Here is a 131,387-nt window from a genome sequence, read left to right on the forward strand (position 1 = left end):
TTACCAAGCCTCAGGATATCTGTTCGAGTGGGTGTTACTCAATTCTTCGGAGGAGCAAGATGCTCTGACTTGGAAAGATGTCTATGACATTTTGCTAAGTCCAAAAAAGCAAATTACAAAATGGTATGTATTATGTGGTTCAATACATGCAGACTATGTCTATATATTTGTGCAAACTTTTTCACATGTGTATATGCATAAAGATCTGTAAAGAAGGCTGGGTGCTGTAGCTCAGGTTTATAATCCCAGTACTTTGTGAGGCTAAAGGTGGGTGAATTACTTGAGACCAGAAGTTCAAGACCAGCCTGGCCAACATGGCAAAACCCCATCTCTACTAAAAATACAAAAATTAGCCAGATGCGGTGGTGCCCACCTGCCCGTAGTCACAGCTACTTAGTGAGGCTGAAGTGGGAGGATCACTTGAGCCTGGGACACCGAGGTTGCAGTGAGCTGAGATAGTGCCCCTGTACTCCAGCCTGGGTGACAAAGAGAGCCTCTGTGTAAAAAAAAAATAAAGATCTGGAAAGATACTCTCCAAATTGTCGATGGTGACTGTCTCTGGCTGGGAGAATTGAGAGAATTGTTACTTTTTCTTATCCATATTTCAGTTTTTCATAACTGATCATTGACATATATAGGGTCAAAATTTAATTTTTAAAAAGATCAAAGGAGCCCCCAAAGTGAGAATCCACCCAATAAAGATTATTTTCTGAAGGCAATTATATTCAACAGTTATTTATTGAACAGCTACTATGTACAGTGTATTCTCCTTTTTTGATTTTTGTTCTTTATTTTTCTTTCGTTATAATGTATTCTTTTGATCTTCAAGTATACCAATAAAGTGAGATAAACTCCTTTACCATAATACCAGCTACTATTTAATGATGTTTAGTTCACTATGTGTTAAGCACTGTGCTAAGTTCTTTGCATTCTAAATCTTAATTCTGGAGTTAAAACTACTGAGGTGAGAATACTAAAAGCTCAGAGAGGTCAAGTAACTTACCCCAAAGTACCAAAGGATATGTGGGATTTAAATACAGAATAGAGGTCTTCCTCCAAAGCCTGAACACCAGACTACTACACAATTCCCAATTCCCCTCCAACTTCCTTTTTTTTTTTTTTTTTTTTGAGATGGAGTCTCACTCTGTTGCCCAGGCTGGAGTCCAGCGGCATGATCTAGGCTCACTGCAACCTCCACCTTCTGGGTTCAAGCAATTCTCCCACCTCAGTCTCCCAAGTAGTTAAGATTGCAGGCATCCGCCACCACATCTGGCTATTTTTTATATTTTTAGTAGAGGTGGTGTTTCACCATGTTAGCCAGGCAGGTCTCGAACTCCTGACCTCAGGTGATCTACCCTCCTTGGCCTCCCAAAGTGCTGAGATTACAGGTGTAAGCCACCACTCCCAGACTTTCCCCTCCAACTTTTTAAAGAAATTCCCTTGGCCCAGCATGATGGCTCATGTCTGAAATAGCAGCACTTTGGGAGGCCAAGGCAAGCAGATCACCTGAGGTCAGGAGTTCGAGACCAGCCTGGCCAACACAGTGAAATCCCTTCTCTACTAAAAATGCAAAAGTTAGCTGGGCATGATGGCAGGCACCTGTAATCTCAGCTACTCAGGAGGCTGAGATAGGAGAATCACTTGAACCCAGAAGGCGGAGGTTGCAGTGAGCCAAGATAGCACCACTGTACTCCAGCCTGGGCAATAGAGCAAGACTCTGTCTTAAAAAAAAGAAAAAGGAAAAAGAGAGGGAGAAAGAAAGAAAAGAGAGCAATGAACTATCAAAAATGCCTAAAGAAACCAAAGAACAATGGCAGGTAGATGAGATATAGTTGATTCACTAAAGGAGGCTTTCACTACTAAATTGCTAATGACTTATCCATTATCACAGATGCCCCTTGGCTAGAAGGGAGGTGGCCTAAAAACTTCACCCTGAGGATTCTCCAACACACATTTCCTAGGTTAGACCAGATATTATGTCAAGCAGGTAATGGAGGACTGATTCAGCCTTGATTTAGCATTGGAGTTTTGCTGGGCAAGATGTGGGTACAAGCAAATGAAGGGTGTAGGTGGAATGGAAGTCCAAGCAATCAGCCAGACTGCAAGCAGGGTAAAAGTACTCAAGAAGGGGGGAAAGTCAACATTCTTAAAGAATAAGAGTTCAGGAGAGTATAAAGAATGGCTGTGCTGGGTTTGAGGAGGTGAATTGTGCTCAACATCTAGAACATGAGAACTGAAGACAGAGGGAAAGCACTTCTGAGTGGAACAAACTTTAGATATAATATGGGAGCAGCTGTTAGAGATAAATTAAGGTGACAGTCATTTGCATTAAGGAGATTCAAGGGGAGTTGGGCATGAATCGTTGAAGTGATAGAGAAAGTTGGGTGGGAAACCTGTAAGCCAAGTGTCAAAGTGTTTACTGAAGGCTGGAGAGGGACTAACAGACAGAGGTTGACAACATCAAGAGACAAGAGTTATAAAACTAGACACGATTGGAGACACGGGGAGGGGGTGGGGAAGAGTGGGAGAGAGGTGAGCGATAAGAGACTACACACTGGGTACAGTACACTGCTCGGGGCTGGGTGCACACAAACCTCCAAAATCACCAGTAAAGAATTTATTGATGTAACCAAACACCACCTGTTCTCCCAAAAACCTATTAAAATAAAAATAAAATTAAAATTTTAAAAAGATTACAGAACTATTAAGTGATAGATTCTACCTCGAGAGCACACACAATTAGCTAATATATTATAATCCCTAAGAACACATGCCTCCTTAAAAAAAAAAAAAAACTAAATATGAAACAGGAAGATAACAAACTAAAATGCACAACTGTATTGTTGGAAATACATTTTATGGCTGTGAGAAAATCACAAACTGATTTTTCCATTGGGCAAAATTGAAATAATACTGTTGGAAACACATTTTATCACCATGGCAATAAAGCACACAAAGCTATTAATCCTCATCTGAGAAAAGATTTCTGGTAGGTGTTAGGCTTTTAAAAAACAATAGATTTTAAATTTTTACTTTATTCCCCATACAACATGGATGTATTTTTCTTTTTCTTTTATTACATTTAATTTATTAGATTTTTCAAACCTGATAGTTGATTCTGAAGAGTGAATCATCCTAATAATGTAGTGAAATGACTTTCCAGTTAAATTTGTGGGTTGTTTTTTCTCTTTTTCAACAAGGAAGGTACTAGAAAACTGCCCTAGATGCATTGAGCACATTTTCTTTTCAAAAGGGAATAGAATAGCTTAGATTAATTAAAAATAGTCATTGCTCCAGAATTTTATATGATAGAATCTCTTGGGGGCATCTCCTCTAAAAAGATGAGTATTAAGAATTGCATCCCGGTCAGGCACAGTGGCTCACACCTGTAATCCCTGCACTTTGGGAGGCCGAGGCAGGTGGATTACCTGAGGTCAGGAGTTTGAGACCAGCCTGGCCAACATGGTGAAACCCCATCTCTACTAAAAGTACAAAAAATTAGCTGGGCGTGGTGTCAGACGCCTGTAATCCCAGCTATTCTGGAGGCTGAGGCAGGAGAATCGCTTAAACCCAAGAGGCAGAGGTTGCAGTGAGCAGAGATCATGCCACTGTACTCCAAACTAGGCAACAAGAGCAAAACTCCGTCTGGAAAAAAAAAAAACAAAAACAGAAAAACTGTTGTATCCCTTAAGAGGGTTGATGGTCTTGCTTTGATGGAGAAAGAGGAGATATTCTGTGTTTTGAGGATTGAAATTTTTAAATTATTTGATTCCTAAAGATGCAAACTCCTGGCCAGTCATGGTGGCTCATACCCTGTAATCCCAGCACTTTGGGAGGCCGAAATGGGCGGATCACTTGAGGTCAGGAGTTCAAGACCAGCCTGGCCAACGTGGTGAAACCCTGTCTTGACTAAAAATACAAAAATTAGCTGTGCTGGGTTTGAGGAGGTGAATTGTGCTCAACATCTAGAACATGAGAACTGAAGACACAGGAGGAAGCACTTCTGAGTGGTAACAAACTTTAGGTATAATACGGGAGCAGCTGCTAGAGAGAAGTTAAGGTAACAGTCATTGGCATTAAGGAGATAAAGAAGTTATGAGGTTCAAGGGGAGCTGGGCATGAATCATTCAAGTGAGGGAGGAAGTTGCGTGGGAAAACTGTAAGCCAAGTGTCAAAGTCTTTATTGAAGGCTGGTGAGTGACTAAGAGGCAGAAGTTGACAACATCAAGAGACAAAAGGTATAAAACTAGACATGATTGGAGACACGGGGGAAGAGCAGGAGAGAGGTGAGGGATAAGAGACTACACACTGGGTACAGTACACTGCTCAGGGGCTGGGTGCACCCAAAGCTCCAAAACCACCAGTAAAGAATTTATTCATGTAACCAAACACCACCTGTTCATAGAGACAGGGTCTCACCATGACGCCCAAACTGATTTCGAACTCCTGGGCTCAAGACATCACTTATTTGTCTGGCATTTCTAATAGTTCTCTGGGTAGCAGGCCTTTGTCAGGGAAGTGATCAAAACTCAAAGCCCATGGTGGAACTGTAGTCTGGCCAAAAATAAATTTTGTTTGACAGGGTCTTGGTCTGTCCCCCAGGCTGGAGTGCAGTGATGTGATTAGGGTTCACGGTAGCCACAACCTTCTAGGTTCAAACAGTCCTCCCACCTCAACTTCTTGAGTAGCTGGAACTACAGATGTGTGCCACCATACCTTGCTAATTTTTTTTTTTTTAGAGATAGGATCTCACTATGTTGCCCAGGCTGGTCCTGTACTCCTGGGCTCAAGCAGTCCTCCCACCTTGGCCTCCCAAAGTGCTGAGATTACAGGTGTGAGCCACCATGCCCAGCCAGCCAAAAATCAAATCTTGTTTTAAGCCAATAAGATATTTGGTGTTGTTTGTTATAGTAGCATAACCTAATTCTATCCTATTTGATACAAGTATTCATTTTCCTCATTGGTTAAATGGAGATATAAATAGTCTATACCTCCTTAAGATGTGAAGCTTAAATAAGACAATGTATGTTTTTAAAAAACAGTCCATTGCCAGACACATACTACTGCTAGATCAATGAGAGTTATGAAAAGGAAGTGACAAATCTCCCAGATCATCCAGCTTTTTAATGGTAGAACCCATTTCTTCAATCCTAAGCAGTCGTCTGGAGAGTTTGTAAGAGTGTGAATCATCTACTCAGATATGCAGGTTCTGGCTCCCAAATGTCATTTTCACTAACATTCATGTTACCACTGGAGTGATCGTACTTTCCTCTCAATCCCCTTCTATTTACTTTGTTTGTCATCTGTCAATAACATACATTCCAACCACAGAAAATATAATCTATTGATCTAGGCTTTCCTTTTCCTAAACAGGAGTAGCATTTCCTCATCAAGCATCTTCTAAAGTTCTCTGTTCCGTCCCATTTAACTTATGCCAAGAATGAGACTTCCTGGAAAAGATTAATACGCAATTTAGAGGTATCATACTTGGGCAATGTCCTGAATATTAAATCATTTTTTGCTTTAATACATTATAGGATTATTATTACTTACCCAAACAAAAATTAGTGATTCACAAATTTAGGATCTGATAGAGCATAGGAAAAAGCATAGTTAATTAACACATACAAATGCAATATTACTGAGTTCCTGTTATTTTTTTTTTAAAGATATTCATCTTTTATTGATTTCTAAAATAGATATTTTTAAGGCTTTATGTTTGGTTCTATGCTGAATGTTTAAAAAGTGTTTGTTTCTGACCCTTCCCATTCTATTAAGGTTTTGGTACACTGAAAAGTAGAATAAGGCATGTCTTGGTCCATTCATGCTGCTATAACAAAAGTACCATAGATTGGCTGGCTCATGAACAACAGACATTTATTTCTCACAGTTCTGGAGGCTGGGAAGTCCAGTATCAAGCTGCCAACAGAATCCATGTCTGGTGAAGGCACTCTTCCTGGCTTGTAGATACTTCTTACCTTTTCACTGTGTCCTCACATGGTGGAAGAAGGAATGAGCTCTCTGGAGTCTCTTTTATAAGGCCACTAATCCCATTCATAAGAGCTTCACCTTCGTGACCTAATCACCTCCCCAAAGGCCTCACCTCCTAATACCATCACACTGGGGATTCGGTTTCAACGTAGGAAGTTTGGAAGGACACAAACATTCACTCTATAGCAAGGCACAATCTCGATAACAAGGATCTTGTAATCAGTATATAGTATGAATGATTGATGATGAATTACATATTATATCATATGACTACTATATCCTATGAATAAATTATTAGGAGAATAGTATATTTGTATGAATTAATATATTAGCAATTTAAGGCAGAAGATAGACCTCAAATTCAGTATTTTCATTGATTTCCCATTTTCCTATACATGTTATATATTAATACTCCAAAACTTTATAGTTCTATAGCCTCAAACAGCACCCCACTCATCTGCTCAATAAATATATTTTGGCCAGGCATGGTGGCTAACACCTGTAATTGCAGCACTTTGGGAGGCTGAGGCGGGTGGATCACCTGAGGTCAGGAGTGTGAGACCAGCCAGGCCAACATAGTGAAACCGTGTTTCTACTAAAAATACAAAAGTTAGCCAGGTGTGGTGGTGGATACCTGTAATCCCAGCTACTTGGGAGGTTGAGACAGGAGAATCGCTTGAACCCAGAAGGTAGAGGTTACAGTGATCAGGGTCACACCACTGCACTGCAGCCTGGGTGACAGAGCAAGACTCCATCTCAAAAAATAATAGTAAATTATATATATATATATATATATATATATATATATATATATATATATATCTTTTGAGTGAATAGATGAATGCTGCTGCTGCCAGCGAACAGTTTAATTCCAGCGTTATCCCCATTGGGCAATTGGGATTTATGTAACTCTTTGATTATTTTGTCTTATGTTGCTCAACTTATTTTATAAATGGGAGTGAGAGTAAAGTCCCAGTGATGTGTGTAATTCCTATAAATGGAATACAATAGAACAAAAAGAAAATGTTTCCATTTTCCAGAAACATAGAAATCATAAAAGTGGTGTATCTGCAGCGTCAGTCAGGATCTCATCTGAGAAGAGTCAGCCTATTAAACTGTGAAGGGGAAAACAATAAAGAATGTGTGTAAAATGCTTACAGAATGCTGAAATTATCAACAAAATATGTGTCTGCAATGTAAGATTAGTTTCTTGGCTCTCTTGGAATGATCCTCTTTCCCCTTCATAACATGTGAGTGTATTGCTTGACTGCCACATTCAACTTGCTGAGGAATGCAGTATGTTTCTGGTAGAAGATAATTCATTTGGGTTAAATAAGTAGGACAATAGAGTAAGTGCTTTCTTGTGTAGCTGCTGAAAAGAGAGAGAGAGCGAGAAAGAGAAAATGTGCTACAGGCGCTCTCAAGAGGGCGAGAAATTTACAGACTCTATTGTCTAGAAAGAAAACTTGAGCAGAAGTTCAGAGAATGAAGGAAGCGTTAGATACACAAGGATGAAGTGGAAGAAAGAATCACACCTAAGGAGAACTGGCTGTGAAGTATGTGAAGGCAGAATGCACAAAGCCCATGGGCATAGACCAGGGAGGAGGCTTGCTGGCAGGATCCGTGTGAGCAGGAGTAACAGGAGGCAACACGGCAAGATGAGAAGAGTCAGCCTCAGTCTGGACTTTATTCTAAGGGTAATAAGAAGCCATTGAAGGTTTCTGGGTCAAGTAGGGAAAGTTGAGAAAGGTTCCTCCAGCAGAAATATGTGGGACTGAAAGAATTTTAGGAGTATGTAGAGAACAAAAGAAACTAGACAGAAACTCGAGATAGGTGTAATGGTTAATTATTTTTTATTATACTTTAAGTTCTGGGGTACATGTGCAGAACGTGCAGGTTTGTTACCTAGTTATACACGTGCCATGGTGGTTTGCTGCATCCATCACCCCGTCATCTACATTAGGTACTTCTCCTGGTGCTATCCCACCCTACTCCCCCTGCCACTTTTTTTTTGAGATGGAGTCTCACTCTGTCCCCAAGGTTGCAATGGCGCAACCTTGGCTCACTGCAACTCTGCCTCTCAGGTTCAAGCAATTCTCCTGCCTCAGCGTCCCAAGTAGCTGGGACTACAGGCACCCACCACCACACCCAGCTAATTTTTGTATTTTAATAGAGATGGGATTTCACCAAGTTGGCCAGGCTGGTCTTGAACTCCTGACCTCAAGTGATCCACCCACCTCGGCCTCCCAAAGTGCTGGGATTAAGGGCGTGATCCACTGTGCCCAGCCATGATGGTTAATGTTATGTGTCAACTAGACTGGGCTAAGACATGCTCAGATAGCTGGTAAATCATTATTAGATACACACATCTCTGGGTATGTGTGAAAGAATATTTCTAAAAGTCGTTATCAGGTGTGGTGGCTCATGCCAGTAATCCCAGCATTTTGGGAGGCCAAGGTGGGTGGATCACCTGAGGTCAGGAGTCACAGACCAGCCTGACCAACATGGAGAAACCCCGTCTCTACTAAAATTATGCCTGTAATTATGCCTGTAATCCCAGCTACTCGGGAAGTTGAGGCAGGAGAATCACTTGAACCTGGGAGGCAGAGGTTGCAGTGAGCCAAGATCGCGCCATTGCATTCCAGCCTGGATAACAAGAGCGAAACTCTGTCTCAAAAGAAAAGAAAAGAAAAAGAGGGAGGGAAGAAGGAAGGAGGGAAGGAGGGAAGGAGGGAAGGAGGGAGGGAGGGAAGGAAGGAGGAAAGGAGGGACGAAAGGAAGGAAGGAAGGAGCAAGCGTTTGAGGGTGGGCACGGTGGTTCACACCTGTAATTCCGACGCTTTGGGAGACTGAGGCAGTTGGATCACTTGAGGCCAGGAGTTTGAGACTAGCCTGGCCAACATGGCGAAACCCCATTTCTACTAAAAACAAAAATTAGCTGGGCATGGTGGTGCACACCTGTAGTCTCAGCTACTGGGAAGCTGATGCAGGAGAATCACTTGAACCAAGGAGGCAAAGGTTGCAGTGACCCAAGGTAGCACACTGCACTCCAGCCTGGGTGACAGAGTAAGACAATGTCTCAAAGAAAAAAACAGCATTTAAATTGGTAGACTGAGTCAAAAAGATCGCCCTTTCTTATGGCAAGCGTTATCCAATTCCTGAGAGCCTGAATAGAACAAAAAGGCAGAGGAAGAATAACTTCACTCTCTGCTTAGCTGGGCCGTGGGTCTTCTCCTGCCCATGGACATGGGACCCCTGGTTCTCAGGTCTTCTGACTTGGACTGGGATTTACACCATTGGCTCTCCTGCTTCTCAAGTTTTGGGACTTGGACTGGAACTACACCACTAGCTTTCTTTGGCCTCCAGCGTGCAGACAGCATAATATGAGACTTCTTGGCCTCCATAATCATGTGAGCCAATGTCTCCTACTAAATCTCTTCCTAGATATCTACACCTGTGTCTATATCTATTTATCTGTCTATATCTGTAGCCTGTTGGTTCTGTTTCTCTGAAGAACCCTGACTAATACAGACAGCTATAGACCTAGCATGACCTGGTATGAGCAAAGGAAATGATGGCTTGAGCCTATTTGAGAATTAAAAACAAAAAGACAATAATACGTTGTATATTTCAATCTAGAAGAAAAGCTTTGAAACACAAAGAGCTTCATTCAATAACACAAAGAAATAATAATTATTTGATATCCCAATTACCCTGGTTTGATCATTAACATGTATCAAAATATCACATATACTCCATAAATATGTACAACTATTATGCATCAATCAATAAAAAGAGGGAGAGATGAGCGATGTCACCAAAGAACTAACAGGCATTGGTGCCCTGCTGGATGTGAAAGGTGAGGAATAAATCTCATATGGCTTCAAAGGTTCGAGTCTGAGCGACAGTAGAATATGCCGTTAATGGAATGTAAAAGTCAGATGTGGAAATTCAAAAGTGAGAGCAGACAGTGCAGGAAATGAAGGTAATTGAAGGCACGATATGCCTTGGTTTGACTTTCTGAGCTTGAGGCAATGATGGGATTGTCAGCCGACGAAATGTTTGTTTTAGAAAGTTAAAGAACATTCTAAGGGCACAGGCTTGTTTTAGTCTCCAATTAAGTTCAGTTTGTCTTTGGTGTCCCCAGGCACCTTTCTTAAGCTCATGTCCCGGGTGCCTAGGACTCTCACTCTTCCCAGTTTTTTCTCCCTGTTCCATGTGTCCCCATCTTGGGAACCTACCTGGCCTCCCATTCCCTAGCTCCCTTCTTCCTAGGAGACTGGCCTGCAGCCAGCACACTCCAGGCAGCTTGAGAGCGCCCTCCTCTCTACAGATAGACCTCCCATACAGTGTCTCTGGGCCTGGCCTACAGTCCTGCTGCTCTGCCTCCCACAGTGAGATGTGGGCTTGAACCCTGTTCCTCCATCACAACCAAACAGTGCTCAGGACAGTGCACTGTGCTTGCCAGCCAGGTTTGGCTCTCGCCCCACTTTAGCATGTCTCACTCTCTACTCAGCAAATAGGGGCTAAGCCTTGGCCTTCCCCCTGCCTGTCTAATCCTTCAAACTAACAATAGAAATGAAATAAGTGCTGTACACCAGTTATGTCTAAGCACAGGTATCATACACACTCAGTGCAACAGATGGACTAGGGAAATGAAGTTCTACAGGATGCTTCCTGATGTGTGTCAGGGCCAGAGGCAGATTCCCTAAAGCTACTGTAATCAGTCTTATCGAGAACAGCAATTCCTCAAGAAAGTAGACCTCATTGGGGTTTGTTTTGGTGATGGTGGTGGTATGTATGTGTTTTCCCCATTTAAATATGTCCGTGGCCAGGCGTGGTGGCTCATACCTGTAATCCCAACTCTTTGGGAGGCCAAGGCGGGATGATGGCTCGAGGCTAGGAGTTCAAGACCAGCCTGGGCAACATAGCAAGACTCCCTCTCTAACAATTTAAAAAAAAAAAAAAAAAAGGTGTGCACACTGAACTAGCAGGTTTTTCATGAAGACCAAGGTGAATAAGGTCCCACATGGGATCACAAGGCCAGAGTCAGATGATGAATTAGTGTGATAAACACTGAGACAGAAGTGGAAAAAGCACCATCATTGGTCGGAGAGAAGTTTAATATACGATGTCAGAGAAGATGAGACTTAGCGTGTGCTATGGTCTGAATGTCTGTCCCCTCCAAAACTTACATTGAAATGTAATTGCCACTGTGATTATATTGAAAGGTGGGACCTTTAAGAGGTGTTTAGGTCATGAGGGCTCTGCCCTCACTAATGGACTGATGTCATTATCATGAAAGTGCATTTGTTATTACAGAAGTAGTTTCACCCTTCCTTGCTCTCTCTCAGGCCATTACCAGATGCCAACACCTTGATATTAGAATTCTCAGCCTCCAGAACTATAACCCGGTAAATTTCTGTCTATTATAAATTACTCAGACTCGGGTGTTCTGTTATAGCTGCATAAATGGACAAAGACAGCATGGAAACCCCAGCTACTAGCACTGTGAGTTCTCTACATCACACATTGTATATGGTATATTGACTGTGGCATTAGATAGGCAGACAGTGAATGTAATGGCTGATTGAGTGAGGCAATTGTGGAACCATCTGAATGCTTGTTTATGGTTAGTTGGAGCTAATAATTGTTCAAATAGCCTTTTAAAATTGGTGTGAATTCTTTCGTTTCCTTCCCCAAAGGTGTCCACATTTTAAATTAAGATTGCTAGAAAAGGCTAGGCACGATGGCTCACGCCTGTAATCCCAGCACTTTGGGAGGCTGAAGCGGGCACATCACCTGAGGTCGAGGGGCTGAGACGAGCCTGATCAACATGGAGAAACCCCGACTCTACTAAAAATACAAAATTAGCCGGGTGTGGTGGCGCATGCCTACAATCCCAGCTACTCAGGAGGCTGAGGCGGGAGAATTGCTTGGACCCGGAGGCAGAGATTGCAGTGAGCCGAGATCATGCCATTGCACTCCAGCCTGGGCAACAAGAGCAAAACTTCATCTCCAAAAAAGATTTCTAGAAGAGGATAATATTTAATTTAAACCGAGGCATAAAGTACATTGTAAAAGTTTGAGCATTGAGACAAGAAACCTTGGAACATTAAATCCTACAGGTTTAGGCAGGAAGGGTGGGTAAAATTTTGTCATTCTGAAGAGGCTGTACTTCCCCTAATACACCGTTTATGTATTGCCAGACTTCTCAAAACACCCTTTATAGGACTACTGGAGAACTGCACGTTCAGCATTACCGAATTTCCTCATAAATCTCTTGCCTTTTAATCAGCTAAGTGGCTCTCTGCTAAATTTCCCTGATTTATTGATATATTTTGAAGGCTGAGGATATATCCAGATACTAAGTGATTAAATGTAGATGAAATGGCACACCACCATAATTATGACAGAAAAGAGAATCGTGACTAGGCATACATAAGAGCTCACAGAGACAAACTGTAGACAGCTTCTTAAAAGGGCAGCCCCCAGTGTTGCAGAGAAAATTGCACTACCAGGCTAGTTTTTCCAAGAAAACCATCCCAACAGCTCTCCTTAGAGATGTATTTGCATTTGCTGTCTCAGCAGTTCCACAGGAACCATGACCCCTGCAGAATTTACAGAGTGGAGACTTTGGCTGCTGACTAAATTGAAAGGTTAAAATCCTGGTTTCTGTTTTTACCTTAGCTACCAAACTCTGTGTGACCTGAGACAGATGGTTCAACTTTTTGACTGCAATTCTATTTTTTTTTTTTTTTTTTTTTTTGAGGTGGAGTCTCACTGTGTCACGCAGGCTGGAGTGCAGTGGCGCGATCTTGGCTCATTGCAACCTCTGCCTCCCAGGTTCAAGTGATTCTCCTGCCTCAACCTCCCAAGTAGCTGATATTACAGGCACACAACACCACACCCAGCTAATAGAGACAGGGTTTCACCATGTTGGCCAGGCTGGTCTCGAACTCTTGAGCTCAGGTGATCCACCTGCCTCGGCCTCCCAAAGTTCTGGGATTACAGGCGTGAGCCACTGCACCCAGCCAGGACCCCAATTCTTCAACAGTTTATTTCTAACTGACACGGTCAATGTTTATTTTTTTTCCCCAGTAGATGTTCAGTTGCTCCAGCACCATTTGTTGAAAAGACTGTCTTCCCTCCATTGAACTGCTTTTGCACTTTTGTCAAATATCAGTTTCAGCATATTTGTGTGAGTTTCTCCCTGGGTTCACTTGATCTACGTGTCTGTTCCTCTGCTAGTGTACCTGGACAGAATGAGGGGTCCAGCTGCTTGTTCTTGCAGTCCAATAATGAGATGCAGACAGAGAAGAAGGGAGTTTATTTCAGCAACTGGTTTCAGGGAGAAGTTCTGAGTAATTCACCAAACCAACCCAAATTTACAAGGTGTTTTTTTCCAGTGTTTATATATATTCTAAGTTATATGCCTATGTGTGGGAGCGCACCTACAAGCGGGAGTGTTTCGCTCAATCTGTATGTAATCTTTAGCTAGAGTCTAGGGTCTGGAAAGCTTTCTCTAGAATCTTGGAAAGTTTCTTCATCTTAAATGAGCTCTGGTACAAGTTGTTTGTGTAAGAATGCTTTTATTATTTGGTCAGACTTTGGGGCTGGAGAAAACCCAGGCCAGGTCTTAATGGGTTTGTTTTCGCATTCCAGCACTCACCCTCAGGCACCAGTTTTTTTAGTTCTTTAATGTTTAACTTACACATTCATCAGAAAAGGGTTAGTGGAAACTGACTGTTGTAGTTGGAAATGAAAACCCAGCCTGCCATACCGGTGCCACAGAGGCTTAAAAAAGGAAAAGCTGGCACAGTGGCTCATGCCTGTAATCCCAGCACTTTGAGAGGCTGAGGTGGGCGGATCACCAGGTCAGGAGATCGAAACTAGCCTGGCCAATATGGTGAAACCCCACATCTACTAATAATACAAAAAAAATGTATCAGCTGGGTGTGATGGTGCACACCTGTAGTCCCAGCTACTTGGGAGGCTGAGGCAGAAAAATCACTTGAACCCGGGAAGCAGAGGTTACGGTGAGCCAAGATCATGCCACTGCACGCCAGCCTGGGTGACAGAGCAAGATTATATATATATATATATATATACATACACACACACACACACACACACACACATGCATACACACACATACACACACATATGAAGTACAAGTGCAGGTTTCTTACATATATATATTGGGTAGTGGTGAAGTCTGGGATTTTAGTGTACCTATCACCCAAATAGTGAACACTGTACCCAACAGGTCATGTTTCAACCCTCATCTCCTTCCTGCCCTGCCACCTTTTGGAGTCTCCAATATGTTATTTCACTCTTTATGTCCACATGTACCCATTGGTTAGCTTCCAACTATTACTCATCTGTTAACCAAAGGCAGCCACTTATGAGAACAGTGTTTATAATACCCCTTTTAAAACAAAACTCTTTGATTTACAGGACATTATGGAAGCACTATAAAATGAGAACTATTGTTTATGCAAACGGTCTTTACGTTGTTACAATTGTTAAAGCGCCACCTGCTGGAAAGTCCACCAATACCAAGTCCATACCAATTCCTTAAGAGGCTGAAAAGAGAACTTTATTTCAAAACACGAGTAGTGAAAGTGACACCAGCAAAATCCTCTCTTATCGTGCAACCCCAGTCCAGCTGCACAATATACTTCATCTATTCAACACTATGGAACAATGTAGCAACTCTGTTATACCATTCAGTAGGGTTTGGGCTTTTTTTTTAAATACTTTTTTTTTTTTTTTATTCAGTAGAGACTGGGGTTCCCACTGTATTGCCCTGGCTGGTCTCGAACGGTTGGGCTCAAACAGTCCTCCCACCTCAGCCTCCCAAAGTGGTGGGATTACAGGTGTGAGCCACCAGCAGAATTATTTTTTTTAATGGCATGAATATCTACAAAAAATATTTTAAAATCAATATTGTTCTAATGGGCTTAAAAAAGCATTTAGGAGGTTTTCTTTCTTTTTTTTTTTTTTAAATATGGAACACTTCACGAATTTGCATATCATCCTTGCGCAGGGGCCATGCTAATCTTCTCTCTATCGTTCCAATTTTAGTATATGTGCTGCCGAAGCAAGCACTTTTTTTTTTTTTGAGACAGAGTTTCGCTCTTGTTACCCAGGCTGGAGTGCAATGGTGCGATCTCGGCTCACCGCAACCTCCGCCTCCTGGGTTCAGGCAATTCTCCTGCCTCAGCCTCCCTCACCATGATCGCCAGGCTGGTCTTGAACTCCTGACCTCAGGTGATCCACCCACCTCGGCCTCCCAAAGTGCTAGGATTACAGGCGTGAGCCACTGCGCCCGGCCTAGAGGTTTTCAGCTGAAGAAGGTGTTGTGTTTCAAAAGCTTGTGCTTGCTCCTGATTTTTAGCCTCAGGGATCAGCAAGCATTTAGATAAATGATTTCTTATCTTCATGAATTGAATTTTATAGTAAAATACAAAAGATTCTTTATGAAAATGGTTGTTATCAAAATGTATTTGTGATTTTAAATGTTGTGATAACTTAGATTCAATCTCTGTAATAAGACAATTTATATCAACAATCCCTTGGAGAGTCTTGCTAGCAGCGGTGAATTCATATAGGTCTGCAGAACTTGATTCTTACCTCCTCAGGGGAAAGAATTCGTCTGAGGGGCATAAAAGGCAGAGTGAGAGACTGAGACAAGTTTTAGAGCAAGAATGAAAGCTTATTAAAAAGCTTTAGTGCTGTGGCTCACACCTGTAATCCCAGCTGTTAGGGAGGCAGAGGCGGGAGGATAGCTTGAGCCCAGGAGTTCGAGACCTGCCTGGGCAATATAGCGAGACTCCATTCTCCACAAAAAGGAAAAGAAAAAAAGACCAAAATAAAGCTTTAGCACAGGGTTTGGGCTTGGTGGCTCATGCCTGTAATCCCAGCACTTTGGGAGGCTGAGGCAGGTGGATCATTAGAGGCCAGACCAGCCTGGCCAACATGGTGAGACCACCAATTATACTAAAAATACAATAATTAGCTGGGCGTGGTGGCATGCACCACACTAGTAGCTAGTAATCCCAGCTACTCCAGAGGCTGAGGCAGAATTGCTTGAACTTGGCAGAGGCTGCAGTAAGCCCAACAGTGCACCATTGCACTCCAGCTTGGATGAGGTTCTGTCTCAAATTAAAAAAAAAAAAAGTAAAAGTAAAAGAAAACAGCTTTAGAGCAGGAGTAAAAGAAAGTAAAATACACTTGGAAGAGGACCAAGCAGGTGACTTCAGAGATCCAAGTGGGGTTTTGAGTCTTTCCTCCTCTGATTTTTCCCTGGGATGGGCTGTCCGCATGTGCAGTGTCTGCCAGCACATGGGAGGAGACGCTTGTGCAGTGTGTTTGCTGAAGTTGTGCATGCTCATTCGCGGCATTTTGCCCTTACCAGTCCAGCCTTCCTAGAGGGAGGTCACATACCAGTTAAACTCCACCATTTTGCATCTTAGTGTGCATGGGTGAGCCTGAAGCAGGCGAAGCTGCAAGAAACAGACCTCTCAAACACCCAACTGGGAAGGAAGGAGGGGTGATTTATTCAGCCGGGAGCAAGGTGGCATAGTTGCCTAACAGCCAAACTCCTCTAACAAAGGAAACTTCTGCCTTTATATAGGCTTACAACTCTAGATATTACATGTGAAAAGGGTATGGGCTTAACAGCTTTAGAAAGTATGGTGAGGGGGTCCTGATCAATGAAGTAAGCATTGGGGTTTGAGCAAGAATGAATGGGAACAATAGAGGGCGTTTCTCCATATTGCCCCGACCCTTAAGATTGCCTGAGATCTTAAGGGTGGGGGGGAGTGGTTAATCTTTAAACTCCAGGCCACTGACCTCATGCCTGCTACGTCTCAACTTTTACTTCCTCCTCCTTTGAGACAAGAAAGAGGGTTTCTTTCCTACTTTCCCCTCTTCGAGAACCTCACTTACTTACTAGTAATAGTGGGGGTTCTCATTCTTAACTTGACTATTTGGGTCATTCTGTGAGATCGATCGATAGTGATTTATACCATACACTTGCGATAAAGTTTTCTGATGAACTACAGTGGTAACAAACCTTCTAATTATTTGGAGAAACAAGGGTAGCAAGCAGGGGAGTAGTAAGCAAGGACCTATTACCAATAGTACACCTATGCTGAGGGTTTTCAATCCTCCCGAGGATGAGAACCAACCTCCAAATAAAGGCTCAGGGTTAAATCCATGTCAGACTTACACGGGCACATTTGCCAGTTTTGTCATGTCTTTTGCGATGTTTCTTACCCAGGCAGTATGGGTAAACACAGGACATTTGTCCAAAGCTTCCCCCCTTTCTAAGTTTGCCATGAGGGCTAGCATAATTAAAACAGGAAGCAACGTTTTACAACAGGCATGGGTAAGGAATGTCCATCAAGGAACAGCAACAATGACAGCGTAACAGCAAAACAGTGAATATTACTAAATAGCACCAAGTATTAAGATTTCAGTCCAAATTTACTAATCTGAAAGGGCTCCTCAGGCTTCGGCTGTGCGTTGACTAGTCAACTTCCGGTTGTGTGACTGGAGCAGGGCTTGACGAGTCCTCAGGATTCATCACATTTGAGACAGAACTGGGTTAGTCTTGGTCCTTGTCCTTGTTGACGATGCACCTCAAAGTCAGCCTGATAGGGTGCTCTGGGTCTGGTCGACTAGTCCACTTGTCTTGGGCTGCCGCTGACTTGGATCCAGGGCACAGCCTCAGCAATCTTAACGGCAGTAGGGGTAAACAGGATTACAAGAATGGGCCCGTCCCACATAGGTCCTGGTGTGGCGGGGTTCCTTTTTTTTTTTTTAAAGGCTGATCCTTTAAGTATTTTTTTTCTGCTTGAGAACGCCTTGTCTACTACGTCTTTACAATAATGTGATGGGAATTCTGTTGATTCCCCTATAAACAACAAAGCAGCTGGATTTAGGGTCTTAACTGTCTACGGTTATGTTCACGTAACAATCCCTGACATTTAGCCATTCTTAGATTAGACAGCCAGTGATGCTCTTTCTGGTCCAGCAGGGTTATTACAGTCTGTGGCACTCAAATAGTTAACTCCTATCCTAGGGTTAATTTGCCAGCTTCTTGGGCCAGCAAGGTGGTTGCACTACTGCTCTAAAGCAGGGTGGCTGGGCCAGTGCCACTGTGTTTACTTGTTTAGATAAATAGGCCACAGGTTTAGGCCACAATTCTAGCATTTGTGTTAAAACTCTTACTGCTAGGCCGGGCGCGGTGGCTCATGCCTGTAATTTGAGCACTTTGGGAGGCCAAGGCGGGCGGATCACGAGGTCAAGAGATCGAGACCATCCTGGCCAACACGGTGAAACCCCGTCTCTATTTAAAAATACAAAAAAATTAGCCGGGCGTGGTAGCGCGCGCCTGTGGTCCCAGCTACTCGGGAAGCTGAGGCGGAAGAATCGTTTGAACCCAGGAGGCAGAGGTTGCAGTGAGCCAAGATTGTGCCATTGCACTCCAGATTGGTGACAGAGCAAGACTCCGTCTCAAAAAATAAAAAATAAAAAACTCTTACTGCTGTCCCTTTTCTTTCAGGTCCATACTAGAAGAAAGGTTTAGTCTGATCTGGGAGGCCTAAAGCTGGGGCTTGTGTTAACGCCTTTTGCCGTCTCCCAGAGGAGGGACTCTTTCTTACCCCGGCTTTGTAGCTTATAAAAGTGAGAGATTTGGGATCCAAATGCAGCACATAGCAGTTGTGTCGTTAGAAGCAGTGAAGAGGGTGTTAGTTTAAGTAACAGGGCAGAAAAATGTAGATTAGAAGATGAGAAAAAATAAACAAACCCTAAGTAGGATTTGCCTAGCCTTTTGCGTTGTCCTGCTCAGCGTTCCCAAGCTGACGTCCGGGACCTGTGTTCTAGGCTGGCTTGAGTTTTTCTCTCCTTTCAATCCTTTGATGAGGATGCAGTCTCTTGGCTTGTGCTAGTGTACTGGAAAGTCTAGGGTTGCGCCTGTGCTAAGAGACTTTTGTGATCTTTGTAAAAGACCAGGTTAGTGCTTTAAGAAAAACTTGTGCTTTAACTAGATGATACTTTTAAACTTTTAACACAATTTCTTTTTCAATTAATGTCTTAAAACTTGCTTAGACCTTTAAGACAAAATTTATACAACCTACTTGCGTAAATCCCCTTTTATAACATTTCTACAACTTTCACTGACAAACTCAGACGTGGGAAAACTTTCTGTTTTGTAACCTTCCTTACTAAGGTTGCAATCTTACAACTTAATATCTTTTTCCTTACTTCTTCCTTTCTTTCTCTCTTCATCTTTCTGTGACTTTCTTTCTCTCTTTGCCTTCTTTACATCTCTCTCTCTCTCTCTCTCTCTCTCTTTTCATCATCTCTCTAACTCTCTCTCTCTCTCTGTCTGTCTCACTAATTTTGTCTGTCTAGGTCAAACAGTGACATCATCACTTGTAGTTCGCTTGTTCATTGCCAAAGCCAACAGGCTATGCAGTGAGCCGTGGCCTCAAGATTAGACCTAATTAGGGCTGTTTCAAGATTTTATATCAAACTGAGTAAGCCAAGTTGCATAAGTATGTGATGTTTGCTAGACTGCACTCTTTCCTTGTTTACCTGACTTATGAGTAAACAGTGTTAAAGCATTAGGCCCAGAGAAATACAACACTGCTTTGCATTGCTTTTTCCTCAGAGGAATTTTGACGATGTTAAGATTGACTTAGCAACTAACTGCATTAATCACTGAGATGGCAAGCTGAAGCTGGTCACGTGAAGTTTAAAAGAAAATCCGAAAATATCTCTGAAAGCGGAGACTTAAATAATGTACTTTAACCATGTGCTTAAAGCCACAGGTAAGACAGCTTAAGTCTCGCAATTGAGTTTTTAGGCTGACCAAGTTTATGGACTTTAAACTGGCAAACTGTTCTGAAAACAATAACTTACTAACAGAGTAAAGACTCCTAATTTAGCGTCTTATGCCTACGGTTCTACTACACTTATGTACAAAATTTTACTTTCTGAGAATGGGCTTAACATTTTTACCTTTTAACTCATTTAGAGAAAGAGGTTTTACAAATCCTTAGACAGCTCACAAACTAGCCTGGAATGCAAGATAAACTTGTAGCTTCGTTAGGGAGAGGTTACTTAAATTCCTTAGCCTAAACGGCCTCTGTTTAAAGTTTAACCACTCCCTGTGTTATGCTTATTAAACTTTACTCTGTTCCATTTATTTTATTTATTTTCCTTGCACCTTTCCCCCCTTAAAGGCTTTCTTTTAAAGGAAAACTATTATCAGAAAACTTTTACTTTCTTTTTCATGTAGAGTGCTAGAACAATAGGACAGAGTCTAAGTCTAGAACAATAGGACGGAGTCTAAGCCTAGAACAATGGGACGGAGTCTAAGCCTAGAACAATGGGACGGAGTCTAAGCCTAGAACAATGGGACGGAGTCTAAGTCTAGAACAATGGGACGGAGTCTAAGTCTAGAACAATAGGATGGAGTCTAAGTCTAGTCACAGGCAACTCACTTGCTTGCCTGGGAAGTTGCTTTGCTGGTATCTCCTCCTAGCACTGATTGTTTTCTGTGTGAGAGCAGACGGGCTCTTGGCTTGACCTTTGCCTCCGCTGGTCTCCCCGCGGCTGTGCCTGTCTTAGGTCACTCTCATCTTGCAGGGAGTCTTACCCGTCATTGACTAACCAGCCATCCACTTGAGGGGCACAGCCTTGGCTTTCTCTTGGGGAGAAGCACGAGTAAGCCAGTTAGGAGTTAAACTCGGAGCGCCTTCTTGCACCGTTTGCTTGTGCCTAGGTAGGAGTTAGATTACACCCTAGTAAGTTATTTCACAAGTGATGTTTAAGGCTTAGCCTCTGTATTTTATCCTCATACATCTGTGTTTGTAAGCCACATAGAAGGTGAGGAAAGGAAAATAGCCTGTGAAAGACCTATGTCAATTTTATAGCCTCCTGCCTTTTCATGAGATGAGCTTTCTTCTGTGAGTAATGGCTGTTACCTATTTAGTGCCATTATTGGGGACGTGGTGCATTTTGTTACCACCACCTCTATGGTGGACTGTATACTCCCAGACAGGAGTGGCAGTAAGCAAAGGAGTATTAGCTGCCTAATATAAGTACTACGCTCCCTATGAGAGTCTTGAATCCGCCAAAAGATGAAAACCATCCACCAAAAAAGTCTGGAGTTCAACCGTTTCCAGGTTTGTACTCAAACATGGGTATAACTTTTTCATCTGCCTGCCTGTCTATTGTCATTAATTTTTAAACAGTTAGTTAAGTTAAATTTACCACAGACTCCTCCTCCTGAGGCCAGCAGATAATCTAATGCTAGTCTGTTGTGATAGATTGCATTTCTCTTTTGTGTACACTGTACAGCTAACAAATCTAAAGCTCTAGATCTTTCATTAGTCATAATTTCTAATACTGCTTGTAATCTGATGATACGATTAATTATATAGATGGGAGTACCATATCCCCATGTCTCATCTTGTGTCCAAGTAGCTGTACCATAATTATTCTCTCTGAAGGCCAATCTACTTCAAATCCTGGCCAGTTTACTTTACACCGAGTTCTAAGTTTCCCTGGTGTCATGATGACACCATAATTTTCACTAAATATTTTTTTTTAATTTTTTTTTAACATGGCCCCTAATGGAGTGAGTTCACTCCACATCTTACCAATCTCCCTCTATTAGGAAAAGAGCAGCACTCACAAAAGGTAAAGGGGTTGCACACTGGCTTTGCCTGTTACTGTAGCTTGGGGCTCAGCACTTTACCCCCAGTTTTCTGCCTGTTACTGGTGCAGTACACATTCTCTCCCCGATTAGGCCCTGCCACACTCACTCACAATTACACACCTCGAAACAACCAAGTCAAGAACAGAGACAAGATTGCTAGTACCCACATAGAGACTGAAACAAGTTCAGAGTACCGAAACCAGTTAGAGAGAAAGGAAATCAAATCCAGAGTGCTGAGACTGACACAGCCTGGGTGATCAGGCCACGCCTCCACCCACAGGGGGTTGGCAAGTTTCCAGGATCGATCCTACCGTGTTTCTGTTGTGCGGACCTTCCAAGTACCCGTTCCTTCTCGGATCACTGGGTGGATCCACACTGCGGGGCTTTCCACCAGGCCAATACCCGCCCAGGCGCCCTCTCGGGAATTGCATCTCCCGAGCAGGTGGGAGTCCCCCACAGGGATGCTCCGAAGGGCTAGGCAAACCACCTGAAAGGCTGTGCCCAGCTGTCTGCCAACTGAAACTCGCTTCCTGGTCAGGGAACCAAATGAAACAAGAGCGGCCGCAAGAAACAGACCTCTGAAACACCAAACTGGGAAGGGGTGATTTATTCGGCCAGGAGCAAGGTGCCACAGTTGCCTAACAGCCAAGCTCCTCTAACAAAGGAAATCTCTGACTTTATATAGGCTTACAACTCTAGATATTACATGCGAAAAGGGTATTGGGTTTACAGTTTTAGCAAGTACATGTGAGAGGATGGTGATAAGTGAAGTAAGTGTGAGGGTTTGAGCAAGATTGAATGGGAACAAGAGGGCGTTTCTCCATATCGCCCCACCCTTAAGATCACCTGAGATCTTAAGGATGGGGGGTTTTAATCTTTAACCTCCAGGCCACTGATCTCATGCCAGTTATGTCTCAACTTTTACTTCCTCCTTCTTTGATACAAGAGATAGGAAGAGGTTTCTTTTCTCAAGCCCACTCACTCAGTTCCTAAGATCTTATTGGGAAGCTGCTGATAACCAGCTTCAGGTGTTTTCTATCTATTGGGAGACTGCCTTTCCCTGGCACTGGTTGTGACTAGTTGTTCTTTTAAAGAGACAGTTTAACAACCACCTGACCGTCACCGGATGGTTGCCTGATAGGGAGAGCCCTCTCCTGCCGTGCTCACATTTGCCTACCCACCTACTCTAACAGTCTAATTTAAAGAAGTTAAGGCTTCATTGTCCAACAGGGTAGTCACCAGCCACATGTGGCTATTGGATACATGAAATGTGGCTAGTGACACATACTGAAATGATAATATTTGAAATATATTGAATTAATTAAAATATATTATTTTTAAAAAATTTAAGATCCCATGTAAGCCAGATGTTTGAAAAATGTTTCAAGGAAGCAGTGCTATACAGGCTGGTTAGACTCCCATTTCTCACAAATTTCCTTAACCAGGTTGCATAGCCTTGTATAGTACTATGATTTAATGGCTGTCATTCATGCCATTGCCTCTCTGAGACAGTTTTTAACTTGGGATGTCCAGATTGGAACTCCCCTACCCCTCTCCAGATGAGGAGCAGGCAAGGGGAAAGGCTAGGATTAAAAGGCACAGGAGGAAAGAGAACAGAGCAGGGCAGGACAACTTGCTAATCACATGTGTCTGCACAAAAGGCTTTACTTTATCAATGCCCCCTCCAGTGTTCTGTACTGGGACCAAAGGCAAAGTTTATTTATCTTTTTTTCTGAGGTGGAGTCTCGCTCTGTCCTCTAGGCTGGAGTGCAGTGGCCCGATCTTGGCCCACTGCAACCTCCTCCTCCCAGGATCAAGCAATTCTACTGCCTCAGCCTCCCAAGTAGCTGGGACTACAGGCACACACCACCACACCCAGCTAATTTTTTTTTTTATTTTAGTAGACACGAGTTTCACTATGTTGCCCAGGCTGGTCTCAAACTCCTGAGCTCAGGCAGTCTGCCCACCTCGGCCTCCCAAAGTGCTAGGATTACAGGCCTGAGCCACTGTGCCCAGCTGGCAAAAGTTTATGTAACCTAAAAAGTGAGCTGACCAATGGGCTAGAAAGATGAAAAAAGGGGCCATGGGCCCTTTTTTTTTGGATACTCCATCTCAAAAATAAAGTATGAATGGCTGTCTACATACCTTCATGAGTGTGTGCTCACACTCAAAATGAGTGGAACTAGAATGTCCCCCACTAGATTTCTTTTCTCCTGGTTGATCTGGGGAAGGAGGACTGGGGAGGATGCTGGTAATGACTATACAATTCTTGCCAAGAGAGGGATACACTGGTATAATGACTATAATTTTTTCTTTCTTCCCCAAATTGTAACCGCCCAGTGAGTTCACCTTGCTTGCTGCCTAGACAGAGCTGATTTATCAAGACAGGGGAATTGCAATAGAGAAAGAGCAGTTCACGCAGACCCAGCTGTGTGGGAGAGCAGTTTTATTATTACTCAAATCAGTCCCCCCAAGCATTCAGGGAGCAGAGCTTTTAAGAACATCTTGGTGGATGGGGAGAAGCCAGTAAGCCAGGAGTGCTAATTGGTTAGGTAAGAGATAAAATCATGGGGAATTGAAGCTGTCCTCTTGCACTGAGTTTGTTCCTGGGTGGGGACCACAGATCAGATGAGCCAGTTAGTCAACCTGGGTGGTGCCAGCTGATCCAACAAGTGCAGGGTCTGCAGAATATCTGAAGCACTGATCTCAGGAGCAGTTTAGGAAGGGTCAGAATCTTGTGGCCTCAGCTGCATGACTCCTAAACCATCATTTCTAATCTTGTGGCTGATGTTAATAGTCTAGTCCCCAGGGAAGAAGGCTGGTTTTTGGGAAAGGGCTATTACCATCTTTGTTTTAAACTATAACCTATAAACTAAGTTCCTCCCAAAGTTAGTTCAGCCTATGCCCAGGAATGAACAAGGACAGCTTGGAGGATAGAAGCAAGATGGAGTTGGTTAGGTCAGAGCTCTTTCACTGTCTCAGTTATAATTTTGCAAAGGCAGTTTCAAAATCACCTAAAAAAATTTTTTTTTCTCTCCACTACCTAATACAGTGGTCCTAGGGACCGGGGTTGTAACTACAAGCCCTGGAAGCAGGAATGATTTCTAAGCAAGAAACTGTCACTATGTTTTTAAACTTTGTCAGAATCCCTAAGGGCCTGATGAGGGGTTGGTTGTGCCTTCACCCCATCTAGAAAAGTTGGGATTAAGAATAAATACAGGCCGGGCGCCTTGGCTCACGCCTGTAATCCCAGCACTTTGGGAGGCCAAGGCGGGTGGATCACGAGGTCAAGAGATCGAGACCATCCTGGTCAACAAGGTGAAACCCCGTCTCTACTAAAAATACAGAAATTAGCTGAGCATGGTGGCGCGCACCTATAGTCCCAGCTACTCGGGAGGCTGAGGCGGAAGAATTGCTTGAACCCAGGAGACGGAGGCTGCGGTGAGCCGAGATAGCGCCATTGCACTCCAGCCTGGGTAACAAGAGCAAAACTCCGTCTCAAAAAAAAAAGGATAAATACAGGCCGAGAGCAGTGGCTCACACCTGTAATCCCAGCACTTTCGGAGGCTGAGGCAGGTGGATCACCTGAGGTCAGGAGTTTGAGACCAGCCTGGCCAACATGATGAAACTCCATCTCTACTAAAAAAAAAAATACAAAAATTAGCCAGGTGCGGTGGCGGAAGCCTGTAGTCCCAGCTACTCATGAGGCTGAGATGGGACAATTGATTGAACCCGGGAGGCAGAGGTTGCAGTGAGCCAAGATGGCACCATTATAGTCTGGGTGACAGAGTGAGACTCTGTCTCCAAAAAAACAAACAAAAAAAACGGCTTGATAGTTCAGAACCTGTGTGACCCTTCCTTCTATGAATGGGCATGGACTGAGCGGGAGGCACTCGCTAGACAGGTACCGCTACCAGCGACATCAGTCAGCACAGTGGCCAAACCTAATGTCCCTTCCAAAAGTGGAGAATGGGTAAAATTAAATGACAAATGGAAAAAAGAAGAACTAATAGCCAAGAATAAATAAATGAAAAAATGGGCAATAAATTGAGGAAAATCCAGTATTATATTAATGACTCTGAAGAGACTCAGAGCAAGAGATGACAATCTTAGCTCAGTGATCCCAGGCTGAAGCAGTGTGCCTGCCAAGACCGCTCCTGCTTTTGGAAGCTGACAAGATTAAAAGGAAGTGCAAAACTTGAGTGGCCTCTGCCTGGGAGATAGTCACACAGTATGATAGACTGAACTAATTACTATTATTATGAATTTTTTTTGAGGTGGTCTCGCTCTGTCACCAGGCTGGAGTGCAGTGGCGCCTTCTCAGCTCACTGCAACCTCCGCTTCCCAGGTCCAAGTGATTCCCATGCCTCAGCCTCCCGAGTAGCTGGGACTACAGGCATGCAACACCACACCCAGCTTATTTTTGTATTTTTAGTAGACATGGGGTTTTACCATATTGGCCAGGATGGTCTCAATCTCTTGACCTCATGATCCACCCACCTCCCAAAGCGCTGGGATTATAGGTGTGAGCCAGCACGCCCAGCCTGACTGAACTAATTGTTAAAGATGGTGTATATTTGTTTTGCTGTAAGGGATCCATGGTTGAAAACCAGGCGTGGCCTATGATGTAATGATATATATTAGTTTCCATCCAGTTCCTCATTCCTAACTCCCATAGCCCCATTACAGTCTTTTGTTATGTTGGGTGAGTTAGGCCTCAGGAAACAGAATCTTCCTCCTGCCCTCCTTTCACCTGCCCGGAGGCAGGACTCTAACCTTGCCCAATTTTCTGATTGTGAGTGTTCAGACCCTCTGCAGAGAGAATCCTGCTCTATACCCTGGGGGAAGGAATGCTGAATCTTGAAACTTCTATAAAAACACAAGAGGGCCAGGCACAGTGGCTCAGCCTATAATCCCAGCACTTGAGAGGCCAAGGCAGGCAGCTCACTTGAGTGAAGGAGTTTGAGACCAGCCTGGCCACCATGGTGAAACCCCGTCTGTACCAAAAATACAAAAATAAATAACTGGGCATAGGTGGCTCATGCCTGTAGTGCAAGCTACTCAGGAGGCTGAGGCACAAGAATTGCTTGAACCCAGGAGGTGGACATTGCAGTGAGCCAAGATCGCACCACTGCACTCCAGCCTGGGTGACAGAGCAAGCTCCTCTCAAAAAAATAAAACAAAACAAACCCAAGAGAATTGAGGTCAGGGGGCTTCTGATAGCTGAAACCATGAAGGTTCCTAGAAAGTGGTGCACCCAGGGAGAGCATGAAAGCCCCTCACCCCTTCCCCCATACCTTGCCCTACAAATCTCTTCATCTGTATCCTTTTTAATAAACTGGTATACATACATAGAAAATAAACTACTTGGACACAATAAACATTCAACATTTGTTTAGTGAGGAGGGATATTAATCATATTATTCATAAGGGGTGACTTCAGGTTTCTCCACGAACACTCAGATTGAAGTAAGATAACTCAATTATGTTAAAACATTAACCTTTACTTACGGTGGTGTATTTTCTAATATATGTACATCAGAGTTCATTCTCTAAAAATGTTTAATTTTATGCTTTTGAATATGTTAACAAAGTATATCTATAAAAGTTGACAGAGATGAGTTGAGATTTGATGGTTTCCTAGGGTTCAAAAAATGCTACCTCCTTTTTCCTTTTTTCTTTTTTGCGACAGGGTCTATTGCCCAGGCTGAAGTGCAGTGACATGATCTTGGCTCACTGGGGCCTCGACCTCCCAGGCTCATGTTCCTCCAGCCTCAGCCTCCCAAGTAGATGGGACTATAGGTACGTGCCACCATGCCCAGCTGATTTTTGTATTTTAGTAGAGACAGGGTTTTACCATGTTACCCTAGCTGGTCTCAAACTCCTGGCCTCAAGTAATTTGCCCACCTCAGCTTCCCAAAGTGCTGGGATTACAGATGTAAGCCACTGCACCCACCTACCTCCTTTTTCTAAAGTCCATCATGATGTGTATGTATGCTAAACACCTAAATATGTAACCAAAGACTTTGTGAATGACCCTGCTCACCAAACAGCAATCTTAGAGATGGAGGATCAGCAACTGCAGTTCTGACTGCAGCTGTCACTGGTGAAAATAAAATGAAACAGTGAGCAAAATAGCACAAATTTAAAAATAAACCATCAGTATGCTAATTAAACTGAAAGTCTTCCCAAAAGAGTCAAACAAACATTTTAACATAACCTTGCCCACTCTGATAGTTGTTAATATTAGGCAGCGAAACCAAACATCAATTGAAAAGGCAGTTTTGCCGGGCGCGGTGGCTCACGCCTGTAATCCCAGCACTTTGGGAGGCTGAGGTGGCAGATCACCTGAGGTCAGGAGTTCGAGACCAGCCTGACCAATATGGTGAAATCCCGTCTCTACTGAAAATACAAAACCTGGCCGGGCATGGTGGCGAGCACCTGTAGTCCCAGCCACTTGGGAGGCTGAGACAGGAGAATTGCTCCGGGGAGGCAGAGGTTGCAGTGGGCCAAGATGGTGTCACTGCACTCCTGCCTGGATGACAGAGCAAAACTCTATCTCAAAAAAAAAAAAAAAAAGGAAAAGGCAGTTCCCCAACTGCCCCCGCCCCACCCCGGAAAAGGCAGTTTCAATTGGTTGCAGAAAATGAAAGCTTCCTTCATTCAAGAAAGTGAAAAACTCATTGTGGTAATTCAGAATTGGAAAATGTTTATTCCTGCAAATGATCTGTGAGCTTGCTCTGAATTCCCTTGAATCCCAGCATAGTCCCTAAATAGACAGGCTTGCCTCACCCCACAGAGGATATGACTCTGAAAAATTGAATATGAAGAAATACTGAATATATCAAGTCATTCAAAATCCACAAGGGGGCCAGGCGCGGTGGCTCATGCCTGTAATCCCAGCACTTTGGGAGGCTGAGGTGGGTGGATCACGTGAGGTCAGTTCAAGACCAGCCTGGCCAACATGGTGAAACCCCGTCTCTACTAAAAATACAAAAATTAGCTGGGCATGGTGGCGCGTGCCTGTAGTCCAGGCAGGAGAATTGCTAAACCTGGGAGGCAGAGGTTGCAGGGAACTGAGATGGCGCCATTGCACTCCAGCCTGGGTGACAGAGCAAGACTCTGTCTCAAAAAAAAAAAAAATCCGCAAGGGATTTGAAGGATGGTTTTACTGGAAAAAAAAATCCACAAGGGGAACTGGTTAATCAAAGAAACCATATAGTTGATGTATTTCCATGAATTCAAAGCCTTTTAATGATGTGAACACTCACTCCCCATTTCTTTCTTACATTTTTACAAAAAATTTACAGTTTTCTTAAAGTGGCATTTTGTTGGTTATTATAGTGATGATACATATTAACACTTTGTATTGAAGTATCATAAAAATCACATGGCATTATAAATTTTTGATAAGAAGGAGTAATATTATCCTCTCTTAACAGCTAGAGGCTCCCAGGCAAACTCTTTGGTGAGAAATCATTAATTTTGTATTTTCATTTTGACAATAGTCTTTTCTTGTTTTTAACCAGTTATAAAAACAAAGCTTTTTCTTTGTTGTGATAATGTACAGTAAGAGGAGTTTCTTGAGCTGACGCTAAATAAAATGAGATCAATAGGAACATTCTAGGAGGTCATGTTTAGTTTTTAGAAAGGATGGCATCCACATATATATGGATGAGAAATCTTAGAGCGTATGATCTGGGACTGAAACTGTGGAATACATATCCAGTGTTAAGCTCTGAGAGCAGAGGGAGTTTGCTCTGGGACCCGGAATGAATGATGGAGAAATGTTTTAAAAAACTAAATAGGCCAGGCACAGTGGCTCATACTGTAATCCTAGCACTTTGTGATGCCGAGGTGGGCAGATCGCTTGAGCTCCGGAGTTTGAGACTAGCCTGGACACCATGGCGAAACCCCGTGTCTCTATAAAAACAAAACAGGCCAGGCACGCTGGCTTACACCTGTAATCCCAGCACTTTGGGAGGTCAAGGCGGGTGGATCACTTGAGGTCAGGAGTTCAAGACCAGCCCGGGCAACATGGTGAAACCCCATCTCTACTAAAAATATAAAACTTAGCTGGGTGTGGGGGCACATGCTTGTAATCCCAGCTACGCGAGAGGCTGGGGCACAAGAATCACTTGAACCCGGGAGGCAGAGGATGCAGTGAACTGGGCAACAGAGCAAGATTGTGTCTCAAACAACAACAAACAAAACAATTGCAGGAGGATTCCCAGGTTTACTGCGGTCCAGTTTAATGCTTGTGTAGTACTCACACTTAGATCTCAGGACTTTTCAAGGGCTGACCCACCCATTTTCTGCCATATGCAGTCAGCCCCCAGGCCTCATCTGTACCGAAAGGCCTGTGGACAATGACTGCCTCAGCAGAAAAGAACTCGAAGCCTCTGACATACTCCGGAGCCACCGTGAGCTGCCCCTGTTCCGGACCACCAAGCCCAGACTGGACAGCCTGCTTTCCCACCCTGGCCTGCCGCTGGCTCACTGCTGGATCTCTCCCCCATCCTGCTTTCCCACTGGTGCCTCTAAGACCCCAGTGTGCGGTCCACACCTCATCTCCCCAACACGAGCAGGTATTGGTCCTCAAACACAGAAACACACTCTTAGCTTGGTTTCTGCTCTATTTTGGTATTTCTACTTTTGAACTTTGTTTAGCATTCCCTTCTAAAATCTAACCACTGGATCCAACCCAGGGGTGTAGAGTATCCACTCTGAGTCTGCTGTTTCCCCAAGTGTCCCCTCAGCAGGCAGCAGGCTCTGCCTTATCCTGGTGGGGCAGAGGTGCACCATCTTCTCCAGCTACAAGGCAGCGGAGTGGGTCTCCTGGAGGTTCTCCTCCAGCTTCAGCCCCAGGTTGTCGATCCCAATGCTGGTGACCGGAGGCACACTGCTTTCAGCTGGCTCGGCCGTGCGAGTCGGGGTAGAGCAGTACAGGATAAACCCCACCATGATGACAGTGAAGGACAGGATGTAGAGTCCTGAAAACTAGGAAAAGAGAAGAACAGGCAGTGAATTGTGCCCCTCACATACACATCTTTGCTGCTGGCTTTTGTCAACTGTGCTTTGAGGATTACCTTCTCATAATCCTTTGCTTACTTCCTTCCTCCCTCCCTCTCCTCCTCCTCCTCTCTTTTCCTTTCCTTTCCTTTTTCCTTCCTTTTCCCCTTCCCTTCCTTTCCCCTTTCCCTTCCCTTTTCCCTCCCCTTCCCTTTTTCCTCTCCTTTCCTTTCCGACAGATTCTCACTCTGTGGCCCAGGCTGGAATACAGTGGTGCAATCTTGGCTCACTGCAACCTCCACCTCCCAGGCTCCAGCAATCCTCCCACCTCAGCCTCCAGATCAGCTTAGACCACAGGCGCTCATCATCACACCTGGCTAATTTTTGTGTTTTTTGTAGAGACAGGGTTTCTCCATGTTGCCCAGCTGGTCTTGAACACTTGAGCTCAAGCAATCTGCCCACCTCAGGCTCCCAAAGTTCAGGGGATTCATGCCTGGCCTCATGATCTTTTCTCTGAAAGTTGCCTAAGGAGATGGTAATGCACAAAACCCTCCCACATGTGCTGGTGAATGCTGGGACTGCCAACAGCACCTGGCACACCAGCCACCTGTATCCTTGGATCTTTAGGAGAAATGGAACCTTTGCTTGTCTCTGTCATAATCCAGCTACACCCCACTCTGTATATAGTCCCACTCAGTGGAGACAATGGTGGTCATCATGGATACCACAAGAGAACCCCATTCAGACCCCAGACACAGTTTACAATATTGGTACGAAACAGAGGAACATAAGACTGAAGGAATGTGGAAGTACAGGAGTCACATCTGCTCAACAGCATCTAAATGTATGCTATTCAATGAAAATCATTTTGCTAAAATTTAATACATTATCTTGTCTCTGTAGGCAAGTATTACATAGTAAAATTTATGGTGGACTGAGCAGATTCAGAATTTTAGAGCTAGAAAGAGCCTAGATATCAGAAGAGTCCAAAGCCCAAAGGGGTGACTAGTGTAAGATCCAGTGAGGACAGTCATAGGGAACAGAGTCCTGCAAGAGGTTGTCTCATACACTGCTCCCAGAAGGACCAAATAGAACAGAAGCCCATTCTGACAAACATACCATAAGTATGGATGGAGTTTTTGGTGACCTTCCCCAACCTCCTTCCCTTCTCCTTCTTATGACTGAAAACCACCACCCAGAGCAAAATGCAATGAGGACAGAACACTAATTCATTGGGGGGATATGTGTGTGTGTGTGTGTGTGTGTGTGTGTGTGTGTGTGTGTGTATATATATATATGGAAAAATGTCATACCCCAAAAGTCTAAATAAATTCTATTAAGAAATTTGTATATGTGCTCTTATTTGAGCTGGCAATCCATACAAAAGTTGAAGTATTAAATGAGTATGTATTTTTAGCAACATGATAAGGCACAGAAAGAGAATGGCTAAAGACTGACCAAGCATGGTATATTAAAAATTAGAGAAAATATGTAGTGTAATTAATGTGTAATCAAATACCCAGGGCCTTTTTTCTTTCTTTCAGTTGGAAAAAGCAAACTCAACTTGTGATTAATCCTGCAAACATGACTTTAAATTAGGAATGAACGAACTAACATCATACTGAACAGGGAAAATATAAAAAAGCCTTACTTCTAAGAACTGGAACAAAACAAGAACACCCTCTTTCATCACTCCTATGCAACTTAGTGCTGGAAGTCCTAGCCAGAGCAATGAGGCAAGAAAAAGAAATAAGAGGCATCCAAATTAGAAAAGAAGTAGTGAAACTATCCCTCTTTGTAGATGACATGATCTTATATCCAGAGAAACCTAAAGACACCACAAAATAGCTCTTAGATCTAATCAGTAAATTAGGTTAAGTTGTAGGATACAAAATCAACATATAAAAATCAGTAGCCTTTCTATACACTAATAATGAAGTAGTGAGATAGAAATCAAGAAGGGAATCCCATTCACAACAGCTACACAAAATAAAATAACTAGGAATGAATTTAACCAAGGAGGTGAAAGACCTCTATAAGGAAAGCTACAAAACCCTAATGCAATAAATTAAAGATGACACAAATGGAAAACCCATGCTCATGGTTTAGAAGAATTAATCTCATTAAAAGGAGCATACTACCCAAAGCAATTTATAAATTCAATGCAATCCCTATCTAAGTATCAATGTTATTTTTCACATAAATAGAAAACACAATCCTAAAATTCATATGGAACCACAAAAGGGCCCAAATAGCCAAAGCAATCCTGGGCAACCAGAACAGCATGGTATCTGCATAAAATGAAACTGAACTATCTCTCATCATATAAAAACAAATCCATTCAAGATGGGATTAAAGACTTAAATGTAAGACCCAAAACTAAAAAGCTACTAAAAGAAAACACTTTAGGACATTGGTCTAGACAAAGATTTTATGGCTAACATCTCAAAAGCAGAGGTAACAAAAACAAAAACAGACAAATGAGACTATATTAAACTAAAAAGCTTCTGCACAGCAACGAAAACAATCAACAATGAAGAGATAACCTCTTGAAGGAGAGAAAATATTTGCAAACTATTCATCCAACAAAGGACTAATATCCAGAGTATACACCTCAAACAACTCAGGAGTGGAAAACAAATAATCATTTAAAAAAGTACATGAATAGACATTTCTCAAAAGAAGACATAAATGGCCAAGAGGTATACGAAAAAATGTTCGGCATCACTAATCATCAGGAAAATGCAAATCAAAGCCACAATGAGATATCATCTTACCCCAGTTAGAATGGCCATTATTAAAAAGTCAAAAAATAACATGCTGTCAAGGATGTGTAGAAAAGGAACTCTTAGGCCAGGGGCGGTGGCTCACACTTGTAATCCTAGCACTCTGAGAGGCAAAGGCAGGTGGATCACCTGAGGTCAAGCGTTCGAGACCAGCCTGGCCAACATGGTGAAATCTTGTCTATACTAAAAATATAAAAACTAGACAGGCGTGGTGGTGGGCACCTGTAATCCCAGCTACATGGGAGGTGAAGGCAGGAGAATCACTTGAACCCAGGAGGTGGAGGCTGCAGTGAGTCGAGATTGTGCCATTGTACTCCAGCCTGGGCAACAGAGCAAAAACTCTGTCTCAAAAAAAGAAAAAAAGAAAAGGGAGGCCAGGCACGGTGGCTCACGCCTATAATCCCAGCACTTTGGGAGGCCGAGGCGGGTGGATCACGAGGTCAAGAGATCGAGACCATCCTGGTCAACATGGTGAAACCCCGTCTCTACTAAAAATACAAAAATTAGCTGGGCATGGTGGCGCACGCCTGTAGTCCCAGCTACTCGGGAGGCTGAGGCAGAAGAATTGCTTGAACCCAGGAGGCTGAGGTTGCGGTGAGCCGAGATCGAGCCATTGCACTCCGGCCTGGGTAACAAGAGCGAAACTCTGTCTCAAAAAAAAAGAAAGAAAGAAAAGAAAAAAAGAAAAGGGAACTCTTAAACACTGCTGGTGGAAATATAAATTAGTAGAGTACAGCCACTATGGAAAACAGTATTTAAATTCTCAACAAACTAAAAATAGAAGTACCATACAATCCAGCAATCCGGCTATTGGGTATTTATCCAAAGGAAGAGAAAAGGGAGATACCTGCACTCAGTTGTTTACTGCAGCACTATTCACAATAGCAAAGATACGGAATCAACCTAAGTGGCCATCAGTGGACAAATGATAAAGAAAATATGTTATATAAACACAATGGAATACTATTGAGCCAAAAAAAAAAAAATGAAATCCTATCATTTGCAGCAACGTGGATGGAACTAGAGGTCATTATGTTAAATGAATTCAGCCAAGGCACAGAGAGACAAATAATGCATGTTACACTCATATGTGGGAGCTTAAAAAGTCCATTTTGTGGAGGTAGAGAATAGAATGACAGATACCAGAGGCTGAGGAGGATGTGTGGGTTGGGGGTGCGAGATAAAGAGGTTAGGTTTTGTTGTTGTTGTTGTTTTGAGACAGGGTCTGGCTCTGTCACCCAAGCAGGGGTGCAGTAGCTCAATTTCAGCTCACTGCAACCTCTGTCTCCCAAGGCAGAGGATCCAAAGTGATCCTCCCACCTCGGCCTCCCAAGTAGCTGGGACTACAGGTGCGCACCATCATACGTGGCTGATTTGTGTGTGTGTGTGTGTGTGTGTGTGTGTATATAATTTTATTTTATTTTTGTAAAGACAGTGTTATGCATGTTGCCCCAGGCTGGTCTCAAACTCCTAAGCTCAAGAAATCCTTGTGTCTTGGCCTCCTAAAGTGGTGGAATTACAGGCATAAGCCACCACGCCCAGGCCAAGGAAGGTTGTTTAATGCATACAAACATATAGGTAGATAGAAGGAATAAAATAAGCTCTAATGTTTGACAGCAGAGTAGGTTGACTATAGTTAACAATATTGTATTGTATGTTTCAAAACTGCTAGAAGAGAGGACTGGAAATGTTCCCGATACATAGAAATGATGAATACTTGAGGTGATGGACATCTCAAACACCCTGACTTGTACACAGTCTATGCATGTAACAAAATGTCTCATATATCCCATAAGTATGCATATTTATATAAATAAAAAATTAAGAATAGGGGTATGCTATTTTATTCACACCAATAAATAGTTTTAAATTAGCTTAGGTTTCATGTTATGCCCAATAAAAAGTTCAAATAAGGAGAATGACAGATAAAAACAAGAAAACAGAATGGGCTAGGGAAGGAGGGAAAAGGAAGATAAAGAAGATGAGAAGGAAGGAAGGAGTGGAAGGAGAGAGAGAGAGAGATGGGGAGAGAAGAAAAAGCAAGCAAGCTAGCTGAGCACAGTGGCAGGCATCTGCAGTCCCAGCTACTCAGGAGGCTAAGATGGGAGGATCGCTCAAGCCCAGGAGTTTGAGGCCAGCCTGGGCAACACAGTGAGACCCTGTTGCTAAAAAGAAAAAAATTTAACTCCATAGGCAGTTTGGAAAAGAAAAGAAAAAAAAATGAAGGGCCGGGTGCGGTGGCTCATGCCTCTAATCCCAGCACTTTGGGAGGCCGAGGTGGGTGGATCACGAGGTCAAGAGATCAAGACTATCCTGGTCAACATGGTGAAACCCCGTCTCTACTAAAAAAATACAAAAATTAGCCGGGCATGGTGGTGCACACCTGTAGTCCCAGCCACTCAGGAGGCTGAGGCAGGAGAATTGCTTGAACCCAGGAGGTGGAGGTTGCGGTGAGCTGAGATCGTGCCATTGCACTCCAGCCTGGGTAACAAGAGCGAAACTCCGTCTCAAAAAAAAAAAAAAGAAAAAATTAAAAAAGCAAGATATACTCCCAAAGATAAAAGAAAAAACTAATTTTCTGAAATGAGTATTAAGTAGATTGCTGGTCACATCCAGCTGTGGGCTCCTCGGGTCACCAACAGCTTTAACGTGCTAATTTTTTACAGATGCTCAATTATTTCTCTACGTTAAACCTTAAGAATTCCTTAAGGAATGCAATAGCCACAGCCCTCCCCAACAGGAAAATATTTCCTGGATTCAATGAGAATGCGAAACCAATAATAATGTCGAGCTGAGCAATCAACTATAATTTCCTACCACTGATTTTCATTCTTGGATCTAATATATAGCACAGGGCCCAACACATAGCTGGTGTTTAATAAATGTTTGTTGGGAAAAAAATTGATTCAGAGAACATTAGGGGAAGTTAGAGCTATTTGGAGTACTCTCAACTTTTAAAGGTGGTATTATTTATTTATTATTATTATTATTATTATTATTCGAGACAGAGTCTTGCTCTGTCACCCAGGCTGGAGTGCAACAGTGCTATCTCGGCTGACTGTGACCTCTGCCTCCTGGGTTCAAGTGATTCCCCTGTCTCAGCCTCCTGAGTAGCTGGGATTACAGGCACATGCTACCATACCTGGCTAATTTTTGTACTTTTAGTAGAGACAGGGTTTCACCATGTTGGCCAGGCAAAACTCCTGACCTCAAGTGATCTACCCACTTCGACCTCCCAAAGTGCTGGGATTACAGGTGTGAGCCACCACGCCCGGCCTGAAGTTGGTATTTTGAAAAGGTAGTCATACTGTCCCATAAAATGTTCATTGTTACCTGTGAAAAAACCTATATAACTTGTTCAAAACTGGTTATATTTTGTTTGGTGGCTTTTAAATGTTCAGAAGAAAAACTATCATGTCTCTCTGAAGAAGCCAGCTGATTAAATTGAGTCACTTTTATTAGCATGGAGAGACTAATAAAGAGATCAAGTGAGGTAAGTCTCCTGAATTAGAGGCTATTACTTTTTTCTCTTGTAAAATTCTTTGTGTCTGGATCTATGCAGGAAGTTTCTTGTGGCTACTTTATTAGCAGATATCTACTCAAGATCAATTTCAGGAGAGGCAGTGTGCTTAAGGCCTGACACATGCCGTCAAGAGGACTCGGTAATAGCTGAAAAAATAAATAAAAGCAAAAAACAGGAAAAAAAAAAAATGTCTGACACAGATGAGTGTAAAACATTCTGAACCTCTTTTTCAACTGTCTGCTTAAAAAAATTATAGCTAAAGTTATTTTAGACACAATTTTTAAAATTGGTAGTATATCAAGCTTATGATCTGTCTTTAAAACTACTTCTTGGCCAGGCTCAGTGGTTCATGCCCTGTGGTCTCAGCACTTCGGGAGGCCAAGGCAGGTGGATCGCTTGAGCTCAGGAGCTGGAGACCAGCCTGGCCAACGTGGTGAAACCCCGTCTCTACTAAAAATACAAAAACTAGCCAGGTTTGGTGGTAGGCACCTGTAATCCCAGCTATTCGGAGGGCTGAGGCACAAGAATCGCTTGAACCCAGAATTCAGAAGTTGCAGTGGGCTGAGATCACACCACTGCACACCAGCTTGGGCAAAAGAGCGAGACTCTGTCGCAAAAGAAAAGAAAACAAAACAAAAAAACCACTTGTAAAGTGCTAGGTGTCTTCATTATCCTCTGAGTTTTTTCTACCTCTGTAATGTACTCTTTCTTTAGATTTCAGAAGACCTGCCCTTTGCTCCATAAGTCTTGAAACGACCTTTGACCGAAAACAGTAAAAATCTGATCTAAGAATGAACTATTAGACGTGCAGGGACAAAGAAACACAAAAGAACTGGAAAGGAATTTATCAACTGCATGCTCTGATTCTGAAAATAGTAGTTTAAAGTTATGTGGCTGAAAAAAATGACATAAAAGGGGATTTTTCATTTTAAAGTTAAAAACAGTTGAAACTATAGCCAGCCACCAACTAGCCTGGAATTGCTATATGGAAACAGCAGCACCCCTAGTGGTAGCCAGATGAAATGCAGCACAGAAAAACAGGCTGACTGTAGTCTGTGACAATTTGGCTCTCAGAAAAAAATCTGGGCGCATCAGGATGACTTCTCTGATTCACTTTGACTTTTTCTTAATGATATTACCAATAAGTTATAAATACTCCTTCAGTCTTAGTTCAGGAACACCTTAACCAGCAAGTCTGAAAAGATAACAGCTAGTTCCTTCACATGTAACCTTGCAAAGCAAAAAAGTTTATACGCTTTAAGCAGAAATTTCTGAGAACCCACTGAGCTTAATGTATCAGTAATTCAGCTAAGTATTGTAAGCTCATGGCCAATATCTGGGAATAGCATAAATAAGGATTTGTTTGGATATAAAATTTTACAAGGACAAAGAAATATAGTTGATTGCCCATACTGAAACTAAAATTATCAGGTAACAGCCAACATTCTATCTGCTCAAATGACTGTCAGGAAGATAGGAATCCTTTACTGAAGGCATACTGAGAAAAGACAGATATCTTTTCTCTTTTTCTTTTTCTTTTTTTTGGAGACAGGGTCTCACTCTGACAGCCAGGCTGGAGTGCAGTGGTGTGATCAGATCACAGCTCACTATGGCCTCGACCTCCCTGTGCCCAAGTGATCCTCCACTTCAGCCTCTCTCTGGAGTAGCTGGAACTATAGGTGCACACTACCACGTCTGGCTAATTTTTTTTTTTTTTTTTGTATTTTGTTGGAGAGATGGGGTTTTGCCATGTTGTCCAGGCTGAAAAGAGAGATTTCTAAAGCAGGGGTGCTCAAAGTATAATCCAAAATCCTTGAGGGAACTCAAAACCCTGGGAGGAATCTATATAGTCAAAGCTATTGTTACTTTTTTTTTTTTTTTAGACAGAGTTTAGCTCTTGTTACCGAGGTTGGAGTACAATGGTGCAATCTCGGCTCACTGCAACCTCCGCCTCCTGAGTTCAAGCGATTCTCCTGCCTCAGCCTCCCGAATAGCTGGGATTATAGGCATGCGCCACCACGCCCAGCTAATTTTTGTATTTTTAGTAGAGACGGTGTTTCACCATATTGGCCATGACTGGTCTCGAACTCCTGACCTCAGGTGATCCACCTGCCTCAGCCTCCTAAAGTGCGGAGATTACAGGAGTGAGCCACCATGCCCAGCCCTCGAAACTATTATTACTATACTACTAAAACACTGTTTTCCCTTTTCACTTTCATCTTCTTACAAGTGCACAATGAAATGTTCTACAGGCTACATGATGTGATATCACAAGGCAGAAGGAAGAAGCAGATGTGAGAATCCAGCTGTTTTCTAGTAAGCCACACAGTAAAGAGATTTTTAAAAAATATAAATCAATGACTCTTCTCACCATTTTTTTTATTTTGAAAAGTAGTTTTTCATAAAATTGTTATGCTAATGTATGATGAATTATTTTCTTAATGAGTTAATTTTTTTAATTTCTCAGTTTTCATTTATAATATAAATAATAGGTATAAATGACTGAGGTTCCCAATTTTTAATCAAGGGGCTTAATATTTTTAAAAGAATGGGCCAGGTGTGGTGGCTCATGCCTGTAATCCCAGCACTTTTGGAGGCGGAGGCGGAACCTGAGGTCAGAAGTTCGAAACCAGACTGGCCAACATGGTGAAATCCTATATCTACTAAAAATACGAAAAATTAGCTGGGTTTGGTGGCACAGGCCTGTAATCCCAGCTACTCAGGAGGCTGAGGCAGGAGAATCGCTTGAACCCGGGAGGCAGAGGTTGCGGTGAGCCGTGATCTCGCCACTGTCCTCCAGCCTGGGCAACAAGAGCAAAACTCTGTCTCAAAAAAATAAAATATAAATAAAATGAATGGCTCAATCAGTAATTATCAAGGGAAGGTGTATCAGACTCTTGGAGGATGCTATTTTTTCAAACTCTGTATTTGTTCTCTTGCTTCCCCTGAAGACACTGATATATTCCCTCCCAACCCACCTGCCTTGAGAATTAGTACACGTAATAGAACCCATTGCTGATGGCAGCAGGTTACGCTTGTAAATGCGGTGATGATGTGGATAGAAAAGGTCTGAAACACCACCGGACTGAATTACCTTTAAGATATAAAATTACTATCAAAGACGGAACCATTCTAATCACGCACGCATTATAAGCTGGCCACCTCTTTTCCCTTTCCATCAGGTACTCCAGACTTTTGTGTACCAAGGAAAAAGAGTGAATGGAAAAGCACCTAGTGCTCAGGCTAAGTTACATTCTCCCTCAAGGTCAGCAGCAGCTCTGGGTCTGCTTGTTTATCACCTGGCAACGTGTGTTAACACTTCCATAAGCTAGTGCCCTGGGCCATACCGTTGAAGATGAAATCCATGTATTTTACCCTTTAGGAAAACCCTAGGAGGGCAATTTATGTGAACCACTTTTCTAATTCTGAAGCAGTAAGGGAGGCCTGACCAGTGAAATTCTTGCCAAGAGAATAAGGTCTTATTTTTTGATCTAGCGACTTGAAGAAACTTGCTACATTTTTTGGATTCAAGCAAGTGTTCTTTAAACATGATCTATTTGTTTACCTTATAGCCAAACAGAAAGAGTCCAAAGAAAAGGCTGTAGAGGTCCGCTGTCAGGATGCCCAGGTTGACAGAAGTGGCACTAGTGACTTTAATCACCAATGGCATGAAGCTGTACAGGCAAAACATACACAGGGCAAATGCCACGAACAGCAGGGCTGCGAAAAACAAAAAGGAATATCTAATATTAGGGCAAGAAATCAGAAGACAAAGGAGTTTGAGGCTTGGCTGCCACATAAAACTCCCTAACCCTTTAACACATTATCTACAAAGCCCCTTGTTAACAGTCAGCATTGCAAATGAGACCATGAAGCTCTCTGGAAAAAATAATATTCATAGCAAGTCGTGATGTAGATAAAGGACCTCAAAAATCCAACAAGGTATTAGATGAGCAAGGCCAGAAAATCCTGCTTATGGTGTGACTGAGTCCACAGCTCTTATACCCCTTGCTGTGCATCCTCCCAGGACAGAGTGATGCCTGCGATAAAAGGCCAATAAAGGCAGAATCAACAACTCGAGTCAAGTAAAATCATTCATTATCTTTTTTTGCTTTTGTTTGGTTGGACGGGATTTATATAATTGGATTCAGAATAAAGTATCTTTAAAGACATCAAAGACAGTTATTACGCCCACTGTATTTTGTTCATCTCATTAAATTAAATGCTCCAAGGAAGCACAATATAATTATCCTTAGGACAGTGCTCACGGTGTGCATGTTGACTACATTAGCAGTATCTCTGCTTTGCAACCAGTTCTTTAATCTCATCCCATACTCAACACACACACTCTCTCTCTCTCTCTCTCTCTCTCTCTGGCAATCTATTTCATTGAATTAAATTATCAAGCATGGTAGATAATCTTCAGTGACACCTGTGTACTACTTAACTTCTCCACACCCCATCATTAAACCAGGTTCAAATCTTTTCTGACTGTCCCATCACCATTTTCTCTTCCTTTATTTATTTATGCAGATGCCTAGGAATATCAGATGACAGGAGCAATGGGAGGTGGGGGAGATTCCACACCATCAACAATTCAGATCAATGCTTCACAATTTATATCAAGCAAACAAACTTCACGAGAAGTTTGGGACCCAAGATACAGATCTAATTTGAAAGCTGGTTTGGGCTGGGGACAGTGGCACATGCCTGTAATCCCAGCACTTTGGGAGGCCAAGGTAGGTCGATCATGAGGTCAGGAAATTGAGACTATCCTGGCAAACATGGTGAAACCCCATCTCTACTAAAAATACAAAAATTAGCTAGACATGGTGGCAGGCACCTACAGTCCCAGCTACGCGGGAGGCTGAGGCAGGAGAATCGCTTGAACCCAGGAGGTGGAGGTTGCAGTGAGCCGAGATCACACCACCGCACTCCAGCTGGGCGATAGAATGAGACTCCAGCTCAAAAAAAAAGCTGGTTTGACCAAAGGTCAATCTCCAGCCTTGTTCAGGATTCCTAGTAACCAAAGGCTATTCCTACAGGTAAAGATTAAGAATTAACTTTTATGGAAGTTTATCTACCAATTTTCAGAGAAAACTCAATGTAAACCATTATAGCTGACATGTATCAAATCACTCTGGGATTTTACAAAGATGTCTAAATATTAAAATTATTATTAAAGTACATTTTTATAAATGTATTTTGTATTTTATATGCATTTTACAAATGCATATAAAAATGCACATATTCCTAGATGTTCATTTGTTAGATAAAGAAAAGAATGCTGACTAAAAGGAATTATGATATCTTTACATACCAATTTTCCAGTCCCAGGGAATGCTGGCAATATCCTTATATTCCACAATCAATCTGAGATTAAAACAAGAGGTCACAGAGAGATCCACATACTAATTTTCACTATTTTATAAGCATTTTAGTTACTATACTTCAGCTAAAATGAGGAACTATATTGACTTTTGAATTTGTCGTAGAATATAAAAATAACTATCTTTAATAAAAATGACAAAGAATAAAACCAAAGGAGCTCATAAAGATATGTTTGACTCCCTTACAGGTACTCTGTAGTAATAGTCAATTATAGGAGGAAAAATACGATATTATGCTTTGTTTTCGAATAAGCTTAGGAAGCTAATGTGTTAATATTTTCTGGAAATAACTAAAAAATAAAACTCCTTACTGGTAAATGCCTTTACCACATCGTTATCAGGAACCTATAAGCATCACACATGTTTAGGAAAATAGGGAATAATTCTTGATGTTTTAACAATCCTCTAATAGACATTCAGTAAGTTATTAGGTAATGGCAAAACCACAGTTACTCTTGCACCAACCAAATATTAATTTCAAATGTAAATATGGGCCAAATAAACAATGAATACTAATAGTTATCATCTATAATATATTTGTTTATTTTGTTTTAAGAAAAACTTTTAGAATCTTACAGCTGTATGCCACTGATAATTGTTCCGAACAGGCCCACCATTCCTAAAAACTCCTGTCTGCTCAGCTTCTTCACGATGTATTCTTCACAAACGTTAGAAATGGCATAGAGGGAAGCCCCAAGAAGGACCAAGATGTCACCAATCAGTACATCATTCCCTGCAGGAAGACAAGGCACAGAAGCAAAACACTGTCAACAGGTGAACCTCTACAGCATGCCTCCAGGCGGTCATCTGACTCGGGTTCATTTAAACGACTCTAAAGAAGAAGAAACTGGTTACTAGAAGGTGGGTGGGTGTGTGCGTACGTGCGCGCACATGTGCGTTTGAGACAGTTTTGCTCTGTCACTCAGGCTGGAGTGCAGTGGCACGATATTGGCTCACTGCAACCTCCGCCTCCCAGATTCAAGCAATTCTCCTGCCTCAGCCTCCCGAGCAGCTGGGATTACAGGCATGCACCACCACACCCAGCTACTTTTCTCTCCTGCCTCAGCCTCCCGAGCAGCTGGGATTACAGGCATGCACCACCACACCCAGCTACTTTTCGCATTTTTAGTAGAGAAGGGGTTTTGTCATGTTGGCCAGACTGGTCTAGAACTCCTGACCTCAAGTGATCTGCCTACCTTCGCCTCCCAAAGTACTGGGATTACAGGTGTTAGCCACTTTGCCTAGACTAATTTTTGTATTTTTGGTAGAGATGGAGGTTTCACCATGTTGGCCAGGATGGTCTTGAACTCCTGACCTTAGGTGATCCACCCAGCTCAGCCTTCCAAAATGCTGGGATTACAGGTGTGAGCCACCCCACCCAGCCTGATTACTGGAAGTTTAAAATCTCTTACTTTTCTCACTCTCTGATGCAATTCTGCTGTGATTTTTCATAATTTAACTCCTCAGAAGTCTAACAGGCTAGAAGATGATGGTATATATCATAATGTAAGGCCTCAGAAAATGATTCCACGACATGACAAATTAATGGAGTTCATTGAAGGGGTAGGTCAATTTGAAAAATGGGAACCTGCTTTCAAAGTAATTTTCTCTCTCAATCCAAGGAGACATTTAACTCACTTATAGATTGGGTGAATTCGTAGACTTTAATTAGATTTTATACTATCAACTGTAATTTTCTCTCTCAATCCAAGGAGACATTTAACTCAGTTGTACATTGGGTGAATTCTTGGACTTGAATTAGATTTTATATTATCAACTGTAATTTTCCCTCTCAATCCAAGGAGACATTTAACTCACTTGTATGTAGATTGGATGAATTCAGAGCTCTTAATTAGATTTTATACTATCAACTGAATTCAACCCAAAGTATGGCAAAGATGCTCTCACCTACACAGTGACTTAAAAAGAAATACTCCAGCGAACGAGTTTCTTTTTTGATAAAACAAACATTGCTAAGATGCTACTTAGGAAAAATTTTAAAATTTTAAAAATTTTAAAAAAGATTCTGCAATAGGATGAAGATGAAAAAAGAAGAAGAAAACAACAACAACAACAAAAAAAAACAAGAATTGACAGTAGGTTTTCCAATAACCCATCTAAATGTATGAGCCAAAAGATTATTGCAAGTATATAAAGAAACTTTGCTGTCAAGAGACAAACAAAACTACTTAATGTGACAAAAAGGAAGAAAAACTGTAGGCTGGTAGGAACATACAGATTGTTTTGTGTGGGGGTAGTTACAAAATACCAGATATAAGTCAATCTAAAAATACAATTTAAAATGTAGTTAACCAGAACATATTTTCTGCTTTTTACTATATCTTTGCAGAATAAAAGTGAAAACATGAATAAAATCCTGCTGTGATTAAAGCACAAACATGTGACACCGTCTTACCTGAATTGTCTTCCCTCCCTGCGAGTATGTCTGCTCCAACCATGGTTCCTACACCCAACAGACAGACAGCCACAGCGATGAAGTGGATCACTCTGTATCTTGCATAAAGAATAAACCAGGACAGAGCCATCAACACAGGAATCCCAAAGCAATCCAAAAGCTGCATGGAAAGAGAACAGTTTAAAACCCCTCTCATTAGCTAAAAGATGGGTAATTAAGAAATAATAGGACTCAGTATGTATTGAGCATTTATTATTGCCAGCCCTCTACTAAGAGCTTTACCTGGATTAACTCATTTGATCCTCACAACTCTATGAGATTGAAATTACAATCTAATTTTATACATGAAAACATGAAGGCAGAGAGGTGAAATGAGTTGCCAAAATCACATAGTTAAAAATGGGATGACAGCTGGGCATGGTGGCTCATGCCTGTAAAATCTCAGTACTTTAAGAGGTTGTGGCAGGCAGATTGCCTGAGCCCAGGAGTTCGAGATCAGCCTGGGCAACATGGTGAAACTCTGACTCTACCAAAATATATATATATATATATATATACACACAAAAAAAAAAATTTTGGGGGTGTGGTGGTGTATGCCTGTAGTCCCAGCTATTGGGGAGACTAAGGTGAGAGGATCACTTGAGCCCAGGAGGTCAAGGCTGCAGTGAGCTGTGATGATGCCACGGCACTTCAGCCTTCACAACACAGAGAGACCCTGTCTCAAAATAAATAATAAAATACAATGGAAGAGTCAGTTGCTGAACACAAGACTGCCGAAGGCCTGTGCACTTTACCTCTATGCTCCCACCTGTGTATATCTTTATTTTATTTTATTTTTTGAGGGAGAGTTTCACTCTGTTGCCCAGGCTGTAGTGCAGTGGTACAATCTCAACTCACTGCAACCTCCGCCTCCCAGGTTCAAGCAATTCTCCCTGCCTCAGCCTCCTGAGTAGCTGGGATTACAGGCACCTGCCACCATGCCCAGCTAATTTTTGTATTGTTTAGTAGAGATGGGATTTCATCATGTTGGCCAAGCTGGTCTTGAACTCCTAACCTAAGGTGATCCACCCACCTCGGCCTCCCAAAGTGCTGGGATTACAGGTGTGAGCCACCACACCCGGCCATGTGTGTATCTTTAAGTCCAGTACACAAACATATCTTCCTTCATGCAACCATTTACTCAGTCAACAAATATTTGTTAAACACCTTGCATGTGTGAGATGCCATGAAAGAAGCTAGGAATAGAGGTGAACAGGACAGATCAAGTGTGCCCTCAGGAGCACACAAAGCTATAAAGGACGTGGAATAAATAATCACACAACCAGATATTTCAGTGGAATTGGGCTAAGTGCTACAAAGAAGCACAGGTTACTATGAGAGTGCAAACAGACAGCACGTCCCTGACGAAGCGTCCAACCCCCCCATGTGAGACACATTCATGCTCACAGCAAATTCTCTTGCTCATCTTCATCACGTGCTCCTCCATCACCTGTTGTCCTCAGTCTGGAAAACACTGGCTATACCCCTGATATTACTCATCCAGAAGGCAGAGGGATTAAGCATGCCAAAATTATAGCAAGTCCAAAATTGTTCGCAAGATAAAAAAAAGTGCACTCACTCAATTCCTAAATTCACAAATTTAATGTGCATTCAAGAATAAAATCTATTCAAAAAGTTCTTGATGCATTCAAATGTTTTCAAGGAAGAAATATATTCTTTATACTAATAATCCTCCTGAAACTGCTATTTTATTGCTCACCCTGTTGTTGTTTCAAACCTTGTCCCTGATTCTCTCTGTATCTGTTTAGTCTTGAACAAGACAGGCCCCTAAATCTCCAGAGCCCATTCGATCCTGTCCACGATTGTTTACTGATTGCCTCTCACTGCAGTAGCACCAGTGGAGTCCAATGCACCATGTGTAGGAATGGGCATCTTGCCTTGTTATGTATTCCAGCTGCAGAACTCTAATCTCCTAAGTGCTTTATTGAGCCTGCCTGAATAACAAAACATTAAACGATGCAAATGATAATACCCTGTCCCCAAAGACGCCAGCAGAATCCAACCATAATGGCTTAACAAAATCTGAACTACATTCCTTGAAGAAAACAAGCAGAAAAAGACACTCTAAGAACTACCACAGAAGAGTCCCTTATCCTTGTGTCTTAAAATCAAACCTAAATTTGCTCTATCTTTAACAATTTTTGTTGGGCACTGAGGGAGCTGCCTATGTAGGTCATGGTCAGAGCTCCAGAGACCTCAGGCCCCAGCCACACACTGTCCAGCTAGCTGTGTGGTCCTCAGCCAGTCACTCTCCAAGTCAAAAAGTAAAATGAAAAGATGACACCAAATGATCTCACAGTTTCCCTCCGACTCTAACATTCCATGACTTCTCATCTGATACCTATTCACCTTCAGTCATGTGAACCTTCTTTTCAAAATGTATTCTTGGTGGCCAGGCACGGTGGGTCATGCCTGTAATACCAGCACTATGGGAGGCCAAGGTAGGAGGATCACTTGAGGTCAGGAGTTTGAGAAAATCCTAGCGAACATGGCAAAACCTCATTATCTACTCAAAATACACACAAAAAAAAAAAATCAGCCAGGCATGGTGGCACATGCCTATGATCCCAGCTACTCACAGGAGGCTGAGGCACCAGAATCGCTTCAACCTGGGAGGCAGAGGCTGCAGTAAGCCAAGATTGAGCCACTGCACTCCAGCTGGGCGAGAGAGTGAGAATCTGTCTTAGGGGGGAAAAAAAAAAGTTAGCCGGGCGTGGTGGCACATGCCTATAATCCCAGCTGCTCAGGTGGCTGAGGCAGGAGAATCACTTGAACCCGGAAGGCGCAAGTTGCAGTGAGCCAAGATTGTGCCACTGTACTCCAGCCTGGGCAACAGGGCAATACTTATTTTCTCATTCAAAAAAAAAAAAAAAAAAAAAGGTATTCTTGATGATAGATGTCTTCTCTGATACTTTCAGTTCTAGGAGTATCAATTTAATTTTAGAAAATTATTGTACAGTCACAGTAAGCAGGGTACTAAGTAAAACACTGGGACGTGGGTATAAGACCATATTAGAGGTACAATAAAGTACAGAAGAGAAAATGAAAATTGAATTAGCCTTAGACAATGAGGGGAGCAGGCTTCCAAAAGGACTGCCTACCAGGAAGAACAGAGCAGCACAGGAGAGAAGGAGCAGGCCATGGGTGGGAAATGGGTTGATGTGGCAGTAAAGTAGAAAGGGACATGCGCAGAAACCTAGGCCACAGGATGGCAATGGCCACATCATGATCTTCATGTGAACTACCCCATGACTGTTGTAATTACAAAACCTTCTAAGGAATCTTTAAGAAGAAGCTTCAAAGGCCACCTAATCCAAATTTCCATCCCTTTGGACTCCCCAGGCCAGAGACTGACACAGGTAGAGATCCAGCCTGAATCATTCCTGTGACAACCATCTCTGCTGCTGGAGAAAACATTAATTGTTCCATGCCTTTTTTATAACATATTCCTTGCTAGAACCATAAGTGCATGACTTTTGGCAACCAAGTGCTTAGGTTTTTCTAAGAGGCTAGCATGAAAGAAATTGTTTTCAATTTCTTTGAAACTGAAAAAAAGGCATGAACTTCAGTCACAGATATCCAACTGTAAGTTTGAACTGTGGTTAGGCCTTGCATCAGTTCAAGACTTTTAATCATTATTAGTCAGAGATCAAAGTTCCTGAGAATTGTAATCAAGTAATTAAAATGTATGTGAGATTATTATGAGAGTAGGTGTGACTAGAAAATGCCATTTGCTGCATACTTACATATACTTCATTAACCAATGCTAAAATACACTTACTCCTATTAGTGATAAACTTCCTTCTCTAGGTAACTGCTGGGTTTAATTTTTATGAAATTTTAGGTTCTTTGTGTGCCTCCTATGGTGTCTGTCTTAATAAATCATTTCCTGTCTCAGCTTTTTAATCAATACTGGTCAAAATCCAAGAGGTTTGCTGAGAACAATGCTTAGCACGATGTTACAGAAAAGAAAGTATTTAATAAAATGCATTCTGGTAATAACATTTAGTATAGGTTCACATTAGAAAAATACTGAGTTCTCATCAATCTTTTTTATTTATTTATTTTTTTAATTAAGACAGGGTGTCACCATATTGGTCAGGCTAGTCTTGCACTCCTGACCTCAGGTGATCCGCCTGCCTCAGACTCCCAAAGTGCTGAGATTACAGGTGTGAGCCACCTCGCCTGGCTAATCCTTAACTTCTATGCGAAATAAGTCTAATTTCAATTTTTCCAGTCCCTAAAATTTAGAGTCAAATAAGAACATCTCTGTATGTTGTATAGTGAGAAAGGGATACATCAAAAAGTTATAAACTTCAAATCCCACTTCTGATGGACACATTTTTTTATTACTTAAAAAAAATGAAAAATAACAGTTATAAACTTACTAAACTGTGACATCTAAATCTGGCATTGGAGTTTATCTCACTTTCACTTCCATTTATAAAACATTTTGTAGCTAGTAATGGTGAGTCAGTGTTACGAGACACATCCCATAGTTTACTCACATTAAGACAACTGCAATCAGTTGTGTTCAACTTTACAAAGTTGAAAAGCACTGCAATGTAGGAACATTTTTCTTTCAATGCAGCAAGAATAAACCTAACAAAGAAATAGGGATGGGAGTTTTAACTCTGGCTACCACCTCTCCCCAAAATGTCTAGTAGGTTTCTTCCAGTGGTTCCTTTGTCGTGAGTATCTACTATGCTTGCAAAGCTCCAACTTTCCTGTAGAACAAAGGTATATCTACTTTCATATGCCATGCTTGAGCAGCATATAAAACAGAACACATGTCAATACCACAGCATCAACTGCCAACTAAATATTTATGCTTATTTTGGTAGGAACTGTTCTAATCTGCCATAGCATTAGCAGTTTGGGGGCTGCTTAGCTTGTATACATTTTCACTAATTCTAGGAAACATTACTCATTAGAGCATATGCTTCACTAGAAAACAGCATCCACCTGTGTTTAGGTTTTCTTCAAGTGAACAGGTTTTCAATAAAATTAGGTCAACACGTATGACTTCATGTTCTCCTTTTGAAGGTATAAAATCCAAAGTGGTCAGAGGGCTGCCTCTTACCTGGACACTGGTTAGAGTTGTGTACTGGTAGGCTCTGACAATCACATAATTAGCTTCCACATCTGCTAGTCCCAGCAGGATGTACTTCCACCATTTTCTTTTCAAGATTACTAAAAGGTTATCACTGCCTGGTTGGAAGAAATCTGGGTTAGTACATGTTACTTGCAAATGATACCATACATGTTGATTTGAATATCAAAGTAGTAGAAGTTTCTTGTGTATCTCCCTCTTTTTTTCATTCATTCATTTGTTCTTTCCTCTTTTTTTGACAGGGTCTCACTCTGTTGCCCAGGCTGGAGTGCAGTGGGGCAGTCTAGGCTCCCTGCAACCTCTGCCTCCTGGGTTCAAGCCATTCTCCCACCTCAGCCTCCTGAGTAGCTGGGACCACAGGCATACGCCACCATCCCAAGCTAATTATTTTTGTATTTTTAGCAGAGATGGGGTCTCACCACATTGCCCAGGCTTGTCTTCACCTTCTGAGCTCAAGCAATCTGCTTGCCTCAGCCTCTCAAAGTGCTGGGATTACAGGCATGAGCCACCACGCCTGCTATTGTGTATTTCTAATGTGTCCCCTCCTAGTTCCCATTCTTCATAACCCAAACTCCTGTAACAGCTCACCAGAGTTAGATATTTTTCTAGTATGAGACCCTAGTTAAAGTGTCATCATAGACCAAGTGTTCAACAAAAGCACCAGAATGAAACTCAGAGAAAAGTGGTTAAATCCCCTGTCCTAGCTGGGCATGGTGGTATGCACCTGTATCCCCACCGACTTAGGAGGCTGAGGTGAGGGTGGAGGACAGCTGGAACCCAGGAGTTCAAGACCAGCTGGGCTTACGTAGTGAGACTCCACCTCTTTAGGAAAAACAAGGGGGAGGGCAGGGCAGGAGGAGAGCATTAAGGAAGAGTTAATGCATGCTGGACTTAATACCTACGTGATGGGTTGACAGCTGCAGCAAACCACCATGGCACATGTTTACCTATGTAACAAACTGGCACATTTTGTACCCTGGAATTTTTTTTTAAAAATTTAATTTTTAATTTATTTTTTTGAGACAGAGTCTCACTCTGTCACCCAGGCTGGAGTGCAGTGGCGCACTCTCGGCTCACTGCAACCTCCGCCTCCCAGGTTCAAGCAATTCTTCTGCCTCAGCCTCACAAGTAGCTGGGATTACAGGTGCGCGCCAGACAGCATTTCACCATGTTGGTCAGGCTGGTCTCGAACCCCTGACCTCATGATTCGCTCACCTCACCCTCCCAAAGTACTGGGATTATAGGTGAGCCACCGCACCCAGCTAAAAATTTAATTTTTTAAAAATCCCTTTCCTGTTGTAACAGAAATAAAATGTCTGGACATGAGCTTGAATGTTGGCATTTCCGACAAGCCACGGACTATCCAAGGAAATGAAATGTTTTCCTAGAAATTAATTGGTTATTTAACTTCTCTTCATGGGCTTCTTCAAAGGAAACTCTGCCTGTGATCACTCTTTTGGAAGGGATGTGCTTTCAAGTGAAAATTAAGTGTGTGATAAGCTTGAGAAGAGGCTTAGTGGCACACTGAAGAAACACCTTTTATTCCCCCAAATTATATTTATTCAAATTAATTGGATTCACTACTTTGGAGAATCTAGCAGCACAGGAGATGCAGAGTTGGCACATATATGAGAAGGCTTTATGGCAAGATAACTTGCAAATAAATAAAAGTAGTGAGACTCATAACCAAATAATTATCAGTAAAATCCAATTAGCAGGAACATCTTGAAAACACAGAATGAGGCCAGGCACGGTGGCTCACACCTGTAATCTCAGCATTTTGAGAGGCCGAGGAGAGAAGATCACCTGAGGTCAGAAGTTCCAGACCAGCCTGGCCAACATAGCGAAACCCCACCTCTACTAAAAATACAAAAATTAGCTGGGTGTGTTAGCAGGTGCTACTAAAGAGGCTGAGACAGGAGAATCACTTGAACCCAGGAGACGGAGGTTGCAGTGAGCTGAGATAGTGCCACTGCACTTCAGCCTGAGGAACAAGAGCAAAACTCCATCTCAGAAAAAAACAAAACAAAACGCAGAATTCGTTTTCCTCAGCATCAGATGGCATGGGAAGCACCTAACCACCATCCCGTAGGGAGACTAACTGCACTGAAATATTTCTGAGTCTCACTGAATTCCCGAAGCCCAAAGCTTTCACAAAGTCCAGGGTTATTAACCATGTACAGTCCCACTCCCAACTCTTTTATTTTTTCCTTTGGAGACAGGGTCTTACTCTGTCATCCAGCCTTGAGTGCAGTGGTGAGATCTTGGCTCACTGCAACCTCAGCCTCCCAAGTAGCTGGGACTACAGGGACATGCCATCATACCTGGCTAATTTTTGTATTTTTTGTCAAGAGGGAGTTTTACCATGTTGCCCAGGCTGGTCTTAAATTCCTGGCCTCAAGCAATCCTCCTACCTCAACCTCCCAAAGTGTTAGGGTTACAGGTGTCAGCCATCATGCCCAGCCCTAAGTTTCAATAAAGACCTTTAGATAGCTGGTCCATGGGATGAAATAAATTACTGTAATTTCCAAGTGTGCAGAGTGCTGTCCTTCCTCACTGGATTCACTAACCTTGCGAGGCTTTTTCTTCTGCTATGTCAGCCATATGATTCAAAAGCAAGTAGTAAACTTAGAATTGGACCTTCAAACCCCTTTACAACAAAGGGTTAAACTAAAGTTTTAAAAAATAATGAAGCTGGTTGGGCACCTGTAATCCCGGCACTCTGGGAGGCCAAGGCAAGCAGATCACTTAAGGTGAGGAGTTCAAGAACAGTCTGGCCAACATGGTGAAACCCCATCTCCACTAAAAATACAAAAATTAGCCAGGTGTGGTGGCACATGCCTGTAATTGCTTGAACCCAGGAGGCAGAGGTTGTAGTGAGCCAAGATCGTGCCACTGCACTGTACTCCAACCGGGGTGACACAGCAAGGCTCTGCCTCAGAAAAAAAAAAAAAAAATGCACACGAAAAAATTGAAGCTGTAGCTACCAGGAGTATGTGGGGAGGGAAGGAGGAATGAATAGGTGGAGCAGAGGGATCTTTAGGGCAGTAAAGCTGTTCTGTTTGATACTGTAATGGTAAACGTATGCCATTATACATTTGTCAAAACTCTTAAAATGCGCAAGACCAAGAGTGAACCCTAATGTAAATTACTGACTTTGGTTAATAATAATGTATCTGACTGGACCCAGTGGCTCACATCTGTAATCTCAGCACTTTGGGAAGCCAAGGTGGGAGGACTGCTTGAGCTCAGGAATTCTAGGTCAGCCTGGGCAACACGGTAAAATCCTGTCTCTACAAAAAATACAAAAATTAGCTGGGGGCAGTGGCTCATGCCTATAATCCCAGCACTTTGGGAGGCTGTAGGAGGTGGATGACTTGAGGTCAGGAGCATGGTGAGACCCCGTCTGTGCGAAAAATACAAAAGTTAGCCGGGCATGGCAGTGCATGCCTGTAGTCCCAGCTACTCAGGAGGCTGAGGCACAAGAATCACTTGAACCCAGCAGGCGGAGGTTGCAGTGAGCCAAGATTGTGCCACTGTACTCCAGCCTGGTGACAAAGTGAGACTCTGTTTCAAAAAGAAAAAGAAAGAAAAAACAGACCTGATCTATACATGCAACTGATATTCCATTTAGCATCTTTATTTAGTTGGAAATAAATATTTTGGAGAGTAAGGTTCTTTAAGTGTTTTTAATATTGACTTACTATTTCAAAATCTTTTTAAAATTGGGGGGGAACCTAATTTGTAATGACATTTACATTTTTTAGGCTGGGCCCAATAGCTCATGCCTGTATTCCTAACACTTTGGGAGGCCAAGGTGGGCAGATCACTTGAGCCCAAGAATTAGAGACCAGCTGGGGCAACACGGCAAAACCCATCTCTCTCTCTTTTTTTTTTTTTTTTTTTTTTAAAGATGGGGTTTCACCATGATGGCCAGGCTGGTCTTGAACTCCCGACCTCAGGTGATCCACCCACCTCGGCCTCCCAAAATGCTAGGATTACAGGCGTGAACCACCACGCCTGGCGGCAAACCCCATCTCTACAGAAAAAAAAAAAAAAAAAAAAAAAAGCAAAAATTAGCCAGGTATGGTGGCACACGCCTGTAGTCCCAGCTAACCAGGGAAGCTGAGGTGAGTGGATCACTTGAGCCTGGGAGGTCAAGGCTGTAGTCAGCGGAGATTGCACTACTGTACTCCTGCCTGGGTGGCAGAGTAAGACTCTGTCGCAAAAACAAACCACCACCAACAACAAAAACCCACACTTTTTTGACAAATTCTCTGTTATAAACAGTATAGTGCTACTTATTTTAATCAACAATTTCAGAGAATTATACATAAGTCTCTAGTCACTACTTTCACAGAATTTAGAGGTGTCATACTTTTCTAGTAATTTTTATGAATATCATTTTGTTGAAAAGGTAATTTCCACATTTGACATACCTGATCGAAATGCCAGCATCGCTGTATAAATTAGGAACAGCAAGCAATAATTGATAAAGCTCTGAAGCATGGGGGTGTTCACTTTGTATCTTTCTGCCAAATACTGGCTAGTGATAGCTGTCCCACATATACACAAGGACAACATCTGACCCAGAGCAATTGTCTTCAAAATATGCCTAGAAAATAAGGAAAGAAATCAGAATAGCTTGCAAATAAGTTATACCTTACACACACACACACACACACACACACAGCCAAACACAAAGAGAAATGCTAATTGTTCCAGGTGGTTATTTCATTTTATAAAATAAAAATTATGTTGGATATTGAAGAACTACATTTTTATTTTCTTTTATCTTTCTGATCTCCTCCATTCCCACAAAGGCATATTCTCCCACTTCATTGAACATCTGTTTAGAGATTATTTTGATTACTCAGCTATGACATATACTTTATAAAGCGTGTGTGTGTCAGTGTGTGAGACTTTTTTTTTTTTTTTTTTTTTTGAGATAGGGTCTTGTTCTATTGCTTAGGCTACAGTGCCATGGTGCAATCGTGGTTCTCTGCAGCCTTGACCTCCCAGACTCAAGCAATCCTCCCACTTCAGCCTCCCAAATAACTGGGACTACAGGCACATGCCACCATGGCTAATTTTTTTTTTCTTTTTCACAGAGACGGAGTTTCACTATGTTGCTCAGGCTGGTCTTAAACTCCTAGGCTCAAGGGAGCCTCCCTAAGTGCTATGATTTCAAGTGTGAGCCACCAAAAACTTCCTCTCTTCCCTGGAAGAAAGTCTCAGAATTGCAGAACCCTGGCACTAACCCACTTTAATCAAGGAGACTGAAGTAGTGTTTTGCCTAAGATCACACAGGAGCAGAGTTAATGCACAAATTTCCTGGCCATTCAACATCTGCTATCCCTCCTATAGCAAATAGTCTTGGGATAATAGGTGGGTCATCCCTCACAGTTGGTATCTTCCTACATTCTATATCTCTTTCTTCTTCTTCTCCTTCCCCTCCTCCTTCTCTTCCCTCCTTTATCTCTCCATTATGATTTTATAACAGAGTTTATATTAGAAAACCCCTGCAGGCTGGGAGCGGTGGCTCACACCTGTAATCCCAGCACTTTGGGAGGCTGAGGCAGGTGGATCACTTGAGATCAGGAGTTCAAAACCACCCTGACCAACATGGTGAAACCCTGTCTCTACTAAAAATACAAAAATTAGCTGGACATGGTGGCAGACGCCTGTAATCCCAGCTACTCAAGAGGCTGAGACAGGAGAATCACTTGAACCTGGGAGGCGGAGGTCGCAGTGCCAAGATGGCGCCACTGCACTCCAGCCTGGGCGATGGAGCAAGACTCCATCTCAAAACAAAACAAAAAGCCCTTCTTCAAAGCATCCCTGCACCTCACCTTGCTGTCAGGAAAGAAGAAGCCTGACCTGATCTCTCTCTTCCCAGTAGTTACACTGCTTCCCTGTACATCATGGGGGAGTTGGAAGTACCAGGCACAGAAACTCTAACCAAGTAGCTGATAACCTAATCAAATTGAGAACATTTTTCATGTCCCATAATGGACTTGAAAGCAATTATAAATCTGAAATTAGTGAGAATAAAAAGTGTGGAAGCATTAAGCCCTCTACGCAAATTGACAAAATTCCTACAGTAAGCGCATATCTGCATTCTAAAATAGCACAATTAAGCAAGCTGTCCTCCCAACTATAAAGTATAACCATCTTCTAAAAAAAGGAGAGTCACAAATTGAGTATAGAGATTTAAAGTTACAGGAATGCACTTCTCTTGGCTCCAAATCATAATGACCTCATCTATAATAGAAGAGTAAGAGAGCAAGAGAGAGAGAAGCTGGTGGGGGTGGGTGGGAGGAAAACACTCAGACTTACAGAGAAAAACACTGAATGCCTCAAAACAATGTTTTTTACTTAGAGCTCCACATTCATGTTTGTATCAATTTGTACAAAGTCCTGGTTCATGTGAATTCTGAACAGAGGAACTCTATACCATAAAAAAACCTGTTCCTGTCTAAGTGAAGTTGACAGAAGAAACATGTGTCTGACCTTGGGATATATCCTGTCACGGATTTTCTAACGGAACCTCCACTAAAATGAACTTCAATGGCAGGATATGATCCAACTCCAAGACAAATTTCCCCAAGGCGGCTTCACACTGGGGGAACCAGGCTACCAGAATACACAGCAAACCAGAGTTATGGATCACTGAGGGCAGGGGTGGACAAACAGGTAGAAGATGGGCTGGGTAAGGCCACTTCCAACCACATTACTGTTAGGATCTATTTTATAACTTTAAGAATTTAAGGAATGAGGCTGGGCACAGTGGCTCATGCCTGTAATCCCAACACTTTGGGAGGCTGAGGTAGGTGGATCACTTGAGGTCAGGAGTTCGAGACCAGCCTGGCCAACATGGTAAAACCTCATGTTTTTTGTAAAAATACAAAAAAATTTAACCTGGTGTTATGGTGCATGCCTGTAATTCTAGCTAATCAGAAGGCTGAGGCAGGAGAATCACTTGAACCCAGGAGGTGGAGGTTGCAGATTATGCCACTGCACTGCAACCTGGGCAACAAAGCAAGACTCTGTCTCAAAAAAAAAAAAAGGAATTTAAGGAATGAAAGAAGAAAAGATCATGAGACACTTTATTGCCCTCCTTCTTTCTTCTAGGAAACCCACAGTCTACCTCTTAACATCCCTTCTCTTCCAAAGTACATTATTTATGCACTTACTTGCTTTCTAATGAAAATATGCTTTTATTCATATATTTAGTCAGTAAGCTCCTCAGTCATGTATTCACCAAAGTGCAATGGTTGTTAATATGTGCCCAGCACAAGGAATTTAGAATTAAGACACGTATTTTCTAGTCCCAGACCCTCTTTCTTCTCCCCAAAATAGATCAGGAAGCTCCACTGTGTGCCCCCACAAAATACTTGACCCTTCTATCATAGCACCCAGCACACCGCTTATGGCTGTTCTTTCCCCAGAACTCTAAGCTCCAGGAGGAAAGGGACATGATATTCTCCATTATTAATAGTGCCTGGCAAATAGAGTATTTGCTATTGTTGAACAACCTCAGGAGTTTTCAGTGTGAGGTGAGAAGTCAGAAAGACCTCACAACAAAACCACAATAAAATGAGAAAGGGTTAAATAAGAGTTGTGCATGTGGCCAAGGGGGAGGAAAGGTCAAGAAGTCCTGGAGAAGGTTCGTGGAGGATCAAAAACAATTGCATACGTGAAAGGTATTTTGGGAAGACTGAGGAATGGAGGAAAAGCCTAATACAAGTTTTTGCCTAATTCAAACACTAGTTTTACATTATATATATGAGACACAACGATGGGATGCATTCATTTCGTTAGCTCTTCATTTGCAATTTCAAATTAGACAGGCAGTCCTCTACCTGATTATATATTTAAAAAACCACTGGACTTTAAAAATAACACTGATACCAAGACCCCAGCCCAAAGCAACTGGATCAGATTCTCAAGGGGTAGATCCAAATATCAGCCTATTTTAAGTCTCCTAGATGAGTCTAAGACACAATCAGGGAAGCAAACCACTAAATTACTCTTTCCTTTTCATTTGAAGAAAAAAAGAATTCCAAATGATGGATAAGAGGCATTGTTTGAATGCAAATCATGTATTTCCTTCACTTTATGTCTCAATAAATCTTTGCTGCTAGGTTCCATGTTGTCAGTTAAAGCAGGATTTCATATTAGTGCTAAGACTCCTATGGAACATAGCTATTTGGAGATTTTAAAATCCATTACATCTTCCACCTGTCAATACCTGGTAAGAATTTTATAGACATACTGAATAATAACAGTATGTCTATAAAAATCCTATTATGAACCCAGAAAGAAATATTCATTTAGACCAAGTTCTCACACTCTGCACATAAGCTACCCAGTTTCTATTCCTAAAGCATTTTAAATTCTATTGGAAGCAAGCTTACAAATAAATAGTAGTTTTTGACCAGGCACTATGGCTCACATCTGTAATTCCAGCACTTTGGGAAGAAGAGGCTGTGGAGCACTTGAGGCCGGGAGTTTGAGACCAGCTTGGCCAACATGGCAAAACCCCATCTCTACTAAAAATACAAAAATTAGCCAGGTGTGGTAGCATGTGCCTTTAGTCCCAGCTACTCAGGAGGCTGAAGCATGAGAATTGCTTGAACCCGGGAGGCAGAGGTTGCACTGAGCCAAGATGGAGCCACTGCAATCCAGCCTGGGCGACACACCGTCTCAAAAAAGAAAAAAGGGAATGAAGGAAGGAAGGAAGGGAGGGAGGGAGGGAGTGAGGGAGGAAGACATTACAAGTAGCTTTTCTTTACACAGTGAGTAGCAGCCAAGATGAACTGTTTTCTTTCCATCTCCACATTCCCGTGATTCAAAAGTTTAGCTATTAATATATCATTTAATTCTAGTAAGCATAAGTAGCTTGCAGTTTTGAAGAACCCACATTCTGATAGTCATATTCAAAACTAAAAGTAGCTAAAAAAGCCAAATTTTAAAAAATAGAAAGTGTAGTGGCATATATTATCACCTCAAAAAGAAGACAAGTAAAAGAAAGGATATCAGGGTTTTCTTTTTGCTTACTGGATTATGTCTTACTCAGAACAGGTGCTCAGTAAATGTTTATTAAGTTAACAAATAAACGCTACATTTATTACAGTGGCATCATGTTAAAATGCAAAGTAGACAAGACTGTAGACAAGAGCCCTCAAAAGTGAACTCAATGAATGTGACAGTAGAAAAAAATACAAGCTCCACAGTTAGAGAAGACTGGGGTCTGGATTTAAATTTGAAACATGAAAGAGAAGAGAAACAGGTACGGGCAAGTGAAAACAATGGTTCACACCATGTCTTATTCTGGAAAAGGCCAGTAGAGAGTGCAGTTTGGATATGGCCATCAGGAAAAGATTATACCTTCTGAACATAGTAGGAAGAATCCTATTCTTGCCAGGCATGGTGGCTCATGCCTGTAATTCCAGCACCTTGGAAGGCCAAGGCAGACGGATCACTTCAGGTTGGGAGTCCGAGACCAGCCTGACCAACATGGTGAAACCCCATTTCTATTAAAAACACAAAAAATTAGCCAGGCATGGTGGTGTGCCCCTGTAATCAATCCCAGCTATTCAGGAGGTTGAGGCAGGGGAATCGCCTGAACCCAGGAGGAGGAGGTTGCAATGAGATCGTGCCATTGCACTCCAGCTTGGGCAACAAGAGCTAAACTCCATCTCAAAAAAAAAAATAAAGAAACAAACAAACCTAGTCTTTGAATCAGAAGATCTAACTCTATTCTTTATTAGTGTTAGGTAGTTCTCTCATATATATTTTTTAAGAGAGTGTAATACCACCTTTATGGGCTTAAGGGTTAATTGGTATAACCTATAAAAGTACCTAGCACATCCACCCACCTGAGGTACTCAGTGAATTTTATTTCCTTCCTTTCTCTGGCTCACCCAGCCTTTAGGTAACCTCTTGACCATAGCTGTCTATTCTATATATGCACCATCCAATACAGCAGCCTCTACCCATATGCAGCTACTGAGTGCCTGAAATATGGCTAATGTGAATGAGGAATTAGAGGTTTAATATTATTTCATTTCAACTTAAATAAAATAGCCATATATGGCGAATGGCTACCAAATTAGACAGTGAAGCCAGGGCTCAGCATTGTACAATACTATAGATGTTACCACAATGATGGAAATGTTTGAAAAGTAGCTCTTGAGCACTTGAAATGCGGCTAGTATAAATGAGAAACTGAATTTTTCATTTTATTCTATTTTAATTCATTTTCATTTAAATAACCGCATGTGGCTGAGGGTCATGTACTGAACACAGCTCTAGCCTAGTGCTTCTCAAACTTTCATGTGATATGAATCATCTAAGGCTCTTGTTAAATTGCAGCTTCTCATTCAGTATAGGTTTGAGAGAGGCCTGAGATTGTGCATTTCTTTTTGTTTTTTGTTTTTCCTTTATTTTTTGAGACTGAGTCTTACTCTGTCGCCCAGGCTGGAGTGCAGTGGTACAATCTCAGCTCATGCAATCTCTGACTCCCGGGTTCAAGCAATTCTTCTGCCTCAGCCTCCTGAATAGCTGGGATTACAGGGGTGCTCCACCATGCCCGGCTAATTTTTGAATTTTTAGTAGATATGGGGTTTCACCATGTTGGTCAGGCTGATCTTGAACTCCTGACCTCATGATTTGCCCACCTTGGCCTCCCAAAGTGCTGGGATTATAAGCATGAGCCACCACACCCGGCCTGAGATTTCCTATTTCTAACAAGCTGTCAGGAGGTACTTACGCTGCTGGTCCATGGACCAGACTTTGAGCAGCAAGGGTCTAGAACAATGCTTCTGATTCTAAGGTCTCTCAACTTTTAGGAATCTGTGGAAGAAGTGAATGCAATCCATGGGCTGTTCAGGATCTGTTTTTGGCATTTCAGAAACTTAATAGTACTCTGACTGTTGCTTGTAAGAGTGCAAAATAATAAATCTCTATTTCAGTGGAGGAGTTTAGGGGTGCTGATTTGATAACTTCTAGCAATTTTATCTCTAGGGATCTACCCCAAGGCAACTATGGCAAAGATACAAAAAGGTGTATCTACAAAGCTATTCATTGCAGCACTATTTATGTTAGCAAAAGACTAAAGGAAAAAACTAAAATGTCTGACAATGGGAGACTAGCTGAATAAACACAGAGGAGTACCGTACAGCTATAAAAAGCAAGGCCCGGCTGGGCGCGGTGGCTCAAGCCTGTAATCCCAGCACTTTGGGAGGCCGAGGCGGGCGAATCACGAGGTCAAGAGATCGAGATGACCATCCTGGCCAACACGGTGAAACCCCGTCTCTACTAAAAATACAAAAATTAGCTGGGCGTGGTTGCGTGCGCCTGTAGTCCCAGCTACTCGGGAGGCTGAGACAGGAGAAATGCTTGAACCTGAGAGGCAGAGGTTGCAGTGAGCTGAGATTGTGCCACTGCACTCCAGCCTGGTGCCTGGCGACAGAGTGAGACTCTGTCTCAAAAAAAAAAAAAAAACAAGGCACATATTTCCATGCGCTGTTATAAAGTGACTGCCAGGTATACCATTTCAAAAAAGAAGAAGCAAATGTGGAGAAATGCAAATATTTATCTATAATTTGTTAATTTTTTATTTTATTTTTTAATTTTTTTTTTTTAAAGACGAGGTTTCACCCTGTTGGCCAGGCTGGTCTTGAACTCCTGACCTCAGGTGATCCGCCCGCCTCGCCCTCCCAAAGTGCTGAGATTACAGGTGTGAGCCACCGCACCCGGCCCATAATTTGTTAATTTTTTAAAAGGAAAGATAAAATAAAACTTTTTCTGTTTTTTGAGACAGAGTTTTCCTTTTGTTGCCCAGACTGGGGTGCAAATGGCGCGATCCCGGCTCACTGCAACCTCGGCCTGCCAGGTTCAAGCAATTCTCCTGCCTCATCCTCCTGAGTAGCTGAGATTCCAGGAACATGCCACCATGCCCAGCTAATTTTGTATTTTGAGTAGAGACGGGGTTTCTCCATGTTGGTCAGGTTGGTCTCAAACTCCTGACCTCAGGTGATCCGCCAGCCTCAGCCTCCCAAAGTGCTGGGATTACGGGCATGAGCCACCGCGCCGAGCCAAAACAAAATGTTTTACAAGTTGTGTGAAGGGCAGGAGAGGAAGCAAAGTAAAAGATGTACGTCTGAGGCCGGGCGCAGTGGCTCACGCCTGTAATCCCAGTACTTGGGAGGCCGAGGCGGGCGGATCACGAGGTCAAGAGATCGAGACCATCCTGGCCAACACAGTCTCTACTAAAATACAAAAATTCGCTGGGCATGGTGGCAAATGCCTGTAGTCCCAGCTACTCGGGAGACTGAGGCAGGAGAATTGCTTGAACCTGGGAGGCAGAGGTTTCAGTGAGCCGAGACTGCGCCACTGCACTCCAGCCTGGCACGTGGCAACAGAGCAAAACTCTGTCTCAAAAAAAAAAAAAAAAAAAGATATATGTCTGAATATACCTTATTTTATAGATTTGCCTTTCAGGCCATGTAAATACGTTACATAACTTATGTAAAACAAAAATTAAATTTAAAAAAGCCACATCTAAAATAAACAAATTTTTTTTTTTTTTAAATAAACAAAATTTAAACTTGATGTTTTAAAAGTTGGTAGCATCTGGGCGCGGTGGCTCACGCCTATAATCCCAGCACTTTGGGAGGCTGAGGCGGGCGGATCACGAGGTCAAGAGATCGAGACCATCCTGGTCAACATGGTGAAACCCCGTCTCTACTAAAAATACAAAAATTAGCTGGGCATGGTGGCGCGTGCCTGTAGTCCCAGCTACTCAGGAGGCTGATGCAGGAGAATTGCTTGAACCCAGGAGGCGGAGGTTGCGGTGAGCCGAGATCTCACCACTGCACTCCTACTGTGTACTGTCTTTTTGATACCATAGGATCAAAAAGAATTATACAATAGCTTAAACTGTTTGGAAATACTGTTGATGTTATTTTGGGATTATGTGCAAATATTGTGGAATACAGCAAATAAATGATATTGACGGGAACCCCTTTAACCTCTTCTGGTTTTGAGTGCTGTGTCCCCCCACAAAAAAAGAAAGAAATTATATTGATGTATTAATTTGGGCTATAGGAAAAAGAAGATGAAGGTGTAAGATTGAAGACACTGAGTTAATAACCCTATAGTTTTGAACTTTATTGAAAAGTACCATTGACTCATGAGTACTTTGTAGTATATCATGAGTATTTTCACAATATACACATATATATCCTATCTCTTTCCCTTAAAAAGCTCTGAAACAATGACTAATCTATTAATTATGAACACCCCTAGTGCCTAGATAATGGTAACTAAATACTACCTACCTCCCACTAAAAAGAACTAGGAGCCGGGCGTGGTGGCTCACAACTGTAATCCCAGCACTTTGCTAGGCCAAGGTGGGTGGATCACTTGAGGTCAGGAGTTCAAGACTAGCCTGGCCAACATGGCAAAACCCTGTCTGTGCTAAAAATATCATCCCAGCTACTTAGGAGGCGGAGGCAGGAGAATCACTTAAACCCAGGAAATGGAGGTTGATGTGAGCCGAGATTGCATCACTGCACTCAAACAACAGAGTGAGACTCAGTCTCAAAATAAATAAATAAAAATAAAAAGAACTAGGGCTTTTTGGAGAATGGCTGATTTCAGACCTGGGGCAGGAAATGTACAAAATAAGCCTGGAACATCCTGTCACACCAAATAACAAGAACACTAAAGATTAAATCTATGACAAAAATTAATTCTTAGCATTGGGAAGAGTAACTGCAATGGACTGAAACACCTCAAATGTTTAAATCCGTTGAGTTAATAGAACTACTAAAAAAAAATTTTTTTTTAACTTGCTGGTCTTCTTTGGAGGATGCTAGGGAATGAACTTATTATTTTGAAGACTGGTGGATAAAAGAAAAGAATCGATATTTATCCTGCCCTTTTTATACAAATTACACCTCAGGGTAATCAAAGAGTTGATGAAGAGGAGTTTGTCCTTGTAGAAACAGTCTGTATAATAAATGAAGATGAGATGACAAAATATCACTTTAGGAGCCCTAATAAAATAATGGTTCTAGACAATAAACATCAATAGCGCCTAACATAATAAAAAAGAAAGAGACAAAGAAACATTATATGTCTTCTGCTATGATTTGAATATCTGTCCCTCTAAAACTCATGCTGGAACTTAATCCCAGCAGGGCACAGTGGCTCATGTCTGTAATCTCAGCACTCTGGGAGGCCGAAGTGGGCAGCTCACTTGAGGCCAGGAGTTTGAGACCAGCCTGGCCAACATGGTGAAACCTGCCTCTACTAAAAATACAAAAAATTAATAAGCAGGGTGGCACACACCTGTAGTCCCAGCTGCTCAGGAGGCTGAGGCAGGAGAATTGCTTGAACCTGACAGGTGGGGGTTGTAGTGAGCCAAGATGGCACCATTGTACTCCAGCCTGGGCAACAACAGCAAAACTCAGTCTTTTTTTTAAAAAAAAAAAAAAAAAAAAAAAAAGCCTATTTGGCCAGGCGTGGTGGCTCACGCCCATAATCCCAGCACTTTGGGGGTCTGAGGCAGGCCAATCACCTAAGGTCAGGAGTTTGAGACCAGCATGGTCAACATAGTGAAACCCCATCTCTACTAAAAATTCAAAAATTAGTCATGCATGGTGGCAGGTGCCTGTGATCCCAGCTACTTGGGAAGCTGAAGCAGAAGAATCATTTGAATGCAGGAGGCAGAGGCTGCAGTGAGCAGAGATTGAGCCACTGCACTCCAGCCTGGGTGACAAAGTAAGACTCACCCTTCTTGCCTTGTGATGCCTTCCACCATGCTATGACACAGTACGAGACCCTCACCAGAAGCCAAATAGATGCAGCTGCCCAATCTTTGGCCTTCCCAGCCTCTAGAATTATATGAAATAAAGTTCTTTTCTGTATAAATTTCCAGGCTTGGATATTTTTATAGCAACAGAAAACAAACTAAGACATCTCCTAATACATAATACCTATGAAATCTCACCAAAAAATAAAATAGGACTGCAGAGTTTTAAACCTGAAGCACATGGACCAGGTCCATGAAAACATTCTAGGATCTATGAACTTGAATAGAAAAAATATATATATATCTCCTCATTTTCAGTAACATTGAGCTAAGATTTAACAGTCCCTTCAATTATAAACATAGGCAACAAATGAGTGGTGCTAACAATACCTAAGACTTTGCTGCCAAAATAATTCACAAATATTTTCACTTCATATGGTAACCATAGCTAAAATTTCAAAGAAAATTTATATTCATCACTACTCCAAAATCATGGTAAGCCAGGCATGGTGGCTCACACCTGTAATCCCAGTACATTGGGAAGGCCAAGGCAGAAGGATCACCTAAGGCCATGAGTTGGAAACCAGCCTGGGCAAAATACCAAGACCTCATCTCTACCAAAAAAAAAAAAAAAAAAAAAAAAAGGCTGGGTAACATGATGCGTGCTTGTAGTCCCAGCTACCTGGGAGGCTGAGGAGGCAGTATTGCTTCAACCGAGGAGTTTGAGGCTGCAGTGAGCTATGATGGTGCCACTGAATTCCAGCCTGTCCCAGAGCAAGACGCCATCCCTTAAAAAAAAATCATGGTAGTTAAAACCTCATTGTAATATTTTGTTATTTAGTAAATTTTAAAGAAAACAAGCCTCTATATTAACAGATATCCCAATTTGCTTTTTAATAATTTGACAACTAAATCTTTGCAATTGCTTTCCATTATAATCTTATATATTTATGCATTTAAAAACATCCTAAGAGGAAAATACTATTAACTTATCAGAAAGACACAATCAACAAAAACCAAAATGTGGAAAACCATGTGATAAATGAACTGTTTCTTTGAAGATAAACTGCAAGCAAAAAAAAGGAGGAAAATAAACCTACAGAGAGAAAAAGATGTAAACATAACAACACATTAAAATATATGGGTCTCATTTGCATTGTGATTTGAACAAACAATTTTTTAAAATTATGAGATAAGAAAATTTTAATAGGAACGGGATATTTTACATTAATTATTGTTAATTTTTTGATGGTATTACAATTGTTTTTAAGTTCTTATTTGTTAGAGATTAATGTTGATCTGTGCATGAAATTACATGATGCCTGAGATTTACTTTAAGATCATCCAGGAGGAAGAAAGTAGAGGTGTATAAATGAAACAAGAATGAACTGCTGATATTCATTGAAACTGAGTGATGGAGTCACAGTGGCTCACACCTGTAATTCTAGCACTTTGGGAGGCTGAGGTGGGAGGATCACTTGAAGCCAGGAGTTCGAGACCAGACTGGCCAACATGGCAAATCTTGTCTCTATTAAAAACACAAAAATTAGCTGGGCATGGTGGCACATGCTTGTAGCCCACTTGGGCAGCTGAGGCAGGGGGAATACTTGAGGCCAGGAGGCAGAGGTTGCAGTGATCCAAGAACACACCACTGCACTCCAGCCTGGGTGACAGTGCGAGACTCTATCTCAAAAAAAGAAGAAAGAGAGAGAGAAACAAACAAACAAACAAACTGGGTTAACTGGGTTATCATCACAGTAAAGCATAGCCTCTACTTTTATTTGAATGGTCCCATGAAACTTTTAAGTCAACAGAAACCCTACATGTACGCATGCCAAGGCTATTCAGACAAATCAAAATATCACATGTATTTGCTTTCAGCTCTAATTATATCAACCAAATGTGGTAGCAGTCATTTTTCTTGCTAATCAGAAGTTCTAGTGTCTGATTAGTTAAAAGAGAGAGAGAAAAAAAATAAGCTCGTTATTACTTAACAAATGAGTTTTGGGGAAAGGGTGCCAAAATCTTTCAAAACATAAGACTCCTGGCAAAAAAAATAATAATAATCAAAGGGGTTCATAAGGAAGAAAGCCTGAAGACTGCTGATGTAATATAAAATGTCTCATGCTGTATTCTACTTATGTGTTTGACTCCCCGGGTAGGTCACAAGCTCCTAAAAGGCAGAAAAAATGTCATATTCATCTTTGTTTATACAGTATATGAATCAATATGGACTGGCAGAATTGCTGCAAAGGTAAAAAATGCCACCAGAGAAAGCTGACCTTTCTGAAACCTTTATCAGTTCAACTGGAACAAGCAGGAACAAACAGATTACAAGAAGAAATCAGTCTACAGTTTAACTTGGAAATGTGTTGACCCAAATGTGCCCATCAGAAAGAATTCAACTTAAAAATAAAAATGTAAAATAAGTTGCAAAACTCATTGGAATGGGACAGAGTGATAGTAATCTGCTCTGCTGGGCAGTATAAACTCTAGAAAAAGGAAACATGGCAATTATGACATTTTCTCCAGTCCCATACAGGAGCAAGAGTCTCCTGATTCATTAACCAGATAATCTTTTTTTTTTTTTAATAGAGACAGGGTCTCACTCTGTCCCCAACGCTGGAGTACAGTGGTGCTATCATGGCTCACTGCAGCCTCAACCTCGTGGGCTCAAGTGATCCTCCCATCGCAGCCTACCAAGTAGCTGGGACTACAGGAACATGCCACCACACCCAGCTAATTTTTAAAATTTTTATAGAGACAAGGCCTCACTATGTTGCCCAGGCTGGTCTCAAACTCCTGGCCTCAAGGGATCCTCATGCCTCTGCTTCCAACAGCACTGGGATTATAGGCGTGCGCCACCGCACCCAACCAACAAAACAAACTTTTTTTTTTCCTGAGACATCGAGTTTCGCCCTTCTTGCCCAGGCTGAAGTGCAATAGCGCGACTTCAGCTCACTGCAACCTCCGCCTCCTGGGTTCAAGCAATTCTCCTGCTTCAGCCTCACAAGTAGCTGGGAATACAGGCACGTGCCACTACACCCAGCTAATTTTGTATTTTTAGTAGAGAGAGTGTTTCACCAAGTTGGCCAGGATGCTCTCAAATCTCCTGACCTCATGATCCACCTGCCTCGGACTCCCAAAGTGCTAGGATTACAGGCGTGAGCCACCACGTCTGGCCTGACAATCTTATCTGGTTATGAGGCAGATACAAAAGTATCTTCATAAAGTGGGGGGACATGTAATTTCTTTGCTCTTGTTCTAGATACACCAAGCAACGTTAGATCCTCTATTTCCCTGGTAGGTTTTTATTTTGAGATGGTCATCTTTTGACCATCTGTCAAAGTTAACAGTGACAATTCTCATTAAAAACTAGCACCTTTATTTTCAAGAGTAAGTGTTAAGGTTGAACAGCAAGAGCCACTTTCTAGAGACTGGTCACTATCAAATGAACTGATCATGGTGTTCCAAAGAGAACTGGAAAAATCTGGCAAAGAACAGGAATCAAGAGGGTCAGGTGTCAGCCTTCTTATCTACAACTCTAGAAGTATGTGCATAAAGTTTTACCAAAACCACAGTCTGATTATTTAATGAAGCAATAAAGCAAGCTTTTCCAAAAATTACCCTATGAATTATAATACCAGTTACATTTTCTTATGGAGCAGGATATTTCTGAAATTGGCAAAATATTTTTTTCTGCTGATCTTCACCAAATGTCATACTGCATTTCTTAGACTAAAGGAGGGGGTGGGTGAGCTAATTTTGCAGTATTCTATAACAATACAACGGAGTTTAGAGCAGAGCAAGCTTAGAGTGGGTCTAGATCCAGCAAGTAACCCACTGGGTTACGTCCAGTCACTTTAGTTGTAATTTAGGATATTTTCAATCAAGACAACTTCAACCTCTGGGCATTCCCAATTCTGTTAGTTCCTGGAACGGGTTCATTCTGTTCTGAATCTTTGAGAACAAGAGAAGGCTTGGAGCCAAAAGATAGTAGTGGAAGGGTTAAGAAGTCAATGACTTGATGAATTGGTTGATGGATCTAATTGCCTGATTGACTAAACCTTAAAAGAACCAAATAATTTGGGTGAGATTGTAGAAATTTTTTGTTATTATCTTTTTAATCTATTTTGTACATACTAGTTTTCAAACAATGAGAAATCTAATTACAGCCGAGTGGGTTGGCTCACACCTGTAATCCAGCACTTTGAGAGGCCAAGCAAGGTGGGCAGATTGCTGAAGCCCAAGAGTGCAAGACCAGCCTGAGCAACATGATCAAATGCCTCCTCTACAGGAAAAAATTCAAAAACTAGCCGCGCATGATGGCACGCACCTATAGTCCCAGCTATTCAGGAGGCTGAGGTGAAATAATCACCTGATCCTGGGGAGCTGAAGGCTGCAGTGAGCCATGATCATGCCGCTGCACTCAAGCCTGGGTGACAGAGTGAGACCTTGTCTCAAAAAAAAAAAAAAAAACAACAAAAAACCTACATTCTTTCTTAAAAGAACCAAGAAAGTGAAGGGACTAGAAGAAAACACTAATTATAACATTGGAAAACTTCCCCTTGACTTCTCATGTTTAATCCTTGTGCTAATTTGGATTTGCAGCTCACATTCCATCTTCTGTTTCTCTCCCAACCTCTTCCTCTGTAATCCTCTGTTGACAATTCGAGATTTCCAAACTGCTGACTTAAAGCTCCCTGGACTTGCCAGTGGGGCATCCATCATCATCAAGTATTCTTTATTTATTACATTCATGCTAATGGACCCCATCAAAATACCTTGTTTATATTTTTGACAGTGCCTCACAGTTTACGAAAAGTCTTCTATATCCTATCTTATTTTATTTTTGATCCATTTGCCAATGCTGTGTGGTCACAGATGAAGCAACTGAGGCTAAGAGGTGAAATGGGTTGCCTAACTGATGCTGTTCAAAAGTATCAGAATCAGCCGGGCGCGGTGGCTCACGCCTGTAATGCCAGCACTTTGGGAGGGCGAGGTGGGCGGATCACGAGGTCAAGAGATCGAGACCATCCTAATCAACATGATGAAACCCTGTCTCTACTAAAAAATACAAAAATTAGCTGGGCGTGGTGGCATAAGCCTGTAGTCCGCGCTACTCGGGAGGCTAAGGCAGGAGAATTGTTTGAATCCAGGAGGCGGAGGTTGCAGTGAGCCGAGATTGCGCCACTGCACTCCAGCCTGACGCCTGGAGACAGAGCAGGACTCTGTCTCCAAAAAAAAAAAAAAGTATCAGAATCAAGTGCAAAATACAAACCTACTGGCACTAAGTAGAGTGCTTTTGCTAACTATATTCCCTCCTACATGACTCTGTTAAAATAAATTCCAAATAGAGGATGCATCCAAAAGTTGATGAAAATGAATGAAGCAGCCGGGCACGGTGGCTCACGCCTGTAATCCCAGCCCTTTGGGAGGCTGAAGTGGGTGGATCATCTGACGTCAGGAGTTTGAGACCAGCCTGGCCAACATGGTAAAACCCCATCTCTACTAGAAATACAAAATTTGCCAGGCGTGGTGGCACATGCCTGTAATCCCAACTACTTGGGAGGCTGAGGCAGGAGAATCACTTGAACCCAGGAGGTGGAGGCTGCAGTGAGCTGAGATCACACTATTGCACTCCAGCCTGGGCAACAAAAGTGAAACTACATCTCAAAGAAAAAGAAAATGAATGAAGCTACAAAAACACAGGCTAGATTTCCACAGCTGTAAAAATAAAGGCTAATGCCATTTTTCTCTATAAATGCCCAACCTTTTATCTGATCATTGAATATTACTCAAGTATTATATTTTCTATATATATATATATATATATATATATTTTTTTTTTTTTTTTGAGATCGAGTTTCGCTCTTGTTACCCAGGCTGGAGTGCAATGGCGTGATCTCGGCTCACCGAACCTCCACCTCCTGGGTTCAAGCAATTCTCCTGCCTCAGCCTCCCGAGTAGCTCAGATTACAGGCGTGCGCCACCATGCCCAGCTAATTTTTGTATTTTTAGTAGAGACGGGGTTTCACCATGTTGACCAGGATGGTCTCGATCTCTTGACCTCGTGATCCACCCGCCTTGGCCTCCCAAAGCACTGGGATTATAGGCGTGAGCCACCGCACCCGGCCTCCATATATTTTATAATAGATAACATATTGCATAATAACTACAGATTCAGTTATTAGAGAATTATATCTATTTTACATTTAACTTGGAATTTTGCATGCAACAATATCCTAACACACTCCAATTATATTGTCCACACTACTGATATATACAACGCCTGTAATACGTGGCAACTGTAAACCATCATAATATCATCCCGTAGCCAATAAGATAAAAACTACCAATATCAAATCCTGTAGAAAATGAGAGTTATGCAGAAAATCCAATGGATGCTAGTTAAAGAGGCCAACATTCAATGCCTTAAAACATTAACACGAGGGAGGGGGTGGGGAAATAAAAAAAACATTAACACGCACACTCACAGGCAAAAGCAGAAAAGTGTGGAGCAGGAGCAAACAGTCACTTAAGGTATTTGAAGGTAACTGCACCTACAGACTGAACAGAGCACACCTGGTAAACCGCAGCCTTGTCTGCAGGAGCTCATCTATCTCAGAAACAATAATCAAATCAGAGGTCACACCTGTGTCTTTTTTCAAGCGAAGCCTTTGCAGTGGCACATCACTTAAACACTTTTACCTAGAGACTGTAATGTGTGGGAATTTTTCTTGCCTGCTTAGTGGAAATAGTCCAAACCTGGAAGGCAACTTCAATAACCCACACTGACTTTTTTTTTTTTGAGACAGGGTCGGGTCTCACTCTGTCACCCAAATTGGAACACAGTGGCACAATCAGGGTCCACTGCAGCCTCAGCCTCCTGGGCTCAAGTAGCTGGGACTACAGGCGTGCGTGCACCACCATGCCCAGCTAAGTTTTTGTATTTTTAGTAGAGACAGGGTTTCGTCATGTTGCCCACGCTGGCCTGGAACTCCCGGACTCAAGTGATCTGCCTGCCTCAGCCTCCCAAACACAATGACTCTTATTACCATCTCCTTAATGGTCCCCAATTCAATTCAGCACATTTTTGTTAGATCCTAACACTTTGTCAGGCTATGGGAACATAGAGAAATGGAGCCCCTGTCCTCATGAAATTCACAATACAGCAGTGAAAAACAGTAAAGCCACAATTCCACATGTGAGGGTGAACAGACAGATGTGCAAGGTAGGATGAGATCTAACCAAATCTGGGATTCATGGAAGGCCTTACTCATGAAGTGATATTTCATCTAGACTTGAAGAATAAAGACGAGTTGTTTGGGTCAAAGAAGGGCTATAGGAACTGTCATCCCAGCAAAGGGGACAGCATTGTAAATTCTCCAGCATGAATGGAGCCTGAAGATGTAGCTCATCCAAAGGAATCAGTAGTTTTCTTGTCTGTGGTATAACTTGAACAGTCAGTAGCAATTCTTGGTTGATTATTTCAAATGCTGAGTATGGAGTATGTGCAAAAGATTGTGGGTGAAAGAGTTGAGTAAACATTTCCTTGACATTTGACGAATTATCACTTACATTTTTTCTTTTTCTGTTTTCCTGCTGTTCATGAGCTGTAGAAAGCTGTAGAATTACTGCTTACAGTCTCACCAACATCCAGGTGTTCTTATTTCTTTGTGCTCTAAAGCTTTTTTTTTTCTGTAGGGGGGGCACCATTTCTAGGTTTTACCACTAAATGTGGGAGGAAGATACTGGCCCTCTAAAGTATCCACACTCTCTCCCTCACCCCTGAACCTGTGAATAGGTTATCCTACAGGGCAAAAGGGACTTTGCAGATGTGGATTAACTAGGTATTCCCAATCTAATCACATGAGACTTTAAAAGGGAGAACCTTTCCCAGCTGTAGTCAGAGGGAGATATAACTCCAGAAGGATCAGTCAGATGCAATGTTGCTAGCTTTGAAGTCACAAGCCAAGGAAGGCAGGTGGCTTCCAGAAGCTGGAAAAGTCAAGGAATCGATTCTCCCCTAGAACCTCCAGAGAAGAATGCAACACCTGCAACACTTTGATTTTTAGCCCAGGAAGACCGGTGTTGGCCTTTTGACCTACAGAAAGGTAAGATAATAAATTGGTGCTGTTTTTTTTTTCTTTTTAAGACGGGGTTTCACCATGTTGGTCAGGTTGGTCTTGAACTCCCGACCTCAGGTGATCTGCCCGCCTTGGCCTCCAAAGTGCTTGGATTTCAGGCGTGAGCCACCACGCCCAGCCCAGAAATTTTTTTTTTTTTTTTTTTTTGAGACAGAGTTTTGCTCTTGTTACCCAGGCTGGAGTACAATGGCGCAATCTCGGCTCATCGTAACCTCCGCTTCCTGGGTTCAGGCAGTTCTCCTGCCTCAGCCTCCTGAGTAGCTGGGATTACAGGCACGTGCCATGGTGCCCAGCTAATTTTTTGTATTTTTAGTAGAGACAGGGTTTCACCATGTTGACCAGGATGGTCTCGATCTCTTGACCTCGTGATCCACCCGCCTCGGCCTCCCAAAGCGCTGGGATTACAGGCATGAGCCACCGTGCCCGGCCTGATGTTGTTTTAAGCCACTAAATTGGTGGTAATTTGTCATTACAGCAATAGAAAACTAAGTCAACAATGCATGTGATACTTTAAAACAACACTCGAATCATAATGCTATAACTATTTACATTCATCTCAGCAAATTTCCTTAGTAACAAAATAATCACATCGAATAAAGAGTCTATTAAAAAACTGCAGGCAAAGCTAATGAGGAGCCACCGTGGATTAAAACACTTTCATCATTTGCCAGGGAGAAAATAAAACCATGCCATCAAGTCAGAAACTTCTCAACTAGTTCCATACAAACCAACAAAAATTGAAAGTATAAATCTAGTGACTTCTTCTTATGCATTATGTCCCATGTGACTCTCAGTGAAGAATAGAGGGGACATATTAGTACTCTCCCACCCCCTACATAATAAAAGACGGGGAAGTGCTGGCCACTGACTGAGCTCTTACATATATTAATATACTGCATGTTCGTACAACACTATATATGTATCATTTTGTCAGCATTTAAGTATTTTAAACACACATGGGTGTATGTGTGTATAAGTCTTTTATACACAGTCTCAAAATATCTAGTAATAATAGTAATGGTAATAATAATTATGACATCTAACAATTATTGAGTATATACTATATACCAAGCACTGTTTTAACAATTTCATTGTTCTAATTTATTTAATCCTCCCAACAATCCTGAGATAGGTACCATTATTATTGCTATTTATAGATACGGTTTATACAGTTTATTTATTTGTGCCAAATAAATAGCAGCACTGGATTAAAATCCAAATATGATTCCAAAGCCTGTGATCTTTATGTTCTGTCATGCTAAAACATTGAAATAAGGCTGGGTGCAGTAGATCACGCCTGTAATCTCAGCACTTTGGGAAGCCGAGGCAGGTGGATCACTTCAGGTCAGGAGTTCAAAACCAGCCTGGCCAACATGATGAAGCCCCATCTCTACTAAAAAAAAAATACAAAAAATAATTAGCTGAGTGTGGTTGCACACATCTGTAATCCCAGCTACTCAAAGGGCTGAGGCAGGAGAATTGGTTGAACCTAGGAGGCAGAGGTTGCAGTGAGCTGGGATCACACCACTGCATACCAGCCTGGGTGACAGAGTGAGACTCTGTCTCAAAGTAAAAATAAAAATAAATTGAAATAATTGTGAGAATAAAGACAGTAAGAAAGATACCCACTACCAGAATGATGACCTCTAAATTCCTATGACATTTTGGTTGTAATCCTCTTTTTCCATTTTCTGTATTCTGCCAGTAGTGTTTTATATGTTGCATTTGCTTTACTAGATTCTAAAGGCAGACACTGTGTTACGGATATTTTTGCCACTCAACCACCCCCACCTTATACACACATAGTCTCACAATATCTAGTAAAAATAGTAATGGTAATACTAATTATGACATCTAACAATTGAGTGTATACTATATACCAAGCACTGTTCTAACAATTTCATAGTCCTAATTTATTTAATCCTCCCAACAATCCTGTGAGATAGATACCATTTTTACCGCTATTTATAGATACAGAAATGGAGGCACAGAGATGTTAAGTAACTTGCCCAATATCACACAGCTAGCAACTGACAGAACCTGGAGAACAGAATCAGTGTGGTTCCAGAGGCTGAACTCATAACCACTGTTACATTACAAGTACACTACCTGTATTAATCAGGGATTCATAAAACCTTTCTTATATCAACAAGTGAGGTGGCTTAATAAAAATAAAAAGTGTGTGGGTGCCATACTAAGTGCATATATATGATGTTTATTTTATTTTATTTTATTTTATTTTGAGATGAAGTTTCACTTTTGTCACCCAGATTGGAGTGCAACGGCATGATCTCAGTTCACTGCAATCTCCACCTCCTGGGTTCAAGCGATTCTCCTGCCTCAGCCTCCCAAGTAGCTGGGAATACAGGTGCCCACCACCACGCCTGGCTAATTTTCGTATTTTTAGTAGAGATGGGGTTTCACCATGTTGGCCAAGTTGGTCTTGAACTCCTGACCTCATGTGATCTCCCCACCTCAGCCTCCCAAAGTGCTGGGATAACAGATATGAGCCACTGTGCCCAGCCCTCTTTTTTTTTTTCTGATACAGAGTCTCACTCTGTCCCTCAGTCTGGAGAGCAGTGATGCTATCTTGGCTCATTGCAACCTCCACCTCCCGGCTTCAAGCGATTCTCCTGCCTCAGCCACCCAAGTAGTTGGGACTACAGGCGTGTACCACCATGCCTGGCTAATTTTTGTATTTTTAGTAGAGACGGTATTTCACCATATTGACCAAGTTGGTCTCAAACTCCTGACCTCAGGTGATCCTCCCACCTTGGCCTCCCAAAGTGCTGGGATTACAGGTGTGAGCGACCACATCCAGCTGATATGTTTCTCTTAAACATCACAAAAACTCTTGTGAGATAGAGATTATTATTTCAACAGTACAATTATACTGTTGAAAAACAGTTATAACAGTTTCAGCTGTTCGGAGAAATCGCCTGCCCGAGATCATTAGTAAGACTACATTTTTCCCATTCCATACACTACTTACCTGATAACAAAAATAAAATATACAATATGTAATATTGATGATTATTATTCCATACAGGGAGACCGATTGGTACAAATTACCCTGCCTCTGGCTGAACATGGTGGCTTACTTCTGTAATCCCAGCACTTTGGGAGGCCATGATGTGGGGATCAGTTGAGGTCAGGAGTTTAAGACAAATCCGGCCAACATGGTGAAACCCTGACTCCACTACAGATACAAAAATTAGCTGGGCATCATGGCACATGCCTGTGATCCCAGCTACTCGAGAGGCTGAGGTGGAAGGATCGCTTGAACCCGGGAGGCGGAGGTTACAGTGAGCCAAGTTCACACCACTGCACTCTAGGCTGGAAAACAGGGCAAGATACTGTCTCAAAAAAAAAGAAAGAAAGAAAGAACAAGAAAACAAATTACCCTGCCTCTCTAACAATGGGCACTGATTAGCCAAACCTATGTGGTTATATGTTTTACAATTATTTTAATAGGAGTGTTCTGATAAAAATAAGGGAAAATATGAAATCAATTTATGATATCCTTCTCTTTGTCTTCTGGCTTTGATTGGCTGCAATGAGAAAGCATGAAACACATTTTCTTTTTTTTTTTCATGAGATGGAGTTTCACTCTTGTATCCCAGACTGGAATGCAATGGCATGATCTCGGCTCACGGCAACCTCCGCCTCGCGGGTTCAAGCCATTATCCTGCTTCAGCCTCCTGAGTAGCTGACATTACAGGCATGCACCACCAAGCCCGGCTAATTTTATATTTTTAGTAGAGATGGGGTTTCTCCATGTTGGTTAGGCTGGTCTTGAACTCCTGACCTCAAGTGATCCACCCGCCTCAGCCTCCCAAAGTGCTGGGATTACAAGCGTGAGCCACCGCACCCGGCCTGAAACACATTTTCAAATCGCTATTCTCTTTGGATATGAGTCAGAGGAACTTAAGTGTATTGCCTAGATTAGGAGGAAGGGGGCAAAATGGAGAGGGCAGCATTCAACTGTAGGCAATGTATGGAGTATGTGGCCTCTGCCTCCAGGATCCTCCCTCCCCACAACTCTTGTGTGAGAACAATTCTAAGAGGAGCACCAACATGGACATACCCCAAAAGACACACAGGCGCTCCAGCGGGGCTGAAAAGGTGGGTGCCAGGGTGGGAGGCAGATAGGATCAGGAAGCATGGGATTAGCATTGTTGGGTAATAAACATGCTGCTGTTTCACAAGTCTGGACTGCAAGAGAGTACACCCCTGAGACGGACATACAACCCTCCCTCTGCCCATCCCAGTCTGGCACAGGAACTGAGCACAAACCAACCCTGTTCTCAACAGGCAGCCAAGAAGCCACAGAAAACGTTCAGTTCTTAACACGGCCTGCCCATTGAGGTGGAACAGGTTTTGAAGGATGATTCCCTTTAACTATTGTAAAAGCTAAATTTCCCTGGTTGCAGATTATCAAAACAAAAATCACTGTCAACACTTGAGAGGTTTGTTCATTTTTTGCTTTGTGTGATCTAAATTGTCAAATGCGATCCTCAGATGAAGATAATCAACTGGCATCAGCCGGAAGAACGAAGCCAACAGCAAACACAATGCACAAGGGCTCACACAGAATCCTGCTGTGGTTTGGACTCCTGGCTCCTGCTGCTTCTCTGGTCTCTCTGCGGTTTGGCAGTGTAACCCTCCACGATTCTGTAAAGTAATAAATCCTCTTTTTTTTTTTTCCTATGCCAGTGGTGAGCTGGACACCACCAGTACCTCTAACAACTGACCCAATACACTCATCACACACCCATCAGGCACCTGAAGAAAACAGCAGTCTGTGACTAATCTAGAAAGCTCCTGAGGGCTCATGCCTGTAATCCCAGCACTTTGAGAGGCCAAGGCAGGCTGATCATGAGGTCAGGAGTTTGAAACCAGCCTGACCAACATGGTGAAACCCCATCTCTACCAAAAATACAAAAATTAGCCAGGCGTGGTGGCAGGAGCCTGTAACCCCAGCTACTCAGGAGGCTGAGACAGGAGAATCGCTTGAACCTGGGAGGCAGAGTTTGCAGTGAGCTGAGATCACACCACTGTATTCCAGCCTGGGTGACAGAGTGAGACTGTCTCAAAAAAAAGCAAGCAAGCTCCTGGAGACCTGGCCCAGTGAGGGAAGCGGAGGCGGAGGGGAGATTTCCTATGAGTCATGCTATCCTTTCCAGCCCTTCAACACCCTACACGCCCCAAACCAGAAAAACTGTCATGTTCCTCCCTTAAACCAGCTTTGACTTCTCCTAATTTAATCCAGACAATTCTGAATACTCTCAAAAACTTTTCAACTTCCACTACCACACAAGAAGTAAACGAGGATTATTGGGGAACCTGACACAAGCCAAAATTTTGTCAGTCTCAGGTGGGATCTTTAAATCCATGTAAGTTGCAGTGTGTATAGAGCACTCCGTTTAATAGAAAAATAATATGGAAAAGGTGGGTATTTCACAGAACAGCAGCACTTCAGAGAAGTACACTAAGGCCGGCCAGGTGCAGTGGCTCACGCCTATAATCCCAGCACTTTGGGAGGCCAAGGTTGATGGATAACCTGAGATAAGGAGTTCGAGACCAGCCTGGCCAACATGGTGAAACCCCATGTCTACTAAAAATACAAAAATTAGCCAAGTGGCGCAGGCCTGTAATCCCAACTACTCAGGAGCTAAGGCAGGAGAATCACTTGAACCTGGGGGCAGAGGCCACAGTGAGCCAAGACTGTGCCACTGCACTCCAGCCTAGGTGAAAGAGTGAGACTCCAACTCACACGCACACCAAAAAAAAATACACTAAAACCAATAGACATACACAGAGACCCAACTCCATTAGTGATCAGGTATATGTAAATTAAGACGTTACTTTACATTCATTTGACGGTCAAAAATTTTAAAGCAGGGCTGGGCACAGTGGCTAACACTTGTAATCCCAGCACTTTGGAAGGATGAAGCAGGTGCATTAGTTGAGGCTGGGAGTTTGAGACCAGCCTAGCCAACATGGCAAAACCCTATGTCTACTAAAAATACAAAAATTAGCCAGGCACGGTGGTGTGCCTGTAATCCCAGCTACTCACAAGGCTGAGGCACAAGATTCACTTGAAACTGGGAGGCAGTAAGCCAAGATCATGCCACTGCACTCCAGCATGGGTGATAGAGACTCTGTCTCAAAAAAAAAAAAACTTAAGCTTGACTGGAAGTTGTTTTACAGGATTTCTCATATACAGCTTGTGGGAGTGAAAAATTTTTTTTTATTTTTACTTTTTTTTGAGCCAGAGTCTCACTCTGTTGCCCAAGCTGGAGTGCAGTAGCAATGATCTCAGCTCACTGCAACCTCCGCCTCCCAGGTTCAAGCACTTCTCATGCCTCTGCCTCCCAAGTAGCTGGGATTACAGGCAATGTGCCACACCACTCTAATTAAAAACAAATTTGATATAGCCTCACTCTGTCATCCAGGCTGGAATGCAGTGGCATGATCTCAGCTCACTGCAACCTCCACCTCCCAGGTTCAAGCACTTCTCATGCCTCTGCCTCCCAAGTAGCTGGGATTACAGGCAATGTGCCACACCACTCTAATTAAAAACAAATTTGATATAGCCTCACTCTGTCATCCAGGCTGGAATGCAGTGGCATGATCTCAGCTCACTGCAACCTCCACCTCCTGGGCTCAAGCAATCCTCCCACCTCAGCCTCCCCAGTAGCCGGGACTACAGGTATGTGCCACCATACCTGACTAATTAGGAGTGGAAATTGGTACAACTGCTTTGGAAAACAGTTTGGCATTATTTTATGAAGTCTAACATCACATGCCCTATCAACCAGCAATTCCGCTCCTAGATATATGTATATGTGCATGTCTTGAATGAAAGAAGCTCTTAACACATGATCAACAGGAATGCAGAAGAATGTTTCAAGAAGTCTGTACACAATAGCAAAAAACCTGGAAAAAACCCAAATGCCATCAACAGCATGAATAAATAAAGTGTGGTATATTCACAGGAAACAATATTATATAGACTCAAAGTGAGTGTTCTATAGCATCAGCACCTGCAACAATATGAATTTTAGCAACATGATAGAAGGGAATATAAATCTCACCAGATTATAGAGCGTGATATCCTTTTTATAAAGTCAACTATGGTAATAAAAGCATACTTTTTAGAAACACAGATGCATAAAACAATATTAAAATGAGAGCAAAGGAATAGTGGAAGGAAAATTCCAGATTGTGATTATCTATGGTCTAGGTACATGTAAATTCCAGTTTTAGGGCCCGTGATGGATTTATGGGAACTTACCACATTTAAAAATTAATTGAGGCTGGCCAGGCTCGGTGGCTCACACCTGTAATCCAAGCTACTCAGATGGCTGAGGCAGGAGAATCTATAAAATAAGGTATATTCAGACATATGGCTTTTACTTTGCTCCCTCTCCTGCCCTATACGCAACTTTTAAAAAGTGGTGTTTTGGCCGGGCACAGTAGCTCACGCCTGTAATCCCAGCAGTTTGGGAGGCCAGGCGGATCACCTGAGGTTGGGAGTTCAAGACCAGCCTGACCAACATGAAGAAACCCCATCTCTACTTAAAATACAAAATTAGCCAGGTGTGGTGGCATGTGCCTGTAATCTCAGCTATTCAGGAGGCTGAGGCAGGAGAATCGCTTGAACCCAGGAGGCCAAGGTTGCAGTGAGCCAAGATTGCACCACTGCACTCCAGTCTGGGCAACAAGAGCAAAACTCCGTCTCAAAAAAAAAAAAAAAATTAATTGAGGCTGAGCTCAGTGGCTCATGCCTATAATCCCAGTACTTTGGGAGGCCAAGGCAGGAGGATCATTTGAGCTAGGTCTTCAAGATCAGCCTGGGCAAAATAGCAAGACCCCATTTTAAAAATTAGGTCTAGTGGTGTACCTCTGTAGTCCTAGCTGCTCTGGAGGCCAAGGCAGGAGGATCCCTTGAGTTCAAGGCTACAGTGATCTGTGATCACACCATGGCACTGGTGAGACGCTGCCTCTTAAAAAAAAAAAAAAATTAATTAAGCCATTCATGGGCCCACAATGAGAGTGTGTCATAGCCTGGGGATTATGATTCATCCATTTCCATGCAACTAGGGTCTAAAAAATAAACAATGCTGCCAGAAAATGCACTCTATTTATCCTAACTTCATATACTCTTTGCCATCCCTAGAGATACGAATAATCCAGAACAGGCCTAGGGGTAGACTGCCCAAGGTCTGGTGTTTGTTTGTTTCTTGTCCTATCACAAGAGGCAGAATAGTACAGTAAGTAAGAGCACAGGCTCTGCGGGCCAGGCTGCCTGAGGGGGGAAGTCTGGTTGCATTCCTTACTGCTGTGTGACTAATACTGTCAGGGAAAATTACCTCACCTTTCCATGCTCCAACTTTCACATCTGTGAAATGGCGCTGGCAGTGACCGTATTATAATATCTGCTACAGAAAGTTATTTTAAGGGAGGGGTGCAGTGGCTTGTGCCTATAATCCCAGCACTTTGGGAGGCCGAGGCAGGAGGATCACCTGAGGTCAGGAGTCTGAGACCAACCTGACTAACTTGGTGAAACCCCATCTCTACTAAAAATAGAAAAACCAGCCAGGCATGGTGGTGCGAGCCTATAATCCCAGTTACTCCGGAGGCTGAGGCAGGAGAATTGCTTTAACCCAGGAGGCAGAGGTTGCGGTGAACTGAGATCTCACCACTGCACTCCAGCCTGGGTGACAGAGCCAGACTCCTTTTCCAAAAAATAAATAAATAAGTAAACAAACAAACAAATAAAGTTATTGTAAGAATTACATGAGTTAATTCACCCTGAGGTCCCAGAATAGTGTCGTTGCTCTCAGTGCACAAAGTAAGCCTTACTCAGCAAAGGTTATTATGTTTATCTCTTGTTTAATATCACAGTGAAAAGCTTAGGAAATGCTCTTCCCCCAGGTATATCCTAAACACTTCTGGAGCAGGAATATCCCCACAATTCTCTGGGAAGATCTACTGCACCCAGTACAACACCATCCTCCTTAGTAAGGCTGTGGTAGACTAAAGAAACGGAATCTGTTTGTTCCTTAAGTACCCTTACATTTTTAAGAAAAGACTAGAAGGCTCACGCCTGTAATCCCAGCACTTTGGGAGGCCAAGGCGGGCAGATCGCCTGAACCCAGGAGTTCAAGACCAGCCTGGGCAACATGGCAAAACCCAGATACTCAGGAGGCTGAGGCTGGAGGACTGCTTGAGCCTAGGAGGTCGAGGATGCAGGGAGCCATGTTTGTCCCACTGCACTCCAACCTGAGTGACAGACTGAGACTCTGTCTCAAACAAAAAAGAAAAAAGAAATGACTAGAAAGAAGTTTTGGACTTGCCTGTGGTTTTTCATGGAATCTCTCCGTGTATCATTAACATAAATAACCAAGTTTTTGTGACACATCACTTGTCTGATGGCTTTAAATAACATAGGCTCCCACTGGGTGCAGACGCTCGTGCCTGTAATCTCAGCACTTTGGGAGGCCAAGGCGGGCGGATCACTTGAGGTCAGGAGTTTGAGACCAGCCTGGCCAATACGGTGAAACACCGTCTGTACTAAAAATACAAAAATTAGCCGGGCTTGGTTATGCGTGCCTGTAATCCAAGCTACTCAGGAGGCTGAGGCAGGAGAACTGCTTGAACCTGGGAGGCAGAGGTTGCAGTGAGCCAAAAATCACACCACTACACTCCAGCCTGGGGGACAGAGTGAGACTCTATCTCAAAAAAAAAAATAAATAACGTAGGTTCCTGTCATCTTCTAAAATAAACAGCTCAAAATCTCTGGATTGAAAGCTTGTATAATTTATTAAAATGAAAACTATTCAAATCTTTATTTGGGGCCTATTTATACTTCAACTATAAGCAATTCTAAGAAAAGGAGTTATCTGGTTTCTACAGTGTTAATATGGTAGAAATCATAATTTAGAAAGAACACAGGGTTCTAGAGATATGATTGGTAACAGAAAAAAAAACACATGTGACAACATGGGAGAAAAAAGGCTGAAACAAACCAGACAAATAATTCATATCAATGCTCCATGAACATACTGTCGCCTCTCAGCAGAAAACAGTTCATGATAATGATCCCGAATCATGAAGAAAAGGCGATCTCATGTTAAATGTACTTTGTTTATCAAAAGAAGAGTAGTCTCAAATATTTTCCTTAAATATGCCATAAAAATTTTTAAATAATGTTTTTTTTTTCTTGGCAGAATCTCCAGGATTAGTTGCAAATGGACCACTAAGTAACTAAATGGCTTGGCCTACCCTAAGACAGTTGTTGAGTACAAATCAATTAAACCTCAAAGAATTGCTGCCAAAATTATGAATAAATGAATTCGCAGAAGTTAACAATCCATTACACAAATACTGTCATTTGACTGGACTTAAAAGTGAATTTTAATACTTAAAAGAATGAGTTTTAAGTTATCTGGAAAGTTAACCTGTGTGAAATGATTGGTTCTCTCAGATCATCTTCAGTAAATAACGACATAAGGAAGTTTTTATAGCTTTTTCTTTTACAGATAGGGACTTACTCTGTTGCACAGGCTGGAGTGCGGTGGAGTGACTTTGAAATCCTGGACTCATGAGCTCAAGTGATCCTCCTGCTTCAGCCTTTCAAGTAGCTAGGATTATAGGCGTACACCCCTGCATATGGCTAATTTTTTATTTTTATTTTTTTTTTGTAGAGATAGGAGTCTCACTTTGTTGCCCAGGCTAGTCTTGAACTCCTGAGCTCCAGAGAGCCTCCTGGCTTGATATCCCAAAGTGCTGGGATCACAGGCATAAGCAACCTCATCCAGTCTACTAGAGCTTTTTAATAAAGATACCAAAACATGCCTACACAAGCAATTTCTTGGGGAGGCAATTCACTTCTTCCACAAATGTGCCTACCTTCAAAAATCTCTGAAAGCTCTTCAGAAATAGTTTAATTTTTATTTCAGTCTTAACTCGTATATCTCACGGGAGGAAATGCTACCATTTCAGTTCTGTGCCAGGCATAAAGTACTGCAGGAACGTCAAAGATCTCTGTCCTTTAAAAGGCACTCTCCCAAGAACAATAGAAAAAAAAAAAAAAAAATTTAAAAAAAAGGCACTCTCCCAGGCAACGAATAATTATACTTCATGTTACAATACAGGAAGTGTAATGATGAGGTAGGAACAGGTACACAGAGGGGTACCCAACTGAAGATGTCTGTCAGGAGGGAGGAGAGGAATCAGGGAAGATTTCTTAAGTTGGTGCTGACAGCGAACACATCCCAGGACGGAACTACAGGTGCAAAGGTGCAGGTGAGGCATGCACAAGCGAATCACCAGCAGGTCCATGTCGCTGGACCCAGTGCCAAATGAGAGAGGGACATTCTGAGAGGTGAGCCTGGAGAGGGAAGTGGGCCAGTGATGGAACGCTTCATAGTTCATGTCGAGACGACTGAGCTCTAACAAAATGACAAGTGCCATATGATTCCATTTTATGCAGTATCTAGAGAAGTCAAATTCATAGAGACAGAAAGTAGAACGGTAGCTGCCAGGGGCTGGGGAGGGGGAGTGCAGAGTTATTATTTGAAATGTACAGAGTTTCTGTTTGGGATAATAAACAAGCTTTGGAAATGGATAATGGTGATGGCTGCAAGTGTTACAAATGTACTTAATGCCCCTGAATGGTACCCATAAAAATGGCTAAAATGGTACATTTTATATTATGTTACATATATTTTACCACAATTTAAAAAAAACCTAAAAAAAAGAATTATTATGTTCAGGTAAAGAGGAAGAAGAAAGAGGAAGAGAGGAGGGAAAGAGAAGGAGGAGGGGCAGCAGTTTGAGCTCTAACCAATAAACAGTGGCTTTCAGATTCGTTTTAGAGACAGAACCCTTTCTTCAAACAGTATTGCTATAGACTTAATATTTGTGTCTCCTCAAAATTCATAATTGAAACTTAATTCCTAATGTGATTCTGTTGGAGGGGGCCTCTGGGAGATGATCAGGTCATGAAGGTGGAGTCTACACAAATGGTTAGTGTCCTTACAAAAGGGACTCCAGAGAGCTTCCAAATCCTTTGTACCACGTGAGGACACAGCAAGAAAACGGCTATGAACCAGGGACACCAAACCTGCAGACACCTCAGTCTCAGACCTCCAGGCCTCCAGACTGTGAGAAATAAGTTTCTTTTGTTTATAAGTTCTCCAGGGTGCAGTATTATTGTTATTGATCTTGCATCAAAGCCCAACTATAAACCAAGCAATAGCAACATACCCTGGTGGGCACGAGAGGCCAGCCTAGAAGCCCGCCAGCTCCTATTCCCTACTTGTGTCCCATGGTGAACCCTAAGAACCTCCAGGGAACCCCAAGAGCTCCTCCAGTCTGCAAACCACTGGCGTAGGTGATGGGAAGCAACCCGAAAGGACTTCAGCCTGAACATAATGCAGTGAGATTTCTTTTTTTCTTTTAATTTTTTTGGGTAAACTGGTTATATCACATGAGACTTCTGAAATAGTAAAGCAGGTCTGGGTTTTAGAAACAAATGAATCTATCTCAGCTTTGCCTCTCACCAGCCAAGTATCCTGAGGAAGTTACTTATCTGCTCTGTCAAAACAGACTAAAAAACCTATTTTTGCTGGGCATGGTGGCTCACGCATAATCCCAGCACTTGAGAGACTGAGGCAGGCGGATCACCTGAGGTCAGAAGTTCGAGACCAGCCTGACCAATATGGTGAAATCCCGTCTTTAAAAAAATAAATAATAAAAAATTTTTTAAAAACCTATTTTTATAGGATTGTCATGAGGATTGATGAAATGTAAGTAGGGTACCTATTCACAGCAAATTTTCATTTGATGACAGCTATTAATACTCTTGTATTCGGCATCACTCTGACTTCTGTGTAGCAAGACGATTGGGGAGGAGGCTGGTGGGGGCATGGATGGAAGTTATTACAAGAGTCTAAGTGAGAGACGATAAAGGCTTGAACTGAATTGGTGACGATACGGATAAAGGGGGAGGTGGACTCTAGGACTATTCTGGAAATGCTGTCAAGATGGGGAATAAGCATCGACTTCCTTCAAGTCAACCAGAAGAAAGAAGCAAAGAAAAGAAGGTATAACCCAAAAGTTGTCTAGAACTGGTCTAGGGGAAGAAGGGGACTACAGCCGGGGGCAGAGAGAGGGGCCAGAGGCCCAGTGGGGGGTGTGCTGGAGAAAAGCTTTCCAGTTCCACTCTTACCTCTCCCTACAGTACATGCCTGCCCCTTTAACAACTCCCTGAAGCGTTGAGAAATTAGTAAAACAGGTTCAGGCTGTCCAGCCAGCAATCATTCCTCCACCCACCCTCTCCAAGCTCCTTAGGCTAATGGGCAGCAACCTAGAGAGGCTGCCTCCTCCTTCTTTCAGAGCAGCTGATAGGAATAGCTTAATGGAGGGTCACTGAACAACAGAAATCAACAGGGGTTCTGCGGTGCCCGGGGTTTCTCCAACCTAGTGTCCATCCCCTCCCCTCTACCTGAAGGGACTCAGACCCAAGCCTGGCTGTCGTCTCTTTCTTCAGCACATATAGGACCTGTATGAGAATGAGCATCACAGTGATGTCTGTGGAGGCTGGGAGCTGGAAACTGTCTGGTTGTCTAACACTGGTGGACCATGGAACCACAGAATACTCTGTAGCAGGTAGAAACAATAGACTAGATCAGTGGTTCTCAACCAGGGATGATTTTGTCCCCCAGGAGACATTTGGCAATATCTGGAGACATTTTTGATTATCACAACTGGGAGTTGGGGGTGAGGGTGCTAGACTGGCTTTTATTAAGTAGAAGCCAGGGATCTACATCTTACAATGCACAGAACAGCCTCAACAAAGAATTAGTCAACTCAAGGCTGGGCACGGTGGCTCATCCCAGCACTTTGAGAGGCCAAGGTGGGTGGATCACTTGAGGTCAGGAGTTTGAGACCAGCCTGGCCAGAATGGTGAAAACCCATCTCCACCAAAGATACAAAAATTAGCCAAGTGTGGTGGCAGGTGCCTGTAATCCCAGCTACTCAGGAGGCTGAGGCAAGAAAATCACTTGAACCAGGAGGGGGAGGTTGCAGTAAGCCAAGATCACGCCACCGCACTCCAGCCTGGAGTGAGAATCCATCTCCAAAAACCAAAAAAAAAAAAAAAAAAAGAAGAAGAATCAGTAAGCTCAAAATGTCAAAAAGCCTGAGGTTGAGAAACACACTAGATGAACAAAACAACATGACTGGGTCACAAACATATAATGCTGAGTGGAAAAAAAAAAGATGTAACCTTTTATACAATACCTATTGATATTAAGGATTCATTCTCAGTCATGCATCCCATATTTATTGTGAATCTATTGCAAGGTCAGTAACGCAATAATCAGAGTATATATACAACAGTGGCCAAAACTAGATATGATTCCTGACTCCTGGAGTCTAGTAGAATGGCAGATATTAAATAATTTCATAGTAAAAAGGGGGGAGAGAGGAAAATTTATGGAGATTAGTAGAATCTAGAGTTCCCAATTCCCCAGGGAATTGGACAAGCCACAAAAGATCCCTAACTTTACATCTTTGTTTAAATAACACTATAAAACAATATCCTCCAGCAGGGCTACATACCAGCTTAGGATTTATGTTGCATACACAGTGAGCACCCAATAGATGTTTGTTGATTGGATAAAGGCTATACAGTTAAGCACAACTAAATGACTCCTTCAAAATGTCTGGGCTTTACCCTTTGGAAGGCAGAAACCAAAATGAAAGGAGAAAGCACAGGTCTTCCCCAGACTTGTTGCTAGACAATAACAAGGGGTGTGGGTGTTGGCCAGGCGTGGTGGCTCACACCTGTAATCCCAGCACTTTGGGAGGCTGAGAAGGGCGAATCACGAGGTCAGGAGTTTGAGACCAGCCTGGCCAACATGGTGAAACCCCGTCTCTACTAAAAATTAAAAAAATTAGCTGGGCATGGTGGTGGACACCTGTAGTCCCAGCTACTAGGAAGGCTAAGACAAGAGAATCACTTGAACCCAGGAGGCAGAGGTTGTAGTGCACTCCAGCCTGGGCAACATCTCAAATAAAAAGAAAAAAAACTTCAGCTGAGCACGGTGGTCCATGCTTATAATCCCAGCTACTTAGGAGGCTGAGATAGGAGACTCCCTGGAACTCAGGAGATCACACCACTGCACTCCAGCCTGGGCAAGACTCCATCTCCAGAAAACAAAGGAATGTGGGTGTAGACTGACCACCAATTATTTCCCTCCTCCAGCCCATGCCCCCTTCACACCAAGCTACTTGAAGTTCCTTAAGCAAAATATTTTCGGACACTTCCCAGCCTAGACTACCCTTCCTCACCTAGGCCACCTTGAAAACTCACTCATGCTTCATAATCCCGATCAACTTCCCTCTCAAGCTCCCAACCGTATCTTACCGTGGTAGACTTGGTCTCTGCCCTCTTTTGTGCCATTTCTGAACACTTATCTTTATAGCACTTAACATAACTTCTTACCATAATTTTATTATGAGTTTTCTCTAGAGCAGGAACTTAGTCCTATCCTATATGGCCAAACAGACTAGTCTGAAGCCTAGAACATTATAAATGTCCAAGGCTTGGTGAATGAAAGAATCAATGAATGGGCCAGGCACGGTGGCTCACGCCTGTAATCCTAGTACTTTGGGAGGCCGAGGTGGGTGGATCACTTGAGTCATGGAGGTCGAGGCTGCAGTAAGCCATGATCATGCCACTGTACTCCAGCCTGGCCAACAGAGAGAGACTCTGTCTCAAATAATAATAATAAAATTAAAAAACAAGAAGTATTCTCAGATATTCCTGGAAGTCCATGGCCTTCTATCACAATATTTTTCACTTGAGTTGACAGCAATAAATGACAAAAGCCAAAATTACAGAGTCCACTAAGGAATATATGATTCTCATTATCATGAATGCCTGGAACATATTAAGTGTTCAATAAACTTTTTTTTCTTCTCTCTTTTCTTTTTTTTTTTTGAGACAAAGTTTCATTCTTGTTGCCCAATCTGGAGTGCAATGCCGCAATCTCAACTCACTGTAACCTCTGCCTCCCTGGTTCGAGCAATTCTCCTGCCTCAGCCTCTGAGTAGCTGGGATTACAGGCATGCACCACCACACTCGGCATATGTGTGTGTATACATATATATATGTATGTATATATATATATATGGTATTTTTGGTAGAAACAGGGTTTCACCGTGTTAGCCAGGCTGGTCTGGAACTCCTGACCTCAGATAATCCGCCCACCTCGGCCTGCCAAAGTACTGCGATTACAGGCATGAGCCACCGTGCCCAGCCTCAATAAACTTTTACTGAATGAGTGATCTGATATTCCTAATCATAGAGAAAAGTTGTCTGTACCCTATGGGGGCAGGTATATTAGGAGCTGGGGTCACTGAGAACATATCCTCCTCATAATGAAAACAGAACAAAGTCTAGGTCCCAGTCTTCTCCCTATATTTAGTACCCCGTTGCCCAAAAAGGCTGCTCTTGCCCCTTTTTGGTAAAAGGAGCAGAAATGACCTATGTGGTTATAAATCTTCCTCTGTATCTTGTCCATATGATGATAACACATCACATCCATTCACCAGCCTCTTTCTACACTATCCTACCCTTGGTTCCCTGGCCACAGGTGGGGATTCACAAAGCTTAACTCAAAGTTGGGACATGAGTTTTGACAACAAATTTCAAAATATTAAGTATAAGGAGTGCTGGTTATCTGGTAAACCACTCTTTTCTGACTGCTGGGTTGGATAAAGAGAAACTGCAATTCAAAATCCAAGTGCTTGGATGCCTGCCAGAGGTAGGAACCTTTGTCATCCCTCAGTCATTCACTCATTCATTCATTCATGTGCTAAGGATTGTGGGAGATATTAAAAAGAAAAAGACAACATTTCTGCTGTTAAAGAACTTCGTCCATGGCCGGGTGTAGTGGCTCACGCCTGTAGTCCTAGCACTTTGGGAGGCTGAGATGGACGGATCACCCGAAGTCAGGACTTCAAGACCAGCCTGACCAACATGGAGAAACCTCGTCTCTACTAAAAATACAAAATTAGCCAGGTGGTAGGGGTGCATGCCTGTAATCCCAGCTACTCAGGAGGCTGAGGCAGGAGAATCACTTGAACCTGGGAGGCAGAGGTTTCGGTGAGCCGAGATCACACCATTGCACTCCAGCCTGGGTAACAAGAGCAAAACTCCATCTCAAAAAAAAAAAAACAAAAAAACTTCAGCCATATGGAACGTAAAGATGCCCACAACCAGCTATTACATAAGAAAGGATAACTCAAAAAATTTGTGTGTGGAGGCCGGGCGCGGTGGCTCACGCCTGTAATCCCAGCACTTTGGAGGCTGAGGCAGGCGGATCACCAGAAGTCAGGAGGTCAAGACCACCCTGACCAACATGGAGAAACCCCGTATCTACTAAAAATACAAAATTAGCCAGGTGTGGTGGCTAGCACATGTAATCCCAGCTACTAGGGAGGCTAAGGCAGGAGAATCGCTTGAACCTGGGAGGCAAAGGTTGCAGTGAACCAAGATTGTGTCATGCACTCCACCTTGGGCGACAAGAGCAAAACTCTCTCTCAAAAAAAAAAAGAAAAAGAAAAAAAAAATCATTGTTAATTCTTATCACATCTTGTTAAACAGACATCTGCCTGCCATATCACCTCCCCAGCCTCAAGGCCACTGGCATTCCTGAAGCAATCACCACATGTTCCCATCACCCAAGAATAGAGAGCTGATGGTGACAACTAACCCATGCAGAGCACTGAAGGGATCCAGGCTCTGTCTGCCCTCTCGTGCCTAGTCACCCAATTAATCCTTATAACAGCTCTACAAGGCAGGTACTGTTATTACCTCCATTTTACAAATAAAACTGGAGCACAGGCCAGGCACGGTGGCTCACGCCTGTAATCCCAGCACTTTGGGAGGCCAAGGCAGGCAAATCAGATCAGGAGTTTGAGACCAGCCTGGTCAACATGGGGAAACCCCATCTCTACTAAAAATACAAAATAATTAGCTGGGTATGGTGGTACACATCTGTAATCCCAGCTACTTGGGAAGCTGAGGCAGGAGAATCACTTGAACCAGGAAGGCTAAGGTTGCAGTTAGCCAAGATAGCACCACTGCACTCTAGCCTGGAGGGCACAGCGAGACTGTCTCAAAGAAAAAAAGAAAGAAAGAAAGAGAACTTAGGCCGGGTGCGGTGGCTCACACCTATAACCCCAGCACTTTGGGAGGCCAAGGCGGGTGGATCACGAGGTCAAGAGATCAAGACCATCCTGGTTAACAAGGTGAAACCCCGTCTCTACTAAAAATACAAAAAAAAAGAAAAAGAAAAAAGAAAACTGGAGCACAGAGAAGTTAAGTGACTTGTCCAAGGTCACCCAGCCAGGATTTGAGTCCAGAATGTGGATATCCTTAACTATTACGCTCAATTGCCTCCCAGCTGAGAACTTAAAACAAATGTATCAAGACACACACATCTGGATTCTACAAGGTGGTTTTTAGCCAACTTTCCCCTTTAAACACATGCATCAATTTAAAACTATATTTATATGATAAAAAATGCTTACACCTTTATTGATCTAGTTTTTTAAATGGTATGGCTTTTCCGGACATATCTTTCACAATCTTTAAAAGGAAATTCGCTTTGTTACTACGAAAAAAAATCAAGCCAGGCCAGTGGCTCACACCTGTAATCCCAGCATTTTGGGAGGCCAAGGCAGTTTGATCACCTGAGGTGGGGAGTTCGAGACCAGCCTGGCCAACATGGAGAAACCCTGTTTCTACTAAAATGCAAAATTAGCCAGGTGCAGTGGTGCATGCCTGTAATCCCAGCTACTTGGGAGGCTAAGGCAGGAGAATTGCTTGAACCTGGGAGTCGGAGGTTGCAATTAGGCAAGATCGTGCCATTGAACTCCAGCCTGGGCAACAAGAGCGAAACTCCGTCTCAAGAAAGAAAGAAAAAGAAAAGAAAAGAAAGCCTGTCTGTTTCATGAGGTGCCAGTGGCCAACACTGTTTAGACTAGGGCTTGCAGGCACCACCCCTTACAGGTCATCTTATCGCCTTGGGCAAATTGTTTAGCCTTCTTAGTTTCTCCAGCGGCAAAGTGGATGTAACAATAGTGACATCTCCTAAAGTGGTGAGGATTAGTTGATATTATCCATATATATTGTTGTTACAGTACCTGGCACAGAGCGAATGCTCAATAATGCCTTTCACTATTTAGGTCGTGGGTTCTCTCATTTCCAGAGTGCAAGTCCTCCAGCAACAACAGTAATGCTTTCCCCAGAGTCTCTGCCCACTCCTTAAAAACATTTGTCCCTACTTCGCACCAAGCATATTAACACCACCAACAGGCTTCCCTGGACCCCAGGCCTGGGGGTGGCCATGTCACCTGGCTCAAACCCAGGAAAGAAGCCTGGCTCTGGTCTCCCTCCCGCCTGGCAACAGCACAAAACTTAACCAGGATTTCTCACTTGTGTCAACTCTTGAATCATCGCGCCCGGTTTGGCGGGCTCGGCAGTAGACGGAATGAGGGCGCCAGCGCCAGGAAGTGGCGTTCACCCACCTCCCCAGCCCGAGGTGGGCACCCCTCCTTCACAGCATCCCTGGGGACCTGGTTCCCTCTCCGGCGGCACGCCACCGAGGACTGACCTAACAGTGCCAACAGGGTGGATTCCCCCCTCAAATCCTCTAAAATACATTGCAATGATTTCGAACAGGGAGCCGAGGGAGGCACACCATGTCCGAGGCCAGGTGAAGCACAGCATCCCTGACGCACGTGTTGAGCCCCGAACCGAAGTCCGTGCAGCCTCTGCCTCCCTGCCGGGGCCTCAGAGCTTGTGCTCCGTGTCCACGTGCGCGTCAGGCCCGCAGCCGCCCCAGTGCCCCAGCGGAGCTGCGGCGCACGCGTTCCACTCACCAGGTGAAGAGTTTGCCTTTTATCCTGCGCAGCAGGCTGGAGAACTCGCCCGCCGCTCCCTCGGCGAGGGGCTCAGGGGTGTCGGGGCCCGCCGGCGAGGCTGCCTCCATGGGCGCCCTTGCGCGTCTCCGGCGCCCAAGACCCGCGAAGTGCCCGGGTCCCGGAAGACAGGAAGCGGCGCCTGTGCGGCCGGCGGGGGCTCGGCTCCGGCCCTTCGCTCCCTCCCTCGTCCGCTGGCTCGCGTCCCTCTCGCTCCTCCACCAGGCTCCTTCAGCGACCAATCATTAACTGTCAAACCCTAAGGGCCAGACAATACATTTGCAGATTACAACCTGGCACCTCCAGGGTGGCAGGAGGAGAAATAGCAATTTTTTTTTTGTCTTGGCAGCCGAGCCTCATTGTTGAGTGGCACCCAATGTGCCTTTCAGGTTTTTAGGGTTCCTTGTTTGAAATCACAAGATACGGTGACACGAGGTTATTGTAGGTGATTTCTGAGCTAAGAAGCGGTGAGTGAGCAGCGAGTTGGAAGCAGTGAGCGAGTCAGAACTCTGCAAACTGAAAGGACAGACTGACCCCGCCCCTTCCCTCCCACTCTCCCTCCCACTGGCTGAAGTGTACTTGGTAGCTTCATTAAAATAAGTAAAGGCTGGTGGGGCTCTTTGGCTCACGCTTGTAATCCCAACACTCTGGGAAGCAGAGGCAGGTGGATCACCTGAGGTCAGGAGTTCGAGACCAGCCCGGAAAACACGGTGAACCCCCCCCGTCTCCACTAAAAACACAAAAATGAGCCGGGCGCGGTGGTGGGCGCCTGTAATCCCCAGCTACTCTGTAGGCTGAGGCAGGAGAATCGCTTGAACCCGGGAGACGGAGGTTGCAGTGAGCCAGTATCGTGTCTTTGCACTCCAGCCTATACAACAGAGCGAAACGCCGCCTAAAAAAACAAAAACAAAAACAAAAACTGAAGGAGCTTCAGGTGTCGCTTTTTCCTGCAAAAACATGGATAAGATCCTAAAAAGATCTTGGAAAGGTGCCTTTGTGGCGTGGATGGAGGCGTATCCCCTTCCTCGCGGTGTGTTGGTTTCCGAACTCAGTTGTCTCCGCCGTGCCAGGGAGGGAGACGGTGCCAACCCCCGGCTCTCGGCCGGGAAGACCTGCCCTGGCCACGCCTTCCGAGGCTTCCGCAGACCAAAGAGGGATTAAGAGAGACTAAGATCTGGGGTCGAAAATTTCCTGTGACTGATCCCCTGCTTCAGGAAAGGAGGAGATCCAGAAGACAAAAGAAAAGGCGTTGGGACCTTTTTTTTTTCCTGGCCACCTCCTTTGGGGGTTCAGGTGGGGCAAAATAAACCTATGTTCGAATAGACAGGCTATGCAGACTAGCTGGCAATTCTGTAAGAGGAGTCTACAAAAAAAAAAAAGCTTTTGAAAATGAAATATGGCTTCAGGAACCCCAAGTTTAGCAGCTGCAGGAACCTCCAAAAACCTTGAAAACTAAGAATGTGGTCATCCAGAGGACTAATTAAGTATTATAGTACAAGCATATCATGAAACAAGAGGACATTAGAAGCATATTTAAGATCTCGGTTTTGTAACGTAAACAACTCATTAAACCCTGCCCTGCGCTCCTGGAAAACAATGAAGATTAAGAAACCTCCCTAGGCCGGGTGTGGTGGTTCACACCTGTAATTCCAGCACTTTGGGAGGCCAAGGCAGCCGGATCACCTGAGGTCAGGAGTACCAGACCGGTCTGGCCAATGTGGTGAAATCCCATCTCTACTAAAAATACAAAAATTAGCTGCTCGTGGTGGTATGCGCCTGTGATGCCAGCTACTCAGGAGGCTGAGGGAGAGCTGCTTGAACCCAGAAGGCGGAGGTTGCAGTGAGCTGAGATCAGGTCACTGCACTTCAGCCTAGGCAACAGAGTAAGACTCTGTCTCCAAAAAAGAAAAGAAACGTCTCATCCTTTTTTCTTTTTCAAAGATTTTGGTTAAATTTCTCTTCCTCTCCACCTCTGAACTTTCACCCGCCCTGAGTCTGAGCCCCAGGTAACCTCTCCTTAATGGCCCCTCCTGAAAAGCTGGCCTCAGAGTGAAACATTCTCTGATCTTATCCAATTGAGCCACCTTTTCATTCCACTTCCCACAGGTAGGGAATAGACCCCCTCCACCTACTTCAGGAACTCTTCCCACCATCCTCACCCATCTCCATTTGCAATAATCACTTCAAATAAAGTCTCCCCTTAACTAAATCAGATTTGGATTTTTTGTGTTTCTTTGTTTGTTTGTGTGTTTTTGAGACCAAGTCTCCTCTGTTGCCCAGGCTAGAGTGCTGTGGCTCCATCTCAGCTCACTGCAACCTCCGCCTCCCAGGTTCAAGCAATTCTCCTACCTCAGCCTCCTGAGTAGCTGGGATTACAAGCGTGCCGGGCTAATCTTTGTATTTCTGGTAGAGGCAGGGTTTCCCATGTTAGTCAAGCTGGTCTCAAACTCTGGACCTCATGATCCACCTTCCTCGGCCTCCCAAAGCAAAGTGCTGGAATTGCAGGTGTGAACCACCGCGCCAGCCCAGATTTGTTTTTTATTTGCAATATGTATAGTAGTCACTCCCTTACCTGAGGTTTTGATTTCCACAGTTTCAGCTACCACAGCCAATCACCCTCTGAAAACAGGTGACTAGAGTATAGTAAGATATTTTGAGAGACCACATTCACACAACTTTTGTTACAGAATATTGTTATAATTGTTCTATTGTATTACAAGTTACTGTTAATTTCTTACTGTGCCAATTTTATAAATTAAATTTTTATTATAGGTATGTATAAGAAAAACAGTATATACTGTATAGGGCTGAATTCTATCTGCAGTTTCAGACATCTACCAGGGGTCTTGAAGCATAAGAGGGGACTACTGTGTTTGATTATGTGAGTATGAAGAAAAATATAAGATACACGTCAACACAAGTAACTTTAAAAGAGGGTGGGGGGCCAGGTGCAGTAGCTCATGCTTGTAATCCCAGCACTTCAGGAGACTGAGGCAGGAGGATTGTTTGAGCTCAGGAGTTTTAGACCAGCCTGGGCAACCTGGTGGGACCGTCTTTAAAAAAAAAAAAAAAAAAAAAACTGAAGAGTGTCTGCAAAGTTATTTAAAAAAAAAAAAAGAAACAAAGAAAGAAAGCATAAAAAAGGGTGGTGGTGCAGAAAGCAAGAAAAAATTTTAAATTACACTTAAAAAAATTCCAGCACATATGAGAGAGTCCCTTTTTTTTTTTTTAGATGAAGTCTCACTCTGTTGCCAGGCTGGAATGCAGTGGCATGATTTCTGCTCACTGCAACCTCTGACTCTCTGGTCCAAGCGAGTCTCCTGCCTCAGCCTCCCAAGTAGCTGGGATTACAGGCACATGCCATCACAGCTGGCTAATTTTTGTGTTTTTAGTAGAGATGGGGTTTCACCATGTTGGCCAGGATGGTCTCAATCTCTGACCTTGTGATCTGCCTGCCTCAGCCTTCCAAAGAGCTGGAATTATAGGCATGAGCCAGCAGATAGAGTCTGCACCCAGCAGATAGAGTCCCTTTTATGTAAAATGTATGCTTTTGTATAAATACATAATACTAAAAGATGAATTTCGACATTGTGGCAAGCTGAATAATGTCCCCCAAAATATCCAGCTCCTAATCCCTAGAACCTGTGAATGTTGCCTTGATGGCAAAATGGACTTTGCAGATGTGATTAAGTTACACACCGTGAGATGGAAAGATTATCACGGGCCATAATCTAATCACAAGTGTCATAGGAAGGAAATGAAGGCTGAGCATGGAGGCTCACTCCTGTAATCCCAGCACTTTGGGAAGCTGAAGTGAGTGGATCCCGAGGCCAGGAGTTTGAGAGCAGCCTGACCAACATGGCAAAATCCCAACTCTACTGAAAATACAAAAATTAGCCAGGCATGGTGGCACGCACCTGTAATCCCAGCTACTTAGGAGGCTGAGGCAGGAGAAACACTTGAACCTGGGAGGCAGAGGTTGCAGTGAGCTGAGATCGCACCACTGCACTCCAGCCTGGGCGACATAGCAAGATCCTCTTCCAAAAAAAAAAAAAGTGGAGGGTATTGAACAGAAAGAAATGTACAACAGAAGAAAACAAAGTGATATGACAATGGAAGCAGAGGTTAGAGTGATGCGCTTTAAGAACAGAGAAAGGCTAACACAAACCAAGGAATACATGCAGCCACCAGAAGCTCAAAGGCTCCAGAAGAAAGTAGCCCCGACAACTTTAGGCTTGACTACAGGCCAATGAAACTGTTTTCAGACTTCTGACCTCCAGAACTGTAAGAGAATGAATCCATGCCGTTTTAAGCAACTAAATAGGTGGTAATTTATTACAGTGACCATAGGAAATAAATGCAGATGTATACACACTAACTTATAGAAACCAGGGTACACCATCAAGTGAAAAAAGCACATTGATGATTGTATAATATGACTCCATTTTAATAAAAGCTACCAACTAAATTCTTTATGTACACATATATTGATATATTGATAGACATATGTTTGCTGTGTTCATATAAGCAAGAAAAAGGATGTGGAAGAATACATAACAGACTACTGATAATGTTTAAATCATGTCAGTGGTTGGGGATGGGGGCAGGGAATTAATAAGGGGGTGAGAGATTGTCATATATATCTTCATTTCATGCTCTTACCATGAGCATATACTGCTTTTGCAATTTTAAAAATATACAACTAAGGCATTTTTCAATAGGTCACATTAATCTTAATTTAAAACGTGTAAGCTGGGCCAGGTGCAGTGTCTCCTGCCTGTAATTCCAGCACTTTGAGAGGCCAAGGGTGGGTGGATCACCTGAGATCAGGAGTTCAAGACCAGCCTGACCGACATGGTGAAACCCCATCTCTACTAAATACAAAAAATTAGCCTGGCATAGTGGCGCATGCCTGTAATCCCAGTTACTCGGGAGGTTGAGGCAGGAGAATCGCTTGAACTCAGGAGGTGGAGGTTGCAATGAGCTAGGATTGTGGCATTGCACTCCAGCCAGGGCAACAAGAGCAAAACTTCATCTCAAAAAAAACCATATTAGCACTTTGGGAAGCCGAGGCAGGCAGATCACCCGAGGTCGGGAGTTTGAGACAAGACTGACCAACATGAAGAAACCCTGTCTCTACTTAAAATACAAAATTAGCCAAGCATGGTGGTGCATGCCTGTAGTCCCAGCTACACAGGAGGCTGAAGCAGGAGAATTTCTTGAACCCAGGAGGTGGAACTTGAGATGAGTTGAGATTGGCCATTGCACTCCAGCCTGGGCAACAAGGGCAAAACTCTGTCTCAAAAGAAAAAAAAAAACAAACATATTAGTCTCAACATGCCACCCCCAGGAGACAATGGGGCCAGGAAATATAATTAACCACTGACATGGATTCTAAAGTTATGGACAAAATTATATGTATTTCTTAAATACAAAATCCTCCTCAAAAAGTGGCAATAGTAGTACTGCTCTAGCATTGCTACAAAATGAGCTCTTCTCTGCTGAGGAGTATTGATCAGTCTACCTTATTTTGGTATCAGGATTAAAATACATTGAGTGGAACTGTGGGCACCGATCCACAAGTTTATGTCGATGGAAGTTTACTGGAAAAATAATTTAGGTGTTGGGGATTTTGCACATAGTAACTTTACTTCTTGCAAGTACAAAATAACAGCTACCACTTATTGAGCACCTACTGTGTGCCAGATAATTTATATTTTCTATTTCTATAATTTATATTATCAAATCACCCCAAATCATAGTGGCTTCAAACAGCAATCATTTTATTATCTCTTGAGGCTTCTGTGGGTCAGGAATTTAGGAAGGTGTGGGCTACGTGGTTCTGGCTGGAGATCTCTCTTGTGGCTGCAGTCAGAAGGCAGCTGAAGTGAAAAGGCAATGGGTGGAGTGGGAGGTTTGGGCTGGAGCATCGAGGGCTGATCAGCATCTCTCTTTCCATTTAGTTTCAGGGGCTTTCCATGTGGTCTCTCTTTGTGGGCTAATTGGCTAATTTGGGCTTCCTCATAGCCAGGTGACTTCAGGATAATTGGTCTGCTTACATGCAGCTGGTTCTTACCCCAAGCAAGTGCCCTAAGAGAAAAAAAACAGTTTATTGTCACGATCCTCCAACCAAAGACTGTGAATGTATACGAAGTTCAACAAGTTGAACTAATACTCCTTGCTGAGAGAGAGAATTCACATGATGTGGAATCATAGATTCTCAGTAACAGGGAGTGAATCAGCAACCAACAGAATGGGAAAAAATTTTTGCAGTCTACCCATCTGACAAAGGACTGATATCCAGAAATTACAAAGAACTAAAACAGATTTACAAGAAAAAAACAAACAAGCCCATTCAAAGTGGGTGAAGGATATGAACAGACACTTTACAAAAGAAGACATACATGAGGCCAACAAACATATGAAAAAATGCTCATCATTACTGGTCATTAGAGAAATGCAAATCAAAACTACATTGAGATACCATCTCACGCCAGTTAGAATGGTGATCATTAAAAAGTCTGGAGACAACAGATGCCGGAGAGGATGTGGAGAAATAGGAGCACTTTTACACTGTTGGTGGGAGTGTAAATTAGTTCAACCATTGTGGAAGACAGTGTGGCGATTCCTCAAGGACCTAGAAATAGAAATTCCATTTGACCCAGCAATCCCATTACTGGGTATATATCCAAAGGATTATAAATCGTGCTACTATAAGGACACATGCACACGTTCTCTGCAGCACTGTTCACAATAGCAAAGACCTGGAACCAACTCAAATGCCCATCGATGATAGACTGGACAGGGAAAATGTGGCACATACACACCATGGAATATTATGCAGCCATCAAAAATGATGAGTTCGTGTCCTTTGTAGGGACATGGATGAACCTGGAAACCCTCATTCTTAGCAAACTGACACAAGAACAGAAAATCAAACACCACATGTTCTCACTCATAGGTGCGTGTTGAACAATGAGAACACATGGACACAGGGAGGGGAGCACTACACACTGGGGTCTGTTGGGGGGAAATAGGGGAGGGATAGCGGGGGGGTGGGGAGTTGGGGAGAGATAGCATGGGGAGAAATGCCAGATATAGGTGAAGGGGAGGAAGGCAGCAAATCACGCTGCCATGTGTGTACCTATGCAACAATCTTGCATGTTCTTCACATGTACCCCAAAACCTAAAATACAATAAAAAAAAAAAAAAGAAAAAAATTCTCTCTTGTTTAGAGAATTAGAGTTATTACCATTATCTTATTATAGGACACATTGCAAATCAATCAACTGTATATTGTTTGAATGCAAATTATGTGCAGACCACATTTCTAGATGGGATCTCTGATATTCAATATGTGAAAGATACTTTTACCCTCCATCCACCTTTCCCTCCTTCTTTCCCCGCAAACACATTCTAGAACACGTACTATGTTCAAGGCTCCATGCTAGATTAGGGAGGAAAGTACTTTGCACAACCCACTGCCTTTCTTTTTTTTTTTTTTTGAGACAAGGTCTCAATCTGTCACCCTGGCTGGATTGCAGTGGTGTGATCATGGCTCACTGCACCCTCAAACTACTGAGGCTCAAGTGATCCTCCCACCTCAGCCTCCTAAGTTGCTTGGACCACAGGTGTGCACCACCATGCTCAGCTAATTTCTTGTATTATTTTGTAGAGACAGGGTTTCTCCATGTTTCCCAGGCTGGTCTTGAACTCCTGGGCTTAAGTCCTCCCACCTTGGCCTCTGAAAGTTCTGGGATTAAAAGAGCTTGAGTCTGGGAGGTGGAAGTTGTAGTAATCTGAGATTACACCACTGTACTCAACCTAGGTGACACAGTGAGACTCTATTCCCTCAAAACCCCCAAAAAAGCATGAGCCATCGTGCCCAGTTTAACCTTATTATTTACTTAAGGAGAAGAGACTCCAAGAAGTGAACTTTTTCCTGATTATTCCTGGTCCCGGCCAAGCCCCACTTCACCCGTTCTTTTCTGTCCACAGTCCTGAAAGATTTCTCTTCCCTTCACCCCTTTTCCAGGTACTATTGCCTGAATCCATTTTCCTGAGGTCATCTGACTTCTGAAATAAGTACTGAAGGGAAAATGAAAAGGAAACAAACATAGGTTGTACAAAAAATACGAACAAAAATGAGGAGAACAAAAAAATCATCTTGAGATATTTTAAACTGTGTCATTAACCATAGCAGTCCCTTATTGTCTAATGCAGTGGTTTAAAATACCAACCATAGGCTAATGACTTCCTGACTTTTAACTCCAGCGCAGGCTTCCCTTGAGCTTCAGATTTGTATATATAATTGCTGACTTGCCATTTCCACTAGGAAGTCTTAAAGGCATCTCAAACATGGCCCAAACAACACTTTTTCTGTTCCTCCATGTCTTACTTTCCTCACGTACACCCCCTGCAATATATAGCACTTCAGTCTATCAGTTCTCAAACTAAGAAACTAGGGTCAGCCAGGAAAGGCGGCTCATGCCGGTAATCCCAGCACTTTGGGAGGCTGAGCTGGGAGGATCACTTGAGGCCAGGAGTTTGAAACAAGCCTGGGCAATAAAGTAAGACCTCATTTCTATGGAAAAAAAAAAAAGAATCTAGGGATCATACTTGGGTTCTCCTTTTCTCTTATCCCTCTCATTCAGTCCGATAGCCAGTCTTTTCTTTTCTTTTCTTTTTTCTTTTGTTTTCTGAGACAGTCTCACTCTGCTGCCCAGGCTGGAGTGCAGTGGCATGATCTCAGCTCACTGCAACCTCTGCCTCCTGGGTTCAAGCAATTCTCTTGTCTCAGCCTCCCTAGTAGCTGGGACTACAGTCACACGCCATGATGCCCAGCTAATTTTTGTATTATTAGTAGAGACAGGGTTTCACCATATTGGTCAGGCTGATCTCAAACTTCTGACCTTGGGTGAGCCACCCACCTCAGCCTCCCAAAGTGCTGGGATTGCAGGCATGAGCCACCAGGCCCAGCCAGTCTTTTATTTTCATTTTCAAAATAGATCTGAAATCCATTCCCTTTTCTCTGTCTTCACCACCATAAGCCAAACCACCAAAATCTGTGGCCTATATACTGCAACAGCCTGGCATGTCTTCCTACTTACGCTGTTCTTGCCTCTCTACAGTCCATCACCCAAAATCCATATGAAATAAAGCCACTCGCCCCTGCTTATAAGCCTACAATGCCTGCCTGTTGTATTTAGCATGAAATTTAGGCCCCTTGCTCTAGCTTAAATGCCTTGCCTAGCTCTTCAGCCTACACACTGTGCTCTTTCTCTTTCTCTTTATTTCTATTGCCTCATCTCCTCTGCCTGGAATAATCTGCCTTCAGATCTAAGCATAGTCTTAGGTCCAATGTCGCCTCCTAAGAGAAGATGTCCCTGCCTTAATCCACTGGTTCCCAGTCTCTCACTATCAAATTGATAGCTTACATTTTCATTGTAGGAACTGTTGGGGGCTAAACTGCGCAACCCCTCCCCCTCAAAATTCATATATTGAAGTCACCCAGGGCTAAAGGGATGGCCCACCACCCTGGTGGGCCCAGAGAACAGAGCATGAAGTCAAAGAGGATTATTCTGGAGGCTTAAAATCTCTTTCTGTTTGTTTGGGGTTTTTTTTTTTTTTTTGAAGATGGAGTCTCGCTCTGTTGCCCAGGCTAGAGTCCAGTGGTATGATCTCAGCTCACTGCAAACTCCACCTGCCGAGTTCAAACAATTCTCCTGCCTCGGCCTCCTGAGTAGCTGGAACTACAGGCATAAGCCACTATGCCCAGTTAATTTTTGTATTTTTAGTAGAGAGGGGGTTTCGCCATATTGGCCAGGCTGGTCTCAAACTCCTGATCTCAGGTGATCCGCCTGCCTCAGCCTTCCAAAATGCTGGGATTACAGGCATAAGCCACTTCATCCGGCTGTTTTAATTATTTTCTATAGTTGATTTCTATCTTAACTGTATGATAATGTAGGCTATATGATACTTTTTTTTTTTCAGAGATAGGGTCTTACTCTGTCACCCAGGCTGGAGTGTAATGGTTTGGTCATAACTCACCGCAGCCTCAAACCCATGGGCTCACAGAAGGCTCCTGCCTCAGATTCCCAAACAGCTGGGACTACAGGCGAGCGCCACCTGGGCTAATTAGTAAATTTTTTGTGGAGACTGGTTTTCTCCATGTTTCCCAGGCTGATCTAGATCCCTTGGCCTCCCAAATCATTGGGATTACAAATGTGAGCCACCAAGCCTGATACTTTCGATAATTTGAAAAATATTGAGGTAAGTTTTAAGACCTAGTACATGGCCAATTTTTATAAACGTTTTATGTTTAAAAGAATGTTTATTCTCAACGTGGTTTTTGTTTGTTTGGTTGTTTTTTTTTTTTTTTAGAAGGAGTCTCACTCTGTCACCCAGGCTGGAGTGCAGTGGCGTGATCTCAGCTCACTGCAGGCTCCTTCTCCCAAGTTCAAGTGAGTCTCCTGCCCTAGCCTTCTGAGTAGCTGGATTACAGGCACCCACCACCACGCCCAGCTCATTTTTGTATTTTTACTAGAGACAAGTTTTTGTTGGCCAGGCTGGTATCAAACTCCTGAACTGAAGAGATCCATTGGCCTTGGCCTCCCGAAATGTTGGGATTACAGCATGAGCCACCATGCCTGGCCCTCAATGTTGTTTTTGTTTGTTGTTTTTTTTTTGAGATGGAATTTTGCTCTCATTGTCCAGGCTGGAGTGCAATGGCCTGATCTCAGTTCACCAAAACCTCTGCCTCCCGGGTTCAAGCGATTCTCCTACCTCAGCCTCCCAAGTAGCTGGGATTACAGGCGTGCACCACCATGCCCGGCTAATTTTGTATTTTTAGTAGAGACAGGGTTTCTCCATGTTGGTCAGGCTGGTCTCGAACTCCAGACCTCAGGTGATCCACCCGCCTTGGCCTCCCAAAGGGCTGGGATTAGAGGTGTGAGCCACGTCGCCCAGTCTACTCAATGTTTTAATATGTCCATTTGAACAAATATTCAGTCTGCTACTGATTTTTTGTCTGTTTGATCTATGAATTTCTGAAACTTTTGTTAAACCTGTGGTTCTCAAAGCATGGGCCTGAATCAGAAACATCAGTAGCACCTGAGAACCAGGTGCTGCTCTCAGGCACTTGTGAGAAGTAAAAATTCTCAGGCCCCACCCTAGACCTATTGAATCAGAAGCCCAACTCCATAGCTTCTGATTCAGTAGGTCTAGCAATCTGTTACAACAAGCCCATCATAATACTGAGATATACTAAAATTTGAGAACCAACCTAGTCTTCCATTATAGGAAGAAACAGAAACTTAGTTTCTCCCTATACAATTGTCAAAATTCACTACACATGTTTTAAATTTTTATTATTAGGTACAGAGTAGTTTTTTTATACAACTCTGTTGAATTTAACATTTTATTATTATGACATGACACTATCTGCAGTAATACTTTTTTGTGTGAAAGTCTATTTTTTCTGATGCTAATATAGCTTTTCAAACTTCATTTTAGTTGGTGTGGCCTGGCATATTTTTTTTCTATTCATTGCTTTTCAATATTTCTGTATAAAAATGATATTTATATATATCTTGAAAATAGCATACAACTGGATTTTGTTTTTTGTTTGTTTTTGAGACAGAGTTTTGCTCTTGTTGCTCGGGCTGGAATGCAATGCCATGATTTCAGTTCACTGCAACCTCTGCCTTCTGGGTTCAAGGGATTCTCCTGCCTCAGCCTCCCAAGTAACTGGGATTACAGGTGCTCGCCACCATGCCTGGCTAATTTCTTGTATTTATAGTAGTACTGGGGTTTCACCATGTTGGCCAGGCTAGTCTTGAACTTCTGACCTCAGTTGATCCACCCACCTTGGCCTCCCAAAACAAAGACAATAACAGCCCTTTCCCATAGCAGACCTCCTTCTTGCCTGGGGACCAGATTGCCTTTATAGGACTAACATTAGAAATTATGGTTTAGGAGTCATGCAGCTGGAGGCTATAAGACCCTCCCTCAACTGCTCCTAAAATCAGTGCTTGAGATACTTTGCAGACCCTGCACTTGTTGGATCAGCTGGCACCACTCAGACTGATAAACACTTTTCTGATCTTGTGGGCCCTCCCACCACCCAGGAATGGACTCAGTGCCAGAAGACAGCTTCAACTCCCTGAACAATTGGCACTCCTGGCTCACTGACGTCCCACACACACAAAGTTATCCTTAAAAACTTTGCTCCCCGAGTGCCTGGGGAGACCAATTTGAGTAATAATAAAACTCCAGTCTCCCACACACCCAGCTCTGTGTGAATTACTCTTTCTCTATTACAATTCCCCTGTCTGGATGAATCGGCTATGTCTAGGCCCCGGCAAGGTGAGCCCCTTGGGCGGCTACAAACAGGCAACTTTCTTTTCTGATGTTTTTTGCACAATGGAATTTATTTTTTCATTTTTCTTTATACTTCAGGTATAGATCTCTGGAGCTCCAGCTTTATTCAGAATGTTACAGGAAAGGGGTCCTGATTTAGACTCCAAGAGAGGGTTCTTGGATCTTGCACAATAAAGAATTCAGGGTGTCTGTAAAGTGAAAGCAAATTTATTAAGAAGGTAAAGGAGTAAAAGAATGGTTACTCCACAGAGCGGACCTGAGGGCTACTGGTTGCTCATTTTTATGGTTATTTCTTGACTATATGCTAAACAAGGGGTAGATTATTCATGCCTCATCTTTTTAGACCTTATAGGGTAACTTCCTGACCTTGCCATGACGTTCGTAAACCGTCTTGGTGCTGGTGGAAGTGTAGCAGTGAGGATGACCAGAGGTCACTCTTGTGGCCATCTTGGTATTGGTGAGTTTTAGCTGGCTTCCTTACTGCAAGCTGTTTTATCAGCAACGTCTTTATGACTTGTGTCTTGTGTCAACCTCCAATCTCATCCTGTGACTTAGAATTCCATAACTGTCTGGGAATGCAGCCCAGTAGGTTTCAGCCTCATTTTACCTAGCTCCTATTCAAGATGGAGTTGCTCTGGTCCAAACGCCTCAGACAAGAAGGCTTATTTCTAGGTTTCTTACCTAAGCATGTCCTGGACTTTAACTTCTACACTTAAAGAAGGAGCTCCAAGAGGTCTTCGAAGCAGAAGACTCACATTCTTCAAGATTTAGCAGAAACCTTCAGGGCAAATACTGTCTTTAGGATATTACCTCTCAAGGTCTCTGAGTTTTCTTTCTCTGCAGAGTTATTGTTACAGTAATAGGTCAGATATGAGCAGGGCAGGAGAGGGCCCTTTCCCCTTCCAGGAACGTTAGGCAACCATCAGATGATGGTCAGGCAGTTGTTAACTTTCTCTCTTGGTTGCAGCTAGCACCAGGGAAAGGCAGTCTCCCAATATAAAGAAAACCTGAAGCTGATAATCAGCAGCTTCCTGATAAGATCTTAGGAGTTGGGCAAGTAGGCTCACACATGCGCACTAAGAGGCAAAATAGTGGCGTTCAACTGGTATATGACCTTATCGGAACACTTGACTGGTAAGGGAAGAATGCCTCAAATGAGCATGCGTACAACTGCAGTAAACACACTGCACATGCTCACCTCCTAAGCGCTAGCAGGCCACTGTGCAGGTGGACAGCCCACTCCAAAGGAAGAATCAGAGGAAAAGTAATGCAAGACCCTGGAAGCATACCAACATATAAAACCCCAAGTCAAAAGGTCAGACTGTGCACTTGAGTTCTCAAGTTGCTCACTTGGCCCTCTTCCAAGTGTACTTTACTTCCTTTCATTGCTACCCTAAAACTTTTCAATAAACTTTAACTCCTGCTCTAAAATTTGCCTGGATCTCTCATTCAGCTTTATGTCCCTCAGTTGAATTATTTCTTCTGAGGAGGCAAGAATTGAGGTTGCCGCAGACCCTTACAAACTCGCTGCCGGTAACATTTGGTGCTCTGTGGCTTGGATACGTTCCGCTACCTACATATCAGGCTCAGTAATGCACTTTAAATTATTTTATGTGCCTTATGTTTTGTTTAGCTTGAAAGGTCATTCAGCGTGTCTAACTGACATTACTGCCTGAAATGGAATTTTGCATTTACTTAATCTATACAAAGGTGTTGAGCTATTAAAACAATTTTTTAAATCCAGCAACAGATTCGTTTAAAAATACTAGGCCAACCCAGCAACAGATTTGTTTAAAAATACAAGGCCAAGCGCAGTGTCTCATGCCTGAAATCCCAGCACCTTGGTAGGTCAAGGTAGGGGGATTGTGAGGTCAGGAGTTCGAGACCAGCCTGGCCAATGTGGTGAAACCCTGTCTCTACGAAAAATACAAAAATTAACTGAGGATGGTGGTGGGTGCCTGTAATCCCAGCTACTCAGGAGACTGAGGCAGGAGAAGTGCTTAAACCCAGGAGGCAGAGGTTGCAGTGAGCTGAGATGGCACCACTGCACTCCAGCCTAGGTGACAAAGCAAGACTCCGTCTCAGGAAATATATATATATGAATATATAAATTCATATATATACGTATATATATATATATATTCATATATATATGTGGATTTACAATACATATATCTGCCAGAAGACTCCTATTTTTTGGGGGGGGGGCGGGTAGAGACAGGGTCTCTCCTATGTTGCCCAGGCTGGTATCAAACTCCTGGGCTCAAGCAATCCTCTAGCCTCTGCCTCCCAAAGTGCTAGGATTATAGGCATGAGACACCATCCCTAGCCAGCAAAAAAAAAAATTTTTTTTTTTGAGATGAAGTTTTGCTCTTGTTGTCCAGGATGGAGTACAATGGCTCACTGCAACCTCTGCCTCCCAGGTTCAAGCGATTCTTCTGCCTCAGCCTCCCATGTGGCTGGGATTGCAGGCATGCGCCACCATGCCTGGCTAATTTTTGTATTTTTAGTGGAGTCAGGGTTTCTCCATGTTGGTCAAGCTGGTCTCGAACCCCCAACCTCAGATGATCTGCCTGACTTGGCCTCCCAAAGTGCTGGAATTACAGGTGTGAGCCACCACGCCCAGCCAGCAAAATATATTTATAGGCCCTTCACAAAATAAGACATCTGTGATATTGTGATATAATGAAAGATACATATTTGGTCTTCATCCCAGTTCCCAGCACAGAACTTCTAAAACCCTTGGAATCTCTGCAGCAAGAGGAGTGTCTTTTGTTATTCATAGTAAGCTCCTTTCAACTAAACCTAAAATAATGCTAATAAGGTGATTCTTGGTGGTTCCCTAAATAGGTATAGGATGGAGGATGGTAGCCAGAGGAATCAACCATGTGATTAGAGGGTTGGAACTTTGGCCCCCACTTCACCTCTGGGAAGGGAAGAGGTAGAGACTGAGTTCAATCACCAATGGCCAATGATGTAATCAATTATGCCACCGTAATGAAATTTCCATAAAAACTGGAACAATGAAGTTTGGAGAGTTTCTGGGTTGGTGAACACGTTGAGGTGCTAGGAAGGTGGGGCACCCAGAGAGGGCATGGAAGCTCTATGCCCCTTCCCCATACCTTACCCTATGCATTTCTTTTATTTGGCTGCTCCTGAGTTGTGTTCTTTAAAATAGATCAGTACATGTAAGGAAATGGTTTTCCTGAGTTCTGTAAGCTCTTCTCGCAAATTATAGAATCTGAGGAGGGGATCATGGGAGCTCCTGATTTCAGAAGAAGGGAGGCCCTCAGCTTGCAATTGGCATCTGAAGTGACGGCAGTCTTGTAGAACTGAACCCTTAACTTGTTGTATTTGTTGCCAACTCAAAGTATATAACATCAGATGGAACCATAGGAAATCCCTGTGGTGTCTGAAGAGCTGGAGACTTGGTTGACGACAGGGAAAAAAACATGCACACATTTGGTGCCAGAAGTGTTCTATGGGTAGAAACAGATCACAATAGTTGGTATCAGAAGTATTATGAATAAAACATAGTTCAAAATTAATAATATATAGTCAATAAACATAAGGTACTCACTATCATTAGTCGTCAAAGAAATGCCATGAAGTTCCACTACATGCCCAAAGGAACTTCTAACTTTTTAAATGATAATACCTAAATTGATGAGGATGTACTGGAATTCTAATATACTGCTGGCAGGAATAGAAAGAAGTAAGTACAACCACTTTAGAAAACTGTTTGGCAGTATAGCAGCTAGAGCTGAACTCTAATGGGTTTGCCATGAGCCTGCAAACCCATTCCTAGGTGTGTGTGCAAGAGAAAATGAATACATATTTGCATTAATGTTACAAGAACACAAGAATGTTCATAACTTTATTTATTTATTTATTTATTTATTTATTTATTTATTTATTTTTTCTAGACAGGCTCTCACTCTGTCACCCAGGCTGGAGTGCAGTGGCATGATCTTGGTTCACTGCAACCTCCACTTCCCAGGTTGAAATGATCCTCCACCTCAGCCTCCCAAGTAGCTGTGACCATAGGCATGTGCCACCATGCCTGGCTAATTTTTGTATTTTTTGTAGAGACAGGATCTTGCCAGGTTGCCTAGGCTGGTCTCAAACTCCTGGGCTTAAGCGATTTGCCTGCCTCGGCCTCCCAAAGTGCTGGGTTACAGGTGTAAGCCACTGCACCTGGCTCTATTTTTATTAACAATAGCCTCGGCCAAGCGTGCTGGCTCATGCCTGTAATCCCTGCACTTTGGGAGGCCAAGGCGAGTAGATCACCTAACAGGCGTTCAAGACCAGCCTGGCCAACATGGTGAAACCCGTCTCTACTAAAAATACAAAAATTAGCTGGGTGTGGTGGGGCTGGGGGCACCTGTAATCCCAGCTACCAAAGAGGCTGAGGCAGGAGAATTGCTTGAACCCAGGAGGCAGAGGTTGCAGTGAGCCGAGATTGTGCCACTGCACTCCAGCCTGGGAAACAAGAGCGAAAATCCATCTCAAAACAATAATAATAAAAATAATAATAATGGCCTTAAACTGGAAAACATTCAAGTGCCCATCAACAGAATAAACTGTTGTATATTCCTACAATACTATAGTGCATGAAAAGAACAAAGTACTGCTATGGGAAACAATGAGAGATGAATCTCACACGCATAATATTGAGTGACAAAAGCCATTACATACTGCATACTTCCAGTTAAGTGAATTTCAAGAAAACCAAGAAGGTAAAACTAATCCATTATGATAAGAGTCAGAATAGTGGTTACCTTTGGTATTATTAATTGAATTGGGTCCCCACAAAAGATATGTTGAAGTCCTAACCCAGGTACCTGTGAATGTGACCTTATTTAGAAATAGGGTCTATGAGAATGTAATCAAGCAGGACAAGATCAGAGGGAATTAGGGTGAGCCCTAATTCAATGACCGATGTCCTTATAAGAGGAGGGTAATTTGGGCCGGGCGTGGTGGCTCACGTCTGTAATCCCAACACTTTGGGAGACCGAGGCAGGCTGACCGCCTGAGGTCGGGAGTTCAAGGCCAGCCATGACCAACACAGAGAAACTCCATCTTTACTGAAAATACAAAAAATTAGCTGCATGGCGGGGCATGCCTGTAATCCCAGCTACTCAGGAGGCTGAGGCAGGAGAATCGCTTGAACCGGGAGGCAGAGGTTTCGGTAAGTCGAGACCTTACCATTGCACTCCAGCCTGGGCAACAAGAGCGATTCACCTTCTCAAAGAAAAAAAAAAAAAGAAGAAGAGGGCAATTTGGACATAGAGACATAAAAAATGGGGAATGCCACGTGATGATGGAGGCAGAGACTGGAGAGAGGTCACTGCAAGCTAAGGAAGACCAGGGATTGTTGGCAAGTACCTGAGTCTAGGAGACGGGCACAGAACAGATCCTCCTGCAGAGGATCCAGAAGGAATCAACCTCACCCATACCTTGATTTTGAACTTCTCGCCTTCAGATCTGTGAAAGAATACATTCCTGTTGGTTTAAGCCACCCCGTCTGTGACAATCCAGGAAACTAATACACTGTGGAGAGATATCAACTGGGAGAGAGCAGGAAGGAGACTTCTGGGATAAGAAGATAATTTATATCTTGATCGGAGGAGTGACTACATCGAGTATACATATGTAAAAATTCAACAGCCCACACTTTTATGTGCACTTTAAGTTACACCCAAGTTTTAAAATGTACATGAAAAGAAAAACAAAGGGAAAAAATACAGTTTAGGTCTAGAGTGACATAAAAGACAGTCTCATGGTCAGCTGTGGTGGCTCACGCCTATAATCCCGAAACTTTGGGAGGCCAAGGCAGGAAGATTACTTGAGCCAAGGAGTTTGAGACCAGCTTGGGTGACAGAGCAAGACTTCAACTTTTTTTTTTTTTTGAGACAGAGTTTCACTCTTGTCGCCCAGGCTGGCGTACAGTTGTGCGATCTCAGCTCACTGCAACCTCCGCCTCCTGGGTTCAAGCGATTCTCCTGCCTCAACCTCCCAAGTAGCTGGAATTACAGGTGCCTGCCACTACACCTGGCTATTTTTTTTTTTTTTTTTTTGTATTGTTAGTAGAGACAGGGGTTTCACTATGTTGGCTAGGCTGGTCTTGAACTCTTGACCTCGTGATCTGCCCGCCTCAGCCTCCCAAGGTGCTGGGATTACAGGCGTGAGCCACTGCACCTGGCCAAGACTTCAACTCTTAAAAAATCAAAATAAAAGATAACACCTTTGAGCACACTCATCTTACTGTATTTTAGAGCTTTTGCTTATGTGGAGTACTTTATACTATTCTATCTATTTTTGTAAATGTTTGTTTGAAAATGTCCATACTAAAAGGTTTTTTTTAAAAAAAAACAAAACAAAACACATAGCCACTAGGAGTTTGGAAATCTAAAATTTTTGCTTTCCAGCCTTTGCAAATGAGGAAGACACATTGAAAGAAAACTGAAGGGGAATTAAGTACTAAGCCGTCATGTTACCACGTAAATGAAACATGAAAGGGGTGATGTAAATTAGAAAGCCCCTTTCTCACAGTAGTAACCAGAGTATTTATTTATCTATTTAATAATAATTATTATTATTTTGAGATGGAGTCTCACTCTGTTGCCCAGCCTGGAGTGTAATGATAAGATCTTAGCTCACTGCAACCTCCACCTCCTGGGTTCATGTGATTCTCCTGCCTCAGCCTCCCAAGTATCTGGGATTACGGGCATACACCACCACACCCGGCTAATTTTGTAGTTTTAATAGAGACAGGGTTTTGCCATTTTGGCCAAGCTGGTCTCAAATTCATGACCTCAGATGATCCACCGGCCTTGGCCTCCCAGAGTGCTGGGATTACAGGCGTGAACCACTGCACCCAGCCTACCCAGAGTATTTATAGCTGTAAAATATAGGGCCTTCCTCACTTGGATAGTGCTGAAGGTTATAACTTTCTGAGTGAACCCGCCCTAGGATTACATCGTAGTCCCAGTGTTTATTGCCAACACACATCTTAGAGTGGGTATGTCCTGTGGCTGCTATGCACTGTAAGAGTTAGTTAATGAATAGAGTGATTCCTTTTAGTTTTACCCTCAAAGCCAACAAATTCTGGGAACACCTGACTGTAGCCCTCTTTAAACTAATCTCCTTCTCACTGAGGAATAACTAAGTAGCTTCTGTTAAAAATGTCAAAGGGGGCAGGGCACAGTGGCTCATACCTGTAATCCCAGAACTTTAGCGGGTGGATTACCTGAGTCCAGGAATTTGAGACCAACCTGGCCAACATGTTGAGACCCTGTCTCTACTAAAAATTCAAAAATTAGTCTGGCGTGGTGGTGCGCACCTATAGTCCCAGCTACTTCCAAGGCTGAGGCAGGAGAATTGCTTGAACCCAGAAGGTGGAGGTTGCAGTCAGCCAAGATGATGCCACTGCACTCCAGCCTGGGCAACAGTGTGAGACTCCATCTAGAAAAAAAAAAGTCAAGGGGAAAAATATTGAGGGAAAATGCATAAGGAAGCTATTCCCATTATCTAGAGTTATTCCAGGTAAAGTCAGCGTTGTAGATTATTGCACTCTTGTTCAAAAAAAAAAACACTGAAGTGCTGGCTGGGCGTGGTGACTCACATCTGTAATCCCATCATTTTGGGAGGCCAAGGCAAACGGATCACCTGAGGTCAGGAGTTCAAGACCAGCCTGGCCAATATGCTGAAACCTCCTCTCTACAAAAATTAGCAGGACATGATGGCAGGTGCCTGTAATCCCAGCTACTTAGGAGTCTGAGTTGGGAGAATCGCTTCAACCTGGGAGGCGGAGTTGTAGTGAGCCGAGATCAGACCATTGCATTTTAGCCTGGGTGACAAAAGTTTTTTTGAAACTCAGTCTCAATCTCAAAAAAAAAAAAGTGATTTTTTTGTTTTGTTCTTTTTTTTTTTTATGAGACTGAGTCTCCCTCTGTCGCCCAGGCTGGAGTGTAGTGGCAAGATCTCAGCTCACTGCAACCTCTGCTTCTCAGATTCAACCAGTTCTCCTGCCTCAGCCTCCCAAGTAGCTGGGATTACAGGCACCTGCCACCACGCCTGGCTAATTTTTGTATTTTTAGTAGAGACCGGGTTTCACCATGTTGGCCAGGATGGTCTCAATCTCCTGACCTCAAGTGATCTATCCGCCCCGGCCTCCCAAACTGCTGGAATTATAGGCATAAGCCACCGTGCTCGGCCCCTAAAAATTGAAGTGCTTTTGAAAATTTTCCAAGCAGAGGTAAAAAGAGAAGGGGTTTGGACGTTTAGGATGTAATGGAACACCCTTTAATAGTGCTGCTGGCAAAAAGTAAGTAAGCACTTGAGAAATTTGGACATATAGTATTGAGTGCATATGAAGATGATATTTTAAGCTTAAGAGTGAACTAAAAGTCTTATTGAACTGCTGGCAGTTTTGAAAAGTATTGAAAAACTATAGTGGCACAAAGAATTGAAAAGGCAGATACAGCGCCGTCCTGTATCAACTGTGTATTCCTTGTTCCTTAATGTTTCTTACAATTATCCTCATAGGCTCAGCCCACTTGTCAGCAAAAATTAAATGGCAGAGTTATAGTGATATCATTACTGAGATGCTGCCTACTTTTACAAAACACTCCTTAAGACGTTTACTAATGCACTACAGGGTGTTGTTATAAATAATTAAAATCAAATAAATTCAGAATAGCTAAATAATTTAAACATTTGTCAAACTAAATCAGCTGAGAATATTCTGAGGTTTAATGTATTTGATTTTCATGCTTTGATTTACTTGTTTTTGTGTTAAATCAGGTAAGATAAAAAAACAGTTAAACTTTCCATTCAGATATGCCAAATAGCCGCCTTTACTATGCTGCATGACACATCAGTTAGAAAACAAACTTCCCTACACCAACATATAGGACTTGTAAACTGATCATGAAATTTGGGTGGGTTTCCCATGAGTCAAGAGTACCCGAAGTTCAAATGGCAGTCTTGTGTACAGATAAATTTTCACAGACTATATGTCCCAATTTCTAGTTTAATGTATGTGACCCTTGGGGTCAAGACACTATTGTGTGTATTAATGGGTATATAGGTATATAGGTTCTTGGCATCAAGAAATTAGCAATTTATCAGCCAGGCGCAGTGGCCCATGCTGGATGGATCACCTGAGGTCAGGAGTTTGAGACCAGCCTGGTCACCACGGTGAAACGCTGTCTCTAATAAAAATACAAAATTAGCCAGGCATGGTGGCATGTGCATGTCATCCCAGCCACTTGGGAGGCTGAGGCAGGAGAATTGCTTGAACCTGGGAGGCGGAGGTTGCAGTGAGCTGAGATCACACCATTGTACTCCAGCCTGGGTGACAGAGGGAGACTCTGTCTCAAAAAAAAAAAAAAAAAAAAAAAAAAAAAAAGAAAAGAAATTAGCAATTTATTAAATAAATAAGGCATATGCATTAAAAGTTAACTGAGAAAGTAAGGCACTAAATGTCAAGTATGATACAGGAATTCAAAACTAGATGAAATGGCTCTGAATTAAATCAGAGAAAGCTTACTGGAAAAAAAAAAGCCTCTTTCTCTGAGCTTGAAATTATAATTAGGACCTGGATTGGCGGTGAGTAAGGGAGAATTTGGAAGCCAGGTTAAAAGTGGAGTATAACATGGAAGAATAGGCAAAACGGACTGGCTGAAAGAGGGGGTTTCATAGTAGGAAACAGGAAAAGAGAAGGAAAGAAAGGCAAATTAGAATTTGATTGTTAAGAGTCTTGAGTTTTATAAGTCAAGAAGTTTCTGTGTCCTTCTGTGAAACGGTGGACAGTCATTAAGAGGCTTTTTGAGGAGTAGAGTACTAAGAAGGTTGCTCATGTAGAAAAAATTAGAAAGGATTCTGAATGTACGGAGGGCCATTAGAAGGCAATTATTACAGCATCACAAGTGGTAACAGGGTCCACTTTAGCAGTGACGATAGCAGTACAAAAGACAGGATCAAAACAAAGGAGCTTAGTGATTGCTTGCCAAGGAAAAGAAAGAGATGAAAGGTAACCCGCAGATCTTATTTTGTTTTGTTGTATGGTGATCAGAATACTTGATACCAGAGATCTACCCTGTTAATTTTTTTTTTTTTTTGGAGACGGAGTTTCACTCTTGTTGCTGAAGCTGGAGTGCCATGTCTTGATCTCAGCTCACTGCAGCCTCCACCTCCCAGGTTCAAACAATTCTCCTGCTTCAGCCTCAGAGTAGCTGGGATTACAGGTGTGTGCCACCACATCTGGCTAATTTTTGTATTATTAGTAGAGATGGGGTTTCACCATTTTGGCAGGCTGGTCTCTAACTGCTGACCTCAGGTGATTCACCCACTTCAGCCTCCCAAAGGGCAGGGATTACAAGTGTTAGCCACCTCGCCAAGCCCCTGTTAATACTTTTTAAGTGTACAAGACATTATTGTTGATTATAGGTACAATGTTGTGCAGCAGAACTCTAGAATTTATTCATCTTGCTTGTCTGAAACTTTATGCCCATTAATTAGTTAATCTCCATTTTCTCTTCCCATGCCCCCTACTCCTGGCAACCACCATTCCACTCTTTGGTTCCATGAATTGGACTATTTTAGATACCTCATGTAAGTAGAATGATGAAGTATTTGTCTTTCTGTGACTAGCTTATTTCACTTAGCATAACATCTTCAAGTTTCATCCACGTTATTGCATATTGCTGAATTTCCCTCCTTTTTTTTTTTTTAAGTTAAGGACTTGAATAGACATTTCTCACATACAAATGGCCGATACGTGAAATATGCACATCAAAACCACAGTGAGATACCACCTCACAGCTGCCAGGAAGGCTATTATCAAATAAACAAAAGATGGCAAGTACTGGCAAGATGTAGAGAAATTAGAACATCTGGTCATTGTTGGTAGAAATGCAAAATGGTGCACCATTGTAAAAAACAGAAGGAAGGTTTCTCAAAAAATTAAAAATAAAAGCAACATATAATCAAGCAGTCCCTCTTCTGAGATCCAAAAGAATTGAATTCTGGATCTCAAAAGATATTAGCAGTCCCATATTCACTGCAGCACTGTTCACAATAGCCAAGATGTGGAAACAGCCTGAATGTCAATCAACAGATGAATGAATAAAGAAAATGTGTTATATAAAACCTGAAAGTTTTGAGAGTGACTGAGAGACTGGTGGTACTATTGACAGAGAAAAAGAAATCAGGAGAAGTCAGTTTGTAAAGAAAAAATGAGTTTGATTTTCAAGCATGTTGTATTTCGAGGAGCAGCTGAGCTTTCAGGGGGTCAAGTCTGGGCCTGTTACATGGAAAAGACAATATTAGAGAGAAAGATTTGGGTTTTCTTTTTCTACCTAGAAGCGATGGCTGAAAAGATGAATCTAAACTAAATTCCCTGAAAATGAGGATGTAAATAGAGAACACAACCAAACCTAGAAAATACCCTATTTACAAGATGCAAAAGGAAGAGAGGCTATTGTACAGGCCAAACATAATGGATCTCAGTACAGGAAATGGAAATATGAAGCATAAGTGATGATAATGATTATTATTTTGGAAGTTTGTCCCTCAATAGCATTCAAGTAAATATAAGATATTGAAATTTTACTTAAGAATAATGAAAAGGGGCCAGGCGCAGTGGCTCATGCCTGTAATTCCAGTACTTTGAAAGGCCAAGGCAGGTGGATCACCCAAGATCAGAAGTTCGAGACCAGCCTGACCAACATGGTGAAAACCTGTCTCTACTAAAAATACAAAATTAGCCAGGTGTGGTGGTGCATGCCTGCAATCCCAGCTACTCAGGAGGCTGAGGCAGGAGAATCACTTGAACCTGGGAGGCGGAGGTTGCAGTGAGCCGAGATCTTGCCATTTCACTCCAGCCTGGGCAATAAGAGCAGAAACTTGGTCAAAAGAAAAGAAAAGAAAGGGAAGGGAAGGGAAAGGAAAAGGGAAGGGAAAAGGGAAGGAAAGGGAAAAAAGAGTAACGAAAAGGTAAGAGTGATGCCAAAACCGTTTTTCAGAAATTCTGAAAATAGAAATTATAACAGGCCAGGCGTGGTGGCTCACACCTGCAATCCTAGAACTCTGCGAGGCTAAGGCCAGAGCATCACTGGAGCTCAGGAGCTCAAGACCAGCCTGGGCTACATAGTGAGACCCCCCCCCCATATCTAAAATAAATAAATAAAAGTTTAAAAAAATTATTTTAAATAAATAAATAGAAGAAATTATAACATATTAAGAGACAGAGTTGGCCAGGCACTGTGACTCACACCAGTAATCAGCACTTTTGGAGGCCAAGGCAGAAGGATCATTTGATCCCAGGAGTGCAAGACCAGAGTACAATTTTGCACCTATGCACACACAAATTAGCTAAGCACGGTGCTCTGCACCTGTAGTCCCAGCTAGTTGGGAGGCTGAGGTGGGAGGATCACTAAGGGCCAAGGAGGTTGAGGTTGCAGTGAGCTGTGATTACACCACTGCACTCCAGCTTGGGTGACAGAGCAAGACCCTATCTAAAAAAAAAAAAGAGAAAGAGACAGATAAATCTTGCAGTGTTTCAAATTAAGTGTGTATCGCTCAGTTAAGTAAGATGAAGGCTAATAAAGTATATGAATACAAATATTTGAGTTAATAAACACTACGAAATTTCAAGGAAGGGAAAGATGAAATTATCCATGATAATCACTCACACATACACACACACACAGAAAATAAATCTCCTATGCTAGCTAGCTACCCAAGTCAATTAACTAGTTGCATTTTAATTTAATTTATTTTATTTTATTTATTTTTATTTATTTATTTTTTATTTTTTTAAAGACGGGGTTTCACCATATTGGTCAGGCTGGTCTCGAACTTCTGACCTCAGGTGATCCGCCCGCCTCAGCCTCCCAAAGTGCTGGGATTACAGGCTTGAGCCACTGTGCCTGGCTTATTTTATTTTTTTAGAGATGGGGTCTCGCTATGTTGCCCAGGCTGGAGTGCAGTGGCTATTCACAGGCGTGACCCCACTACTGATCAGCATGGGAGTTTTGACCTGCTCCATTTCCGACCTTGGCCGGTTCACCCCTCCTTAGGCAATCTGGTCGTCCCCCCGCTTCCAGGAGGTCACCATATGATGCCGAACTTAGTGCAGACACCCGATCGGCATAGCGCATTACAGCCCAGAACTACTGGGCTCAAGTGATCCTTCCTCCCACCTCAGCCTCCCAAGTAGCTGTGACTACAGACACGTGCCACTAGTTGCATTTGTTTTTTTAATAGAAATGGGGTTTCACCATGTTGGTCAGGATGGTCTCGATCTCTTGACCTCGTGATCCACCTGCCTCGGCCTCCCAAAATGCTGGGATTACAGGCGTGAGCCACCGCGCCCGGCCAACTAGTTGCTTTTTTTTTTTTTTTTTTTTTAATAAGACAGAGTCTGGCTCTGTCACCAGGCGGGAGTGGAGTGGTGCGGTCCCGGCTCACTGCAACTTCCGTTTTCCGGTTTCAATCAATTCTCCTGCCTCAGCCTCCCGAGTAGCTGGGACAAACGGGCACACACCACCACACCCGGCTAATTATTTTGTACTTTTAGTAGAGACGGAGTTTCAACACGTTGGCCAGGATAGTCTCGATCTCTTGACCTTGTGATCCGCCCACCTTGGCCTCCCAAAGTGCTGGGATTACAGGCGTGAGCCACCCCACTCGGCCAACTAGTTGCATTTTTAAAAATAAATTGACAAGTTGATTGAACTAACATATTTGATTCACTGTTTAAAATCATGATCATGATGATTATGCAGATAAAGCCAAACGTATTCAAATATATGGTTAAATCCTGATTATTCACTAATATATTGTAGACAATCCTGTAACCAACTTAATTGTTAGGTCCCTGAATTCTAAATGGATTGATCCCAATTCTACATTATGTCAAGCAATAAAGTAATGTTTTGAAATAATTGCCTTGCATAGGCATGAGCCTATTGTTGGTAAATTTTTATGGAACCACAGAATTGTAAGAAGACTCTAAAGAGGTTAATGTTGGCCAGTCACGGTGGCTCACACCTGTAATATCAGCATTTGAGAGGCTGAGGAGGGCAGTGTGAGGTCAGGAGTTCAAGACCAGCCTGGCCAACATGGTGAAAGTCCATCTCTACTAAAAATACAAAAAAATAAAAATAAAAAAAAATAAAAAAATAGCTGGGCATGGTAGCAGATGCCTGTAATCCCAACACTGAGCCATGAGAGTTGCTTGAACTGGGAGGCAGAGGTTGTAGTGAGCTGAGATTGTACCACTGTACTCCAGCCTGGATGATGGGAGTAAGACTCTATCTCAAAGAAAAAAAAGAAAAGAAAAAGAAAAAGAGGTTAATATTAAAACCAGAAGGCTGTATGGTAAAATAGCATGAATTTAGGAGTCAAGCAAACAGACCCAGATAGAACATTGAGAAGATTACATAAGTGCACATATGTATTACATATGCACATCATAATCGCTTAATTAATGTTGTTAAATAATTAATTAAGGAAGTTCTGACCTCAAATGTGCATGGACAGCAGAGAAAGCCAAACATATAAATCATCAATTAAAATAAAGTTAAATAATGCAATAATAAACATAGTTTACTACTATATTAAGTGCTCACCCGGTATCAGATATTATCTCCATTTATAGACCAGAAAACTGAGTCTTAAAGAGGTCATAAAATGGAGGACGATGAGCAGTAAAAATAATTTTTTTAAGAAAAAAATTTACATAGTAAGTGGTGATTCAAACCCACATTTGCTAACTCCAGAGACTGGGCTCTTAAATGCAGACATGTACAGTCTCCAGATAGAGTTGAATAGAAGATTCTATGGAAGTAGACAAGAAGAATTTTTTTTTTTTTTTTTTTTTTTTTTTTTAAAGATGGGGTTTCTCCATGATGGCCAGGCTGGTCTTGAACTCCTGACCTCAGGTGATCCACTCACCTCGGCTTCCCAAAGTGCTAGGATTACAGGCGTGAGCCACCACGCCCGGCCGACAAGAAGAATCTCTTGGCCAGGTGCGGTGGCTCACGCCTGTAATCCTGAACTTTGGGAAGCTGAGCTGGGGGGATCATTTGAGGCCAGGATTTCGAGACCAGCCTGGCCAACATGGTGAAACCCCATTTCTAGTAAAATACAAAAGTGAGACTGGGCATGATGGCTCACACCTGTAATCCCAACAGTATGGGAGGCCGAGGTGGACGGATCACGAGGTCAAGAGATTGAGACCATCCTGGCCAATATGGTGAAACCCTGTTTCTATTAGCTGGATGTGGTGGCGTGCACGTGTAGTCCCAGCTACTCAGGAGGCTGAGGCAAGAGAATCACCTGAACCTGGGAGGTAGAGGTTGCAGTGAGCGGAGATAGTGCCACTGCACTCCAGCCTGGAGACAGAGCGAGACTCTGTCTCAAAAAAAAAAAAAAAAAAAAAAAATGAGCCAATCATGGTAGTGCACACCTGTTTTTTTGTTTTTGTGTTTTTGTTTTTGTTTGAGATGGTCTCACTCTGTCACCCAGGCTGGAGTGCAATGGCACAATCTTGGCTCACTGCAACCTCTGCCTCCCAGGTTCAAGTGATTCTCTTGCCTCAGCCTCCTGAATAGCTGGGATTACAGGCGCGTGCCACCACGCCCAGCTAATTTTTTTTTTTTTTTTTTTTTTGAGACGGAGTTTTGCTCTTGTTACCCAGGCGGGAGTGCAATGGCACGATCTCGGCTCACCGCAACCTCCGCCTCCTGGGTTCAGGCAATTCTCCTGCCTCAGCCTCCCGAGTATCTGGGACTACAGGTGTGCACCACCATGCCCAGCTAATTTTTGTATTTTTTAGTAGAGACGGGTTTTCACCTTGTTGACTAGGATGATCTCGATCTCTTGATCTCGTGATCCACCCACCTCGGCCTCCCAAAGTGCTGGGATTACAGGCGTGAGCTGCCGCGCCCGGCAATTTTTTTTGTATTTTTAGTAGAGACGGGGTTTCAACATCTTGGCCAGGCTGGTCTCGAACCCCTGACCTCGTGATCCACCCACCTCAGCCTCCCAAAGTGCTGGGATTACAGGCGTGAGCTGCCGCGCCTGGCAAGTGGTGCACACTTGTAATCCCAGCTACTCGGAAGGCTGAAGTACAAGAATCACTTGAACCCAGAAAGCAGAGGTTGCAGTGATATGAGATCATGGCACCTCACTCCAGCCTGGGCGACAGAGTGAGACTTTGTCTCAAAAAAGAAGAAGCTCTTGAGGCAGAGTGGCAAGAGACAGTATAGAGAGAGTAAAAGGTGATCAAGAATGACTTTACTAAAGATGACAAAGGCAGCTCCATAAAAAATAGGAATTTGATAGACAGCCAAGGAGATAGAAAGGACATTACAGACAGAAACGGAGAGGAACTTCAAACACACGGGGTGTGGCTGGCTCACAGAGGGCACATGGAGATGTAGTAAAAGAAGAGGTCATAGAGGTCGCAGGAACATGCCATAAAGCACTTGATGCCTCCCGAGGAGCTGCAGCACCTGCAAGCATGGGAACACCATGATCTTTCTGTCACTAATATGTGTGATACACAGGAGGGGGCAGAAACGCTAGTTAGGAGGAAATCGTAATAGCCCAGGCAAAAGATGATGAGAGCTTGAATTAAGACTGAAGTGAAGGGGACAGAGTTTGAAAATGTGTAGAAAGTAGAGTCAACACGGTTTAGTACTGACTGGCTGTCATGGGTAGAGGGGATGGAGGAATCTAGGCTAAGTCCCTGGTTTCTGACTAAGGCAACTGCATGAAGGATGAATTATTCCTTTTAAAGACTGTAGAGGCCAGGCACGGTGGCTCACACCTGTAATCCCAGCACTTTGGGAGGCTGAGGTGGGCTGACTACTTGAGGTCAGAAGTTCAAAACCAGCCTGGGCAACATAGTAAAACCCGCATCTCTACTAACAATATAAAAAATTAGCACCTGTAATCCCAGCACTTTGGGAGGCTGAGGCGGGTGGATCACGAGGTCAAGAGATTGAGACCATCCTGGTCAATATGGTGAAACCCCGTCTCGACTAAAAATACAAAAATTAGCTGGGCATGGTGGCACACGCCTGTAATCCCAGCTACTCAGGAGGCTGAGGCAGAAGAATTGCCTGAACCCAGGAGGCAGAGGTTGCAGTGAGCCGAGATCGCGCCATTGCACTCCGGCCTGGGTAACGAGTGAAACTCCATCTCAAAAAAAAAAAAAATTAGCTTTGTATGGTGGCATGCACCTGTAATCCTAGCTATTTGGGAGGCAAGCTATGAGAATCGCTTGAACGTGAGAGACAGAAGTTGTGGTGAGCCAAGATTGCGCCACTGCACTCCAGCCTGGGCGACAGAGCGAGACTGCATCTCAGAAAAAGAAAAATAAATAAGTAAATAAAAAGACTGTAGGGAGAGGAGCAGATCCAAAATGGAAAATGACAAATTTTACATTGAATTTTTGTGTTTAGGTGCCTCTAAGACGTCTGGATGGAGATGTATAGCAAGGTGGTTTAAAAAAAAAAGTGTCTGCCACTCAGAAGTGATTTATTAAGATTTACTAATATAAAATTAATTTAGCCCTTCCAAATGTACAATATTCTTTCATTAATTCACAAGACATTACTTTTTATATGGCAAAAACAGAGGTATAGTTTTAACAGCTTGCTCCAGTGGCCATAATCATACAACTAATCCACAGCAGATCCTGGCAGTGAATGCCAGGCTGACTCCAAATCTTGGACTCCATTAGACTGTACTGCCGCCATGTGTATCCACATTGCAACAGCAGAAGGAAAATTAAGTCACCTACTTCACTGTTTTAGGCAACTCTGTACAAATTCAAACATTTGGAGGCCAAAAGCAACACAATGGAACAGCTTCTTAGGTTTATGAAACTTTTTGAGAGACTTTTTGGGAGCTCTACCGTAGTTTGGTATTTCCCAGAACAAAACCTTAACTAACAATGATAATTTCTGTAGGACAGAAAAAGTTGTTTTTTAGGCTGAGCATGGTGGCTCATGCCTTTAATCCCAGTATTTTGCGGGGCCAGGCAGGAGGATGGTTTGAGCCCAGGAGTCCAAAGTTGCAGTGAGCTGTGAATGCACCACTGCCCTCCAGCCTGGGAGAAGCAGCAAGACTTTGACTTTTAAAAGAAAAAACAGTTATTCGATAATCTGAAAGGACTTTATTCCTAGCTTTATTAAGTTATCAAGAAGTAACGGACCAGTTGGAAACAAGGGCTAGAAGTAAAATGTAATAACTTGTTATACCATCTTCCCATGGTCTTTAGTCAAAAGTACTAAAGGCCTGAATTTCTCTAGTATTAATAAAAATGAAGGCACTGTTAAGCATTATAGTCAGCGTACTCTGAAGATTACAGGAAAACACCAAGACAATAAGAATTTTCCTAACCTTTGGGTGAGTAGCCTCACATAAGTTCTACAAAATGTAATTAGCACTTACCCATTCACATTCAGACAAAGAAAGAAATGCCTCCTTTCTTTTTCCTTTTTTTTTTTTTGAGACAGAGTCTCACTTTGTCACCCAGGCAGAAGTACAGTGGTGCGATCTTGGCTCACTGCAACCTCTACCTCCCGGGCTCAAGCAATTCTCCTGCCTCAGCCTCCCCGGTAGCTAGGATTACAGGCACCCACCACCATGCCTGGCTAATTTTTTTGTATTTTAGTAGAGACAGGGTTTTCACCATGTTGACCAGGCTGATTTCAAACTCCTGACCTCAAGTGATCTCCTAGCCTTGGCCTCCCAAAGTGCTAGGATTACAGGCATGAGCCACCATGCCCAGCTTTTTTTTTTTTCTTTTCCGAGACAGAGTCTCGCACTGTTGCCTAGGCTGGAGTGGAGTGGCATGATCTCAGCTCACTATATTTGTATTTTTAGTAAAGACGGGGTTTCACTATGTTGGCCAGGCTGATCTCAAACTCCTGACCTCAAGTGATCTATTCGCCTCGGCCTCCCAAAGGGAATTACAGGCATAAGCCACCTCACCCAGACACCCCCTTTCTTTAAAAACACGGAACTCCAAAAGGGGAGAATGATTATGAGAAGGGAAAAGACAGAAATAGAAATAATGCACTGATCTAGGGCTTTAAAGATCAGATACGTTACCTTCTCATACTTGAAAAGGAGGAAGAGTTTGCACAAACTGGAGATGAGGTAACTGGGATTTGAAACCCAAGTACTAAAACCTAGCTCTGTCTTCAAATCTGAAGTTCTTTTTTTCTAATTTTTGTGGGTACATAGTAGGTGTATATATTTAATTTCATACTCTTAATCACCCCGTTTTCTGCTTTTCAGTTAAGAAGTTTAGGCATCACCTTCCAAAACCGCAAGTCGAAATGTTTGGATGCCTTCCATTAGCCATCACCTGGAGAAGCTGTTTTTCTCAAAAGCAAAATCCTAAGTGAGGGAAAATCTAAGGTACAGGTCACTTACCTTTTCATTCATTCATTCACTCAGCCATTAAGTTCTGAGTACTTACTCTGTGCCAGGCACTGTCCCTGCACTACATATATATAGCATGGAAAATAGAGTGCGGAAATGAGCGAATAAATAATACATAGGAAGACTACCTGATAATTATAAGTGCTGGTGGTAGAAATTGATGTTAATAACCCTGAGCCTGCAATCAGAAGCACTAAGTACTAGCTTGGCTTTGCCACACACTAGAGTTTGGTCCTTGGGCAATTCACCTCACGCTCTTAGATCTTAGTTCATCACTCATCAAATAAAAGTCATCTTGAAACATAATGTACTGAGTATATGTGTTTATATTTGTTCTTTTCCAAAATCCCAGTGAGTAATAGTAAACAGATTAACAACAACAAAAAAAAAAGCGAGAGAGAGAAACAAACCCAAAAAGACAACAGAAGAAAAGACAACAGCAGACAAGGATGTCAACCACATTTCAGAAGAGAAAAGTAATCAAACACATGGCAACTGACTGTGGAATTAAGGAAGGTGAAACCCCATGTGGAAAGTCAGAAGCCAAAACAACCCACCAGAGGGAACAAAATGAACTCAGCAGAAACGTAGACTAAGCAGGGTCTAAAGGAAAACTTCGAACATAATAATTAGTATCATGAAACCAGAAGAGCATAGTGTAAAAAGAAAACAATCAGAAAACAAGAAAAACAACAAAAAAACCGACTGGGTGTGATGGTTCACATCGGTAACCCCAGCACTCGGGAGGCCAAAGTGGGAAGACTGCTTGAGCCTAGGAGTTAAAGACCAGCCTAGGCCGCATAGAAAGACCCCATCTCTAAAAAATTAAAAATAATAATAATAATTAGCCAGGCATGCTGGCATACACATGTAGTCCCAGCTACTCTGGAAGGCTGAGGTGGGTGGATCATTTAAGCCCAAGAGGTCGAAGCTGCAGAGAGCTGTGTTGGCGCGACTGAAGTCCTGCCTGGGTGACAGAGCCAGACCCTATCTCATCTCAAAACACACACACACACACACACACACTTGGAAATTAAAGGATGACAGCAAAAAATAAAAATTCAACTGAAGAAAAATAATTCAACTGAAGGATCGGAAGATAAAGTTGAGGAACTCTATCAAAAAGTAAAACAAGAACACAAAGAGACAGAATGGGAGATACAACATAATCATCTACCAAACTTGCTCTTTTCTTTTTGGAAGATCTGGGGAGGAAAAGGAGCATTCATCACAAGTTTCCTAGAGAGAAGAGGTAAGTCAAGGTACTACTGAAAACATGAGCTGGGGTTAAGGTAACCCTTGGAATTACTGATTTCTAAGATAAATAAATTAATTGTATTTAAAAAAAGAAAAAGAAAATGGCAGATAATAAGAAAATCGAAATATATATATCTCCAAAAAATATTACATTCAACTTTTAGGCATTTGGAGAAAAGAATAAAAATGGTGCCAGGTGTGGTGGCTCATGCCTGTAATCCCAGCACTTTGGGAGGCCGAGGTGGGTGGATCATCTGAGGTCAGGAGTTTGAGACTAGCCTGACTAACATGGTGAAACCTTGTCTCTACTAAAAATACAAAACTTGGACGGGTGTAATGGCGGGTGCCTGTAATCCCAACTACTCAGGAGGCTGAGGCAGGAGAATCGTTTGAACCCGGGAGGTGGAGGTTGCGGCAAACCAAGATCGTGCTGTTGCACTCTCACCTGGGTGACAGAGTGAGATCTGTCTCAAAACAAAGAAAAAGAAAAAAGAATAAGAAATGGGTCCAGTCACAGTGGCCCATGCATGTAATCCCAACACTTTGGAAGGCCGAGGCTGGGAATTCAAGACCCAGCTGGGCAGCATGTAGAAGCCCCATCTATACTAAAAATTAGCCAGGTGTGGTGGTACACACCTGTGGTTCCAGCTACTCAGGAGGTGGAAGTGGGAGGATTGCTTGAACCCAGGAGATTGAGGCTGCAGTAAGCTATAATCACACCACTGCACTCCAGCCTGGGCAACAGAGACCCCGTTTCAAGGCCAAAAAAAAAAAAAAAAATAGAGAGAGAAAAGAAAATTCTCAAATAAAAAACCACACAAAACATCCCAGAATTTAAAAGTGAGAGTCCCCATGGTAAAAGAGCCCACAATAAAAGAGAAAGGCGTACATTGTAAAATTTTATGAAAGCAGACATTTTTTAAAGGATCCTAAAAGCTTCCAGAAAGGAAAAAAAGCAAGTAGATCACAAACAAACATATAAGAATGAGAATGGCATTGACATTTTCAATCACAACACAGGAATCTAGGAGACAATACGAGAATGTCTTCAAAATTCTGATAAAAAATTATTTTCAGGCCGGGTGTGGTGGCTCACACCTGTAATCCCAGCACTGTGGGAGGCCAAGGCAGACGGATCACCTGAGGTCAGGAGCTCGGGATCACCTGAGGTCAGGAGCTGGACACCAGCCTGACTAATATGGTGAAACCCAGTTTCTACTAAAAATGCAGAAAATCACCAGGCGTGGTAGCGTGCCCCCGTAATCCCAGCTACTCCAGAGGCTGAAGCAGGATAATCGCTGGAACCCCGGAAGCAGAGGTTACAGTGAGCTGAGATCAAGCCATTGCACCCCAGCTTGGACAACAGCAAAACTCCGTCTCAAAAAAAAAAAGCTTATTTTCAATCATAACCCTATAGCCAGGAAAATTGTTAAATAAATAAAAGAGTAAAATAAGGACTTTTTTTAAACACAAAAGTTCTCAAAAAATGACTTGCTATGCACCCTTTTGGTGGGAAACTATTGGAGAATGTGATCCACCATATGAAAGTTTATCAAAAAAATAAAAATAAGGAGATATTTCCTTTTTTCTTTTTTTCTTTTTTTTTTTTTTTGTTTGTTTGAGACATAGTCTTGCTCTGTTGCCCAGGCTGGAGTGCAGTGGCGCGATCTCGGCTCACTGCAACTTCCGCCTGCCGGGTTCAAGTGATTCTCCTGCCTCAGCCTCCAGAGTAGCTGGGACTACAGGTGCACACCACCACTCCCGGCTAATTCTGGTATTTTTAGTAGAGACGGGGTTTCACCATGTTAGCCAGGATGGTCTTGATCTCTGACCTTGTGATCCGCCCGCCTCGGCCTGCCAACGTGCTGGGATTACAGGCTTAGGCCACCACGCCGGGCCAAGAAGGAGATATTTTCTATTCTGTATTCTGGCTAGTTGGTTGCGTCTCCTTCTGCAGTCATCCACAGGAATCCAGTGACACAGCTCCAGGAAGTGCTTTCAGAATTTTAGGCAGTTCCATACTGGCTCTTTCACATGCATGACTTTCTTCTGTCCATAGAAAGCTTTTACTCATCATTTGTCCTTTGCCCAAAGAACAAAAAATGCAGGTTGGTTCCAACACACAGGCAACCTCATCTTTGCTCCTCCATTAGGAGGGATAACCAGCAAGGCACTCATTCTTTAGATTTCTCAAGTGGAGCTAAACACAGGCTGCAACTGCAGGGTGAGTGGTGAGTTGTCCCGTTGAGGCTCATTCCCTGGACTTGAGAAGGGCGGGGTAGGGGTGGGGGGAGCATGTACCCTTGGGGAGAAGAGAAAGAACGTGCAGAATACTACCAGCTCTCTCCAAAACTTCCTCCTCATCACTAGCAACCCATGCCTGTTTGTTTGTTTGTTTGTTTGAGATGGAGTTTCACTCTTTCGCTCAGGCTGGAGTGAAGTGGGCAATCTCAGCTCATTGCATCCTCCACCTCCTAGGCTCAAGCAATTCTCCTGCCTTGGCCTCCCGAGTAACTGGGATTATAGGCGCCTGCCACCATCCCAGCTTTTTTGTATTTTCAACAGAGATGGGGTTTTGCCATGTTGGCCAGGCTGGTGTCGAACTCCTGAGCTCAAGCAATCAGCCTGCCTCAGCCTTTCAAAGTGCTGGGATTACAGGCCTGAACCACTGCACCTGTCCTAGGTGATTTTTTTATATTCTGTATATAGTTACGGGTTTATGAGTTGAACAGCCTGTTGGAGATGTCTCCTTTGAAATCTTTGTATCTTGGTCTGAATGCTTACTTTGGAATATGTTCTTCATTGTGCAGGGGATTCAGTTGAGATTTCCATCATATATTGTTACTCTTTTTTGTGTGTGGTTTTTTAAATTTAATTTAATTTAATTTTTTGAGACGGAGTCTTGCTCTGTCTCTCAGGCTGAAGTGTAGTGGTGTGATCCCGATTCACTGCAACCTTCGCCTCCCGGGTTCAAGCAATTCTGCCTCAGCCTCCCGAGCATCTGGGACTTCAGGCACTCACCACCCCAGCTAATTTTTTGTATTTTTTTAAGTAGAGACAGGGTTTCAGCATATTGGCCAGGCTGCTCTCAAACTCCTGACCTCATGATCCATCCACCTCAGCCTCCTAAAGTGCTGGGATTACAGGCGTGAGTCACTGAGCCCCACCGTCATCTTGCTACTCTTTAACAAAAATGAAAATTAAAATGACAGGCTGTCACTAGACTCAACTGCATCATCTATAAGTTCTCTTACAGCTCTGAAAACTGTATTGTGTGGGTAGGGAGAGGTATAGTTGAAGAGAAAAGCAAAATGCTAACAGTGGTGCCACCGAGAAGAGCATTTATGTACCGGTGTGGTGTGATGTGGTCAGGTAGGGATATAGCAGCTGGCCATGATGCATTCCCCATTACTGTCCCCAAAAGCTTTCGAGGACAAGAGGAGCGAGCTGCAAGGCTGACCACACAAGACGTCAAAGAAATAGTGCCCAGATACCATCATTTGAAGAGACCTGAATAAAGAAAGTGGTTGGGAAAATCAAAAACCTTTTTTCTTCTCCATTTTGAGATCTTTAGGATGTTAGAAAAATACAGTTCAATGTATTAAACTCTTGGGAGGACTATAATAATGATTCTTTTATAATATACCAAGGTCTGTACATTTTTTTACTGAAAAATAAATGGCATTCTTTTTCATAACTCCATGGATGCATTATTGAAGAATGAAGGCTACATTCGGGCTGCCTATTACTAATGAAATGTTGCTTGATAGAAAATTTAGTAAGAGCTAAGCCATTTCTTTTTCTTTTTTCTTTTTTTGAGACGGAGTCTTGCTCTGTCACCAGGCTGGAGTGCAGTGGGGCAATCTCGGCTAATGGCAACCTCCGCCTCCTGGGTTCAAACGATTCTTCCGCCTCAGCCTCCCGAGTAGCTGGGACCACAGGTGCGTGCCACCACGCCCAGCTAATTTTTTTTTGTATTTTTAGTAGAGACGGGGTTTCACCGTGTTGGCCAGGATGGTCTCCATCTCTTGAGCTCATGATCCGCCCGCCTTGGCCTGCCAAAGTGCTGGGATTGCAGGCGTGAGCTACCGCGCCTGGCTAAGTCATTTCTTAAGGAAAAATCAAGAGTCCAAGCATTTAGCTCTGATAAGGTGAATAGATCCCAAACACTCTTTGGTAGACTTCCAATAAGAAATAACTGGTATCTGAGGCTTAGAATTGGAAGAGAGCCAATTATTTCTTTTTCCGCTCCCTCAATAATATTGATTTTTTAGCATCTTTGAAAAGTAAAATTTTCTAAGTGTTTTAGGTTTGGGACCAGAGGAAAATTTCAAAACTTTCACAGTTCCGAAATTCTACCAAAATTGCTTTCTTTAATGATCTTGAAATTCATTGTGATGATTTATACTATAACCTTTGAGTCATTTAATTTTCAGTGATGGGAAACATGAGGTAAGGAAAAACTAGAGTGATCAATCATCAAGTTAGTCGCCCTCAGCAAAACTGTCCATTTGATAGGTAAAAACTCCATGCCATTGATTTAATTTGCATCTGTTTGATTACTAGTGAGGTTGGGCATTTTTTTTTTAGTGCTTAATGGCCATTTGTATATCCATTTGTATATTTTTATTTGTGAACAACCTGTTGATAGATAGAATTCTACCTATTTCTACCTTTCTATCTTTCCTCACTGAAAATTACTATCTGACAGAGTGAGAGACTCTGTCTCAAAAAAAAAGTCAATTTTTCTAAAGATAAATTCTTACTTTTGAAGGACAGACATCAACCTAGTTTTGATCAATTGTACAAGTTAATTCACTGGGTTACCGACATATATTTTCCTTTTTTTTTTTTTTTTTTTCCCTGAGATATAATCTTCCTCTGTAACTCAGGCTGGAGTGCAGCAGCATGATTTCGGCTCACTGCAGTCTCCGCCTCCTGGGTTCAGGCAATTTTTCTGCCTCAGCCTGCCTAGTAGCTGGGATGTGTGCCACCACACCCAGCTAATTTTTGTATTTTAAGCAGAGATGGAGTTTCACTGTGTTAACCATACTGGTCTCGAACTCCTGACCTCAGGTGATCCACCTGCCTCAGCCTCCCAAAGTGCTGAGATTACAGGCATGAGCCACCTCGCCAAGCCCTACATGTATTTTCATGTTGAGTGATGGACACAGGCATTTGGTTTTACCTGACTTAAAATTTTCTAAGGGTAAGTTGTTGAAGTCATCCTCCACTATATAAAGCTCTGAG

The 131,387-nt window shown here is 42.8% G+C and overlaps 1 protein-coding gene and 1 non-coding gene across 3 annotated transcripts; both read right to left on the reverse strand.

Moving 5' to 3' along the window:
* Window positions 1-14,998: 14,998 nt before the first annotated feature.
* On the reverse strand, window positions 14,999-15,105 carry LOC135274645 (U6 spliceosomal RNA). The gene has a single exon (XR_010342436.1). It is a non-coding gene; the product is annotated as a U6 spliceosomal RNA (small nuclear RNA).
* An 11,848-nt stretch (window positions 15,106-26,953) lies between these two features.
* On the reverse strand, window positions 26,954-93,114 carry SLC35F2 (solute carrier family 35 member F2). Of its 2 annotated transcripts, none has more exons than XM_012474527.3 (8): window positions 92,985-93,114; window positions 54,476-54,651; window positions 50,007-50,134; window positions 44,864-45,023; window positions 43,024-43,180; window positions 42,378-42,430; window positions 40,623-40,777; window positions 26,954-30,736 (listed from the first exon to the last, which is right to left on the reverse strand). In XM_012474527.3, exons 1-8 carry the CDS (start codon window positions 93,092-93,094, stop codon window positions 30,551-30,553), a joined length of 1,125 nt encoding a protein of 374 aa, XP_012329950.1. In that variant the 5' UTR covers window positions 93,095-93,114; the 3' UTR covers window positions 26,954-30,550. The 2 variants fall into 2 exon arrangements, with proteins under 2 accessions (XP_012329950.1, XP_064231460.1); XM_064375390.1 differs by lacking the exon at window positions 92,985-93,114 and adding an exon at window positions 80,314-80,381.
* Between the last annotated feature and the right edge of the window lie 38,273 nt (window positions 93,115-131,387).

The sequence above is a fragment of the Aotus nancymaae genome, unplaced genomic scaffold (genome assembly GCF_030222135.1).
Source record: "Aotus nancymaae isolate 86718 unplaced genomic scaffold, 86718_ANA_hifiasm-v0.15.2.pri h1tg000012l, whole genome shotgun sequence".
NCBI lineage: Eukaryota > Metazoa > Chordata > Mammalia > Primates > Aotidae > Aotus > Aotus nancymaae.

Coding starts and splice junctions, on each gene's coding strand:
- SLC35F2 (XM_012474527.3), bottom strand. CDS start 93,094: ATGGAGGCAGCCTCGCCGGCGGGCCCCGACACCCCTGAGCCCCTCGCC. Junction 54,652..92,984: donor AAAGGCAAACTCTTCACCTG/GTGAGTGGAACG, acceptor CTTATTTTCTAG/GCATATTTTGAAGACAATTG. Junction 43,181..44,863: donor AGGGAGGGAAGACAATTCAG/GTAAGACGGTGT, acceptor GTCTTCCTGCAG/GGAATGATGTACTGATTGGT.